Source organism: Curcuma longa, chromosome 5 (genome assembly GCF_044706935.1).
Source record: "Curcuma longa cultivar G26 ecotype Majalengka, Jawa Barat chromosome 5, ITB_CL_G26_1.1, whole genome shotgun sequence".
In the NCBI taxonomy this organism is placed as follows: domain Eukaryota; kingdom Viridiplantae; phylum Streptophyta; class Magnoliopsida; order Zingiberales; family Zingiberaceae; genus Curcuma; species Curcuma longa.
The window spans coordinates 4,118,592-4,236,753 of NC_133865.1; the positions used below are offsets into that span (position 1 = coordinate 4,118,592).

The window sequence follows — 118,162 nt, forward strand, 5'->3', positions numbered from 1 at the left end:
TACTAACATTAAAATATTTGCATTGATTTATTATTTTAATGTATTTTAATGAATAAACTCGTAATATAATTGGCGGTATTTAATTATTAACAATATGAATTTGATGATTTGTTCTTATATAATTATATTATTAAATTCTGAATAATATAAATTATATTTTGGATTTACGGAATAAGTTAAGTCGGAGAAGAAGGTCATCCAACTCAATCGATCAAAGTCCATGCATATATACACCTACATTAATAACTATAAAAAATCAAAAGGTCATTCAAATTAAAAAAATCAAATAGACATTTTTAAAAATAAAATTAAAAGGACACTCCATCATATATTAATTTATCCCCGTAATATCTCTTATTTCAATATTATTATAGTAGCTACTGATGACTAAGACAACATATAATAATTACAGAGTAGTTTAGTAGCTATTATAACATGGTTCTTTATTTCTAATATTATTACTTTTTTATATTAGGTATCCAAATTACATCGATTAATTATGGGGTAGATGGTCCAACTTCACATTCTAGCCACTAAGTAAATCCAGAAAGAGAGGTGACTCCTGACGTTGGCGCCCCAAGGTCACTAATTATTCGAACGCCGCAAGAATGCGCTGCATGGTTTTAAACCCTAATTGTTTGGAAAAAGCACCCTACCTCTTACCACTACATCATACCGTGAGGGCTATTTCTAATATTATTATAGCAGTTATGACTAGTTGCTATAATAATACTTAATATAATATTGTTCTAGTGTTGTAGCAACTATCTAGTAGCTTCTATAATTGTTTTAAATTAATTTTGATTAATTTAAAGTGATTTAGATAAAATTTAAATAATTTTGACGAAGTTGATAAAAATTATTTTAATATAATAGCATTTATATTTTAAATTTTAGAATTTAAAATTTTAAGATTTAACTATAAGTGTGTAGCAACTATTAGTAACGGTTATAATGTAAAAAATCACCAATTTTATTTTAATCAAATTAAATTATAAATTATAAACTATAAATTCTAAATCCTAAATACATTATACTATTGATAGTTGTTACAATAATATTAGAATAAATGATAATGTTAAAACCAAACACCATGGGTGGTCAAGCCATCGGTCAATGAACGGACTAACGTGCACACACCATAGAGATAGTTGTAAGAAGAATGAAGAAACTTGAAAAACACTCCAAAATAGAGTTAGAATGACACTAGAGATGGATCATGACAAGCCACTTTGACCCTCAAGTTAGAGTTTTATAAGAAGAAGGAGATTAAGGGTTTGAGGAAATTAGAATTTTGTGTGTGCACATACTTATATAGAGCTATCAATGTGCTTTTTCTCTAAAACATATGCCTCCATTTATGGTCTGTTCCGAGATAGGCGTGACCGTTTATGGTCAGTTCCAAGATATACGCTCTTGTCGCCCATGTTTTTCGAGATGTTCTCCTATTTTTCTGAGAGAAACAGTCTTTAGGGATTTGTAATCCTATGTATGAGTCGATTGTAAGGTTCAAGTTGGGAATGATCGGAAAGAGACCAAAGTGGGGTTGAGATCAGCGTCCGAGATCAGGGTGTAGACGAGGTCTGTGCCCGAGACTAAGATGGAGCTGAGGTTGGTGCCCGAGACCAAGGTGTAGCCGAGGTCTATGCCCGAGATTGAGATGGAGCTGAGGTCGACGCTCGAGACCAAGGCATACCTGAGGTCTGTGCACAAGACCAAGATGAAGATGAGGTCGACGTCAAGACCAGGGCGTAGCAGAGGTCTGTGCTCGAGACCGAGATGGAGCTAAGATCAGTGCCCAAGACTAGGACGTAGTCGATGTATGTGCTTGAGATCGAGTTGGAGCTGAGATCAGTGCCCGAGACTAGGGCATAACCGAGATCTAGTTTGAATCGGCCCAGGTTCGCAACAGGTTTAAACTCCTTACCTATGAGACTTACTTGCCACCCCTTTGACTGACAACTCATCATGACTTTAACCCTTGGGCGACACGTGGAGGTAACAGATTTCCACCACATCACAAGTATCCCCAATTAGTCTAGTCGAAAGAGGTATAGTTCAACTAACAGGACTGTGCTGAGTGGTCATCGAGATACTTTGATGAGGTGTCCTCCCTTCGCTGGGACAGTTGGCTAGGTTAATGCTACTGAGGAGATAAATGTTGCATTTATTGATCTTGATATGCTGGATAACGTATCATCCTATTGATTGGTGCAGTACTACTATTTTAATGGCTAACATGCGGCATCCCCCTCGAGCCACGAGATCACTATGATGCATTAATTATAGAGGCATGCGTTGTTAGCACTTGCTGATGCAATCTTAGATCCTATAGTAGTATTGTGTTGCTACTTATTTATCTTTACATCGGATTCTACGTTTTGAACTGCCTTGAAAATCGAAGAGTCTTCTCATAACTCGCCCCTAGTGCATTTTAATTAGAGGGATGGTGATGGTCAGACTATTTGATTGCATGGTTAGGAAGACTTTTTGTCATCCAAGGATCTCTCAATAGATGCGCCATTTTCACTGTTCGAACTCCAACATATATCAGGTTTTTGAGACACGACGCCGCTGTCATTTACCACTATGCTCCTAATCATCTTTGTCCTCGTTCCTGATCATCTTCATCTTCATTCCTTTTCTGGTGAGACAGTAAGTCGCCTCTCTTTTCTTCATTTGGTTCATTTCCTTTCGTCCTTCTCTTCTTCAATTTTATGGCCGGTGAGGAGGAGTATTTCCCTTGGTACGAGACTCATCGATTTTCTTATACTAGAGAGGAGGGTCCATTGCTTCGAGATCAGTATGGTATTTCTTCCGACCACCAAATACTGTCTCGACCCTCGAATATCGTCCTCACGAGCCACCACCAGGTAACATCACCTACTTCCACGACCAATTAGCCAATGACCTCATATTCCCTATTCCAACCTTCTTCCAAGACTTAGTTACCTACTTCTAGCTTTCCCTCTCCCAATTCATCCCAAATTCCTTTCGTCCGAAGTCATAGCTGCTCGCATATACTAGGTTACGCTTTGATCCAATTACTTTTCACTATTTCTTTTATCCCAAGTGAGGGGAGCCCAGGATGGTGTATTTCGCAGTTATATTCGTATTTAACTTTCTTGGGGAATACCCGACTTCTCATAAGGAGTGGAAGAGTCATTTTATTTTTGTCAAACAACCACATCCTTATACTTGGTGATTTCTTATCATCCAGAACTACCACCTCAATCCTTTTTAGGCCAGTATAAGTTGGAGAGGGCTATTTTTATGATGGCTGAGGCTTTAGCGGATTTGAAGTTTAATGTGAACATGCTAGTGGAGAACAAGGCTTTGCTTTACCTAGTAGGGATGAGTCTAAATCTCATACCACTAGAGGACTGACTAAGTAAGGTGGGCTTTTGCTAAACTGCCCTTCTTACTGACTAACCTTTCCTTCTTTCACAGGCCGAATCATGTTGGGGGCTTCAGTTAACAAGAATTTAAAGTGGGACTAGATGAAAATAGACAATTGGTGCGTCTCGAATGATGCAACAGAGTCATCGACTACTAGAGTTGAATCTCCAGTAGCGATTGGTGACCTTCCAGCTATAGTCGAGGATTCCCCAGCCCTTGCCAATGAGCTTGTGATTCCTACCCCTACAAGAAGGGCTCCTCAAGGGGTGTCTGAGGTCGAGACCCATGAAGTCGAGGTGGAGGTGAACGAGGTGGCAATTGAGACCCAAAGGGAACTCCGTCCCAGGAAGAGGAGTCAGGTGAAGAAACAACCACCTCATTTGAAAGAAACCTATCCTACCCCTTATCCAAATGAGCAGGTCGATCGACTTCCAACACTCCAGCGAGTCCTTCCGGTGGGACCTCTTTAGCGGTGCTTCCTCTGAGGAGTCTACCTCCGAAGAGTGGTATAAAACACAAACATGATAGAGTCGACGTATCTGCTCCTCCCTTTAAGAAAAGTGGAGTCGTGATGCCTGCTACCATGGACGAGACTGGATCAGAGTCCGGTAGCGCCCTTCCTCTTATAGTTCCCTAGGCTACCTCAGAGGATAGAGAAGAATGCTCCTGATGCTCTCCAGTGCTATGAGACTGAGATCCTACCTCGCATGGGTCTGGAAAATCTAAGTGAGGTTCTCAACACCTCCCTTGTGAAGGTACGAGCCTTGCTCTCTATCCACTTGCATAATTTTAATCTTTACTAATTAACTTTTCTTCCTTGTGTAGACTTGAAAAGAGCATAGGGAGCTTCACCGTTAGTTACTCGATTTGATGTGGCAACGCCGTCAATTGGAGACATAAGTGGCTGACATAAAAGGCTAGTTGGCACAATCAACCCCAGAATGGAAAGAAACCAGAGCTACAGCTGAAAAAGCTCAAGTAAACGCCAAGACTGCTGAGGTAGAAGCGGTGAAACTGCGCCAAGAGGCCAAGCTCTAGGTCGAGAAGATCTGTCAAATGGAGTAGACCTTGGAGAAAGCTCGAGCCACATTCCAAGTTTCAGAGGAAGAAGCTAATAAGGCTAGAGAAGAAGCCAAGACTTTCAAGAAAGAAATTGCACATGCAAAAGGGCAACTAACTTCCCTTCATGCGCAATAGGGAGAACTCTATTGAGACTTATGAGAGGCAGTAGCAAGGAGGCAAGATCTGAAATAACAACTGATTGAGGAGAAGGGGCAGAGGAAGAAAGCCGCCTCCGAATTGGAGAAAGCAACCTCTAAATTGGAGGTTGTTAAAAAAGAACTAGTCAACTATAAGGTAGGAGAAGAAGAATGCTGACAAGAATGGAAGACAACTTTCCTTGTTTCCCAAGAATACTCCAAACCAGTAGGATGTTACGACATGAATTTGAAGGAGCAAGTCACCAATTCTTAGAATCTGGCCTCATACCCTGAGGTGCTGACATGAGTTTGTTGGATCTGAGGAAGGTCTAGGACAACCTGCCTACCTCCGAGAAAAAGGATTAGTTGTTCTTTATTTTACTTTAATGTTTTGCTGACTCTTTGTATTTATCTTCTCAATATGAATGTAATGATTTTGATTAATGAATAAATATCTTTTTCTTATCACTTTTTGTCTTGACATCATAATCCCCTAAAGCAACGAGTTTTCAAAAAATGTGAAAATCCTTTGCATATTAATATTGATGTAGTTAATAGGCTAAGGTATAACTTGAGTCGAAGGGTTCTGTACCTATCGTAAGGTTATGTCACGAGCTCGGGCTCGGTGCTCCGTGCATGTCATAAGGCTATGTGGCAAGCTCGAGGCTCGACATTCATGTCTATCGTAAGACTATATCGAGAGCTTGGGACTTGATACTTTACGCGTATCATAAGGCTATGTAGCGAGCTCGAGGCTTAATGCTTTGTGCTTCGTGACTATCATAAGATTATATTGCGAGATTAGGGCACAGTTCTCCAAGCATGTCATAAGACTATATCGTGAGCTCAATGTTTCATGCTTATTGTAAGGCTATATCGCGAGCTCGGGGTATGATGTTCCGTGCTTATCATAAGGCTATATTATGAGTTCGGGGTTCTGTGCCGATCGTAAGCTTGAGGTTTAGTGCTTCGTGCCTGTTGTAAGATTATATCACAAACTACGGATTAGTGTTCCGTGTCTATCATAAGGCTATGTCACAAGCTCGGGGATCGGTGCTCCATGATTGTCGTAAGACTATGTTGTGAGCTCGGGGCTCGATGCTCTATGCTTGTCATTAGACTATGTCATGAGCTCAGGGCTCAATGCTTCTTGCTTGTCATAAGGTTGTGTCGCAAGCTCGGGAGCTCAGTGCTCTATGCCTATCATAAGGCTATGTCGCGAGCTCATCGGTGCTCTATATTTGTTGTAAGGCTAAAAAACAAGGGACAAAGATGCATGTGAGAAGAAAATACTATTATATTTAATATAATGAGTCGATACAATGGGAAAGTAAACCGACAACTAGATATGTCAAAAGTTCGACGTCCAATTGTTAGTGTTAGCCCTAGAACCAATCATGAAATGATTGACTAGGAAACTTTTTATATCATATTTTATTAATAAAGGTAAAGTTTTGGTTATTATATTTACTTCATGTTTGTGTCAAATGAATAAGTATAATAATGTCCTTGGGTAGTATGTTTTAATCTATATCATATCAATTGGTTGAATTGATAGTGAGATGATGTAGAGAACACTACTCTTAACTATTCCTAGTCAAACATTAATATACAAGGACAATATTAATGCATGTTGAGACTAGCGTGTAGGTCAATTGATGACTTGATCTCACAAGTCATGGATATGAGATATCACGTTGACACATGAATATATATTGGAGAATATATACTGAATTGATCGCATCATGAGAAAGTTTCATGGATCGTTATATGAGTGTCATAAACTTTCTCATAGTAACTATTGGTATGAATAATCCTTAGACCTGAAGTCACTACGGTTCCTTACATAAGGAGTTGTATACTTTGGTATCGTCAAACGTCATCCGTAATAGGGTGGACTATAAAGTTGATCACTGGGTATGTAATAAATTATGCAAAAAGATATATGTGAGTGATGTAGATGAGATCTATCCCTCCCATATGACAGGAGTGATATCTGTGGGCCCCTTGATCGAGTAAGGACTACTAGAACGCATGGTCATGCTCAAATGAGTCAATATGAGATATTGAGCTCATTTGCTTGAGTGAATCTACTTGAAGATCAAGAAACACAAAGATTGATAAGAGGATGATACAGTCTATGCCTCATTGATTAATCTCGATATCGAGGATAGAAGGACAAAGTCATACATTATAATAGACACAGAAAGGTTAGGTCGGATCTTGACTTTCTCGTCACTTGGATAGCAATGATGCATTGCTAGATATCGCTCATTGTTTATGTGTCTAAAGCGGTTTAGATACATTGCCAATATTACAAGAATCTATTGGGTCACACACAAAGAACACGATGTTTCAGAGATAAGTTGATTTTAGTTTGACTAAAATGTGATCTAAAATTGGATTAATTGAGTTAAACTCAAATGAATCCAATTGGATTATGGGATTGAGTCTAATCCGAGTTAGACTCATTTAGATTAGACTCAACCACTTAATAATGGATAATGTTCATTAAAAGGTTTAATGAAACATTATTAAAGAGGAATGCCAAGAGACATTCTATTCATTGGATAAATAGAAGATGAAAAGCCAAAAAGAATACCAAGAGTTTTTGGTATTCATTATGATTTATGAGCATTAAGAGGAGGGGAAGCTCAAGGGGCAAAGACCCTTTGTATTCATTGGATGAATACAAAAAGACTTCTTGCAATTTTGAAATAGAGAGAGTGCTCATCATCCCTCTTCTTCCTCCTCTCCTTCTTCTTGGCTGAAACACACAAGGTGTATTTTTGATCCTCTTATCTTGTGAACTATTCCAAATTGTTAGCACAACTAAGGTGGTTCATCTCCGAGATCAAGAGATCATGTTCGTGTGGATACTATTAGAGGAATGACTATTCTGATTGTATAAAAATCTGACGAACCAAGGACTAGCGGGATATGCTAAGGACACGCATCAAAGGTATATCTTTTAGTTAGAACTTTGTATGAATTTTTCACATAGATCATTAGAAGGGATCCTATTTTTCGCTGCATATATTATTATTTTTCACATAAGAGATCCCAACACCAATCCCATAACCTAGGTGCGATAGGGCCTTAGATGGGTGATACTCTAAGGTATGTTGAGTTCTCTTTATTCAGAATCTTCTAAACAATAGAGCCCACTATTGAGTTGTTGAATGACTTGGTAAGATCCTTTCCATTGTGGTTCCAATTTCTTGATATTTCCCATGGGCTTTATTTTTTCCATACGAACTCTCCTACTTGAAAAGAATGAGGAATGACTAGTTTATTACAATTTTGGCACATGCACTAGCAGTATGAGGTGAGTCATGTAACTACTCTCTCCCTAGTCTTTGTAACAAGGTCGAGCTCTAGGAGTCATTTGTATGTATCTTTTCCATAAGTGTTGATACGTGTAGATTCGAGTTCAGTTTCTACAGGAATTACTGCTTGTCTATCGTAGACGAGATGGAAATGTGTCATTCTTGTGTTATCTCTTGGAGTAGTCCTATAGGCCTATAGGATGCCAGATGACTCACTAACCTAGTGCTTTGTGCTTGGTCCAACTTTATCTTGAGGCCTCGGATAAGTTCCCAATTGACTACCTTCGCTTGCCCATTGCTTTGAGGATAGGCCATGGAAGTGAAGGCTTACAAAAAGTTGAGGCCTTGGCACCATTCTTTGAGCTTACAACCTTGGAATTGTTGGTTGTTTCTTTGATACCAACTTACGGGGGATTCCAAACTTATAAATGATGTTCTGCTAAAGAATTTTGAGGATGACTTTTTCAGTGATCCATGCTAATGGCTCTGCTTCAACTTACTTGGAGAAGTAGTCGATGACAATTAAAAGAAATATTGTTTGATTGGTCATACAGGAAAAAGACTCACAATATCCATCCCCCACTAGTCAAAAGAATATGAGACAGTTGTAGTTTTTAGTAACCCTGTAGGATGATGGGGGAGATGTTGATGTCTTTGGCAATTCATGTAGGTGCTAACTGTTCAAGCTATGTCAGCTTGTAGGTGGGCTAGAAATATTTAGCTAACAAGATCTTTTGTGCCAAAGTTCATCCTCCGATGTGATTTCAATAAATACCTTAATGAATTTCTTGCATAACATACTCGACTTCATTTGAGCTGAGGCATTTGATCAAAGGATGGGAGAAGACTCGTTTATACAAGACGTCTCCTACTAAGTGAAGTGGACTACTTGTCTTTTGAGCATCTTAGCTTCGTCTAAATCCAGAGATAGAGTTCCATGCTTTAAAAAGGTAGTGATGGGAGACCTCCAAAAAAAAGTTCGACCATGTCGGTCGCCTGAGTGATCAATTGGTCTTGAGCTACAAGTTCTTCCTGCTCCCATGTTACTAGGGCACTAGCCAATCTGGCTAACTCATTTACCTTCTGATTTTCAGATTGAGACACTCTCTGGATGATCACCTCTTGGAAGTCAGTTTTCAATTTCTTAAAGGCTTTAGTATATCATCAGAGCCGATCATTGTGGATTTCAAATGTGTCCTTGAGCTGTTGAGCGACTAATTGTGAATCCGAGTGGATGATGATTCTAGCTACTCTTATGTATTTGGCTGCCTAAAGGCCGACGAATAAGGTGTTGGATTGGGTTGGACTGGCTAGAGGGGGTGAATAGACGGTTAAGAAGAATAACACTCGTCTTTTTAAAAAAGAAACTTGGTTGCAACTGGATCATTGCTTCCAAGGCGGTTAACGCTCAATCAGAACTCCTTTAGGCGGATAAGCCTTTACAGTTGTAGCACAGAGACTTAGAAAGAAAATTACAAAATAATTGATGATATAACTTATAAAACTCTAAGTCTTATTTATAGTCCAAGAGAATAGATCTAGATCGTTGATCGTAGATGAACTTTCTCTTGGTCGTTGATCCGTTGATGCGATCCTAACCGTTGATTGGAGATAGACTTTAATCATAGCCGTTGATTAAATAAGGATAAAATTTATCTTTAATAAAAGATAAAGAGAATTATCCTTAATAAAAATTAAGTATTTATCTTTTATATGATAAAAGATAAAATTGATCAAATCTTATCTTATCTTTTTTTTTTCAAAAGTCACGTCCAAAAGGTCCAAGTCTAACTACTCTGGTCAAAGTCAACGGTTAAAAGTCAATGGACAATAGTTAATGGTCAAAAGGCGATGGTCAAAAGTCAATATGTTTGACTTTTGTTGACTTTTTATAGAATCGTCGACGGTTGGATGATTTCTAGCCAACCGGAGTTAGGCTCACCCGAACCAACTTCGGTCTTTTGCCCCTCAAGCGTGCTTCCTCTCGGCTTCTCGTCCCTTGGACGTCACACATGTCCTTCTCGCTCCACTGGCGTACTCTTCCGCAGCTTTCGCGTTCCTCAGATTACACCGAGCCAGTCGACTCACTTTCCCGCACAATCCTTCTTGTCCGCTACGTCTTACGCTCGACTTCCTCCGTACCTAAGTTCCTGCACACTTAGCAGAGGGATTAGAGCAACATAGGACCTAACTTAACCTGGTTGATCACATCAAAACTAATTAGGACACCAACATAAGACCTCATATTCGACCTCATTATTAGAGGCCTTGAAGTGAAGCTTTACCGCAAGTGGCAATGTATCTCCTCGAGGTGAGTATAATAATACCTTGACTCTATTTCCCTTCTTGGTAGCCAACCCATCCACAAAGATCTTCAAGGCCTCTTGCAGTTTTAGGCCGGAGGTTTTAGTTAGAAAGACAATAATGGTTGTCCTCGGTTGATACTAGATGTTATACTCGTCAAACTCCGTAGTCCATTTGATTAAGCATTTGGAAGCCTCAGGATTATTCAATACCTAACCCGAGGTATTGTTGGTGAGCACTGTAACAGGAAGTGAGAGGAAGTAAGGTCAGAGTCTTCGAGCGAGTAATACTAGTGCCAAAGCAAGTTTCTCCAAGATGATGTAACAGGTCTTGTCTTCTTTCAATAGATGACTCAAGAAATAGATAGGTTGTTGGACGCTTCCCTCTTGTCGCACCAGGACCGAGTCAAGAGATCCTTCAGAAGTAGATAATTTATAATCATAGAGGTTCTCTTGCCATAGGCTTAGATAGAATGGGAAGGGTCATTCGATAGATTTTTAGTTCGCTAAAAGCTTGCTCACACTTCTCATCTTAGGCGAATTGAGTAGATTTGCATAATATTTTGATGAATGGAAGACTCTTCGCAGCTGATTGTGATATGAAACATGACAATGTAGTGATTCGTCGCACCAACCTCTGGACCTCCTTGGTGTTTTGTGACGTAGCCATACTCTACAAAGCTTGGACTTTCTTAGGGTTGACCTCTATCTCTCTCTCGGTGATGATATAGCCAAGGAAGCGACCGCTCGTCATGTCGAACAAATACTTGCTCGGGTTCAATTTGAGGTCATACTTTCGTAAGGTGCTGCATGCATCTTTGATATCATTGATAAGGCTCTTAGCTTGAGGCGACTTGATCAATATGCCATCCAAGTACACCTCGATGTTGAAACCTATCTAGTACTTAAAGACCTAAACCATAAGCCGTTGATAGGTAGGTTTTGCATTCTTTAACCCAAAAGACATAACCTTATAATAAAAATTCCCGTCAGAGGTAAAAAACTAACTTTTTCTTGATCTTTTTTAGCCAAAGGTATTTGATGATATCCCTGATACACATCTAGCATACATATGAGCTCGCTTTAATCTCGAAGTTGAGTCTACTAGCTGGTCAATTCTAGGGAGTGGATAACAGTCATTGGGGTATGCCTTATTGAGGTACCGAAAATCAATATAGACTTGTCATTTGCCTCCTAGCTTGGACACCAATACTACGTTCGCTAGCCACGATGGAAATTGAACTTCTTAGATGTGCCCGACTTCTAAGAGCTTGGTGACTTCACAATGAATTACCTTGCTTGTTCTGGTCTGAAGTGTTGCTTTTTTATCGAACTGGTCAAGATTTCAAGAGGATGTTCAGTCGATGTTCCATTATGATTGACGCCACTCCTGTGATTTCATGAGGAGACCGATCAAAAATATCATTATTCCGAATGAGATAAGTGATCAACCCTACCTTAAGCCTTGGGGCCAAGTTGGCCGCAATTTAAGTGGCTCAATCACGCTGGCCAGATACGATCTGAGCTTGTTCTTTTTCATGTGGCAGTCGCATGACAGACACTTCTTGTAAAGAGTGTACCTTCCATTATGAGATTCTCCGCATCTTCTTAAGATCTATACGAACTATTGTGGTGTAGCATTTTTTAAAAATAACATGATCTCTATTGACTGAGCTAACTTAATCAGCTACTAGGAACTTTAGTTTCTGATAAAATGTAGAGACCACCGCTTTGAATGAACTGAATGTTGGTCTTTTGAGAATAACATTGTAGGAGGAGGGGGCATCAACCACAGTGAAGATGTTGCTCCGAGTTCGCCTCAAGGGCTCTTGGCCTAAGAAGAAGAAGAGACTGATTTGACCCAGCGACTAAATATTTCATGTCCATTGAATCCAAATAGAGCTGCCGGCATATAGACCGTAGTTATTCTCAATCAATCTTCATCCGGTCAAAGGCTTCTTTGAATTATACATTGATGGATCTCCCTGTATCTATAAACACTCTAGCCACATCATAATTAGCTATAACAACACGAATCGCCAAAGCATCATTATGTAAAGTAGAGAGCCCTTCTAGATCTCACGGGCCAAAGTTGATGATGGAACCTTTCTCTTGGTCTCTCTCGGTGCCTATATTATAGTTTTCCAATCTTCATCCATGGACTTTCTGTGCTTGGTTGGAGTCCCCGTTAGTCGGACCACCTAAGATTATATTGATGGTGTCACGATGGAGTGCGTTACACCAATGACTTTTATCATGGTCTAGACGATCCTCTTAGCAATCATTACAGCGATCGAGGCATGGATTAGGAGAACACTGTCGCAGTGGTTCTGCCTCTTGGTTTGGGACCGAACTAGATCGGTGTTGATTCATCCGGCCTCCTGAGTCCTCGCGCCAAGAATACTTGATAGACGAGCATTTGGCCATTGGCGGAGAAGTCCTCCTTCTTTGCTGTCGTTCTTTTATGATTCGATTGATTTTTTGAGCGAGTTGGCGACATTCTTGTGTGTCGTGAGTGTACGACTGATGATACATATACAACCAAACCACTTCTCTAGATGAGTTTGACTCAGTACTTCTATGGGAGCAAGAGCTAAGGCTACAACCTACACTGCACATCCTTCTTGTCGAGTTGAGACATAACTAAGAGTTGTAGTGTCATCCTATTTATCAGTGCAGGCTAAAAATGATTCTTATCTGATCAAGGGGCGGCTGTGACATCGCTTCTGTGAGCGAGCTAGGTTTCTTTTAGATGTATGTATTTCTCTGCATGTTCCAACAGTCTTATATAATTTACTGGGGGTTTCTTTGTATTTGAAGAAATCTCCATCTACTAGACCTTGGGAAAAGACACTAGTTAAGTCTTTAAAGTAGTCGAGGGGGCATCCTAAATGATTCGATCGAATAAGTGCCTGAAGTTTTTGTTTCATGGTAATAAATTTGAGGCGTCTCGATACCCTATTGCAAATTGATGCAGGAATGCAACTTTGAAGTTTGTGAAGGATTTGATGGAAGAGGCGAGAAGGCGACTGAACCACCTTTGGACGGAATCGGATAATGTGGTTAGGAAGCTTGACATTTAAATTTATCAGGGTATTGGTGCAGCAAGGCAACATTCTCAAAGTGCCATAGATGATCTTCCAAATCTGACGACCCCATGTACTCTCCTAATTTTGCCAAAAATAGGTAACTCTTGTTCGAGAGAAAAGGGTGTTCTTTGTATGCTTACTTCATCAGCGGTTGTCACCTTCCCTTTGCGATCACGGGAAGGCCTCCTTGTTCTTGATTCATGTGAATCTTCATCGGGAAGGATTGTTTCTTCGTTAAGGGAGTCTATAATTGGTATGCCCCCTACCAACGACGGTGGCACTCTACCAGGTGGAAAGGGTCTGCCATGTGAGAGAGGAGCCCCAGAGGCGAGGGCTGCAATAGCGGGTGTTGTTGTAGCATCTTTAACATTGCTTGGAGATCAATTCATTGATCTTTTCTAGCCTCGTGACTATTACTTTGCCGTAGCTTTTTTTGCTAGCGGAGCCATGGTTGTCATTAGTTCTTTCGATGTTAACCATTGTAGCATCTTAGCTCAGATTTTTCATAGACGACATCAATTTATTCTGGCTAAATATCATAGATGGTTAAGTCATCGATCAATGAATGGATTGACGTGTACGCTCCTCGAAAATAGTCATCAGAAAATGTGAAGAGACCTGAAAAGCACTCCAAAAGAGAGTTAGAATGACACTGGGGACAAATTTCGAAAAACCACTCCAATGCTCAAGTTAGAGCTTTGCGAGAGGAAGGAGATTATGAGATTAGGAAAATTAGGATTTTATATGTGTGCATACTTGTATAGAGCTATCGATGTGCTTATTATCCGAAATGGACACCTTCGTTTATGGTATGTTTCGAGATATGTGTGACCTTTTATGATTAGTTCCGAGATACGCGCTCCTATCGCTTATGTCTTCTGGGATGTTCTCCTATTTTTCAAGGAGAAAATGATCTTTAGGTTTCGTAATCCTGCCTATGAGTCGGTCGTATAGGCTCAAGCCGGGAATGGTTGAAAAGAGATCAAAGTGTGGCTAAGGTCGGCATCTGAGACTAGGACATAGTCGAGATCTATGTTTGAGATTAAGATAAAACTGAAGTCGGCATTTGAGACCAGGACATAACCGAGGTTTGTGTTCAAGACCGAGATTGAGCTGAGGTCGGTGTCCGAGATCAAGGCATAGGCGAGGTTTGTGCTCAAGATCAAGATGGTGTTGAGATTGACACCCGAGATCAAGATGTAATCGAGCTCTAGTTTGAATTGCTCGGGTTCACAGTAAATTTAAAACTCTTATATCTTCTGCAAAAGGTAGAATTCGTCACCTTAGCGGTCCTATACGGTCGGGCCCACGACCATCTGTGAGGAGGTAAATCGAGAAACTGCAGTTGGTCATGACACAAGAGGGTATTGCCTGACTTCGTCAGGATTCAAACCCTTGCCCTCTTCTGCAAGTCTGCTACGTCGTAACCAACTCAGCTATGCCTCGGAGATAAATTTAAAACTCTTATTTCTAAAAAAAATGATAATCCCAGTAGCCACATCTCTGGGGGTGGTCGATCCGGTCCCACGGAAGTTTCCCACCGACCACCAGGGTAAATCGGGAAGCGCATACGGTGGTCAATCCAGATGCCCATCATCCTTTGATTGATTGCGTTCCCCATTTGGAGGAAAAATCCTACAAATACGCCGTAGCTGGGGATCGAATCGCGGGTCCCTGAATTATAACCCGAATGTCCTACCGTTGCACCATTATCCCGGGAACTAAAACTCTTATTTCTAGATCTTATTTGACGTCTTTTTGATTGACAGTTCATTATAATTTTAATCCCCTTATGACATCGAAATAATATATTTCCACCACATCAGTATTATATATTTTTTATTTTCCTTTTAACCATCTGTTGACATCAGATATTATATATTTTTTATTTTCCTTTTAACCATCTGTTGATTTGATTTGATTTTTTTTTAATTATAGATAATTAAACAACAAAGGTTCGTCGCTAGGCCTTGATATTCGCGCAAAGCAGAAGCAGAATGGCGCATGGTAATAACTTCACGTTCGTACATACACATAGTCAATGGAATCCACCACCATCAAAACCCCCTTCTTTCTGCAACCTGTGACCAAAACCATGGGCAACTTCTTCCCCCTGCAGCCCCACCCAACCGCTTTCTCGCACCTCGCAGCTGCCCTCTCACTGACAAATCTTCGCTCCATTCCCCATCCTCACTCTGACCGCGTTGGTAATTCCTCCAGGGCCAGCCAATCGTTGCACGGCGGAGCGTGTTCGCTGTGCGGCGCAACGCATCGGGTTGCTTTGTTTTTGCGACCCACAGGAAGGGGGGAAAACATGCGACTGGGGTTTCAATCCACCATGCTTCGCTGAAACCGGCGGCACCCACCACTCCACGCCCCGGAGGAGGACAGTGACGAGAGCGGTTAACCGGCGTCGGCTCGTGGTATCTTAATTGGTCTACGCCTTTCTTAAGTCTGATTTTTTTTTGTCTATCTGCCGAGGTGAGGGATTAAGAGCTGTACGATATGCGCGTTCATGTCGTATTCCTTCATGGATGAGCTGGCGCAGAGGACATGCCGTAGAAGATAGATTTGGAGAGAAAGAAGAAAGAGAGAAAGGAGAGGATGGAACATGGGGGGAATGGGATGCCGGAAGACATGATGCCGAGCAACATGGACTCGGGGGGGTTGCTTGGGTTGGAGATTTCGCTGCATCCGCACCAACAGCAGATGCATCAGCAGCCAAAGCTTCATCATCAGCTGGCGCAACAGCAAGCGCACCACATGCTTCATTTCCAGGCCGCCGGCGACGTGGCAGAGCATCGCCCATTAGGCCGTCGCGGTCAATACTTGCCCCGTTCGCGCGGGACAAGCAGCAGCCCCCTGCGCAAACGCAACAGCAGCCGGTGTTGAGCTCCGAGGAGGAGCCCGGATACGGCGAGGCTGAACTGGCGGACGACCCGGCGGCACGGCGGTCGCTGGCTCAACAGCCGCCGGCGGCGTCGCTGTGGCAGAGGATGAAGTGGACGGACAGCATGGTGAGATTGCTCATCCAGGTGGTGTATCGCGTCGGCGACGACGGCGGCGGCGGAGCTGAGAGCGAGCAGCAGCAAGCGGTGGCGGGTAAGGGGAAGAGTAAGGCGGGGGCGGCAGCGGCGCTGCTGCAGAAGAAGGGGAAGTGGAAGTCGGTGTCTCGGGCGATGATGGAGAAAGGGTTTTCGGTGTCGCCGCAGCAGTGTGAGGACAAGTTCAACGACCTCAACAAACGATACAAGCGGGTGAACGACTTGCTCGGAAAGGGCACGGCCTGCCGCGTTGTGGAGAACCAGGCTCTGCTCGATACCATGGACCACCTCTCCCCGAAGGCCAAAGAGGAAGCGCGGAAGCTCCTCAATTCCAAGCACCTCTTCTTTCGCGAAATGTGCGCCTACCACCACGCCGGAGGCGGTGGCTCCTGCACAGCGGCGGCCAATGCACCGCTGCCACCGCCTCAGCAGGTGCCCCCGCCGCCGCATCAGGATCCTCAGCAGCGACAACTCTGTTTCCACCACCCTCAGGGCAGCCGCTCCGACGCGACGGGCGTGGTCGCTAGCCGAGCCATGACGGCGCCGACAGCCGCCGACGAAGAGGGGCTGATGATGGGCGAAGAAGTGGACGACGACGATGACGTCGACAGCGAGGACGAGGACGACTTTGACGTCGAAGACTACGAGGACGACGAGGATTTGGGAGACGGCAATCACCACAAGTGCCGTCACCACCCGCAGAAGCACGACGAAGGGGAGGAGGACGAAGACAGTAAAGAGTTCGTGGTGCCAGGAAAGAAGCAGAGGAGGGCGTCGTCCCAGATGTCGGCGTCGCCTCCGCTTTCCCTGACCCTCTCGTCGCAGTCCGGCACAATGCAGCAGCTGCGGACGGAGCTGATGGCGGCCATGCCGGCGACCGGTGGAGGCGAACAGCAGCAGAATCAACGGCAGTGGCTGCGGAAGAAGGCCGCGGAGTTGGAGGAGCAGCGGGTGGCGTTCCAGTGCCGCGCCTTCCAGCTCGAGCGGCAGCGCTTCAAGTGGCTCCGCTTCTGCACCAACAAAGAGCGCGAGATGGAGCGCACGAAGCTGGAAAACGAGCGCCTGTGCCTCGAGAACGACCGCATGCTGCTGCTTCTCCGCCAAAAGGAGCTCGAGCTGATACAAGACGGCTGCGGCACGGCCAATGCAGATCACCCTTCTTCCACCACCGCCTAAACAGACAGCAAGAACGAGCGCTGACGGAATTAAAGAGGCTTCGTGCGTTTGTTGACGTTATCAAGCAATTAACGTGTACATAAATGATGATCTTCACAGCCGCTCATCAGCAAACGTTCTTCATCTTTAACTTGTTTATGTCATTCTTATCAATTAAAGCACATCCGAACAAATCTGACGGTACTCCCCTAATTCGGTTGCCAAAAATGCGAGGGTAACTCTTGTTTGAGAATTTTTTTAGAAAAGGGCATTCTTTGTATGCTTACTTCATTAGCGGTTGTCGCCTTCCCTTTGCGATCACGGGAAGGCCTCCTTGTTCTTGATTCATGTGAATCTTCATCGGGAAGGATTGTTTCTTCGTTACGGGAGTCTATAATTGGTATGCCCCCTACCAATGATGGTGGCACTCTACTAGGTGGAAAGGGTCTGCCATGTGAGAGAGGAGGGGCCTCAGAGGCGAGGGCTGCAATAGTGGGTGTTGTTGTAGCATCTTTAACATTGCTTGGAGATCAATTCATTGATCTTTTCTAGAGTCATGACTATTACTTTGTTGCAGTTTTTTTTGCTAGCGGAATCATGGTTCTCATTAGTTCTTTCGGTGTTAACCATCGTAGTATCTTAGCTCAGATTTTTCATAGACGACATCAATTTATTCTGGCCAAATATCATAAATGGTCAAGTCATCGATCAACGAATGGATTGATGTACATGCTCCTCGAAGATAGTCGTCAGAAAGTGTGAAGAGACCTGAAAAATACTCCAAAAGAGAGTTAGAATGACACCGGAGACGAATTTCGAAAAACCACTCCGATGCTCAAGTTAGAGTTTTGCGAGGAAGGATATTATGAGATTAGGAAAATTAGGATTTTATACGTGTGCATACTTGTATAGAGCTATCAATGTGCTTATTATCCGAAATGGACACCTTCGTTTATGGTATATTTCGAGATATGTGTGACCTTTTATGATTAGTTCCGAGATACACGCTCTTATCGCTAATGTCTTTGGGATGTTCTCCTGTTTTTCGAGGAGAAAATGATCTTTAGGTTTCGTAATCCTGCATATGAGTCGGCCGTATAGGCTCAATCCGGGAATGGTCAAAAAGAGACCAAAGTGTGGCTAAGGTCGGCATCTGAGACTAGGGCATAGTCGAGATCTGTGTTTGAGATTAAGATAGAACTGAAGTCGGCATCTGAGACCAAGGCATAACCGAAGTTTGTGTTCGAGATCAAGATTAAGTTGAGGTCGGTGCTTGAGACCAGGGCATAGGGAGGTTTGTGCTCAAGATCGAGATAGAGTTGAGATTGGCACCGAGATCTAGTTTGAGTTGCTCTAAACTCTTATCTCTGGATCTTACTTGACGTTTCTTTGATTGATAATTTATTATGACTTTAATCGCTGCATGACACGTTGAAGTAATATACTTCCACTCATCAGATATTATAATTTTTTGATTTTCCTTTTAACCATCTAAATAAATTGAAACATTCTGTTGATTTGATTTGATTTTTTTTAATTATAGATAATTAAACAGCAAAGGTTCGTCGCTAGGCCTTGATATTCGCGCAAAGCAGAAGCAGAATGGCGCATGGTAATAACTTCACGTTCGTACATACACATAGTCAATGGAATCCACCACCATCAAAACCCCCTTCTTTCTGCAACCTGTGACCAAAACCATGGGCAACTTCTTTCCCGTGCAGCCCCACCCAACCGCTTTCTCGCACCTCGCAGCTGCCCTCTCACAGACAAATCTTCGCTCCATTCCCAATCCTCACTCTGACCGCATTGGTTGCTCCTCCAGGGCCAGCCAATGGTTGCACGGCGGAGCGTGTTCGCTGTGCGGCGCAACGCATCGGTTGCTTTGTTTTTGCGACCCACAGGAAGGGGGAAAACATGCGACTGGGGTTTCAATCCACCATGCTTCGCTGAAACCGGCGGCACCCACCACTCCACGCCCCGGAGGAGGACAGTGACGAGAGCTGTTAACCGGCGTCGGCTCGTGGTATCTTAATTGGTCTACGCCTTTCTTAAGTCTGATTTTTTTTTTGTCTATCTGCCGAGGTGAGGGATTAAGAGCTGTACGATATGCGCGTTCATGTCGTATTCCTTCATGGATGAGCTGGCGCAGAGGACATGCCGTAGAAGATAGATTTGGAGAGAAAGAGAGAAAGAGAGAAAGGAGAGGATGGAACATGGGGGGAATGGGATGCCGGAAGACATGATGCCGAGCAACATGGACTCGGGGGGGTTGCTTGGGTTGGAGATTTCGCTGCATCCGCACCAACAGCAGATGCATCAGCAGCCAAAGCTTCATCATCAGCTGGCGCAGCAGCAAGCGCACCACATGCTTCATTTCCAGGCCGCCGGCGACGTGGCAGAGCATCGCCCATTAGGCCGTCGCGGTCCATACTTGTCCCCGTTCGCGCGGGACAAGCAGCAGCCCCCTGCGCAAACGCAACAGCAGCCGGTGTTGAGCTCCGAGGAGGAGCCCGGGTACGGCGAGGCTGAACCGGCGGACGACCCGGCGGCACGGCGGTCGCTGACTCAACAGCCGCCGGCGGCATCGCTGTGGCAGAGGATGAAGTGGACGGACAACATGGTGAGATTGCTCATCCAGGTGGTGTATCGCGTCGGCGACGACGGCGGCGGTGGAGCTGAGAGCGAGCAGCAGCAAGCGGTGGCGGGTAAGGGGAAGAGTAAGGCGGGGGCGGCGGCTGCGCTGCTGCAGAAGAAGGGGAAGTGGAAGTCAGTGTCTCGGGCGATGATGGAGAAAGGGTTTTCGGTGTCGCCGCAGCAGTGCGAGGACAAGTTCAACGACCTCAACAAACGATACAAGCGGGTGAACGATTTGCTCGGAAAGGGCACGGCCTGCCGCGTTGTGGAGAACCAGGCTCTGCTCGACACCATGGACCACCTCTCCCCGAAGGCCAAAGAGGAAGCGCGGAAGCTCCTCAATTCCAAGCACCTCTTCTTTCGCGAAATGTGCGCCTACCACCACGCCGGAGGCGGTGGCTCCTGCACAGCCGTGGCCAATGCACCGCTGCCACCGCCTCAGCAGGTGCCCCCGCCGCCGCATCAGGATCCTCAGCAGCGACAACTCTGTTTCCACCACCCTCAGGGAAGCCGCTCCGACGCGACGGGCGTGGTCGCTAGCCGAGCCATGACGGCGCCGACAGCCGCCGACGAAGAGGGGATGATGATGGGCGAGGAAGTGGACGACGACGACGACGTCGACAGCGAGGACGAGGACGACTTTGACGTCGAAGACTACGAGGACGACGAGGATTTGGGAGACGGCAATCACCACAAGTGCCGTCACCACCCGCAGAAGCACGACGAAGGGGAGGAGGACGAAGACAGTAAAGAATTCGTGGTGCCAGGAAAGAAGCAGAGGAGGGCGTCGTCCCAGATGTCGGCGTCGCCTCCGCTTTCCCTGACCCTCTCGTCGCAGTCCGGCACAATGCAGCAGCTGCGGACGGAGCTGATGGCGGCCATGCCGGCGACCGGTGGAGGCGAACAGCAGCAGAATCAACGGCAGTGGCTGCGGAAGAAGGCCGCGGAGTTGGAGGAGCAGCGGGTGGCGTTCCAGTGCCGCGCCTTCCAGCTCGAGCGGCAGCGCTTCAAGTGGCTCCGCTTCTGCACCAACAAAGAGCGCGAGATGGAGCGCACGAAGCTGGAAAACGAGCGCCTGTGCCTCGAGAACGACCGCATGCTGCTGCTTCTCCGCCAAAAGGAGCTCGAGCTGATACAAGACGGCTGCGGCACGGCCAATGCAGATCACCCTTCTTCCACCACCGCCTAAACAGACAGCAAGAACGAGCGATTAAAGAGGCTTCGTGCGTTTGTTGACGTTATCAAGCAATTAACGTGTACATAAATGATGATCTTCACAGCCGCTCATCAGCAAACGTTCTTCATCTTTAACTTGTTTATGTCATTCTTATCAATTAAAGCACATCCGAACACTTTGATTTTGTATTTAATTTGTGCAACGAATTTGTCTCCTTGCCTATTTTTTCACTGAACAAGTGCATGAGCAATATTTTGGATTTTATACGGATTTATGTCATTACATATATAAATTCATAAAATAATATCTAATTAATGATTATCGAGAATTTATGTAATTAGATGTGGATTTACATTTGTAGAATTCGTGGATCCATATCATTATTATTGATGAACTAATTATAGATTGAGTTTGTTATAAATAGAGCATGGTCCTCATATGATTAAATATTTTGATAGATTTCTTTGCTATCAATTAGTGATGAGATTACAATATCGTCATCATAATTTCTATGGAAATCGCGTCTTCTATTCTTCTTCTTTTGCAGGATCTGGATTTCATGGACGGTTCAGAGAGGATAGAGATTCCGCTATATTCAAGTCATATTTATTTAGTATTTAACTGCTATTGTAGATTTCAATATAACTAGATCAACATATTTTCTGAATTGTTGAATCGATTATATTTAAGAATTCAGGTTAGAAAAAGAATCCTTTCAAGTGGTATCAGAGGGAGAGATTGTTTTGTCGATTTCTATAATGATAATGTTATGATTTTCGTCGATTTCAATGTTTTAGGCTAGCTAGACATACAACAATCTTTTATTTGTCAAGAAAAGAGAGAAGAAACACCTAGGATATGTGCTAGTTTCCAATTCTTCGTGTTTTTCCATGAAGAATGATGAAAAACAATAATAATTTTTGATAACTATAACTCTTCATGAAAATTGCCACAAAATCCTAATTTACCAGCCATCAATCGATTCGGTTAGTCGACTGATACTCTACAAATTACGAACAAAACGGACCATAATTGATTGGGGAGCTTGATTAATGTTACCAATCGACTGTTGTTTAGTTGTTTAATCGACTGCATGGTTATAGTGCTTCCAGCAATCAACTACTAGTTATAGGGTTGGACATAGAGTTGATTTTATATTGATTAGCCGGCTCAACTATCGCCGTCAATCAACCATTGATTCAGAGCAATTGACTGTTGGCCTTGAAGTCTAATACATAATCGATTAGCTGGTTTGACTACAATCATTAGTTGACTGTTGATTTACAACAATTGATTGTTAATCTTGAAGTCGGGCACAAAATAATTTTTAATCAATTACGATGCTCGACTGTTTATTAATAGTCGATTGTCATTAGACATCAGTCGACTATTAAAACCAAATCTGTACATTTAAGGTATACCAATCGATTATTGTTGTTCAATTAAGGTTTCCTAAGATTTTCTTGAGTTTATCTACACATGTATATTACTAAATTGAACTAATGTGTCGATGTAAAAGAATATACCTTAGATACATTTAGTGCATTTTGTGTTGATAGGTGTATGTCAACCAACCGACCTAACAACTTGTCGAGCTGGTCAAATATCTCGACTTGTCAAACTGCTTGAGCACTAGAGTACCTGTGGACTCGGGAGCACTCAGGCACTCGAGTCTGAGTGCCTTGTTTGTTGGGTCGCTTGGAAGTCGAGGACTCGGGAGCACAAGCTTGAGTACGTGTGAGTCTTTACGTAGACTGAGACTTGTAGTAATAAACAGTTATAAAGGAGGTGTGTCTCTTGGACTCCTCTCCGTGATGTGTATCCCTTGGACTCCTCTCCATGAGGTGCATTCCCATCGACCTCTAGGACCTCTCTAGGAGGCCCTCAATGGGGGCATTGACCTCAAGGAGTTTTTCCAACGGCTGAGTCAATTCCCTCGTGCTCCTCCCTTGAGTGGTGCAATGTCGCCTCCATCTTAATCAACTCATCCTTTATCTCGGTCCCCATGACTGCGATGTTGGCCTTGTGAATGCAACCAACCCCAACCTCCACCGATCTATTTGCTAGACTGACAACGATTTATTTATTGGATTTGTTATGCCCTGGGAGTGTAATTCTCGTACACTAGGAGGCACCCCCACTTGATGATAGTATAATAAAAAAGACCTAAAAACTATATAATCAGAATAACTAAGAAATTCATCAAATTTATTTATTTATAGTATTTTTGTTATATATAGGAAAAATTATATCAGTAAAATAGCATATAAAACAAAACGAAAACACAATGAAATAAAAATAAACCAAACCAGGAATTAATCAGTCGAGATCTTTAAGCAACTCTATGTAAAGTTGAAATCAACTATAATATCAAAAGTGTTGGAATTGGACGATTAGTCATAGAAGTCAACTGTAGGGCTCTTGCAAGTGGGATAACTTCCCAAGACTACATATGAGCATGCGAGTTATTATCCCTGACATGAATAAGCAAGAGTGGGTAGTTTTTGGAGGAAATTTTTTCCTTCTCTTCAACATTATATATACATCCAGAGAAGGAGTATAATAAAGATATAAAAATAGAGAATGTTCGAGATGAGAATTTTAGCTCTAAAAAAAGAGTTGATTCATTGTATTCATCCTTAAGATGCTAGGCACAAACAACAAGGGACATCACTCTTTGTGAGTTTTACCTTTTTTCTTTTTGTGTTCCGAGAGAGCAACTGATCAATTTTTTTCAACATTTGCTATAAGAGCATGGTTGAATGCATGATTCTTGTTTGATAGACCATGTTTTAATGTTTGGCATATTCGTTTGTGAATGATATGCATTTTTTTTTCATATACGAGTGTTTTGTTCATGATGATTGCAAGGTTCAAATTCTGTATTATTGTTAGAATCAGACCTTGAGAAAGCTAATGAAGATTCCTTATAACATGTATTAGAAATCTAGAATGTTTCATTGCAAATTGATGCTCGGTTGATGAATTAAAATTCATCAAAGTTTTGATGAAGTGGATCAAACTTGGTAATTTAGGAGCCCATATTTTTTGTCTAGTAGTCGTTTTGAAAAATGGTTTGATACTATGTGCAGTGCTATAAATTCCCTTTCCAATGATATATCATTTGTAGAAAATCAATGTACAATGACCAAGTTGTGTGGTCTCGAAGTATACTTGTAGCCCCCGAGGCATAGCTAAGTTGGTTACGACGTAGCAGACTTGCAGAAGAGGGCAAGGGTTCGAATTCTGGCGAAGCCAGGCAATACCCTCCTGCGTCGTGACCAATTGCAGTTTCTCGATTTACCTCCTCACAGATGATCGTGGGGCCGACCGTGTGGGGCCGCTAAGGTGGCGGATTCCACCTTTTTGCAGAAGAAGTATACTTGTAAATCTGTTCGAAAGATCAAAAATAGAGGAGGGATGGAGGTTGAAGACGAAGTGTCTTCACAGTGATGGCGCATCAATCGACGATGTGTGTGAGTGTGTGAAGGTCATGAGTCGGGTTAGATTATTATTTTTATTGATTTTTCAGTATTTTTAAATTTTTTTGAATTGTTTATGTATTTTAAATTTAATTTTCATTGTGAAAATTAAGTTTAAATAAGGAAAAAAATATTTTTTTCTCGAGCTTGAAAATTTTGTAAAAAAATTTCTATGCCTATTGATTGCTTGTGTGTTCTTGTGTGTTGGTTCTATGCTTACCTCGAATGATTTTGAGCCAAATTTGATACTGATTTGTCAATTTTGTATTGACTTTATTGATTTCAATTTCAGATGGCTCGAATTATACACATTATGACTTATTGTGATGTATGATGAAATGAATTGAGGGAGGTTGTCCAAGGAATAGTGTACAACCCTTCTTATGGAGTAAGAGGGTATATTAAGAGGCTTGATAGGTTATTAGGAGGCTCGAGTATCAGGATTTTTCTATCATAGACAATTACTGGATTTGGACCTTGGTTTGATCACTTTTGAAACATCTCAACGAAGTAGCACACCACATATGGGGGCAATATGAGGGGTGCATCATATATGTGGAGTTGATCATAGAGTTTGTCATGTAAACCATACAACTAATGATGTACCACCTCCTTGTGAGGATTCCGATGAGATTGAGGAGGATCCCGAGCTGGATCCGAATGAGAGTTGTGATGAGCCTCAATATCCTATCACTCTTCAGGAGGATGTGGATGCCCATGAGGGGGATCCTAGAGAGTGTTGATCCTGAGACCATTGCCCATGATGAGCCTAGAGAGATAAGGATTACGTTAGCTACTATTGTACTAGTGTCAGTCCTAATAAGAGTAGTGATGATCTATCTTTTTTCCTAGAGTTGGGTGGATATTATGTGTTAATATCATGTTTATTATAAATGATTTATTCAATTTATTATAAATTTGATGTGTTGTGTATAATGTAATTGAACAATATTGTTGGTTAAATTTAATCGTACGAATGATGAGTGGAAACATAATTATCACTTGATTTTGTAAACCAAATCATATGGATTACATTGAATTGCTAAACAATGTATTTGTTTATATTAAATTATGGCTTCTAAGAATATCATAGCTGAGTTTAATAAATGAGAGAAATTGAATAAAGATAACTACATGACACCTCAATATGTAACATGTTCTGAGGAATAGGAAGTTCTTGAAGTTGTCAATCAAGTTATGGAAGAACTTGCATATGGTCCTACAACACAAATATGATCTTAATGCCTATAAGACATGGAAGAAGATGGACTTTACTGCTAAGAGAATCATAGTTAGTTTTATAAATGAGGACTTGGTTTGTGAGTATGAGTAATTTTCAATGACACATGCTTTCTGTGTTGCCCTTAGAGAGAAATACAGTTAAGTGAGCCTGAGCAAGCTTCAATAGCTACAAAAAGTGCTTGAATGTCATCATGGCCTAACACCTGAGGAAAATGATGAATATGATTCAGGAGCTAAAGGGTTTAGGGAGCAAGCTTCATGCCATGTTGAACTCAAGGTAGAGAGAATTGAATACACAAGGATCTTTGGGCAAGCTTTTGTAACCGAAGGCTCTATTGGTGCATCTAGATCCAAGAGTAAGAAAATTGGTTATAAAGGAAAGGAAAAAAGGAAAGGAGGTTGGTACTTTACTATTGTTGGGCTGGGCCTCAACAAGAAGAAATTCAAAGGGAAGAAGAATGAACAAAAACATAAAAGTAAGATGACTTGTTATAACTGTGACAAAAAAGCCACTTTATTCGGGAATATACCGAGCCGAAAAAAATAGATCTATACTTGTCTTCTATTTATGAGCATCATGTTGCTAATTCAATGTTGTGAATTGATTCCTATTCTTTATGGACTATAGATTCGGAAGCAACAAACTTAGTAGAGTACCATTGGGTACCAGCTGATAATAAATGGATATATGTGAGAAACAATACAAAGATTGAAGTCAAATGAGTAGGCACATCAAACTCAAGCTATGTAAGCGTACATTATTTCTACATGATGTCCTTTATGCTCCTGAAATTCGATAGAATTTTATTTCTGTTACATGTCTTCTTGAATTGGGATATTATTTGAACTTTTTCAATAGATGTGTGGAACTTTTTATTAATTCTATGTTGATTGAATATGATTTTTAACGAATGATTTTATGATTTTTGATATAGAACCGGATATTAATTATGGAATTGATGGTTGTTTTTCAAATATTGCTCTTTCTAGTGATGTTGGTATTAATGTTAAAGTTTGACATACTAGATTAGGACATATCAGACAAGAACAGATGAATAGATTAGGCAAAGAGGGCCTACTAGGTGCTCATGCTAAAATTAATTTGTCTGTATGCGAACATTATCTTTCTAGAAAAACAACTAGAAAACCATTTGATAAGGTTATTAAAGTTGAATCACCATTGCAATTAATCTATTCGGATATTTATGGTCCAATGAATGTGAAGACTAGACATGGAGCTTTCTATTTTATTACATTTATTGATGATTTCATATATTTCAGTCATATGTATTTGATTTCTTATAAATATGAAGCATTAGATCATTTTAAACATTATTTGAATACGATTGAGAATTAATTAGATCAAAATGTTAAAATCTTACTCACTGACTGTGAGGGTTAATATTTGTCTGATCAATTCAATATAATATATAATGATAAAAGAATAATCAGACAACTAACAATCAGAGGAATTCCATAGCAAAATGAGATTGTTGAAAGAAGAAATTGAACTCTTCTAGATATAGTTAGTTCTATGATGGCTCAAGATAATTTGTCAATTTTCTATTGGGGAGGTGCATTATTAGTAGCAACCTATATACTTAATCGAGTGTCTTCTAAATTTATTTTGTCTACCCCTTATGAACGTTGGACAAGCAGAGAATTAGATTCAAGTCATTTAAGACTTTGGGAGTTAGCTGCCGATATTTATAATAATACTCACAAATATAAACAATTAGGACCCAGGAGTAAATGGTGTATCTTTATAAAGTATTCTTATACCTCTAAGGGTTATATTTTCATTGGTGAGCAACAAGATAGAATCATTTCCGAAATAGAGTTGAGAGATTCAGTTTTTCTCGAAACTCTCTAGTGAGAGGTGACGTCGATAAAATTATTCCTTTATTTACAATAGAGGAGGAGAAGAATGATACTTTATCAACAAACAAGGTATCACAAAGATGTTTGAGTCTAGTCAACCTAGTGAGAATGATTTGCCAGTTAATGAGTTGAAATCTCAACAGTCTAACCTACCAAAAAGTAGTCGTAAGATTATTCCTTAAAAATGTTTGACATTAAGAATGAGACTTTAATGGTTCTCCTAGTTGACAATGAAAATCTCAAACTATTGAAGATGTATTGAGATGCTCAGTTAGAGAAAAGTAAAAAGTTACAATGGTTGAAAAAATAGAGTCAATGAAAAATAACCATGTTTCAGAATTAGCTGATCTTCCTTCAGGCCAGAAGGCTATTGAAAATAAGTAGATTCTTAAAATTAAGAGAAAAATAGAAGGATTGATTGATAGATACAAAGTTTGTTTAGTTGCAAAATATTATATTATACCCAACGAGAGAGTATTGATTTTAAAGAGATATTTTCTCCTTTAATAAAATTTATGTCAATTTGTGTTATTTTGGCTATAGTAGTATTTTTTGATTTAGAATTATATCATATGGATGTAAAAATAGCTTGACAAGAAAATCTGCATGACACAACTAGAAGGTTACATTGCTGAATGCCAAGAGGGCAGAGTGTGTAGACTTAAAAAGTCTATTTATAGTCTAAAGTAAAAAATTATTTTAACTTATGGTTTTAAAATAATCAATGAAGATCATTGTGTCTACTTAAAAAAAAAGAAAAGTTTGTCATTTATCATTATATATTCATGATATGCGTTGTAAGTGACACAAAGTTTGTAATAGAAGTTAAAGCATGACTTTCATCACAATTTGACATAATTTGGGAAAAGTTATGTACATCTTAAGAGTAAAAATCATAAGAGATTGATCAAAAAGATTTTTAAGTTTGTCACAAGAGACATATATAAATACTAAGATCCTACAACACTTCAATATGTCAAATTGTAATATTGAACAAAATATTCTGTTTTGAGCAAGAGTATGTGTCCCAAGACTCTTGAGAAAATAACTCAGATGAAAAAAAGATCATATGTCAATGTCATTGGTAGTTTAATGTACATTATGTTATGCACACATCTTGATATTAACTATATTGTTTGCTTAGTTAGTCATTTTTAGTCAAATCCAAGATTAAGATGCTGGAAAGTGATGAAGAGGATATTCAAATATCTTATAGAGACAACATATTATTATCTTTATTTTCAAGGATCTGATATAAGCATGAAATGCTATACAGATGTTGATTGGGCTGAGAACCTTAACAAAAGAAAATCCACATCTAGCTATGCTTTCTTATTGAATGGTAGAGTTATCTTATGGAACAACAAGAAGCAAGCTTGTATAACATTGTCAACAATGAAAGTTGAGTATATGACTTGTTCAATGGTTGTGCAAAAATCTACCTGGTTAAGATGGTTCTTAAAAAATCTAAAGATTGATGAGGATAGTGAGAGTCCTGCTACAATTTACTGTGACAATCAAGCTATCATAATTTTTTCTAAGGATCCTAAATATCATAGCAAGGGCAAACACATATCTATTGAGTATAATTTTGTAAGGGATATAGTTGATAAGAAAAAAATAGTTCTTGAGTATATCCCCCTATACGTGCTATGTTTATTGATTCTTTTATTAAGTCACTGACTAAAGAGTCATTCAAAGGGCATGTGAAGTTTTTGGAACTTCGTAGAATGTAATGTATTGTAAAGATAATCAAATATTGTAAGATTTTGATTGTGGAATGTCAAGATTTGTTTAGTGTATATGTCATTATTAAAATTTAGATAAAGTCTCGGTGAGCATGTTGACGAATTGAGATGATTCCGTCACATGAACAATCATCTCTATTTATTAAGTGTAAATAGAGGTAAGACTATTGCTTATGGGACAATTAATAAAGCAGTTGTGAATGGAGACGTATATGTAAGTTTGGGTCGCCTTGACAGTAGTATCAAGATAAGATCATTTATAAATTGATAATGATCAGAGTAAATGTATCCATCATTTACTAAACATATTAGAAGCTAGATCAGAATTCATGAGTTAAATTCAGGATTAGACATTGGGTATGTTTAAATCAAAATCTGTACGATGTTAAATTTGTGAAAAACATGCACTCTTTATTAGTAAAGAGAATAACATCTAAGCATATGATTCATACCATATGTGCTATAGTGACAATAAAGATATCAGGATAATATATCTCTGCTTCTCTTCTAGGTGAGACTATTGAGATTATAAGATAATCTCCAATTTACCCTCAATGACTTTTTAGTTGTATATTTGAAGTTTTAATTAGTTTGCTACTTTAGAATGTATCCTAATAATTATGGATGATTTGGTTTATAGGGCATGATTAAGAAAGTGACTAATTAAAATAAATAGATTCTAACTAAAAATGAAGATTAAAATTGATTTATATTTTTTATATTTATTCATTGGTCGACCAATTACATTTTTAGTTTAGAACTACAAATGTGATTGTGATTAATTGTAATGATTAAAGATATTAAACATGTTCATGACATAATAGTTATTATAAGAGATTAGAGATATTAATATTGATATAAATGATTTAATCTAAGGTAAATGCAAGATGCTAAAGTTTTCAATTTGTTTTGAAGAGTAGCTATGTAAAGTATGATAATTTTTTTTAGCATTAATCGCTCAGTATGCTTGTTGTCACACGAACTATTTTTTTTAAAATAAATATAAATCGAATGTTTATATTTGGTCTTTGTAGCTTGACTTGAACAAGTAGGAGATGTTGGAATTGGACAATTAGTCATCCAAGTCAACTGCAAGTCTCTTGCATGTGGGATGACTTCCCAAGACTACACGTAGGCATTGAAGTTATTATCCCTGACATGAATAGGCAAGAGTGGGTAGTTTTTGGAGGAAGTCTTTTCCTTCCCTTCAACATTATAATATGTCTAGAGAAGTAGTATAATAAAGATACAAAAAAATAGAGAATGTCTAAGACAAGAGGATTTTGGCTTGTGAAAAAAGGGTTGATTCGTTGTAATCATCCTTGGGACGCCAGACACAAACAACAAGAAGGGGCATCATTCTTTGTGAGTTTTATTTTTTTTTCTTTTTGTGTTCCAAAGAACCACTGATCAAGTTTTTTTTCAACAAAAAGTGGGTACCTGCCTACAAAATTGGAGGCCAAAGGAAGCAAACAGTAAGCATAAATGGCTAAGTGAGTAATCAGAATAGATGTGTATGAATTTAATTTTTTTAAGAAGTCAAGGAAGTAAAATAGTTCACAATTTCTTATTACAACTTTAAGTTCTTTTTAGAGTTCTCCATTTATAAATAAATGTATATCTATAATTATGTAGCATCTTTATATTGAAATTTAGAATTTCAACTTTATCATTATTTATCAGCATCAATTAAGATAAGTTCTCCATTGTTAATATTCAATTAACAAATATACCGATCATCAACGATATATGATCACATGGATAAATATTACAAATTAGGTGAGTATTAGCATAAACCAAGGCTATAAATCTGATAAATCAACTAAGAAGCGAATCATTAGAGTCAATATCCTTATAGTGTAATAATGTTATACGTCATCTAATGTACGAGTTAAAGTCCTCACCCATGGACTACAATAATAAAGCATCGTCGTGTAAATAAATACTAACTGCAAGCTACTCACGCCACCATAACTCATGTGCGCGATCAAATACTTTAGTATAAGGCTAGGTTTAGAGTTTTTCCCGCGACCCACACGGATTGACCTGTGGTGGGTTTGGATTGGCCCGTAGGTTGAGAATTTTTTTTATTTCTAAAAGTTAAAATTAAAATGAAAAACTTAATGGGCTCATGAGCTTGACCCGCCTAAACCACAATCCAAATTTAAAATTTTTCAACATTTTCTATGTTTTTTATTTTTCGTAGGTTGGCCTACTTAACTCGCAACCCGTCTTGAGTTGGGTTGGATTGAAGATTTTCCAACCTAATAGGATGGTGGATTGTCTCATCCCGCCCTGCTCCGTCATATGTGTTGAGTTGCAAGGGTGCAAACATAGTCTCACATCTAAAGTACATGAAAAAGATCATGGGGTTAAAAGGATGGAAAGTATCTCCATTGGTATGAGGCCTTTTGGGGAGAGCCCAAGAACAAAGCCATGAGGGCTTAGGAAAGTGGACAAAATCATACCATTGTGGAGATATTTTAATTCCATCGATTTTAACAAGTAGTATCAGAGCGAGACCGCTCTTCACCGGATTAACCGCCGGATGAGCCATGATCCAGATCTAACCATATGGTTTGAACCTTAAACAAAGGAAGTGAGTGCTCCCGTGTCTGAATCAAGAGAACCAGACACCAAGTGAGAAGTCCTAGTAGGTCGGGTGGACCGAGGGGTAAAAAGTCCTAGTTGCGACTAGGTGGGAAGAAGTCCTAGTAGGTCGGGTAGACCGAGGGGCAAAAAGTCCTAGCTGCGGCTAGGTGGGAAGTCCTAGTAGGTCGGGTGGACCGAGGGGCAAAAAGTCCTAGTTGTGACTATGTGGGAAGTCCTAGTAGGTCGGGTGGACCGAGGGACAAAAAGTCCTAACTGCGGCTAGGTGGGAAGTCCTAGTAGGTCGGATGAACCGAGGGACAAAAAGTCCTGGTGGGTCGAGGATTCAGACATCAAAACGACGTTAGGGGGGCCTGTGGTCCTTTGTTTGAGGTGGGATTGTTGTGTTACAAGGGTGCAAATATAGTCCCACATCTAAAGTACATGGAAAAGATTATGGGGTTAAAAGGATGGAAAGTATCTCCATTGATACGAGATCTTTTGGGGAGAGCCCAAGAACAAAGTCATGAGAGCTTAGATCTAAAGTGGACAATATCATACCATTGTGGAAATATTTTGATTATATCGGTTTTAACAATATGATGGGTTTCTGACAAACCGATTCACCAAGCCACGGATTGACCCGTTGGACAGTAATATATATACAAGTAAAATATGAAAATGACTCAGAAAACTCAAAAAATATTCCATAACGGTAGTAACACAAAATTATAATAAATTACTAAAGTTCAAATTTGACGGATCTAATTGTAATCTTACAAACTATATCGATATCTTCCCATTTCCTATACGAGACCTACTACTATCGATTAATAATTTCTATTTAACTAACCTAATAAAATAAAATTTATATTTTACAACTCTCCTTCGATTAACGGAACAAGGAATTGTAACTGAAATAAGAAGAAATTGCCTATGTAGGAGAAATCCGTAACTAATGTTGCTTGAAATAAATGAAAGAAGAAAGGAAAAATCTACTCCTCTTGTTGCTGTGGTTGGACAAAGGGAAAAAAAGGCTGCTCGCTTCTTCAATTCGTTAGCAACCTCGGCTAGCTCTGGTGAGCTCGACAACGACACAAAGGGAGAAGGAAAGGCACAAACGGCTGCTCTTGTTGCTGGAAAAGGGAGCCGGAATAAGGAAGCATCTATTGCTGCTGTTCGAGAGGAAGAAAGGCGGCAAGGTGTTGCTCCTTGCTGTTGCTCTTGAGAAGAGGAGAGGGTGGCTGAATTTTTTTTTCCGTTGGAGAAGAGGAAATGGGGGAGAGGAAGAAGTAGAAGAAATAAGAGAGGACGGATGGACGGAGGCACTACGGTGGCGTACGGCGGGACTACTGCGTAGCGGAGAGGAAAAGTGAAAAGAGAAGTTTTTTTTTTTTTCAAAAATATCATATTTCATTTTAAATCAATTTAAATCATTAATTTATTTGATCAGATCAAATCAATTTCAATTTAGTTCAAAATCAATTCGATATTTACTTCATTTTTGGTATCACATAATTATAAACTTGAACCTATCTATTAGATCCCTTATTGGATTTAGTTCAAACTCAATTTCAATATTTACTTCATTCTTGATATCACATAATTACAAACTTGGATCTATCTATTAGATCCCTTATTAGATTTAGTTCGAACTCAATTAGATATTTACTTCATTTTTGGTATCACATAATTACAAACTTGGATCTATTTATTTCCCATATTGGATTTAGTTCGAACTCAATTCGATATTTACTTCATTTTTGGTATCACATAATTATAAACTTAGATCTATCTATTAAATTCCTTATTGGATTTAGTTCGAACTCAATTTCGATATTTACTTTATTCTTGATATCACATAATTACAAACTTGGATTATCTATTAAATCCCTCATTGGATTTAGTTCGAACTCAATTCGGTATTGACTTCATTTTTTGTATCACATAATTACAAACTTGGATCTATTTATTAGATCCCATATTGGATTTAATTCGAACTCAATTCGATGTTGACTTCATTCTTGATATCACATAATTACAAACTTGGATCTATCTATTAGATCCCTTATTGGATTTAGTTCAAACTCAATTTCGATATTTACTTCATTCTTGGTATCACATAATTACAAACTTGGATATATCCATTAGATCCCTTATTGGATTTAGTTCAAACTCAATTCGATATTTACTTCATTCTTGGTATCACATAATTACAAACTTGGATATATCTATTAGATCCCTTATTGGATTTAGTTCGAACTCAATTTCGATTTAGTTCGAACTCAATTCGATATTTACTTCATTCTTGGTATCACATAATTACAAATTTGGATCTATTTATTAGATTTAGTTCGAACTCAATTCGATATTTACTTCATTCTCGGTATCACATAATTACAAACTTGGATCTATCTATTAGATCCCTTAATTGGATTGTTGGCGAACTCAGACCTTGAAGTTAATGACGGGTCTGCCTTGCCAATAATGGGCTCTAACAAATTCAAAGCATTTTGTGAAAGTGCGTACAAGACAAAGATTGACAAGGGCCTCAAAAGCTTGTCTTAAGGAATCACTTTTGGAATTTATGTGCAACTCAATAAGCTCCTGAGGCAGGAAACAACAGCAAGGTGAATGAAATGATCTTGACAACCTACCACTCTTGTAGAACATATGTTACATTTTTGACAATGCTTTTCACACTTTATATTGTTACACCAAATTATGGATTGTTGGGATATCTTTTCTTTCTCTTGGTTTGGATAACTGCAAGATACTTTACGGAACAGACAAAAATTAGATTTTGGTTTCCTTTAAAAGGCTATTCGGCAATGGTTTTATTTTTGCCTACAACTTGAGCATTTCTACTGTCTTAGCATCTGAGTGTCTGAAGTGGTCAATCTGTGTCCTCAGTTGGATTTTAATCATGAAACTTCTTTATTGGAGAATGTCCAGAGTTGATAATCGTTAGTGATATGGGTCAACACCTTGACCTCCTTTCCTATTTGACCGATTTACTTCCTTGGGGTCCAAATTAGGTAGATTCTTCACGTCCACTCCGGTGAGCTATTTTAAAATTGGCACGCCAATGACTCCTATCCTCTTGCACCAGAATGGGTCCTTCACTCGGACGGATCCCTCATCTGAATTGGTCCTTCGCCAGTTGATACGGGTCGCCATCACTCTCCTTGACTGCACGACTGTAACTCTCCCTTCATGTCCAAATCCAATAGAGCTTCTTCTAATTCCTTGCATCTGAGCGGGTCTCCTGCTGCACATCAACATTAGTCAGTGGGGGTTGGCGTAGTTATCATGACCCATCTGACGGTCAACGTAAGCGAGGAGTTGATCAACGCGAACTGAAACAGAAGATGTTACCTTCTCAAGAGAGAAGGGCTTGAGAGAGGACAAGTTGAATGGATCAACTTAGTAAAAGAGAAGCACTTTAAGCAGTATCAATTACCTTCTCTTGCTGCACATACCCTCCTATATATACTGGTGAGATAAGCTTCCTTACAGGCTGCCATGTGTGTCATTAAGTGTCAAAGGCATCGACATGTAATCTCATCACCACCTACTGTCAGAGGCATGGTTCTACACAAAGGACACGTGTAGGTATGGGCCCAAGGTTGACTTCTCCTCTCAAAGCTTGAGGTCTTTGCATGCCCACATCAACCTTCCCTTTGACAACTCCTACCAAACTCATGCTTAAACCATCATTGCTCTTGTCAAACCCATGCTTAAAACATCACCAACAAGAATAACTAGATTTAGGGATCATCAGGGTTGGGGGTCTAAGAGAGATATTCTCAAGCAGAGATATTCTCGTGGCCCAGACTGACATATAAAGAATATTTTTGAACAGGGATGCTCCTGCATGATTAGTTAGTAGTGAAATAGTAAGGTAACAAATTTAGGCAATCTTTCTAGGGGGTTCTCTGATGGGTATATTCTTAGATGGGTAAACTGCAACATATTTCCCTAGCGGAGAGGTAAGTAAGCTGCAATATCTTTCCGAGATGTTCCAGCACGGGAATGTTCCCAAGCCGCAATGTCTTTTGGGGATGTTCCTACACAAGGATGTTCCCAAGCTGCCACGACTTTTCAAGGATTGTCTTCTGGTTCATCCTCCTGTCTGTCTGGTCACGTTTCTGGTTGGCACGTGTAGACTTGTTCTGGTATGTATGATCGGGCAACGGGAATCGCGAGGTAATGATCATGCCTCCCCCATTTAGCCTGGTTGAGGATTAAATGACAAGGTCTAGCTGTAGACATGTGGGTGGACACCTCCACTTGATATCTATCAGATACAATTAAAATTATGAGTCAAAGAGATCTGACTCAAGAGGGATATTGCCAAGTAGGGAGGTTCCCGTGACTCAAGTGGGGTATATAAAAAACATTCCTAAATAGGGATGCTCCTATGTGCTAGCTGGCTTCTAGGGATGATAAGAATATCAAAGTACTAGAACACCAACACCTATCCAGGCTCGCTAATTCAGACCCACTTGGGGAGAGGAGCTTGATAAACTCGTATTATCATGATACGATATCAAACAATATTACTGAATCCTTCTGCACTAATATAGTATAGGGAATGGCTCAGATCATCTTTCACAAGGAATGTAGTAGATGATGATAAATCTTAGGATCGAGTTTTTTTGTGAATGATTTTGAGGTTTGAATTTTAAGCTATAAATGTTAAAGATGAGTAATGAAAGACAACCTATCTGATCTAAACTATGATTGCAATGAGATAAAGAAGCACAAAACTATTAGTGAAATTTGAACATTTAACTAAACCTAATACCTACTTGCATAAAATATAACTCAAACAACCTACACTATCATTACAATTCAATTCCTGGAATTTGAAGAAGACAAAAAACTGAACCTAACTGGATCTATGAAATTAAGGAAACTATACCACAAAGGCAAACTAACTCATGCAATTGAAAAACAAGAAACCTAAATATAACTAATCTACTAATCCGAATAAAACAAGGATGAACAGGAGCATCAAAAAACATATAACTGTTGATTAACTAACCAAAACAAACTCAATTTCAATTTCAAATGCATGAAGGAATTGAACTGAATATATTCAACAGTCAGATCAAATGGGAAGGATCTACACATTAACAATGAAGAATTTGATGGATCAAAACAAGCTTACAAATCAAGCTAAGGTATTCCCTAAGCTTGTATCAATTAGTAGAGGAAGATTGCAATCTAGGTCGGGATGGAGATGGATAAGATACTGGAGGTGCTATAGATGAATCAGAGATGGCCGAAATAAGGGAATTCTCTTAACTTTCGATTGTGGTTTGCAGTGTGGATCGCCAGAGGTAGATGAGATGGTGATGAACCGATGAAGAAGAGAATCCTCTTAACCTCCTCAGAGGACTAATTATTGTTGCTTTCTAGTGATGAGAATCCCCAAGCTCTGGTTGAAGAAGAAGAATCCTCAACGGATGAAGTGTGGCTAGAGATATGAGAAGGAACCTCGGCTGATGGCTACAACATATGGAAATGGTCGATGACTCCCATAGGGAAGGGAAATCCCCTTAATCGCCGATGGTGGATGGAGCTCTGGTGGCCAACGACAATGGAGGAAGCAGAAGCTCTGTTCGCACCCTCCCCTATGTTCTTGCATATTTTGATCAAAATCACAATTTCTTTTTAATGTAGCATTCTCCTTTGAATCTCATCCATTTGATCATCTCAGATCTAAACAAAGGTCCCAATCAACCCAGATCTGATCCAAGGCTTGAGATAATTCCAGTTCTGATCTAAGGGCTTAGATCTAAATCAAGGGTGATGATCCACTCTCTTTTTGCCTTAGATGGACCAAATCATGATAGATGGACAGTCTAGATTGGTTCTTCTCCTTTAGCCCTTGCTTTGAGTTCAACTTAGTTTGATTTGACTCGAGTCCATGATCCCTTGATCATCTACAAAAATCATATTCAAATAATTAGCATTAAGTATCATAAATATGAGATAATTTACATCAAAGTCCAAGAATGAATCCAACTCATGTAATATGATATAAATGTGAATTTAAGCCAACAAGAAGGTTCAAATCATGAATTTGGAAGCCAAAATACCATGATAAAATGATGATAATCAAAGCTTGCCCCTGTGAGATCGGGGAATGATAAGAATACCATAACACCAATATCAATCTAGACCCACTCGGAGAGAGGAGCTCGATCCCGTGAGGTTAGGAGATGATCAAAATATCAAATAAGAAACAATAAATGGAGGGACAAAGCAAATAATAGAGAGTTAAGCAAACTAAGCTTTGATCCCAAATTAACTCATGAACATATAAAGCAAAGAAGAACATTCGATTGGTAGAATATCAAAACAAGCCAATACTAAGAATGCAAGTCATCCCATGGAATTAAAAAAGATAGTGATCTGAACTAATTGAACAAACCTAATCTAATATCAGATACATGTCTAATCTGAACAAGGACCATCATGAAGCAACTACAATTAACTAAGTAAGCAAGGATGCAAATGAAAATGGCATAAATAGTGACTGGAAAACAACAAACCAAATTGACCTCAATTCATATTCGAATTAAATTGCATAAGGGAATTGAACCAAGCATATTCAATAGTAGTCAAATCAAATGGAAAGGATCTACACATCAACAATGAAGCAATTGATGGATCAAAACAAGCTTACAACTCAAAGTAAAGAATTTTCTAGCTCATATTAGTTGAATCTACAGTGAAGAAGAACTCTTTGATGCCCGCTATTGAAGATCCGATTTCTTATGCGGCAATGATGGCAATGAGTTGAAGACAAGGAAGTAAAATCTCTTGAACTTCGGCAAATGATAGTGGACGACCAGTTAAGAAGGGAATCCCCTTGACTTGAGCTAAACCCAAGTCTAGCCCTATTGTAAATAGCTCATCTAGTTCCAAGCATCATATTTAAATACGTGAACTCAGATATGAACTTGCTTAGTGATAAGCCCACAACTAGTGTCACGAATGAGCTTCAAATTAGAATTTATAATCGAAAACCCTTAGCTCACAAACAAATGTAATACAGGGGCCACGAGTCGTATTTTCCAAGGATTAGTAGAGAGTTTGTATGAATCAAACTAAGATGTCGTTCTTTTTGGGTTTTTTATATGAAATGGGGGGTTTTGGTGTTTTTCAACGTAAATGAAAATTAAATCAGAAAACAAATGAAAAATGTAATTTACTAATCTAAAAATGCAACTATTGCAATAAAGTATCAAAACAAACTGAAAATGCAATTCAACTCAATTCATGGAATTTGAAATTCAACTAATGTTTATGAATCGTAAATGCAATGATCAGAAATATAACAAGCTATTGGAATTAGTAACTAAAATGTAAACTGCATTGCAAATCAAATTAGACAAAAACTTAAGGAAATCAACAACTAGAACTAAGGGAAAGTTGACTAAGATAAAAATGGAATTATAAAGAAATCAACCTAGCTTACAAACACAAATGCAATCTAACTATCATATGCAATTAACTAACACATGAAACTAACCCTTAAGCTATCAAATGAACTGCTAGTTTATCAGATCAAAATACTGATACGGTGAACAGTATCTGATACCATACAGTCAACCCAATTCTGATATGAGAAACAATGATCGAACAAATGCAACAAATTCTAACAATTCAGAAATACTGATCAACAACCGTAGGTGATATGATAATCATTTAAACGTAAACTACAAATTAATCAAACAACTCAGAATCAAACTCTGTTCAGAAATGAAAGAAAAACAGCATAGCACAGAATTCAGATCTTCCCTTACAAACCAAATCCAATCTAGCCGTCACACTAGATCTGAGAAAACCATCAGAAATCCAGAAGAACAACACTCAATTCAAACTTGGATTCATCTGCAATCGGGTTGAATCAAAGGAAATAAAAAACCCTCGGAAACTCCTCAGAACAGAGCCGATCCAGATTAATTTCATCAGCTGGATTTCCTTCAAATCGTGATGAATTCAATGCTCAGGAACCTTCAATACTCTTCAGAGAACCCCTCTGAATGAACCGATTGCTCCGAATATGATAGATCGAAGATAATCCAGTTGAAGTTCGCGGCAGCAAAGATAATCCGATGAAACCCTCAACGGAAGGAATCGCCTCCTATTAACTCCCAAGATGAATTCGTGATCGTCTCTAGAAGCTGGAATTTGATTTGGAAGAAGAAAATCTGGAGATCTGGCGATGAAAAACGGAGAAAAACGAAGAGCGCAACCACCGGGACGACGATGAACAGTAGCTACGTGCGATTCTGCTACAGTGAAGTTTCTCGTTATAACGGGATTCAAATTTCACTGTTTAGACCGGGTTCAGCTCTAAATCAACGCCGGTTCACTCTGATTAAAGCCGATTTAGCCCTGATTCAAGCCGGTTTAGCTCCAATTCGGCTCTGGTTTGACTCCAATCCGAATGGGTTCAGTCCAAATCAAACTTGGGTCTTGATTCATGAAGTTGGATCCATCAATTTGGTCAAACTTGGCTAAATTTAACTCGATCTCAATTTGGGTTCCATCTTGGTTCAACTCAAGTCCTACAAAAATCAAATCCAATTAATGTAAAATTAACCATCAAATTGCAGAAATTATAATTGACCATCAAATTGTGAAACATATTATAATTATACTCAAATCAATTCATTAAACCATTTATTTTTCATGCAAGACCCCAAAATGAAGCGATAAAGTGCACAACAAATCCAACTCATCACTTAGTACTGACTTTAGCTCACTAACTTGGTTCTTCAAGTTAGAATTCTCTTTCTCATGCTTTGACACTAAAGTTGAGGTTCCAACTTGATTAACCTTAGTGGTTAAGTCAGGGTTAGTCTTTTTCTTAAAGTCTTTGACTTCCTTATGTAAAATTTTGACTTGTGACTTATATTTAGCTAGAGTTCTAGTTAAGTATGATACAGTGAGATAAAGTTTTTTAGTAATTGGATTTGTTTTCTCACTAGTTGACTCATCTGAGTTACTAATTTGACTAGATTCAGAAGCTGATTCGAAGTCAGAGTCGGATTAAGATTTATATGACTCTTGGGTGGCTACTAATGCTAGTAGGTTAACTTGACCTAAGTCTGACTCATATTTTAAAGATGACTCATCCTAAATTGCTTTGAGTGTCTTTTTCTTTTTCTTTTTGTCTTTATGGTTATCTTTCCTTTATTTTTTAGGAGTGAACAATCTGATTTGAAATGTCTTTTCTTGTTGCATTCAAAGCAATGAACATTGGCTAGATCCTTTCTTGAGATTTTCTTTTTCACAAACTTCTTGAAAAATTTCTTTTGTCGGATCATCCGTTTAACTAAATTTGTGACTTTTGAATATAGGTCTTCTTTAGTTGTCAATGATCTAGATTCGGCTTAAGTTTGGGATTTGATTTGAATTTAGGTTAAGTCTATCAGTTTTATCAGCAATTAACACTATACCTTTTTTCCTTTTGATCTGGGTTGATTTGTTCATAAAGTTCAAAATCACAGAAAAATTCATTCAATTTAATTAAGGATAGATGTTTAGGTACTTGGTAAGCATCTACCATAGATGCACATAGAGTTGTTCTTGGGAAGACTTTTAGGGCATACCAAATCAAGTCACGATTATTGACTTGTTCGTCGATTGCATGAATGTCATTCAATATTTTCTTAAATCATATATGCAATTGACTTATAGACTCGTCATCCTTCATTTATATAGTTTGAAGTTGACTTAGTAATAAGTCTTTCTTGGTGGTCCGTGAGTCGGCTGAACCTTTGTAGAGCTCAATGAGTTTTTTCCACAACTATGCAGCACTATATATTAAAGAGTCCCACTTTACTCAGTTATTTCTGAGTTAAACCACATTGAAGTGTGGTTGTGACTCGAGCATTTGCTTGAGCTTTCTTTTTAGTGTCACTTGTCCAGTAACTAAAGTCGAAAGGCTCTTCATTTAGATTTCTAAGTAGTTCAAACCCTACCTTAATTATCATCTAATTATCATCTCATTCATAAAATAGTATTTCATCTTTCTTTTTCTATAGGCAAAGTTATTGCCATCGAATAGAGGAAGACTCTTGCAAGGCAATTGAGCTTAGAGTTAAAAAAAAAATGGTTTAGGTTGAGTTAGAATTATGTTTTTAAGTTAATTTGATCGTTACTCAAAACGCAAAGTTTGCCCTAAGTTAACTTCATATTATGCTTTGGGTAGTTAAATAAAACTTTCTTAACTTTGCTTCTAGGTCATGACGAGGCATAGTGACCTTCTTGGATGTTAGAACAACGACCCCTTTCTAAGACAAAATCAAAATAAGAGTCTTAAATTTGACTAGCTTTAGTACAATCTTTGGTTTAACTAGCATAAAATAAAGTGAGATAGCTTCAGCCAGTTTCACTTAACTAGATGCACCAAGTAGAATACTCGTTACCCATCTTAAACATACACCTAACCGAGCTTTCCTAATGTACTATCAGCTCAACCAGCTCTGATATCAATTTATAGGATCGAACTCAATACTAAAGGGGGTGAATAACATTACGAATTTTATGAGCTAATTTGCATTCAAAAATAATTTTAAATCACAGAAATTAACAGAGTTATGCAGCGGAAAGAATTCAAGCAATGATTTAACAATTTTAGCAATCAAATAATGAATAATAGAGAATAACAAGCATGCAATTTTGATAAACTAGTTAGATGTTGGTTTCGCTAGACTAACAGACATGCAATTTTAACAAATAATAGCAGGCTTGATTAGATAATACTTTAATCAGTTAGAGTATGCAATTACTAGACAGAAACAGAAGCAAACATGTACAATAAAATTAATATGATTCTTATTTCTAAATTTCTCCTTTCTAGAAAGTCTCTGGAGGTGGACAAACCTAACAGAAAAAGAATCTAAAATAGTAAGCATAGAGATACATATATATGGTAACAAAATAAATAAAAATTATGCAATGGTTGCCGATTGAAGTTTGAGCACAAGGTTACAGCGTGTCGTTGACGTAGCAAGCATGAAAGCACGAAGAGCATGAGCAAAGAGTAGTCAGATCAAGAATTATTTATGTTTAAAGCTCTACCTCAAGACTCTTTTTATAACACTCCACTGATTGCTAACGTGGCAGGATCTGATCACCTAGATAGTGCTAATGTGGCAAGATCTTGGTCACCTAGATCCTCCCCAGTCTCATGTACATAGTTGATGTGGCTACAACTTTTATCCCGTGGATAACTTGTCCATGGTCTTCGATCACTTGGACTCCTTCTAGACGCTTGGAGCTTGGTTAAATCTCATCTTGACCATCTCGCCCAGATCGTCGAATCTCGTCATCCTCAATCGTCTAGAAGTATCTCGGTCGCCCAAACTCTACAATCGCCTACCTCTTCTCCGGTTGTCTAGTAAACCCCAACTGTGTTAGTTGAGGGTTATCACCATCCAGTCATTCGGGCTCCTTTCAATTACCTGGAAACATCAAGTTTTAGCTTCTCTACATTGGTTACACATAATGAATAGGATATTGAATGCAACTTAACTCCTACGTACCTTTGCTAGATGTTCAACTCTCAACTAATCCATCTAGTGTGATTTTTTGAGTTCATCTCCCAGTTGACTCCAACTTGGACTTGGTTGTCAAGGCTTTAGTTCCCAGCTGACTTTGCTTAGATTTGCTAGCTAAGGCTTAAACTCCCAATTGACTCTGATTGGACTTGCTCTGCTTAATTTTTAACTAGGACTTTTCTGCTGGGTTCCCAATCAAGACTTAATTAACTATCTAGTTCCCAACTAGGACTTTTGCACTTGTCTAGCTTTACTAGGACTTAATCACTTGTCTAGTTCTCAATCAAGACTTCGCATTGTCAATTAATCTGCTTCACTTGACACAAGAATGATAAGTCTCAACAAACATAATTTTACACTTAGTTATACATCAAAAATTTGGGTTCAGTGTGGTGCTTCTAGCACCAACATTGGAGAGATGAACTCGATCCCGTAAAATTGGGGGGATAATAAGAATGTGAGAGCACCAAAAAAACATCAATCATGATATCAAAATACCAAAACAGCAAGGGATAATAGGAATACCAGAACACAAGAAAATCGATCTTGATCTGCTCGAGGAGAAGAGCTCGATCCCATGAAGTCAAGGGATAATAAGAATACCCAAACACCAATCTCGATATCAAAATACCAGAATAGAGATCCCAACCCGTTCGGGGATAATAGGAATACCAAAACACAAGAGAATTAATCTCGACCCAATCGGGGAGAAGAGCTCGATCCACGAAGTTGGGGAGATAATAAGAGTACTTGAATAGTAATCTCGATATCAACATGCCAAAATAGTATCCTGACCCATCCAGGGATAATAGGAATGCCAAAACATAAGAAAACCCTTCTAGGGAGGGGATATAATAACATAATCCATAACCACTGATTGAAAGAGAAGAACACTAGATGGCATAGCAAGTGGTCCATAACCAATGGTTGAGCACCAAAGGCAAGATTGTCAAATGGTAGAGTGCCCTCGGACACCGCCATACAAGATACGTCAGTCCCGCCTAGGAGGTTGGGAGAGAATGATTGAGTGGCTACATGATTGAGTGGCAAAGTGCCTTCTGACACTACCAAGTAAGATAACTTGATCTTGGTCAGGTGACCAGGAGAGATTACTAGATCCCAATTGGGAAGTCGGGAAAGAATGGACGAGTGGTTGCATGATCGAGTGATTGAATGACCGAGCAACCGAATGGCAAAGTGCCCCCTAACACCATCAAGTAAGATAACTCAATCCTAGTTAAGCAACTTGGAGATGACTCAATCCGAATCAGGAAGCCATGAGAGAATGATTGAGTGGCTGCAAGGTCGAATGGCAAAGTGCCCCCGACACCACTAAGTAAGATAACTTGACCTAGCCAAGAGGTTAGGAGAGAATGTTACCATTTGGGGGTTGATTGACTTGGGCGGGTTCCTCTAAGTACATCAAACTTATGGATTTTCTCTTCGATTCAAGTTTATCTCCAGCAGTACATTGAAGAAAGACCCCATGTTGATAGACTTCTTTTAAGCCCTTATTGTGCATGGGAAGAGAGATTTGATCACTCCATTAATGGTAGATGTGATTTGAGGATACCTCCTTAATGTTAATTTGTTTAGGAGTGAGCTCCATTACCATTAATAGTGGATTTGACATTGATTTGCTTTGCCCGCGCTGTCACAATTGCACAACTGCTACAAAGGTGCTTTATGTTGACTTTTGTGTGCTTTGTACAGTGCTACCTATTTTGCCCATGCCTCTACAACTATTGCAAGCATGATTCATGTTGACTTTAACATTCTTTGTCTAGTGCTACTTGTTTTGCCCATGCCTCTAAAACTGTTGCAAGCATGATTCATGTTGACTTTAATATTCTTTGTCTAGTGCTGCCTACTTTGCCCATGCCTCCACAACTATTGCAAATGTGTTTCATGTTGACTTTAGTGTTCTTTGTATAGTGCTACCTACTTCGCCCATTTTGCTACCAGCTGCAGTTGTTGCCACTTTCCTCTCCAACACTTCCTTCCCCATTTCATAGTCCAGCTATAGGAAGTTAAACTTCATTCCTCTTTATTCAAAATACAACAAGAAGGAGACGTTGATAATCGGATTTTGGACATGTTATTTGAGGGTTATATCTCAATGTTTTTATCCTCTTTTATATTCAAAATTATGTTTCTAGTATATTTTATTAGTTTAGATTTTTTGTGATCTTTATCTTAATTCCTATAGATTTGAGGGATATCATGATTATTAATTAAACATATTTTGTTTTGTAGGAATTTAGAGTGAGGACAACAAATTGAGGAGGAGAACATCATGTTTGATTTAATCGTGGTCTAGTTTGACCCAAGGATTGAAAGATCAAAAATTAAAGAATTAATTTCATACATATTTGAGAAGCCTAATTGCAAGGATCTCCAATCAAGCCAAGAACCAATTCAAAAGGTCCAATTTCATACATATTTCTTTTGCGGTTTACGAGCATCAATGATCTCGTAAGGAGCTCTGCCAGAGTGGTCCAGCTCCGATGAGCTCTTCCTTCTTCCCCTCTAACCGCGAGCCTGTCATCGAGGTTAGGGCAACGGGTTTCATAAGCAGCTAGCGGTTCCATTTCCTCCAGGGACTTTGCAGGAGTAGTTCGACTCTGGTGAGCTTTCCTTCCTTCCCATAATCCACCGGAGCACAACGGCTGGATTCCTTCACTGACGTAGTTCGTGAACGCGAGGGCTACCCTATCGGCTCCAACCATCCTCCTTGTCACTAGTGAAGCTCCAAGGTAAGTGATTCCCAATTCCTTTTTCCTAATTTATCAATGTGGTTTGTGGCAGCAGGTTAGGGCAGAGACGAACCGATGACTGGCTGATCTTGGACTTCTCCGATCGGTCTTCTCTAGAGTGGTCTAGCTCCAGGGAAAAAACCTCCACTCTCTCGTTGGCGTGAGCATCCGAGCAAAAGTTGTTCTCGTGAGTGTTAGTAATAGCCCTAGAGCCAATTATGTGATGATTGACTAGAAAATTTTATATCATATTCTATTATTAATAAAGGCAACGATTTTTTGTTATTATACTTACTTTATGTTTATGCCAAATAACTAAGTATAATAATGTTCTTGGGTAGCTAATTCTAATCTACATCATATCAATTATTTGAATCGATAGTGAGATGATGTAAACAATATTATCCTTAATCATTCCTAGTCAAGCATTAATATTCATGGACGATATTAATGAGTTGAGATTAGTATGTAGGTCAACTAGATGACTTGATCTCACAAGTCATGGATATGGGATATCGAGTTGATACATGAGTATGCATTAGAGAATGTATACTGAATTGACCTGCTATGAGAAGTTTCATAGATCATTATATGAGTGTCATAAACTTTTTCATGTGACTATTGGTATGAATAGTCCTTTGACCTGAAGTCACTATGGTTCCCTACATAAGGAATTATGTACTTTGGTGTTATCAAACGTCACCCGTAACAGGGTGGACTATAAAGGTGATCACTGGGTATGTAACAAATTATGTGGAGGGATATGAGTGATGTAGATGAGATCTATCCCTCCCATATAATGGAAGTGATATCTTAAGACCTCTTAATAGAGTAGGACCACGAAATACATGATCATGCTCAAATGAGTCAATATGAGATATTGAGCTCATTTGCTTGAGTGAGTCTACTTGGAGATCAAGAAACATAAAGATTGATAAGAGGATGACATAATATATGCCTCATTGATCAATCTAGATATCAAGGATAGAAGGACATGGTCATACATTATCATAGTCACGAAGGTTATGTCAAATCTCGACATTCTTGTCACTTGTGTAGCAATGATGCATTACTAGATGTCACTCATTGTGGATTTTAGAAACATTGCCAACGTTACAAGAACCTATTGGGTCATACACAAATAACATTCTATTTTGGAGATGGGTTCATTTTATTTTGACTAAAGGAACAATTATGCTCGTTGGATGGCCAAGACTTGAGTTAGACTCAAGTTGGTTGAATTTGAGTTAGACTCAAATTAAATCAAGTTAATGAATGAAATTTAATTCATCATGCATGATTAATGTGGATTAATCATACATTGAAGAAGATGAGGTTATCATGTATGGAGGTTATCATGCATGATTAATAAGGATTAATCATGCATTGATGAGAGAATACCAAAAGTCTAAAAATCTTTGGTATTCATGGCTTGGGTATAAAAAGGGTTTTTCTTCCCAAAAGTCATGTTGGATTTTCATCTTCACCTCCTCTTCTTCTCTTGGCCGAAACTCACACCAAGGGTTGCTAGCACAATCAACTTTTTTCAAATGAGTGTTAGTGTGGATACACACAGAGGCACGAACACTTGAATGTGCAAGAGATCTGACAAGCTTTGGACAAGCAGATAAACAAAGGGCACACATCAAAGGTATATCCTATTAGATAGGATTTTATTTTGTAGATCTAAAACTTGTATGAGTTTTCTTTCGCATGAATCGCTTAAGGGATCCTTTTTCCACTGTAAATTTTTATTTATCGTAAAGAAATCCCTACAATGAGTTCACCGGAGGAGTTCTGTCTCTGGGCCAGTGGTGTCCTGTTGGGTTTTGTTTGGAGATCATATAACTTCAATTAGTTTTGTGATTATGTTAAGTTTGAATTAATTTGTGATTTGATTAAGTTTGCATGAATCTATGAAATCATTTAGCTTCAATGAATCTGTGATTTGTTTAACTTCAATAAATCTGTGATTTGATTAAGTTTGGATGAATCTATGATTTGATTAATTTTTTTGGATGAATTTGTGAATTTGTTAAACTTCATTTGGAATTTATGAATATGTTAAATTTTGGATTTAATTATGAATATGTTAATGTTGGATGAAATTGTGATTATGGTTGATGTTTGGATGAAATTATTAATATGGTAATTTTGGATTAATTGTGAATATGATAATGTTTGGATGAATTGGTTAATTATGGTTAATGTTTAGGATTAATTTGTGAATTGTGTTAATGTTATTATTGAATTGTGATATTGATTGGTAACAATGTGGATGTGTGTAGTTGATAATTCATAATTGCATCTTATTTAATTAGCTTTATTCCATTAGAATGTTAGATTTGTTTTTATGTGTGGTTGGTTGTTTAGTTTCAATTCTGTATAGTCAAATTGTTTCTTGATTGATAGTTGTTGTATAAATATTTCCTAATTGCCCTCTGTTAGAATAAACTTATATCATAAGACCCTAATTGTTGTTAGTCATGGATCTTTCTTTGATTGAATAACGCTAGAGAATAAAAATTCCTTTGTTAATGTTGCCTAATGCAAATTTTCTATCATTGGTTCTATGAGAGAAACGATCCAGATCCTCTACTATGCTATTTTAGTGTAAATTTAAGATTTTGATTAATTATAAAATGTAAATTTTGAATGGTGTGTATACCAAATAAATAAAATAAAAATATATAATAATAATAATAAATATAATAAAAAAGACCACCATTGGGGGTTGGCGATGTTGTTGGTAAAAATTCCATGTGAGGAGGTAGATGTAGCTGGGTCACTAACAAGGTTGTTGCTAAGCTACTTTTGGTGCTTTGATGGACATAATCCCTCCAAGCTCTATTGTCCCTTCTTTTCATATAAAAAAGAGAAATGTCATCACCAAATGTCCCAAAAAGTTATTGTATCTCTACGTAAACAGAGGTAGTGAATGGAATCATTTTCCTTTCCTATTCCCATTTGGGCTTAGAGACATGGTTGGTGAAGTAGTCGGTCAAAAAGGCCAATCTCAAGAATGGCGATGAAGCAGATGGTGGTCTCCTACGGTGAGATCGCCTGAGCCCCCAAGAACTGCTCGGTATGGATGGAATGGTGGAGTGAAAGGCGTGAGAAACTCCAGAACCATCGATCTTTGTACTCCTCAATGTCTTTTGCTCACCTTCCCACAAACGACGCCAGTTTGATACGGATTGACACCTCCACATCCTTTCCTACTCAACCACACCACTTCCTTCGGGTTTGAATTAGGTAGAGTCTTCACGTCCACTCTAGCATGCTGCTTTGAAACTGGCACGCCAATAGCTCCTATCCTCTTGCAATCAAACGGGTCCTTCACTCGGGCAAGTCCCTCACCTGAACGAGTCCTTCGCCAACTAATATAGGTTGCTATTGCTCTCCTTGGCTGCACTACCACAACTCTCCCTTCACGTCCGAATCCGATAAATCTTCTAATTCTCGCACTCGAGTGGGTCTCTTGCCTACATGTCAACACCGGTCAATGGGGGCCAGCATAGCCGATGTGACCCCTCCAACTATCAAGTCAACGGGGAACCGAAAGAAAGAGTCATCGTGGAGCTGAAAGAGAAGATGTTGTCTTCTCAAGAGAGAAGGGCTTAAGAGAGGAGAAGTTGAGTGGATCAACTTAGTAAAAGAGAAGCACTTCAAGCAATAGTATCAATTAATTACCTTCTCTTGCTGCACATACCCTCCTATGTATACCAGTGAAATAAGTCTTCTTTGCAAGCTGCCACGGATGTCGTCAAATGGTCAAAGGCATGGGTGTGTAATTCCTGCCACTGTCTGCTGTTAGTGGCATGGTTCTGCACAAAGGACAGGTGCAGATATGGGCCCAAGGTTGACTTCTCCTCTCGGTTCCTGAGATCTTTGCATGTCTAGTCCGCCAACATCAGCCTTCCCTTTGACAACTTCTATCAAACTCATGCTTAAGCCATCATTGCTCCTGCCAAACTCATCAACAATAATGACTAGATTTAGGGATCGGAGGGATCCGAGAGAGATATTCTCGAGCGGAGATGTTCTCGCAGCATGTAAAGGACATTCCTAAATGGGGATGTTCCTGCATGATTAGCTAGTAGCATAACATCAAGGTAATAGATTTAGGCGGTCTTCCTGAGGGGGTTCTCAAATGAGTATATTTTCGGACAGGTAAACTGCAATATATTTCTCGAACAGGGAGGTTCATAAGCCCCAATGTCTTTTGGAAAATGTTTCCAAGCCGCAATATCTTTTCGAGGGTGTTCCCACATGAGGATGTTCCCAAGCTATCATGACTTTTCGAGGATCTATCTTCTAGTTCATCCTCCTGCCTGCCTAGTCATGTTTCTAGTCAGCATGCATAGATCCGTCTGGGTATATATGCCCAGGCGAAAATTACAAGACATATCAATTAGGTAACTGTATAGATAAGATAGGAGACTGTGAAGAAATAAGATATTCGATTCATCTGCAGTATCAGAATTTGGATCTCTCTGTTTTGTCAAACAATTCTTAATTAATATGGCATGGTGATAAGGTCTCATCATTTGCTCTTGATCTCCAATATTACTGACCAGGATTATGGTGCTTTGAGTCTGGTTCAAGGAGAAGTTTTTGGTAATTGTTGCATGTGCACCACAAAATGTATTTCACTGATAAAGGGTGATGCTAGTTAGCTTCTCTGATATACAAGGGCTCATGATGGGTTTTTTATGGTTTCTACTCCTTCCTAGTCATAGTTTCTTGCAAAGCTAGTTGGCGTTTCTGTTTCTATCTCTCAGACTTCATGCAAGGCTCAAGGGTTTTCTATTATTATCTCTCCTAAACTCACGATGCGGAGATCAAACCTTCACATCTCCAAATAACTAGTTCATTTTCCTTGACTCCTTTTATAAGTCTTTCCTATTATCATTGTTAACTTTAGATTTATGAAAATGGTCGATATACTACTTCTAACCTTATGTGATTATTTTCTTTGATTATTGCTGGTATTTTCAAATATTTACATCTCTCTTGACCAGAGTTAGTCTCGAATTCAACATATTCCTCCGACTATGGGGTCACCTCTAAATATTTCCTCCATCTAGGACAGAGTCACCTCCAAATATTTACTCTGCATTGGATGGGGTCACCTCCAAATATTTGCTCAGTCTTGAATGGGGCCGCCTTCAAATTTTTCTCTGTCTGGAATTAAATCATCTCTAAATATTTCCTATGTCTGAGAAGGGCTCATCTCTAAATATTTTCTCTATCTGGAATAGGATCGCCTCCAAATTTTTCTCCATCTGGGACCGATCTTCACTTACTCTCCTAACTAGAATTTAGTTGTGGATCGAGTTTTTGCCCTAGCCTCATTAGGCTCTAGAGTCGACGTCTTCACAATAAATTCATTTGCATTTGCTTAATGTTGAATATAATTAGTATCTTTTCTTCCTCCAGTTTTGCTATTAGCGGTCAACCTCTCTAGCTCGACCTTTCACCCTTGTGGTTTCGCTATCAAGGGAAGTTTCCCTCTAGCTCTTCACCAGTTCAACCATTCTTGCATCCTGCTAACTTAGACACTCTAATCGAGGTGTGACCCCACCTCGATCTAGCCCAGTCATCTTGCCGAGTCACCATTTGTTTGGGTCACACTTGGCTGAGTTGCCGAAATAATGTAGTCGTCCTGAGCCGAGTTGATCCGATCTTTTGACTTACCGACCTACTAAGTTGGTCCGACCTTCCGACCTATCAAGTTGGTCCGACCTCTCAACTTGCCTAGTGCCAGAGTACCTGTGGACTCAGGAGCACTTGGGTACTCGTTCAAGTGCCTCATCTGTTGAGTCGCCCGGAAGTCGAGGACTTGGGAGCTCAAGCCCAAATATATGTGAGTCTGACTGAGATTTGCAATAATAGATAGTTACCAAGGAGATGCATCCCTCAGTGCAATTAAAGATACTCCGTGTGTGTGAGTCTGGAGGGAGAAAAGATTACACACTTTTAGACTTCTTGGTAATGCGTAAAAGATTATGAGAGAACAGATAACTTTGAATTTTAGAATAGTTTCTACCTAACATAGTGTTGACCAAAAATTTAGTATTAATTTAGGATCCAATCAACTAAAGTCAAGTTTAATCGACTGATGAACCTAATCAACTTGGTAAATGACAGAATAAGGTTGGATTGATAGATTAGTCAACTAGAATACTTTTAATTTTGAAAATAAGACCATTCATAGTAGAACTTACCCAATTAATTGATCAACAAGAATTTAGTCGACTGAAATTTATTCTAGATGAGTTAACTAATACAATAATTGGTGCAGTTAAGGATCCTATGATATATTTTTTAGTTAATTGAAATTAAATAGAATAATCGGATGTAACTTATACACAATTTGAAAGATTATTATCCTCAAGTCATTCCGCAACTCCACATCATTTTATTTTTATTTTTATAATTTATCAATAAGGTTTAAACTTTAAGCTTTTAATTATTTTTGGGTAGACAATTATTAGTTTTACATACTTATTTCATAAAGAATAAATTTATCCACTTTTGATATAAATATAAATATAAAATAATTATAAAATGACATTGTTCTTATTTTGATTGTCTAAAATACTTCTCGACTTCTAGATTCTTCTTCGGATATTGCACACATAAGATAAATATCCAATATATCATGATTATATATATACAGAGAGAGAGAGTAGGATTGAAGATTTCACTATAAAAATACAGCCCTTTGGTGATAAATTTTGTGACGAAAACATAAAAAATTTTCGTCGCAAAATATTTTTGTGACGAAATTAACGACCAAACTTTATTCGTTGCAAACTTCTGCGACGAAAAACTACAAATTCGTTATAAATATGGCGACGAAAATATTTTTCATCGTAAAATTCGTCGTCAAATTTGACGACGAAACTATGTTTTCGTCGCCAAGGTAGATATTGGGAAACAAAATTTCTACGTCAAATTTGGCGACGAAATCATAAGTTCATCGCCAAATTTACGACGAATTCTTGATTTCGTCGTCAAATTGACGACGAAAAACTGTTCGTCGTCAATTTGGCAACGAAAGTGCTTTTTCATCATCAATTTGACGACGAAAATATGATTTCGTCGTAAAATAAAATTGGCAATGAAAACGTGGTTTCATCGCAAAGATTACGATAGAACATGATCACATTAAATATATTGTGTTGATCTGTGGATTTTTGTTTTATATCTTTAGTTTTTTATTAAATTTTTTTGTACTTCTCATCCATCTGTCCGTTCAAAGAATTTGCAAGATAAAGACAAACATTATAGAATTTGCAAGATAAAGACAAACATTATTCCCTACTATCCTCCAGCTGTTTATCATTCATCGATCTTGACGTCTCCCCCCTCAATATTTTTTTTCATTAACACCGATTAATTACTTCAGCTTTCTTAGATCAATCACCCATTGAAAAAAATTCATCTCATAATTCATCGTAGCTGAGGCTCAATCACCCCGTAAACTGTAGCAAAAGTATTTCTATTGCTTGTGTTGCCGTAGAGCAAATACTTGAGAAATTATGAAGACACCATGTCAGCTGCAGGCGAGAAGAAGAAACCTTGTCTCCTCCATTAGCAGGCTCAAACTCTACAGCGAGATCGACAGCCTGCCCTAGTCCTTATTTGGTATTAAAGCAAATTGTGCGCTTGAATAAGAAGATTGCCACAACGTGCGGATGGATCGTGCGGATTGAGGCAGGGACGATGGACAAACTTTGCAATTATATTACATTACTAATGTAACCTAAACCTAAACCTTTATCAAAATGCCTTAAGAAGACACCATGTCCCTGCACCGTAGCCCAAAGCAATGCCCTATCCTTATTTGGTATTAAAGCAAATCGCTTTAAGAAGATTAATCATCCACAGGGACGATGGACAAACTTTCAATTCCCTAAACCTAACCTAAACCTAAACCCTGAAAGCCTATTTTTGATTGACGTCATCAATGGGCCATCTCGATTATTCTAAGAAAGATATCAACCTCTAAAGGATTACAATATTGAATATTGATGTGATGTGATTACCGTAAATACATGTAAATAAAATATTAAATTGTATGTATACACATTATTAATTCAAAAAAATTAAAAATCTCATATAAAATATAATATAGATGCAAAAATTGAGTACGTCCACAATCAACGTCTAAATATAATTAAATATTCGATTCTTATCCTAACTTTACAATAATAATAATAATAATAATAATAATACTAATACATTAACCACGTGCGGATTAGGCCACGGCTTCCTTTCCTTCTTATTTTACAAACGTTTATATTTAACTCTATTCTCATGTGCTTCAACGCACCATCTACGGCTGCATGCCGATGGGAACACAGCCACCGCCCCAGGTTTTGGCGATCTGAGGGTGACCAGTCACCGACACACTGTCGCACGAGGCTCCGCCATCGTGTGGTCAGCACGAGGCGGCCTTAGCTGCAGCCTCCATGTGAGAGCTTGGTTGCCTCTACGGCGGTCAACATCGCTCCAACTGTCCGCAAGAGGACGGAGTTGGCGCCGCTGTCACTTTCTCAGCGCAGCCGGCGGCGCGCCACAATGTTCCGTAGCCGATGAGAGCGCCTGATCGCTGTTGTTCGCCTGAACACAACGCTGAACGTTGTCGTCCGGCCGCCAGCGCCTACGCGAGGGACAGAGTGGAAGAATATAATAATAATCTCTGAGCTTCCTCTTAATTTTAAAATATTTTCTATAAATTTTTCAAAAGGTAATATAAATTCTATTAAAATCTAGTATAAATTAAAAAATATTGAATATAATTTTTTAAACAAATAAATTTAAAATTTTATCAAAAATATATAGTCACGCAACATTTTTTGTACAAATTGTTATCATTCAAATCCATTTATATTTTTAAAATAATCAAACGACTCAATAATATAATTGTATAGTCATTTTGGTTCAAAAGTATTATATAATTATTTACTATTAAAATTTTAAATTTCAATATATAGATGCTCTAAAAGGTGAGTTCAAATATACTTTTAATGATCAAATAATTTTAAAATGATTGTGGAATTGTTTTGATTTTTATGGTAAGTGTTCTTTCTGTAGCTTTGATTAAAACTACTATTTTATGTAACAATTTTGACCAATTAAATTTGATATACAAATGGTCAAAGTTACTATGTAGTTATTTTGAGTGGTTTGATCACTTTAAAATTAATATGATTAGACTCTAATAACTTTGTAAAAATGTATTTATATATTTAAATTTTAAGTAAAAAATAATTTGATTAATCAGAATTCATATATTTATGTAGAAATTTTAACCGATCAAAATTGTACTACTTTTGTAAAACTACTATTTTATATAATAACTTTGACCAATTAAAATTGCTACAAAAATAGTAAAAAATGTTATATAATTATTTTAAATTATTTAGTCATTTTTAAACATAATTAGACTCCAATAAGAACTTGAATATTGCACTTAAATTTAAATTTCAAATGAAAAATAACTTTATAGTAGTTTTAATCCAAATGACTCCTTTTAAAGTTATTTAGACACTTTATGTATAAAATGATTTAAAAAATTATATAATTATTTTAAATATTCTTATGAAATTAAATACATAAATATATAATTTTTATCTTTCAATATGAAATTTTGACTCTGTCCCTACTATAACTTCACAATAAAACTACAACAGCCTCAACATGAGATCACACGGTCACAACTTTAACCTTGTGGGTGAAGTGGGCATGTCAAATGAGTCGCATGGTCGCAACTTCGACCTTGTGGGTGTGCTGACCTAGCCAAGTTGATGGCCACTACATTAGGACCAATATAACATTGAAGCAACTGAAAGTTACTTTCGTTTAATTTTGAATGGAAAAAAAAGGTTCAAAATTGATCTAGGATCGAATTTAGAATTTATCTCTTTATTTTTTTAACAAGTAAATAGAACAAACATTTTCTCTTGCAATTCATCGTTTAGGACTTTAATGGGATATAAAAATTAAGGGGGTGTTGTTTTAATTTTAATTATTCTAAACAAAACAATTTAACTAATAATCCACGGTCCAAAGAGAGATACCGTCGCCGGCCATGTAACCGTCCTCCTCCAGTTCGATAGTCTCCCAATCAATGGCCTTGTGCATCGCCGGCGGCGTCACCATAAGCCCCCTGGCCAGGTCCTCCAGCAACCCCGGGAGATTGAACAAGGCCTCTTCGTCCACGAACACCTCAGAAGACGATGCCGGACCGTGGTCGACCACGTCGACGTCGACCATCATCTTGGCAGCCTCGACGGCGGCGCGGCGGACGTCCTCGGGTGCGGCGGAGCGCGCCCGGGGCAGCGCCTCGGCGGAATCGGCGAAGTTGAGGCGGGCGGAGGCGGCGCCGCGGAGGGCGATGGAGGCGACGTCGTGGGCCCGGGCTGCCATCTCCGGGGTGGGGAAGGTGCCGAGCCAGATTCGGCTATTCTTGCCCGGCTCCCGCACCTCCGACACCCACTTCCTGCCGCCTCCGCGCGACCGCACGCCGTGGTACACCGGGTGGCGCGTCTCCCGGAACTTCTTCCTCCCGGCCTTGCGCTTCGGCGAAGGCGTGAAAGGAAGCCGTGAGGAAGTGGGGGAGGAGGAGGAGGAGGAAAAAGAAGAAGAGGAAGAGCAGTCATTGACGTCCATGAGCACCAAAGGGAGTAGGTCTGGTCGAGGAGCAGAGTGCGAGTGCGCAGGGATTATATATGAGCGCGAGGCGTTCGACGGAATGTGGACGAGGCAATTTGCATGCGGGCGAGGCGGCCGCGGGGGCGACGCGCGAGGGACGAGACCAAGTTAACCTTCTGACAACGACGGAAGATGGAAAGTGGCAGGCAAAAGGTTCCAAAAAGGAGAGCCAAAAAAAAAACGTTTTGAATAAATTAAGAAATGGCATATCGTCGTCGTGGATAAGGTTAGCGAGTAGCGACAGAGGACAGACAGGACGCTGAGTGACTGATCGATGGCCCCACCAGGTGTCAGACTGTGATTCGATCTTCGGTCCCTGAGGTTGTTCATATTTGATTAGATAGATATGTTCAAAATTTCAGCCATATTTTTTAAAAAGAAGAATATTTTCATCTGCACCGGCCGAGACTATTTTCATGCCTGTTATTTATTTCCAAAATAATTGTAAATTTTCAAATAATTAATAATCTGATTCCACCGGCCGAATAAATAATCCAAAACATAATTTCTTCATTAATCATAACAACAATTGCTCTTCGAATGACTAGTATAAAAAAAAACGCGGACAACAATAGCTCTTTACCTTCTCCTTTCCCATGTCATGTCAGAGTCTCATCTCGTCAACATTAATCATAACAAATAATCTTAATAAATTTCAACTTGACTCGATAATGTTTAAACTATATATAAACAACCTACTATGTATTCACATAATATAGTATAAACAATATGAGTATATAACTAAAAATTCATCTGTTTTACAGGTATAAATTTAATTTGAAGATTCATTTAATATTTAAATTTCATGAAATCCAAAAGGTGATGGATCTTTGGATACTTTCACATCTACATAATCTTCTACGCTATGTTTTCTTAGTCGATGTGTTTTTTAATTCTTTAAATTCCTTCGCAGCCAGGAAGTTCCTGAAGCTAACTGATATATCATCGCGTGACAATCGTTAATTTTCTAAGTGATGACATCTCTGATGAGATCATCTTTCTTAGCTGCATTGTCTTAAACGTATTTAAAAAATAATCATGTGATTAAATCATCAACGGTTCGTCGGTAGCCTATCGAAACTAGCTAGCAATTAGTGGTAAATATTAGTCAAAGACAATGATTAATGATAAATATTCTTAATATTTACATATAATCTTGGTGATATTTTCAAAAAGGCGCATCTAAAGTTGAAAATTTCTCAGTCAGTACGCCGGTTTTTATTTCGTACTTTCTCTCATTTTTAAATACCTATTCCAATGTACTTTGAGTGTAAAGTTATCATTTTGAATATTATTAGATTCTTGAGAATGATATCTATTTGAAAATAATTTTCAAGGTCAAAATTAGTCATATTAAGCCATATTTAAATAAATCATCGGTTCCTTAACTAAAATATTGCAAACCAAACCACTTCAATAGTTGATTTTTTTTTTTGCATAAATATAAAAGTAAAGAAAGGGAGCCTTAACAATTAACACAACGATAAAATTATTACCGTATGATTTAAAAATTACTGAAATTATTATCGGTGCTATGTGACCTAGAAATTACTGAAATTATTATCGATCACGAGTTCAAATCTCGAAAATAACCATTTATAAAATAAGATAAGACTATAGACTCTTGTTAAGAATCAACGACAAGTTATTTCAATTACGATCTTTCTTGGCAGAGTTTGCAGTCTTTCTTAATATGATCGAACCAAATTGGCTTCCATTTCCCAATTCACCCAATCGAGTCAAATGGTCTGGAATTAAAAACATGGATAATCAAGCAGGTGACTGTTTTGTATTTGCAAGTGTCATTTAGTTTGTTTCTTTAATTTCTGCGCCAAGATAAACCTGCAGATCAATCAAACAGGTGGTTGAATTCTTCACAACCATGGCTGAAAGCCTTCCTTCCAGTTTGTGATGCCAAAGGGGCAACATGTGCATATAAGTTGTTCGGCAAAATAACCACAGCAAAATATCCAGACTATCATTCTTGCAATGAAGGAAAAATGGCAGGCAATCTGGCAAGCCCGAAAACAAACAAAGCTAGATTGATTTTGAATATAATATTTCTGCGATGAAGTGGCAGGTATAGAACAGTTTTATAACAAAAACAAAAGTTCCGCAACTCACAGTTTAGGGACTTCACCATTGAAATTTCACCTATATCCGTCAGCCACGAGATATTGTCAGCTGGTAATTATCATCAGTCAATCTTGAGGTCATTAGGCTACAAAAGAACCACACATTTCCAGATATTATGTCAATGAATCAAATTACAAAACAATTCTCAAACCCTCCAGAATACATAAGTGTGTCTACTCTATAATCGTGTGCACAACAGATGAACTTAGTGAGCATTAGCTTAATGTGATCAAACCACAAACAAAAATAGACATGAAAATGTTACATCCTTGATAAAGGCGAACTTGAACCATAAATAATATAGAGAGAGAATCAACTTGGTACGCCAATAGGTAATTAAATCCCAAACAGGCCTGCCTAGCTTTAGCTGGATTGGGTGAACAATTGGATATGCCAAGAGAAGATACAAAGGTTATTTATTCTGAATCATATTCATGTTATTAACAAGGCACGGAAATTTAAGCCTACATTTACAAATAATATATGGTCACAACAAGTAGGATATAAGGGGCCACAAAGACCAAGACCATTACGGTCTCCCATAGAGTAGAGATCATTAAAAGAGCTCAAATTCCACATCCTTACCATTTGTCCTAAAATCAAGACATTTACCTTCTTTTTTCTTGTGAGATACCATAGGGGTGCCAATGTCATGATTTCTTGGTGTCTCAGGAGGCGCAGCACATCGTATTAGGGCCCAATTTAATCCCTCAAAGAAGGGCTGCTGCTTAATCTCAGCAGCACCTCTGACTGCTCCCAATCTATGTTCTGGCTCTTTCACTAGAAGCCCTCTAATCAAATCCCTAGCGCAAGAGCTGACAGATGGGTTCTCAGGAAATTTCAAACTCTGAGAAATCACATTCATCAACGTTTCATCATTTCCAGGTCCCTTGAAGGGTGTTCTACCAAAAAGTAGTTCATATAATAGGATCCCATAGGTCCACCAATCAACAGCACTTCCATGTCCATCCCCTCTAATGATCTCAGGAGCCAAGTATTCATGGGTCCCGACAAAGGAGTTGGAGCGTGCATCGGTGGGCTCCACCACGAGCTGGGGAAGTGGAATGACCTGCCCACTGACTTCAATTTTTTGCTTCCTTGCTTTACCTTCCCAAGAAGAAACCAAACGCGGTGTGAAACAAGAAACTTGAACGCACGATGGTTGAAGACAAAAAGGGTCAATGCAGCTATTTTCAGCACAAGGTCCCAAGTGTTTCTTGGATGACTCTTGCGTGCCTAATGATGATGATCTGAGAAGGGTTGGGCTTACTGAGCATCTGAGAGACAAGTCAAAATCAGAGAGCATTATATGGCCATCTCCACGAACCAAAATGTTCTCCGGTTTGAGGTCCCGGTATATAACACCCTGCATATGTAGGTACTCCAATGCAAGGAGGACTTCTGCAGCATAAAACCTGAAGAAGCATAGTTACGAGTTAGTTTGTAACTTCAATCAACATAGTAACAGGTCATCATCTAAATTGAATTCTCTACAAGGCATAATTGAACACAATCTTCTAACAGTCTGCTGCAATATACAATTGGGGCAGCAACTCCGATGCAGCACTCTCTCAAGTTTCTCATTCTTGTAATAAGCAATAAAAGTGGCATGGTGAACCAACATCAATTGGAAGTTTCATATGTTTGACCTATTAAATGCTGAAACTATGAAAATTTCCATTTACATTTTCTACTTCAACAGATACAATAAAAATAGAAACTCTAGAGCAATATAGTTTGTCTATCATGGATTGGATGGAACTTGAAAGATGGAGTTTAACAGCAAGCTTTCTAAGGTGCTAAGGCTAAATGGAAATAATTTTATCATATACCTAGCAGCTGGCTCACAAAAACTCCTGCCAGGTTGCGCCTGTCGAAGGACATGTAGATCACCACCTGGGCAATACTCCATGACTAGACATGAAAGATTATCTGTTGTAAAATGAGCATAGAGGGTCGGAAGGAAGGGATGATCTAGCATTTGCAATATCTCTCTTTCGGTTTGTGCTCTCAGCATCTTTTTCCTACTGACCAGGAATTCAATATCCATGACCTTCAACGCGAACAAACATTCCGAATCAACTAACTCCACAAGATAAACCGTTCCTATATCTCCACAACCAAGTCTTTTGAGAAGCTTAAAATTCTTTAAACCTAAACTTCCTTGTTGGATTAAGTTGTGCCGGATTGCTATCCATCTTGCATCCTTTGACATATGAGGCCTACATCCTTTCCCACTAGCAATACTCAGATGACTCTCCTCGCTCATGCTGGTGTTGCTACTATAATCCCCAATGCTGCTTTTTGAACTGTGAGAACATTCCCCCTTTTCTCTAGATCTAGAGAATTCACTTGATTTTGCACTGATGGCCCTGCTGGCCCCATGGATATTTGAGCTAGAAAGTTTTTTGCTTTCTGCACTAACTGTACCTGCATGTTTCATAGTGCAAGATGCAGGAGTGACAGGTTCTTTAGAAAATGCATTGGTCATAGGTATGCTGCATGGAGGAGTAACATGTTCCGTTGGACAACAAGATTTGGTAGTAGGCGTAATACATGAAGGTGTAGTAAGCTCCTTAGAACTAGATGGTTTGGCAGCAGATAGAGTTGCACCACTTTTCTTAACATCACTATGTTTGATGGATGCATTGGGTACTGATGCTGACTCAGACTTTCCTTTCTTTCTAACATTCTTGTTCCTATGTACTGGCTTGTTTAAATGTGGGTTTACACCAGTCTTGCACGAAGCAGCAACTGTTTTTGAGCTAGATACAGTTGCTTTTGAAAATGATTTCCCTTTCTTTTCCATCTTAGCTGTAGCTGATTGACTATTACATGACTCTTCTGATGCGGGTTTAATGACGTCCTGGATTCTGATCTTAGTTAACTTGGGTGTAGGCACAGCAGAGATAGGAGATGAAACAGTGCTCTGAGTAGACGATTCTGCATTTTGACCTTGATAAAACACAGTTGTCTTTTTTGAGAAATCTGATGTGACTTTCTCAGGCATGATGGATATCTCAACTAAATTTCTCTTTTCTCCATTTAGAGAAAGAATGGAGTCACTTGATTGAACCACCACAGATGCATAAAGCCTTTTGATTGTCCCGACCTCAGAAGTCCCTGATAAGCTAATTGGTTTTGACATTCTCTTCATAGCAGCCATCTCTGATGCCTGAGTAATGCATAGCTTTCTCAAAGCTTGTTTTAAAGTGACAGATTCTGACATGCCTATGCCCGATGGTCTGGCTACTCCGACTTTGACTGGTTTCTTCGTAGCATTCTTCCGCACCAGATCAACAGCTGGATGACTCGGAGGACCAAGAACCCTGGATGAAGTCCTGCGATCAATTGCCCTCAATAGCTTATCGACGTTGTCTTCGGCATCCACATGCTTACCATCTTGCAGATTTGGTTTGATTTTAATTCGTAATGTCTTTGATCCGCCAAAGTAATTTTCCAAATTTGGCATATCATCTCCTTCGACAATCTCGGAAATGCCACTAGTTGAGCCCATTGATAAGTAATGACTAAATTGAATCAGAGAATCTACTCCAGTGACACTAGACATCAAATGACTATCCCATCTGTTAAAGGACCATCATATGGAAATGAAGCAGTAAAATAACAAAGGTTGCCTTCATTCCAGTACAAGACTTATTATTTAAAGATCTTTGGCTGATGCTTTCCCAAAATCACTACCGACCATTATCCTGCAAGAATATTAAAATTAATAAAATGAGCAGTAATCATTCAATCCAACTTCACATAATCCCTATATCATTAGGTGTCCATATCAAAACAAAACAGCTATTTTTCTCTTAAGAAAAATCCAATAATCAACCGATTAATTCGAGAATCAATATTTTAAGATGTCTTCAGCTAAACCTTCCAGTAACAATTTTCCCAAACTAACTTATATGAGCATGAACATAATGAGCACTCTACCAACCTAAAAGAATAATCCACCCATAAGAACCTTTCATAATGTCAGAAGAAAGCCTTCAAGTTCTTCTTAGAAAACACAGATTCAAAAGGTTGTTCCCATCTTCCAGAGACGTAAACACAGCGCAGTGCGACAAGGAGACCAAAAGAAAGATAATTGAGAAATATTAAGGTAAGCTATATTTCTTGTCGATTTCATGAGGAGAAAAACATCGCTTTCCCCTTTCTGCCTTTCTGGAAAAGATCAATCGATGGGAACACGGAAAGCACCGTAGAACACAAAAATTCGGAAATAGCAAAGGATGGTTAGAAAAACCAGTTCAAATCACCCACTGGCGCTGTCATTAACTCAAGTAGAAAACGTCGGAAACAGAAAAGACATCTCCCAAACCCAATCTCTCTGCGAAAGCTAGTCATTCTCAGGACTCGACTAACATGGCGGGAGGAAGAACAAGAATTAGCAGCCGTACCCCGAGCGAATCCACCGCCAATGCCGACACCGGCTCAGATCGACGAACAAATTTACTGATCTCGCTAGAGGACCACCCAGAGGAGACCAGAATCGCGACGAGAGACTGCCGATGGGACGATGGAGGTTAGGGTTAGGGTTTTGGAAGCGTAGAGAGGAGGAGGAGGAGAAGGAAGAGGAGGAGGAGGAGAAAGCGGCAGGAGGAGCAGAGCAGCAGTGATGTTAAGCATATTGTATTTTGACTTGCACTTCTTCTTTGATCTCCCTTCCTTAAGTGGACTTAAGAGCTTGAATGAAATCTCTTAGGCGTACGTTGACCGGCTAGGCGGGTTATTCAAACTAGAAATCGTCCACAATATGCGAAGCTCGGCCCTACAAATATAGTAAATTGCGGTCTCGAGCGTATTGAATTCAAGAACGTGGTCTTCTCATGTAGAGGGACGAGACGCACTTAATTTCGTGAAGATGCATTCTTACTATACGCTCATATTCATATCAAGAAAAAGAGACAAGCCTATGCGAACGAGTACTTATAGGTGCCTAGCCCACTCAACTATTCTTTCAGTCAGGTTCGGAAGAGCTTCAACTACAGCTGCAACTGGAACGGACTCTATAAGACCCAAGAACAACAGGAGAAGAACAGCAGCACCTAAAAGAAAGGACATTCACAACAGCATATGTTTTCTTTCCGAACGCTCCCTTGTTGTTGAAGGTTTTCACTCCAGAACTCGGAAGGGCACAGACTGAGGCTGCTTTCAATAATCTGAGTATTAAGTCCCTACCTTATAGGAATTCCCTTGAACCTAGATCCCGTAATTTACTATATTTTTGGCGGAATTAGGGAGGGTCAGCTCCTATTCAAGAGCAGCCGGGAAAGGAAAGATAAAAGAACCGGACTCTCCCTCGGGAGAGGGACGAAGAATGAATGGTTTCAAGGGGGAGCTCCGATAACTGGTTCTGAAGAGCAGAAAGACTATAGCGGGACAGAATGAAACCAAGCAGCAGCCGAATATGTTCATAGCATTGCCTTCTCTAATATGGTTTCAAGTTCGGGACTAATAGAAAGAGTTATTTAAGTTCATGCTTTTGAGTTCATGCAATGTGAGTTCATTATTATATGCCTAAAACAACTAAGGAAGGCAAGGCCTAGATAATTCTTTCTCAGCCGGGGCGCAATGAACAGGCAAATGAACCTATCATTCTCTTGGGGACCAGCAACTAAATGACATAAGTCCCGGACTCAAACACCTATGAAACAACTATTGAAGCTACTTAAGCAACCGGAAGAGATTCAACTCATTCAAGCTACCATCATTCAAGGTGCGTAGCCGGCAATTTCTTTGTCCAGCCGAGACTCAATCTTCCATTTTGATGAACCAGTTCTTTCGAGAATGTTTGAGAACCCAATGAGGACTGAGGACCCTCTTTTCTGTCTTTTCCTCTTTACTTTACTCTCAAAAGATGGGGGGCGCCTTCAAAGTATATTAGAGATCCATGAGATACTGGAGGCGAACGAGCGACATAGAATGAGTGCTTGTCAAACGAGGTACGAGAGTCTTAATGAGTACGGGAAAGCAGTAGTTAGCTCAGCTGCCGTCCTATTTGTACTCTCAGGGCAGGGGACTCAACAGCAGTCGTGTATATTTCGTATGGGACTCAACAAGACCCTCTTTCACCAGATAAAGAGCAGCTGCAGCTGTTCTCGTTCATGGGTAAAGTGTAATTGAATTGGAGCTATAGGCACCTCTTGTTAATTAGAACGGCGAACTCTCTTTCACCCTTCTTTAGTAATTTGTCCCGAACGAATACTTGAAGGAAAGGTGCGAAGCCTTGAACAGCAGCTTAGGCAGCCGGCTTAGGCTAGCAGCCTTTTCCGAGTCCGTTCCAGTTGCTTTTGTTGCTGCTCACGTCGCTGCCCCGTCGTTTCACGTCGCCCTTCACTCGGCCCTTTCTTTTCTCACGTCATTTCTCTCTATCCTTTCATGGGAGCTACACAAAGAATACTTATTATAAGAGTTACTCGACAGATCACTTATATAGTCAGAGATAGGGAAATTTCAACATTAATAAAGGGGTGTCCTTAACTTTAGCTGCCCTTGCTGCTCTTGTCAATTAATCTATGGGAGGCGGACCTAGGCAAAATCCCATCCACGGGTACGGAACGAAAGGGGTCTTTATTTCAATGGAGGAATTACCCGAGTTAGCTCAGCAGCAGTGGGTGGGAGGAACTCCACGTCGCGACAAAACAAAATAAGTGCGTCTCGTCCCGTCGTTATAATGATCACTCGCCCCGTCGAATATTTGATCACGTACCTCGATGATTAATTGGAAGAAACCCCGTGTTTTTTGCCTAAACTCCAATTTCTCTCTATGATTCATTTTCTAGTTGGCAACTTTTTATAAACCCCGTGTTTTTTGACTAAACTCCAATTTAGCTAAGGAGTCGATGATAAATTTTCAATCTTTTTATAAACCCCGTGTTTTTTGCCTAAACTGACTTTCCCGCAGGTAAATGGTAAAGAAGTTTGAAAGAAAGTTAGAAACCCCGTCTTGTCTTAGTCGACCCCGTCGTTTCACTCGGCCGTGTTTTTTGACTCGAAATTACGGTATTGCGAGCCCTGTACGGCCCTAAATTACGGCGAGCGCGTCATTTCACTCGCTCCTCTGACCCGCATGTGTAAAGCATATAGCAGATATGGAAGTATATGAGTTATGAGTTTCATTTCTTTATCCCGGACTTTCGTTCACTTTTGAGCTTTCATTCAATAACTTCGTTAACTCATTACTAGGACCTGTTAAGGGCTCGAGCGAATGCGAGGAACGAGTGCAACGACGGGGTGGAATTTGGGGGCATTGAAGGAGAACTTATTCTTTCACTTTACCTGCTAAACTAAAAACCATGTTTTCATTTTCTACCTGGGAAAGATCATATGAATGAACTTTACCTGCTAAACTCGAAACCCAGTTTTTAGGATTCGGACTCAGGACAGGGAATGCACTTCTTCTTTTACTTGGAAAGTCAAACTCGAAAGCCAGAAAGAGTTGTTTAAAGGATTCGGACTCTGGCCTCCAGGGAAATAACTTATTCTTTAACTACTATAATACCCTGCTAAACTTAAACTCGAAACCTCGTTTTTTCTTTTATAATTTATTTCACAAATCAAAAGAGAGATTCAGATAAGAAAGATTGAGTCCCGACAGAACTAACATGAAGCTGCAGCAGCTGCCGGCGTATTATCATTAACAACTGGTGCTCTGCAAAAAGGTGCTAACGTCTTCTTTGGTCTTTGCCCGTCCCCGGAGGCTTTTTAATCTTTCTTGACGGGACTCCACGTCTTAGTCGCAATGCTCGTACCTTAGAAACTAGTCGGCCCTTCTCAGTCGAGCTATCGGCGTCTAACACGTCGCTGTCGCCAAATATATAGTAAGGCCTAGCTTTTGCTCCTGCTTATAGCTCATAGAACTCTGAAACTGTCCTCTCACCTTGGTCTGGTCTGACCTCTGCCCCTGGCACCTTATTAGTTAGAGAGATCCGATGCATCACTCGAAACTAGAAGTAGAATCAGCCGATACAGATAAAACAGATTGAATGAAGGAGAGACCTATCCATCTTTCTTATCTTTCTTAATATCAGAGTTGCTTTCTACTGATAAAATAATGACTAATAACTTCTACAATACAAAGAAATTGATTAGTATTTAGGTTTGCATGTAGAAAAGATTGATTATTGTATAAATAACTGCATGATATTTTGGAATAAAGATAGTGAACTTATTGAATGCAGAATGTATAATCACCTTCATTATAGGCAACATAGTCGCATATTAGGAAAGAAGAAGAAAATTTTAATATGGAAAGTTATGTATTACTTCTCGTTAACTACTAGACTTTAATGCTTGTATGCATCTACCACAACAGCAAGTCATATGAGATGGCATCATGAGCATGTACATGAAGGAGATATAATGTGTCATCTTTCTAACTCCTCATCATAGAAACATCTTGATACAATATTTTCCTTCTTTACAATGGAACCACGTGATGTAAGACTGGACTTTCGCCAGATGGATTTAAGTCATTCGGTCAATCTAGACAATAATATTCAGCTTAGTCAGTTATATTAACATCATATAACTTACCGCTATAGACGTACATGAAAGATGAATACATATTTCTTATTGTGCTTATTCCAAGTCTAAAGAATCTGAAAGAGAAGATAGATATTTTTTTGTAACCTCTGATTGCCGAGCTAAAAGAATTATGAAATGTAGGGTTACGTTGGAGACTTATAATATTGAAAGTAAAAGTAATTTTACCTTACATGTTACTTTAATATGGGTGATTAGTGATTTTTTGACATACATAATATTGTTAGGATAGAGCACGACTAGTAAGTTAACATGTCCATATTGCATGATAAAGTCTGATGCATTTTCATTACCTTGCAGTGGGAAGCTATATATCTTGATTTAATAATCATCATAAATTTTTTGCCTTTGGAGTACCCTTTCAGACGAAATAAGAAAAAGTTTATAAAGAATGAAGTGGTCTTAAAACTTTCGCACATAATCAAGTTAGGAGAGAAAATTATTGAGGACATAAACAATTATGGATTTGCATCAGTAACTTAGATGAGTTCTGATGATTTAAATAAATTCATTACTAGGGTGTGCAAGTATAGATAAAAGAATAGAGCATATTTTGAGAGTTATCATATTGGAAATATTTGTTTATGCGATATAATTTAGATGTGATGCATGTTGAGAAAAAAAATCAATAATATTTTCAATATTGTGATGAATGTTCCGGGAAAAACTAAAGACATAGTAAAATTATATGAGAAATTAAAAGAATTAGTTAACATACTTAAGTTGCATTAGAATGAAATAACTAATAAATTTCTGAATGCATGTTATACATTGGACAAAAAAGTAAGCAAATATTATTTAGTTGGTTGAAAAAAAATCAAATTCCTTGATAGGTATACCTTGAATATGGCTCGTTGTGTGGATATAAATAAATTAAAAATATTTGGAATGAAGAGTCATGACTATGATGTATTTATGCAAAAACTTATTCCAATCACCTTCCATGACCTATTTCCTAATAATATTTGGCAAACACTCATAAATTTGAGTTTTTTTTAGAAATTTAACATTGAGAGTTATTATGACAATGAAAATGCTTAGGCTAGAAATAGAAATACCTCTTATACTCTTTAAACTTGAGCGCGTATTTCCACCTAACTTTTTGATTCAATGGAACATCTACCAATTCATTTAGCTTACGAAGCATAACTAGCTATTCTGTACAGTACAGATGAATGTATTCATTTGAATACTTTTTGAGAAGATTGAAAAATAATGTACATAACAAAAAAAAGTTGAGGGGTCAATATATCATAATTATTTGGTAGAAGATGTATCTTCTTTCTACTCATATTATTTTGTTGATAATATAAAAATTAGACATCACAAATGTCCTTGAAATTTTGATAATATTCAACCGATAGACTCAGAGATGCTTTCTATGTTCAAGTTTTATGATAAGTCAATTAATGCATCTGTTTGTAGACAGTTAAATCAAAACTAATACCATGCAGTAAGAACATATATACTCCTAAACTACGACGAGGCCAAACTCTACATAAAGTGAGTTAACTTATATATTCAAATATTTATCCTCTTATGTTTGTTTGTTATACCATATTTCTTAAAATTACCTTCTTTGATAGCTTATACAAACAACAACTATAAAATCCATTAATAGGTGCAAGTGAGGTAGAGAAAAAGTTAGAAACATAATTTGCATTATAGTTTCAAATATATATGAGTTAGAGAGTAAATTATTTTCCTCAAGTATATTATATAATCGATAATTTTTTATCATAACTACTTTTCTAGGTGAATGCATGATCAAAGATCAAATGACCAAGATCAAAGGATAGTGGATCTTGCATTAGGACCTCTTAGTAACATAAGAGTCTATTCTGGTTTCTATGTTAATGGCTTCAAAAATCACATGACACAACACGATTCACATATATTGACCTATAATTCAAGTGTTTGCATAAAAGGATCTATCAACAATACTAATATTTAATTGGATTAACTATAGCAGACTTGATGAAATCATTGAGGTTGAATATTCTGTTTTACCCATAAAAAGGTGTATGTTATTCAAATGTTCATGGAATGATCCGACTCTAAGAACAGGTACTAGAATACATTCAAATTATAATTTAGTTAAAGTTAACGCAAATAAAAGATTCAATAAGTTTGAAACATTCATTTTCACGGTACAAGTTGGTCATGTTTTCTATAATGAATACCCGATGAAAAGAAGAAGATCTAGTGAATAGTTAGTAGTTTGTCGAATGAAGCCTCGCTCGACCATAGAAATACCGAACTCCATCATGACCCAAATCATGATCCATTTCAAAATGAGGACACGAAGATGTATTCAGTTGATTCACAAATTCAATCCACATCCAATTATTTGTAAATGTAAATGTCAGTTACAAGGAAATAGATGATGGAGAGATGTCTAATAGTGAGTAGTTTGATATACTAATAGTTTAGCAATTAAGACTTAGATATTAGGATCTTGTGAGCTAGAAGAGGGGTTGAATAGCTCAAATCGTTTAGTCTTGAACTAAAGTAGCGAAAACTTTTCAACCAACTAGCTACACTACACACACAATGCTAACTCGAATGATTTTACTTAGTATCCGTCTCCTTGAGGCGACTAATCCAAGGATCCACTCTCAGCTCACCACATCCACTAAACCTTCTCATTCTCAGACAAACCCCGAAAATCGGAGAAACCTTCTTATAGTAGGAATACAATAGCTTTCAAAAGAAGGCAGAAAACACAAAGAGGAAGAAGAGAAGTTTTACAATTATCTTGAGAGTTTTGCTTCTTCTTCTTCTAGAGATTGCTCCAAGTTGTGTAGTTAAATACCAGATGACTTCTTCAGCACTTGAGCAAGAAAAATTGGAGCAAATGTCATAAATAGTCACCAAACAATAGCTAACTTTCACCCTTTAAATTTGCTTAGCTTTTCTTCAAATCAGTTGACTGATTTCTCATATCAGTCGACTAATTATTCAACGATCAAATAACGACTTCTGAATCTTATAAAATGGTGTTTAATTTTGTCAATTTTCAAATATCAATATAATTGATCCATATCCCAGTTGACTGATATAGCTAATCGAGTCACTAGTCGAATCAATTCTCTTTTGTTTGCTTCCGAAACAAAATCAATTGACTGATATGATGCATCGATCGAATCGATTCTCTTCTATTTATTTCCAAAATAAAATCGATCAACCGATATAATAAATCAGTCAAATCGATCCTCTTCTGTTTGCCTCTAAAATAGAATCAGTTGACTGATATAATGAATCAGTCGAATTGATTCTTTTCTGTTTGCTTCTAAAAATAGAATCAGTCGATTGATATCCCTTATCAATCGAATCGATCCTCAAATCAATACGACTGATACGTAGAATCAAGACTGAACAACAGTATCAGTCGATTGATGCTTCACTTCCAGTTGCTTGGTACCAATATCAGTCGACTAGATATCATAATCAATCGACTGATGGGAGTTTTTTTGTTATTCTAAATGATCGAATTTGTCTAAATTACCTCTCGCGCATCTGATCTGTGGTACACTCGATTTTTCTTCTCTTGCCAAGAATCTAATCATCGATCTTCTTGGACTTCACTTACATCACATCTAGCTTTCTGACTTGTAAGGACTTTCTCTCACCAAAAGTTTGCTTCTCAACTTTCTTGGACTTTCCTTTACCTCACATTCGGCCTTCTTACCTGTAAGGACTTTTCTACACACTTAATATACAAGTGAAGTTTCTCATAATTTGCTCTATTCTTTACTGATGTCAACCATCAAAATTATAGCTCATGGGCACGATTGCATCAATATTAGAAACTATTAATGTTAATGATTCAAATTGTAATATTGATTAAATTTTAGAATTTAAAACTATGATAAAGTAAAAGTGATATTATTAAATTTTAAGATTAATATTAATGATTCAGTTATGGATATACTTGCTTGTTATAAGTAAATCTCATTAGTTCTAGCATATAAGATATTATTATTTTGATTTGATTATTAGTTGGAATGTGTATGTGTTATAATATTATTTTATAGATATAATCATGTGCATCATTATACAATGACTAGATTATGTTGAGGATTATTAGGGATTGGTAAGTATTAATATTATTAATAATTCAAATTCATCTAATATTATATATTATTTTGAAAAATAAAGTTTGTTTATACAGTTTTATTCTCAATGGTCATAGTGTATCTGCGTACATCATCAAAAATTTAAAGAACATCAGTACACTTTGTTGGTCAATCGACTCCTGGTTAAGGTTGACTCGGTTGATCAAGTTTTAGTTAACTCACTTTAAGGTTTTGATATTTGATCAATATGTTAGTTAGCTATTAAGTATGCCAAAGTTGATCGAATATTTAATGATGAAGAAGAGTCTAAGTGGGACACGGTTGATCGAACATTTGGTAATGCAAGAAGAAGTCCAAGTGAGTCACAGTTGACAGAACACTTGGCATACAAGAAAAAGTCTAGGTGAGTCATGGATGATCGGACACTTAGCATGAGATAGAAAGTCTAAGTGAGTCATGGAGGACCGGACACTTGATACGAGACAAGAAGTTCATGTGGATTGTGATTGATCGGACACTTGACATGTGATTGAACGTCCAAGTAGGTCATGGAAAACTGGACATTTGACATGAGATGAGAAGTTCAAGTGAGTCATGGTTGATCGAATACTTGGTAATGATGAAAGTTCTGACAGATCAAGGTTGACCTGATGCGAGGCAACGAGAAAGCCCCGATAGATCAAGGTTGACTAGATGTCAGGTAATAATAAAGTCTTGATAGGTGAAGGTTGACCGGATGTAAGGCAATGATGAAGTCCCAATAGATCAAGATTGATCGAATGCTACGTAATAATGAAGTGCCGACATGCCAAGGTTGATCGAATGCTAGACAAAGTGAAAGACTTGGCAGGTTAAGGTTGATCGGATGTTAAGAAATGAGGAAGTCCCAACAAAACAAACTTTTGAATGTCATAACTTTTGATTTGAATATCAGAATGATGCAATCTAAGATGCAAAACCTAGCTCATTCAAAGATCTATATTTTTACTCAATATTAGTCGATTGATTATGTGTATCAATCGACTAATTCTGATTAGAACTGAATAGAAGAGAATCGATTCGATTGATCAGGGTCATCAATCGATTAATGTTATTTCAAAAGGAAATAGAAGAGAATCCATTCTACTGATCAAGTTCATCAGTTAACTGTGTTGTTTCAAACGCGAACAAAAGAGAATCGATTCAATTGGTCACTCGATTAGCCTAATCAGTCGACTGATTCACAAGTCGATTCGATTGATATTTGAAAATTTAACAAAATCAGATAGGATTTCAAAAGGTTTAGTGGTCATTCAATGACAAGAATTGTATCGAAGGCATATCAATCAACTAATAGATAAGATCAGTCGATTGATAGGCAAAAATCAACCCCGACTAGATTCATGTACAGTAGTTTACTTTGATTGTATTTGCATTTGTATTTATTTTCTTGTTGTATTTGTTGTAAGAACATCTTATAAGAAGCTTCTCCATCTCTAAAAGGTATCCAAAAAGGAGAAGAATTTAGTGGAGGGAGATTGCTAGGAGTTGGCCTTGGATTAGTCACCTCAAGGAGGCAGGTACCAAGTAAAATCTCGAAGTTGTATATGTGGAGACAAGTATGAGTCAAGGTTTACGCTACACATTCAATTAATAAGTCCTCATTTAAGACGAGAAGCGATCAAAGCTATTCACACCCTCCTCTAGCTCGCACGGGTCCTAACACACTTTTGTTTCTACATGGAGACATGTAGACCAAGATAATAAAGATTTGTATTGTTATGAATTTTTGTTAAGTAATTAAATATTATTGATACTGTATAATATTCTTTGATACTAATTTTTTTGATATTGTTGCAGAAAAAATATATTTGAAAGCTAGGACATGAGACAGAATTTAAAGAAACATAAAATAATTATTGCCAAAAATTATACAAGAACTTGTTGTATAAGTAGAGAAGAAAAGGAATAAAGTCATCCTATGACCAATTGAGATTTGGGATGCATGGAAGAATATTTGTGTTGAAGAAAAATGATGGCAAAATTCATCGACTGCTTGAAACAATAGAAATACTGAAGTCGCTGGCCCAAGCACAGGATCCACAAACCATACGACTGGATTACGATTTATTATAGAGCATGCAATAGACTTGGTAAGTTTACAATAAAGTTATATACAAATTTTATAATTATTAATCAACTTATTTTAATTTATAACAAAATTTATGTATGCAGACAAATACTTTACATAGACTTGACAATTATTAGGAGGTATTTCGCAATACGCACAAAAAGGATGACACTTTTGTCGATGCTCGATCAAAGGCCATAGATGTAAAATTATAGATTTTATTATTGCTCACATTTAACAATGACTAATTTTATTAATTGTATATTAGATAATAATAATATTTTTTATAAAATGATATGACTAATCAAGTTGCATAAGTGTCTCGACTTGCTATAGAAGGAGAGGACTTACAGACTCTATCAAATGACTATAAATGATATATTATGAGGTTATCGATGGAAGGAAAAAAAACTCCCTCTACCATCTTGGCTCCCAAGCACGAGTTGTATATGATTATGTGATGGCTTCTTGGATCGTCAGTTGTTCAATTAAGTGCAAATGTTAAGATAAGAAAATTAAGAATTGACAAATCAGGTCACGACATTAGAACAGTCGATGGAAGATTAGGTCAAGATGGTAGTAGAGCGGCAAATACAAGAATTTATATCTCAATATTCATTAATAAATCATTCTGCTTTTTTAATGTTGCATGATTTTCATTCACAGGAGACTCAAGATCCGAATACTACTGATAAGAAACTCTTAATAACAATAGTTTTTTAAGGTGTGTTGATTTTCAACTTAATTTTTTTATTTATCACTAATAAAACATGCAAAATGATTCTGTTAATTTTGATATTATATATACTTCTATTTCTATTATATCAGAACAATGTAGATAAATTGTCAACACTTGAAAATTTGAATTTGATATTATATTCTATCATTAAAGTATATATTCTTTTAAAACATGTTAAATTTATGTTTATCAGTTTGTATATTCTTCTGATAAGTAGTTTTGATAAGCAGAATTCTTTCAAAATAGAAAATGTAAGGAAGTTTAAACTCTGTGCTTATTTTATTTAATAACCTATTATATTGTACTTGCTACAGGATTTGATGATAAGATGTGATAATGATGATTGTATTAGTTTTAAGTAGGGTGGGATGTAATGGATTTGAGTCATATATGTGTTTGTTTTTGTGATGGAAGTGATGATTGTATTATTTTTGAACCATGTACTTATTATTAAATATTATTTTGTTGTTAAACATATGCTTTGTTTTTTAATGTTGCTTTGTGGTTGAACGATAAAACTTTGTTGTTATCGTGGATGAGTTTATGAATGTTGAATGTATCATCGTCTGTGAATGTTGAATGTATCCGGGATATAATTTGTAATGTATCATGGATATAGTTTGTGATTGTATTATATTTTAGCAGGATGGATGTTAGATTAAAATTTTGATGTAAACAGGATTTAAATTAGGAAATGAAAGGGGTTGCTATCAAAATTTTAAGAAAATTTAGCGATGGAAATAAAATTTCGATCGCTAAATTTAGCGACAAGAATTTTTTTGTCGTTAATGTAGCAACGTAATTTTATTTCCATTGCTAATTCCATCAACAACCAAAAAAATTATAACCATTTATTTTCGTCGCTAATCGGTCGCTAAATGGATTTAGCGGCCGATTAGCGATGAAAATTTACATCAATAATCGGTGTATCTCTTATAGTGTAGGATACAATGGCTGACCACGATTACAACCAAACACTGATTGTTCGTGGCGAACCAAGCTTGTACTTGAAAGCTATCGCAAAAGAACTACCGAGCAAACTACACAATAGGAAATTGGAGTTTATAGGGGAACGAAGGTGGATAGAGTTTATGCTCACTATATTTTTTTTTTCTTGAGGTCTTAGCCTCCTTATATAGAAACTCTGACCCTTGACTGTATTGAATGGTCGAATAAAGACCATTTATTGTCTTTACCCACCTGGTTTGATACTATAGTCGTCAACGATCAATGGTCAGTCATTTTTATTCAGGCTATTACAGATTCGATATTAACTTATGGCTGTTTCAGGCTCGACATTTAATGTATCCGTTACGCAAGTAAAAAAAATTTGATTTGGATGGCAAAATATAAGTTAATCCACTTGGATAAATTTTGCTCCTTGATCGATATGATATTTGATGGGTGCAGATCGCACTCGCACATGGGATTATTTGAGTTCAGAGCAATTTGAACTTTGAATTTGCACTCTATTAGGTGGGAGCATGAGAGAAAGTCTTCACAACTTCAAATATTGTAATTCAATATAAACCGAATATCATAACTATAAAACTCTTAATATGAAACTAAATTCTCATTTAAATGGGAGTCCATTTTTATCCCATCTTATTTTCATTTACATTTTCAACCAATAAATCTTCGTATACTCATGATTTTTATATGCTTATATATATCTTTAAGATTGTTCCTGTTGCAACTCTAATCATTGATGGTTATAATAGACATCGCCTGTTTCCTTCTTCATCACTTTTATTACTCCACCGCATGCCTCCACATCCGACACATCATAAACCTGCACGACAACAAACAAAACATGATGATTCAGCTGATGTCCTTTTCATCGATGAGTGGTTCGGTTTGCAGAATAAAGACGAATAAAAATTAAAATAAAGTTTTTTTTATCATATATAAATTTAATATATTCTAACAAAAGATCAAACTGCCGGGTAGCTGGAGCCTGGCTTTTTCCTCAAGTTTCCTTAGCTATCAAATTGATGGCATCAAAAATATATGGTAAATGCCATGGATAAGAGGAATTTAATTACCATCGAAGCAATTTAGGCAGATTAATAATTCAATTGTTATTAAATTCCCTTACAGCGTTGTGGACAGTAAAAATTATATTAAATGCTCATCTTATAGAAGTATTTTAGATAATAAAATAATTCAATTATTAACAATAAGGAAGGTGTACTACTAAGAAAAAAAAAGATTAAATTGTCATTTATATTTATGCCAAGTGCAACTCCATCTAAGTCAAACAACCCCAATTTGTCAAAATTTACCAAAAATACCTTCCAAATTTACATTTCATTACGTTCCGAGCATCTTGCCGGAATCTGTAGCTGCTTCTATGTATCTAGCAGTAGCTTTTGTCCAAATCCATTGTTGTTGAATGATTGCCCCGGTCAACTGAATCGGTTGGTACCAATTTTGCCGCGTTTTTCTCATCCGCACATTTAACGGCATCCACGCGTTCGACGGCTAAATGGACGGCCGCGATCCCGTTGTTGACCCACACCGAACTGTGAAGGCGGCTACGGCTACGGCTACGGCTGCTGCCCTTTCTCTACGAAACAAAAGTGGCAACGCCAGCTGTGCAAATTGAGATAGATCATTTTGATTCTTTCTTTATATACCGAGCTCGCCACCCTTCGGAGCATCATTTCTTTCTTCAATTTCCCGTTTGTTCGGCCTTTTGAGTTTCTCAGATCGATCCATGGCGGAGAGGCACTTCAAGTACGTGATTCTCGGCGGCGGTGTTGCGGCGGTGAGTTGGGCCCCGGTGGTTGCTTCTGGGTGACGGTCTCTTGCCTGTTTTTATTCGAACTAGGGATTTGAGAAACGATTTAACATTCCGATCGCGTTTTCTTGATTTGAGGATTGTTCTTTTATGCGATTGGATCCGTTTCTTCTGTGGTTTGTGATCACAGGATGGATTAAGAAATTTTTGTAAATTCTCGCCCTAATTAGAGTCCCTCTTCTGTGGTTTTGGCGATTAGGGATACGCGGCTCGGGAGTTTGCGAAACTTGGGCTCAACCCGGGAGAGTTGGCAATCATATCGAAAGAGGCGGTATTGCATCTTTCCTCCAATTGTTTGTATTTTTTGATTCATAGGGAAATTGAAAGCTTGTGACTTTGGTATTGAGGCACAATAAATCAATCTATTTTCTCATCTTATCGGTGGAAACCATTTATGTTTCAGATGGATTCACTTGTTTCATGTTAGAAGTTGTTTTCGAAATCTTTTTGGGCAAAATAAGGACATTTTGTTCTGTTTTTCTTTATGAACTACTCAGGTAGCACCTTATGAACGGCCAGCGCTCAGCAAAGGCTACCTTTTCCCTCAAGGTATGCAATTGGATTCAAATAGGAAGTAGTAAATCTTGGTTGTTCGATTAAATGCCTTTTTGTTAATTTGGTCCCAACTACTGTCCTTGTGACCGTCAAATGGAACCGTATGGATATTAATTCGTGGTCTTCTCCTCTTCACTACTCTTTGTATATACATATTCGAATTTTAGTGAAGAATTAATACTCTATGACATCTATCTGGTTAATTGCTCCTCTCAAACTCTAGTTAAAGGACTAAAGGTCGTATTCAAAATTGTTTACTTGAAGTTGAATTGTTAATGGCCAACCTGGTTTATAGGTGCTGCAAGACTACCTGGGTTTTATGTCTGTGTAGGCAGTGGAGGTGAAAGACTCCTTCCGGAATGGTACACTGAGAAAGGTAAATTAGTTTGTAAGTTTCTAATTTTTTTTACACTTCATATCGGCATTCTTATTCTGCAATGACCAACCAGTTAATCACATTGAAACATTACTTGCCCATCATTCCTTACATATTCATTCCCCACTAGAAAAACCATATGACTGCTTGTTTTGTAAGTAAATGGTCAAGATCTCATTTTGTGTGATACTAGTTTATTTTTTGTTGTCTTTTAGGTAATTTCAATCTCTGCAACTTTGTTTTAACTTTCAGTACCAAAATAGTTATTTAAGAATCTCTGTCATAACTAACGTTATCATAACTTTTTCTACAGGCATTGAACTTATCCTTGGCACAGAAATTGTAAAAGCTGATCTAGGATCTAAGTCTCTTATTAGTACATCTGGTGAAATCTTCAAGTATGATACTCTTATTATTTCTACTGGATCCACAGTAAGTCAAGGACATTAAATGAGCAAATTATAGCTTTCCACACATTTGTGCATCATTTCACATCCTTGAGTCCTGCTATTAATACATTATATGACCTGGTTTAATTGACATTTCTATGCTGTTTAGGTTGTAAAACTGTCGGATTTTGGCGTCAAAGGTGCAGATGCAAAAAATATATTCTATTTGAGAGAGATTGAGGATGCTGATAAACTTGTTGCTGCTATCCAAGCAAAGAAAGATGGAAAGGCTGTAATTGTTGGTGGAGGATATATTGGTCTTGAACTTGGTGCAGCATTGAAGGTCAATAACTTAGATGTTACTATGGTCTACCCTGAACCTTGGTGCAGTAAGTTGCACTCCAACTTCATTATCAATTTTCACAGTAAATAATATTCATTATCAGACTTATTAACGCCATGAAGATTGATAGCTTTTCTTTTTAATTGAAATATGACAATTCTTTAAGAACATAACACATTATTTCTACATAATTGTTGAGCATTGGATACTAAATGTTTGCAATTTCGTGGCAATTTACTGAATTTGTGTACAGACCAACATATTAGGTCACTCACCTTTCATGTATTTTCTATTTTGCAGTGCCCAGATTATTCACTGCAGGAATTGCTGCTTTTTATGAAGGATATTATGCTAATAAAGGGATCAAAATAATCAAAGGAACTGTGGCTGTTGGATTTGATTCTGATGCAAATGGAGAGGTATTATATTCAACTTACTCTCTTTTTTGTTTCATCGACTATCGTGTTCTCGTCTCCCTTTACTTCTCTCTAATCAGGTGAACTCTTCCAACATTTAAATCTGTTGGTCTCCTTTGAGCTTCTCCACCGCAACATCTTAACCTATTTTCTGTTAATTTCTCATCCATTTGAGCTAAGCAGATACATCTGGTTAACTTTGCAAAAATCAGGTTACTGCTGTACAGTTGAAGGATGGTAGAGTACTGGAAGCCGATATTGTTGTTGTTGGGGTTGGTGGAAGGCCACTCATTAGTCTCTTTAAGGGGCAGCTAGAAGAGGAGAAAGGTGGAATTAAGGTGAGATCCACTTCTCTTTATTCACTTTCCTGTTCCATATCTCATTATGCTCATCTCATTCTAGTGCCTGCTTTAAACTTCTGCAAATTTGCTACAGACTGATAGTTTCTTTAAAACAAGTGTTCCTGATGTCTATGCCGTGGGAGATGTGGCTACCTTCCCCTTGAAGCTCTTTGGTGAACAAAGGAGAGTGGAACATGTGGATCATGCTCGGAAATCAGCTGAGCAGGCTGTGAAGGTGAACCTCCTGGCAGTATTCTGCATGTGCAGCAGTGTTGTTTGCCTCCATGAAAAATAATAAGCATAGCATATCTTCCTCTTCGCAGGCAATCAAGTCAGCAGAACAAGGCACGCCGATAGAGGAATATGACTACCTACCATACTTCTACTCTCGCGCATTTGATCTGTCGTGGCAATTCTACGGAGACAATGTTGGGGATACGGTCCTGTTTGGAGACAACGACCCAACCTCCGCAAGCCCAAAGTTTGGTACTTACTGGATCAAAGATGGGAAGGTGGTGGGTGTGTTCCTTGAACATGGAACTCCGGAGGAGAACAGTTTGATAGCCAAGGTAGCAAGGCTCCAGCCAGAAGTGCAAGACATTCAACAGCTCGGAAAGCAAGGACTTGCATTTGCTACTGACATCTAAGTTGGTGCTGAAGTCCTCCTCAAAAAAATTGGAAATTGTGGACAGTTTATTGTTATCTACAAGTTTGAAACTGCTTTTCTTCATGAATAACTTAGCTTGGTGGATGTTAGGATGTGAGAGAACAAAGGTTGATCGTTCAAACTGGTGCTCTTTTTTTCATCAATGGAAATTTAGCCTTCCCCCAGTGTATTCAAAGAGTTGTTTTTATAGTGTTATTAAAAAATTTAAATCAAGTAGGAATTGCAAGAAAGATCAATCAGATATAGAAATGCAGTAGGTGCTCCAATCTAAACTTAAACCTACACCAAAGAGAATTGATATGTTCTTTCTTTTTCTTTTTTTTCATTTTATTTTGATGCTTAGTCCATCCCTTCTACACCCAAAGCCCAGCTCACCTTTAATTCCTAGATCCATCCCTCCCTAAACCTAAATTTAAAATGGTAGTGGATGTGATACTTCTATAATTTCCACATAACTAGGAATAGGTTGGAATTGGTGTAAGAAACATTTTGATTTGCTGAACAAATTAAATGATCCAAGAGGATCCCTCCTCAACTAACCTTCTCTTTATTGGAAGAAAATTTAAAAATGAAGAATAAGTCCCCTTTATTAAATAAATAATGGTTAATTTAATAATAGACAATACAATGAAATTTAGAAATAAAATTACTTAACAATAATTTAACTTAAAGACTTTTTTAAAAAAATCCATTTTTAAACTGGTTTTGAACTAAATTAGATTTTAAAAGCTAGTTGACACTACTAAATTATGATAGAAAGGAATTGCAATACACACCTAAGAAGTGGTCTATATATTAACCTTATGTAAGCCCTAAGATATGATTAAAATTAAAAAAAATAGAATATTTTTTGAGGCAATATCATAGGTTATACAATCTTGTTGCTGAATTATCACTCTAACTTTATAGGTGAGTCTTTTCCAACTTGAGCTATCACTTGTAGTGTTTGAAAGTATTGATCAAAACAATGGTCGCAATAGAGTATTATAAATGTAATAAAATAGTAGAAAATTAAATCACAGAAGAACATATCAGAATCAAGACTTTTTATATAATTTATGATATTTTATATGTATATTGAATTTACTTCTTTTAACTGTAATATTTAAAAACGAGAAAAAATAGAAATGAGACTCAAAAGAAAAGAAAAAAAATAAGGATATAGCAAAAAAAATAATCATTTTTCTTATTTTTTTATGAAATGAAACTTGACTTTTTTGTCTTATTTTATAGCTAGTGACTTTATCTCTACCTTATCTCTACCTTTTTCATATTTTCTCTCATTTGTAATATAATAATAGACTTAACGTCTAAAATTATGCTTCGTCTGACATGGCTGTGTGACATTTCTCGTCGTTTTTCAATGACAATCCAATAATTTGCTCACAAGAAAATGCACGCAAAGTTTATTAATCTAAGAAACTACATGAGAATCATTTGTCTCGTTTCATCCACTTACATTACTAAGTTTGTTTTAGTCCGTTTAATAAGATCAAAATTAATAATTTATTTAATTTGTAAGAATGTTATAAGTAATATATAAAGATTAAATTTCTTTATATATTAGATGTGAGAACGGTTGATGCAATCGATCTATGGTTAAATTTGATCCAGCTTGAGTTAACTCGAATTGGGTTTAGATATTTGATTAATATATTAGTTAGATAATTAAAAAATAAGTATGTCAAGGTTAACCAGATACTTGACGAGAAACCAAAACCAAATGAATCATGGTTAATAGATATTTGACGGTCAAAAATTTAATAAGGAATTGACATTGAGACAAGTAATCTAAGTGGGTCATGGTTAATTAACCAACACTTGAAAGATTAGAAATCTAACGGGGAGTTAACAAGAGAAAAATTCAAATGAACCATAGGTAATAGAACACTTGTTGATTAGAAGCAAGGGTGAAGTGAGAAGACACTTAACGTGAGATGGATGAAGTTCAAGTGAATTATGGCATGTAAATGAAAGTTCTAACAGGTTGGGGAGGGCTGGATATTAGGCAAGTATGGATATTATTTATTCTATAAAATTTTATTGTAGAATCATCACTCCTCTTTCTTTAAGATTTTTAATTAGAGAATGTTTTTTTTAAAAAAAATAGAGTAACATAATCAAAATATATCTCAAAAAATTAATATAAATTATTTATTCTATAAAATTTTAGTGTAGAATCATCACTCATCTTTCTTTAAGATTTTTAGAGAGAATTAAAGTTTGATTAGGATTTTTTTTAAAAAAAATAATTATTAGAATTTTTATTGGATAAACTAAAAAGCTATTTAATTTTTTGCTAAAAAAATCCATTAAAGTTTAGATAAATTAAGTTTGTTATACTAAAAATTCTTCTTTTAAACTTCATACCATACCAAATGAATAAGTATGGGGCGGTAGCTATCACAAATGTCTCTTAATCATAAACACCGTGTAATTAAGACACCGTTGGATCCCAATGAAAACGACATTAAATAACTATTACAGATAAACACCAAATTGGATTTAAATCTAATCTAACCACCAAAGAGAATACGAAATATATATTTAAAAACAAACTTAATGAAAAATATACTACAAAATATAATAATACGATATGGAATAAAATGAAGCTGTGACAAGTTGACTCCGACGCCTATCTTTTTTTAGTGCACGCAACACGACTCGACCTCAACTGGGGGAGGAGTCACAAAACTATTAAATCTTTTCCCACGTAAATTTGTTATGTTACCCAAATAGCCAACCCCAACGTCATACCCATCCTTTTTTTAGTTTAAAAAAAATTGATAAATCCCAGTCAGTCTCATAGACTCAATCCCTGAAGGTGGCCAATTCGGTCTCATCGACCACCAGAGTAAATCGGGAAGCGCATACGGCGGCCAATCCAGATGTCCAACATCCTTTGATTACGTTCCCCATTTGAAAGAAAATTCTTATAAATATGTCGTAGATGAGGATCGAACCGCGGGTCTCTGGGTCAATATCAAAATGATAAATCCCAATAAATCTCATGGGCTCAATCCCTGAAATGATCGGTCTGGTCCCATGTTTTCAGATGGAGAGAGAGAGGTATTGAATCTAAGTACGACAATGGGTCGACGAACAAAGTCCGATTCGGTATACGGTTAATTATTTATTAATTAAATAATTAATTATGTATTAAACCCTCTTAATGCACATTCCGATACGTCACCGTTTTTCTTCTCCTCCCCCGGCTTGTCTCTTCCTAGTTCTGCCTTCATTCCCTTGCGTCCGCTATCAGACGTCGAATTCCAACAGCCACCACCCAAATCATAAGACGTGGCTGTATTGGGTTAGTTCATTTAGAGGATCCCACGGCGATGGAGATGTAATCTGAATGCTTCCTGTTCTGCTAATGTAGCACGGACTGATGCTTTAAAGGGGCCTTTTCATGGCGGTCGAGTGGAGAAAGAGGGAAGTCGCCGGAGGAGGATTCCGACCGATGATGCGGCGGAGGAACGGCGACCTGATCTGAGCTGGTGCTGGAGTTCTAATGCTGAGATTTTGGGTGAGAGCCGGAGAGATGAAGCGTTCCCTCCGCTTCCCTTTAGTTCTCCTCGTCCTCGTCGCTGCCGCGCTCAGCTGCCGCTCCGTCGGCCTCCGCGGCTTCACCCTTGGCCCTCGTTACGACGCTGGGGACGCGGCGCACGACCTGGAGGCTGTCAATGAGACATTGTTCCTCCTCTCCGCTGCGGAGCCAGGCGCTGCGGAGCTGCAGCAGAATGTAGCGGACCTCCTCTCCGCGAACCTCGAATCGATCGACATCGCCCGCGGAAGGTTCCGGGAGATCTCTCTGTGGAGGCGCGGAGTGAAGGCGGGGGAGAGGTCGAGGTCATTGGGGAGCCTGAGGTTCCCGGCCCAGCCGGACCACCCTGAGCACGGCCGGGTGCTCCCGGAGTTCCGACGGCTGCTCGCCGATTGGTTCCGCAATCGCCGACAGTTCCGACCGGAGGTGATGTCGGAATTGGTCGACCGCATCAAGCGCCCCATCGACCGGAGTTACGGGTACCCAGACACCGGCCGGCCTTACGCCACCTGCGCGGTGGTAGGCAACAGCGGCATCCTCCTCAAGGCGGAGCACGGTGACCTCATCGACGGGCACGACCTCGTCATCCGCCTCAACAACGCCCGCATGGCCGGCTACCAGCGGCACATCGGAGTCAAGACCTCCCTCTCCTTCATAAACAGCAACGTGCTCCGCTCGTGCGCCGTTCGCGACGGCTGTTTCTGCCATCCCTACGGCGACTCTGTCCCCATCGTCTTCTACCTCTGCCAGCCCGCGCATTTCGTCGAGTACCTGGTCTGCAACTCCACCCACAAGTCGCCGCTGCTAGTGACGGACGGCCGGTTCGACACCCTCTGCGCCCGGATCGTGAAGTACTATTCCCTCAAGCTGTTCGTGGAGGAGACGGGGAAGCCGCCGGCGATGTGGGGCAAGTACCACGACGTGGAGATGTTCCATTACTCGTCGGGGATGCAAGCCGTGGTGCTGGCGCTCGGCATGTGCGACAAAGTGAGCGCCTTCGGGTTCGGCAAGTCGCCGGAAGCGAAGCACCACTATCACACCAACCAGAGGGCGGAGCTCGGCCTACACGATTACCCAGCGGAATACGAGTTCTACCGCGACCTCGTCGAGCGGCCGCAGGCCATCCCGTTCCTCCGAGACGCCGGCATTAAGCTCCCCTCTGTTTCCTTCTACCATTGACGTACATATACTTGCTCATACATACACAAACGATATGCCATTTTTGGTAGTTTTTGTTGCATGTTCTACCAACAATTATTAATACAAGTACATTAAAATTTAAATTTAAATTTAAATTGGAGTACATTAAAAAAAATTAATGTTAGAGAGCTTTAGTAAGAGTAAGATGGTGTTTTTTTTAGTAAATCTAATAACTATAGTATTATAAGTGACAATGTATCAAATTTATTGAATGTTGAAATTTTTACTAAACAAATATTTAGAAATAAGATTTTTTAAAACATTTTTAGACTCAAAAGAGGTTTTTGAAAATATTAGTCCATATTTGAATTAATTCTCAAAATTTTAAGTTCATGTGCAACGAAGTAAATTCAAAATAAATCTAAGCATCAATCATTTTTTTTTTATCAAAATTCATTCATGAAATTATGTTCAATTTTTTTTTAAAAAAATATAGATGGATTTAAAGAGATTATTAGAATGTTAATTTGATATAAGTATAATTTTTATATTAATGAATTTTGGATGAATGTGTTTAATAAAAGAACTAAATTTTTATTTTTATTTTAGACTTGATTGGATTTGATTCAAGCAAGAAAAAAATAATTTTTATATTAATTTATGATTGCAAGGGACTAAAGATAATAATAATAATAATAATAATAATAATAATAATAATAATAATAATACGAAATACAATTACATAGATGAATCGAGCTATCACTTGACAGAATAATATTATTGCAGTCTACACTTTTAATACCTAGATGAACATGATACTACAACGATGAATCTATCATTCAAAGTCCAATATAAAAATAAGTTGTAAAACTTCTATAAAACCAGCCGGTCACCTCAATTAGTCGATTCAAAAATTTAAATAAAACAAGTTAATAATTCCCTTTTTGGGATAAGTTTGGTGTCAAATCATAAATACAAGTGCAAATTAGACGATTAGCGATGGAGATTAAACTCAAGAGGAACAATTCAGGAAGAAAACTAATTTGAGCCAAAAAATATTTAGGTTATAAAATGCAAATGACACTCCACAGATAATTAGCATCTGCTAGGGATTAACGACTAAATGAACAATCAAATTACATCCCACCACAATCAAACACAATCAAAAAATTTTATTCCCATTACCACAATTTGGTTTTACAAGCACAATCAATCATCCCCACAAATTAACTTATCAAGTATTCACTCAAACTCCAAATATCATGGTAACCTAATTATAGTATTAAAGGAATTTGCATAAACAATGCTACTTGTTATCAAATCCACTCTTTTCCACAATACTCGACTTGATTCTTGAAGATTCATGAATGAGTGATGTAAGAACCTCACAAAGGGAGTTTAACTCATTAGAGTTTGATTCTTTACCTGCTGATGCCGATGATGATTCTTGAGGATTCCCTATCAGTTGTTCTTTGAATTGCTTATCATTCTGCAAGAGATGGACATAAAACATTTTCAGAGCATCGTCGGTGGAAATTGCTTGCACTGACTTGTATAAACTGTGAAATTTTTCTTTATCTTCGAATTTCTTCAACAATTTCTTCTTTGAATCGTCTGGAAGACTAGCAAATGCACTGCAAATAAAGGGGAAAACTAAGAGTCCAAATAGGTTAGTTAATAGTAATCCCTAGCAATAAACACCCAGATGAGAAATTAAGATAACTAAGCCAACATAGACAGGAAGAAAACAATATCCTAACAGTTAAAGATTTTTTTTTTTTCTGGTAGAAGATGAAAAAAAGTGTATAACTAACATGATGATGATTTTTTATATAAAATATGATCCTATAATATCAAACCCATTTTTTAAAATAAAAGCAAATCAATTCACATCAGAATCTGAAGGGCCCATGAATCAACAACCATGTTAGAGGAACCAGGTACTACTACTTGGTGGATATCATATATCTAGTATGACTATTTCTAAATTTCTTATACATGATCAATATAAATATTGAATGTCTACTTTGGAAGTAATTTAATATTAAAAAAAAACATTGTTCGTTGCATGGTAGACCATATTCTGTCAATCTATGCCTTTTGAAACTTCGAGAAAAAGAGATTGCTTCATAATAATTAATCGACAATGCATCAAAAGCTAAATGAGTATGAAAAATTATCACCTTGCAATGCCCCTAACATTGCCCCATTTATAACCATCAGGTGCAGATTGCTTGAAGCCCACGTTGAAACCTTCTTGGGCAGAAGCCTCTTTGCCAGCAGATATACCATCTCGATAACCCATATAAGTTTTTGTCAAGGATTTATTGGCATTAGAACTTAAAATCTCTAAATAATTTAATAAAAGTTCATCAAGAAGAGTTACACAGAATAAAGTTAACAAGGATACTGTATAAAAATGGTCATGGCGCCACTTCTGCTCTCTGATTAAGTCGGCACCTGAAGTCTCGACAGGAGGCTCATCATCGAACCAACAGTCATCAGACACATACTCTGAAATGACAGAAAATAGTTTCATCGTTAAACAATATATTTGATCTTTAAGGTTCAAGAATAGTAGAACACCTAACAAATATCTGTATCTTCAAAACACAAGTCTACCCCTCATAAAGTCGGTTTGTAGTTATACAAATCACTAAGATCCAGCATAAAAAATTCTAGAAACAACTATTAAGTTGTAACTAATTAATTTTGAGACAGAAGCAACTTGTTTTGTTTCTATACAAATCACTAAAATTGAGTATAAAAAGCCCACGAAGCGTAGTACTGACTACTAATCAATTAGGTTCATGTCAGAAGCATGACCAAGTAGTAATTCTGGGAGTTTTAAGAAATGTCAATGTACAATTAGTTTAGTGGAAATACTTCTCCTGATTGATAGGCTGGTGGAAGGAACTGACAATTTAAATTAGAAATTTTCAGACTTAAGCATACCGATTTGATCATTTTCTTCAAATCCAATGGATGAAACGGCAACTTTTTCAAGAGTCAGCTCCCCTATTGATGTTGCTAGATGCTCTTCAGCCATAGGCCCTTCTGAAGGCAATAATTATATTATAGGCAAGGAATTAATTACAAAATAGAAAGTCCACAGAAATAATAATAGCTGAAAATAACCTTGTAGAGCAAGTATTTAAATGGCCCACACTGCAGATATATTAACAAGCGTTGCATTTAGATGAAATAGTGCATCATCTCTTGAAATTAAAGATCAGTGTATAAAGAACAAGAAATTAAAGACCACTGTATAGTAGAAGTTCTATGACTGATGCAAAGATTTTCATTGGATATCATATTAGCATTATTAATGAAAAAAATTACAGCAGCAATGTCAACAGTAACACCCCATTAATTGAAGCCATAACACAACATATAGTGAGATCTCGATACCTTGCTCATTTTTTGTGGTTGTAAACTCATTGAACCAGATAGGCATATTAGAATTTTGCCAAGAGCTATAGGATTGTGTTAGAGAAATTCAGCTAATCCACCACGTATTATATAGGTTTTCAAAAATCGAGAGCATAAGTAACTCTATATGACTTAGAAATGATTTATGAAAGGTTATTTCTAATAAGAATAATCAACTGTCATTCATTTAAAAACTATTAGGACTACTGTCACGTCTCGAGAGATGGCTGACCAAAAAATTTTGACAACATCTCTCCTGTAACAATTCAATCTTCCCTGAATACATTTGATCATAAGCCCACACGGCCACTCATTAATACAACATGTATCAAAAAAATGCTAAACTACATAAATAAGGGCCCACACGACCACAAACCATATCCAACACATGCATGATATAGCAAACCACCATAAGAAACCATTTGTGTTTAACCACAACATCAAACCAATCAACGTATAACCACAACTGCAACCCAATGACGTATAAACGCAATCCACACGAGATAAAAATTCTCAAAAGTAAACTCCACAACAAAACCAAGTAGAAACTCCATAAATCCACGATAACAGAAATTCCAAAACAAAAATCCGAACACATGAAGGAAAGCAAACTTGTCACGTCCCGAGAATTAACCGTCCAAAAAATTTCGACAGCATCTCCCCTGTAACTATAACAATTTCCCTGAATACATATATATAAAAGGCCAACACGGCCACAATAAGGACTACACGTCCTTCAACACACAACACAGATACATCACAGATAAAATATAAGGCATACACGGCCACAACAACTAATCTAACACATGCAACTAAAATCAAAATGTAAAAACGTCGAATCCACACAAGTACAATGTATAAAATCTTCGCAGCGGAAACATAACAAATCCACAAGTCTACGAAACAGAATAAATCCAAAATCCATGAATACAATCCATGTCCACGAATAAAATCCATATCCGAATACAACTAGAAATATGTAAATGTCACCCCATAAAAACTCCTGCTGTGAGATGGATACGACCAGACAGATCTCCAAGCTCCAAGTAAACCTATCTGCTACCTAGGGAGAAAACAAGGCAAACCCCAGGGTCTGGGTAGTGAGCATCAGATACTCAGTGAATACAGGGAAGAAGTGCATGTAAAGGTAAATATCAGCAGGAGTAATAACAACCGAAATACAGAAGGTATACAACCTCTACCGTGGATAAATAAAGAAAGGTAAATACTAATCAACAGGTAACAGGAATCATGGTAATAGAACATGATATATCAACTGAGATAACAAAGGAAGATTAATACGGTGTAACAGGTATAGGAATCATGTAAAATCATGCAATGCATGTAATGGCATACAATGCAACAATCATATATCATACAAGTGCAACAATCACACACAAAGATACTGTAAACAACAATGCAGTATAATATACAACAAATATATAGTAACACCCACACAGGCAGTGCAATAATAGTCGCACCCACACAAGCAGTGCTATAATGTTCGCACCCACACAGGCAGTGCGATAATGATCGCACCCACACAGGCAGTGCGTAGCACCCACACAGGCAGTGCTATAACGATCTCACCCACACAGGCAGTGAGATATAACAATCAACAACAAACAACATGCAGATGTTATGAGGATCATCTCAACATATAATAGTTACAGCTAATCAGCATGATCAATATGAATCAAGAGGAGTCATCATAAGTCAACGATATCAATCAAAGGTCAACCAACATGTGTCAAACAACGAATAACACAAGGTGTCAACTGGATAAATAACATAGGTCAACATGAACCAAGATAAGTGATCATAAGTCAATGATACAAAATTGAGACTGTACTATCAATGGATAGATCAATCAACAGTCAACCAGCAGGTATCAAGCAACGAATAACTCAAGGTATCAACTAGGTTACAAGAGTAGCAACAGAATAGTATTAGATCATATCAAAGGTCAGCTAGCATGTATCAATCAACAAGTATCAAAAGATATCAACTAGATAACACACATAGGTAACAGGAGTATCAACAGGATGATATCAGATCATATCAAAAGTCAACAATAAGTGTCAAGCAACGAATCCAGCAACGAATGCCAATAGGATAGCAACACGATAATAACCAGATAATTAATAACAAGATAATCATGCACTATAAAAAGAAGACCTGTGTTGACCAAGCACAGGAGTACCCACTTGATGTAACGCACGTCAAATAAACCCCTCAAATACGAACTCCGTATATAGCAAGATCAACAGATCAACGCCCTACCATTTAAACAAGCAACACTCACTAATTACAATTATATATTTAAATCTTGCAACAAAGTAAAACCCTACTTAAATCTAACTCATCCAATTAACTCATGTTAAATCAACATGAGTTAATTTCATTCCAATCGATCTTCAACCGAATCTAAATCAATTGATCAAATCAACTTGATACAAGTTAGTTTAAATTCAAGCTAAGGATCAAATACCATTTAACTGGTCCAAACTAATCAACTAATTGGGTTCATGTCAACTTATAACAAGGTAAACCCTAAATCCATTAATCTAATCAACTAATTTAGTCCCTGTCCAAATTTGCAACCAAGTATACCCTAATAGCTTTCAACATTAAACCTAGCATCTAAAACCCATTTAAACCAACGAAAGCCATAATCTCATTGGTTACAACCAGATCCCACAGTAGGCTACTCAACCGAGTCTAGCAAAACAGGGCAACCTATCCTAACTGAGAAAAACACCCAAAACCAATCAAACCGTATCCAAGATCACTAAACAAACCATCCAACTCAATCCATAAAATCCATTGTACATCACTAATAATCCAACTAAATCAACAAAGAAAACTCACCTCTAATCTGTACTCACACAAGCTTCCGGTTCCTCTTCCTTTGCTGCTGCAATCCAACGAACCCCTACCGGATCGGATCGCATCAACGAGCTGCAGAGGAAACCGATCCAGATTCAATAATAGAACCTCACCTCGAATCAACCTTTTGCCCTAGATCCGCCACTTCCAAACCCTTCCTTCTTCTCTTCTTCTTCACTCGTGGCCGAAACAGAGAATCCACGGATCTGCAATTTCATTCTCAATTCGGGATCTCAATCAGATCAAGGGAATCGAAATAGTACAACGAAAACCAATAAGACCTCATCCCTTACCGATCTTCTCCGTCACTTCGCGTCGATCGCCGTCGCCACCTGCCCCACTTACCTGCTTCCAGCCCAGCCCCGACGAGACCAAGCCTTCAGCGGTTGAACCCCTGGTCGTCGGCGATTCGCCTTGCTCTCCTTCGTCCTCGGCACCGGCGTTGAGGCAGCGAGTTCACTCGGCGTCGGCGAAGAAATAGAGGCTGCGCCGCGAGATCGGGAACAAATGAAATCGCGGTTACTGTTGTTACATCGGATTCCTAATGGGTTCGGGTTAACGGGTTTTAAAGCCATATCCTTTAATCCAATAACCATTAACCATTTAATTGGGCCTTATTTGGGCTGGCTCCTTTGAGCTTTAATTGGCTAAATTTTCAGTATTTTACAAAACTCCTCCTGTTGTGAGATGGGGGCAGTTTGACAGAACTCCAAGCTTCAGAGTAACATCCCTACCTGCTACCTGGGGAGAAAGAAAGGAAATCCCAGGGATCTGGATGGTGAATATAAAATACTCAGTGGATACTAGGATGAAAGTGTACAACATATATATAAACATGGGTATCAACAAGATATACAGTCTCTCCAATGGATACTTAATGAACAAGGTCAATAATACTAAATAATAGATATCATGCAAATTCAATCAATGCATGAAATGTCACACAATGCAACAATCATATGTCAAATAAGTACAACAATCACACACAAATATGCAGTAAATAACTACCAACAAATGTATGCACATATGCAACACACATCACAGACAACATGCATGATCACTGTCGACTCGCCACCCCCAAACACCCACACAATGAATTGGGGTGCACGACAGGACAATTGCACACACTCCAACAACAGACCACTACACGTGAGTGGAGAGCGAAAAAAATATCTCAAAAGAGCTATCTAGCTGTCTAGTCACTGTCTGCACTTAACATCCCCAAACACCCACACAATCAACTAGGGCGCACGACAGGAATCACCCGCTCCAACAACAGACCAACTACACACGAGAGGGAGGGGCAGTATCCCAGGAGAGCTATCTAGCTAGTCCTGGTCGCACCCACACATTGCTATAATGCTCTCACTGTACCACTATCAACAATGGTCTAGTGAGAGCCAACAACAACATGTTATGATGCTATGATGCTCAGTTCAACAAGTAACTACTATATCTACCAAAATATACTCAACATCAATTATAATAAATCATCACAGATTAATAACAAATAATGAAACTGTATTGATGACAACTAGATCATATCAAAGGTCAACAGTTAGGTATCAAGCAACGAGTGTGATCAGGAGATTAGCAAGATAATTAACAACAGATAATAAATCATGAAGGAGAATAACAAGATGATTAACAACAGATAATAAGTCATGCATTACGAATAAGATCTGTATTGACCAAGTACATGAGTACCCACCTGATATGACAAACGTCGCAATAAGAACCCCCAATAAAATCCCCGTATGTAACAGGATCCACAAGTCAAGGTCCTACAATTTATAAAATACAACACCCTCTAAATACAATATTATATTTAATTTTATAACATAATAAATCCCCTAATCAATTCCACACCTAACCTCAACCGGGTCTAAAGTTATCTTAAAAACAAAACAACAAAACCTAATCTCAAGCTAAGAATCAACTAGGATCCAACAGATCCAAACCAACCTAACCCATAAAATCCACCAATCAACTTATAATCGGATTTAACTCAAACTAACCCAACCAATTAACACAACTTAACTAAATTAACCAATTAACACAACTAATCATTTAAATCCCATGCCAACTAGAACCCATCTACACTTAGTCTATTCACTAATTTCACCCTAATCCACCGGTATTAAGATCCAACCCAAACAGAAACCCAATCTCACAGAAATCCAACCGAACCGAACAACTCCAATCTCCACCGATTCTCAACAGCAACAACATCCTAACAACAAATCAAGATCTTGACATCCCAAGAAACCATGAACAGATTCAACCGATTAATCTGATAGTTCTACAAATTTACAACAGTCATACAACAAATCCTAATCACGCAGGAATCCCAACAGAATCATCCCGAAGAAATCCACAAAATCTATCACGTAACAAACCTAATCGGATCAAAGAAGACTTACCTCTATTGCCCTAGAAAATCAGTTCTGCCCCGATCAAGATCCGATTCCAGCTCACGGCCGAAACCAGCCTTCACCGCGACCTGGCGATCGGCGGCAACCGTGCGCGATCGGCAAAAACCATTAGGACTACTGCCACGTTCCGAGAGACGATTGACCGAAAAATTTCGACAACATCTCCCCTATAACAATTCAACCTTCTCTGAATACATTTGATCATAGGCCCACACAGTCACTCACTAATACAACACATGTATCAAAAAAATGCTAAACTACATAAATAAGGGCCTACATGGCGACAAACCACATCCAACACATGCATGATATAGCAAACCACCATAAGAAACCATTAGTATTTAACCACAACATCAAACCAATCAATGTATAACCACAATTGCAACCCAACGACGTATAAATGCAATCCACACGAGATAAAAATTCTCAGAAGTAAACTCCACAACAAAACCAAGTAGAAACTCTATAAATCCACGATAACAGAAATTCCAAAACAAAAAACCAACACATGAAGGAAAACAAACTCCTCCTACTGTGAGATTGAGGCAGTCTGACAAAACTCCAAGATTCATCACAATATCCCTATCTGCTAAAAAAAAAAGGACAGCCCGGTGCACGAAGCTCCCGCCATGCGAGGTCCGGGGGAAAGGATCCATTGTACGCAGCCTTACCTTGCCTTTGGCAAGAGGCTGCTTCCAGGCCCTATCTGCTACCTGGGAAGAAAGAAAGGAAACCCCAGAGTCTGAATGGTGAATATAAAATACTCAGTGGATACTAGGATGAAAGTGCACAACATATATATAAACATGGGTATCAACAAGATATACAGTCTCTCCAATGGATACTTAATGAACAAGGTCAATAATACTAAATAACAGATAACAGATATCATGCAAATTCAATCAATACATCAAATGTCACACAGTGCAACAATCATATATCAAACAAGTGTAACAATCACACACAAATATGGAATAAATAACTACCGACAAATATATGCATATATGCAACACACATCACAGGCAACATGCATGGTCATTGTCAGCTCGCCACCCCCAGACACCCACACAATGAACTGGGGTGCACGACAGGACAACTGCACACACTTTAACAACAAACCACTACACGTTAGTGGGGAGAGGAAAAAATATCTCAGGGAAGCTATCTAGCTGTCTGGTCACTATTTGCACTCAACATCCCCATACACCCACACAATGAACTGGGACGCACGACAGGAATCACCCACTCCAACAACAGACCAACTACATGCAAAGGGGAGGGGCAGTATCCCAATAAAGCTATCTAGCTAGTCCTGATCGCACCCACACAGTGTTATAATGCTCTCACTATACCACTATCAATAATGGTCTAGTGAAAACCAACAACAACATGTTATGATGCTATGATGCTCAGTTCAACAAGTAACTACTACATCTACCAAGATATACTGAACATCAATTATAAAAAGTCATCACAGATTAATAACAAATAATGAAACTATATTGATGACAACTAGATCATATCAACGGTCAACAGTTAAGTATCAAGCAACGGGTGTGATAAGGAGATTAACAAGATGATTAACAACAGATAATAAATTATGAAGAAGAATAACAAGATGATTAACAACAGATAATAAGTTATGCATTACAAATAAGATCTGTATTGACCAACTACAGGAGTACCTGTAGGATCGGGTTAGACCGGCTAGGGGGTGAATAGACGGTCAAGAGAATAACACTCTCTTAAAAAAACTTCTTGTAATTGAATCGTTGCTTCCAAGACAGTTAGTGCTCACTCAAAACTCTTTTAAGCGGAGAAGCCTTTACAGTTGAAGTACAAAGACTTAGAGAGAAAATTACAAAAATGATTAATAATTTAATTTTTAAAACTCTAAGTTTTATTTATAGTCCAAGAGAATAGATCTAGATCGTTGATCGTAGATGAACTTTCTCTTGGTCGTTGATTCGTTAATGTGATCCTAATCGTTCATCGGAGATAGACTTTGATCGTAGCCGTTGATTAAATAAGGATAAATTTAATCTTTAATAAAAAATAAAGAGAATTAAAATAAAAATTAAGTATTTATCTTTTATATGATAAAAGATAAAAACTTAATTATCTTTTCTTTTTTCTCTCTCTTCAAAAGTCACATTCAAAATCAATGGTCAAAAAGTCAATAGTCAAAGTCAATGATTTGATTTTTGTTGACTTTTTGTAGAATCGTCGGTTGGGTGATTTCTGGCCAACCGGAGTTAGGCTCACCCAAACCCGACTCCGACCTTTTGCCCCTCGAGCGTGCTTCCTCTCGGCTTCTCGTCCCTCGGACGTCGCACATGTCCTTCTCGCTCCACTGGCATACTCTTCCGTAGCTTCCGCGTCCCTCGGATTACACCGAGCCCGTTGGCTCACTTCCCCCCATAACTCTTCTCGTCCGCTACGTCTTACGTTCGACTTCCTCCGTACCTAAGTTCCTGCACACTTAGCAAAGGGATTAGAACAACACAGGACCTAAATTAACCTGGTTGATCACATCAAAACTAACCGGGGCACCAACAATCTCCTTCTTTTTGATATGCATCAACCTAGGTTCAGTCAGGGTTAACCAAAAACCAATAAAAGCAACAAAACTAAATAAACAATTAAGCATAAAAAAAATTTGCATGTCAAAACTATAACCTCCCCCTGAACTTCAGCCTACTCTCCCCCTTTGATCACATCAAAAATAGGGTATTTAAAATTAAGGGGAAAAACGTGCAAGTCTAATTTAAACAAAAAAAATTTGAAATTTTTGTATAAGTGTCTAATAAATGTAGAACAGACCATAAAAAATTTGGTTGTCAAAAATGGCTTAGCTAAGTATTTTTCATTTAAAATGTAATTTTCACTTAAAAATTTATAGAAAATAATTTCACTGTCATAAAAATTCAAAAAATTTTGTGAAAGTTGAATAAAAAGTTTGGGAACAGTACAAAAATTTTAGAATTAATTGAATTTTCTGTGAGGAAAAATAAATTAAATATTCAGATAATAAAATTTTAAAGAATGAATTTTTAAAATTAGAAATTACATTAAAAAATACAAATTTTTTTAAAACAAAGATCAACACATGATGTGTAGATCAGGAAAAATCGGATCTGGTCAAAATAATTTTCTATCAGAATTTAAAATTAAAAAAATTAGATTTTAATAAAAAATTCATAGAAAATCAAAAATCTGTTAGAAAAATCTAAAATTTCTGTATAAGTGGAAAATAGAGATTTGAGTTTGTACAAAAATTTTCAACTTTAAAATCGTTCGCTAAGTCCGAAAATAAATCAAATACTAATAGAGAAGAATTTTTGAAGAATAAATATTTAAAAATTTAAAAACATTTAAAAAAAATTTGAATAAAATTTTACTGAAGTCTACTGATTATATCTGAATAAAAAAATCGAATCTGAGAAAATAAAATTTTTATCTATTTTTAAGATTTAGAATTTGAATTTCAAATGAGAAATCATGAAAATTAAAAAAATATTCAAAAAATTTTGAAAAATTTCCAGTGGATAGATGACATCTCTGTGCATTGAGGAAAAATAGAAACATAATTTTTCTTTAGCAAAAACTAATCAAACTAAATTTTCTAAAATAATGAGAAATAAAAAAATTAGTCAACTAAGTACATATGTAATAAAAAAATCAGTTTAAAAAAGATTTAGGAACCCAAAATAAGTTCCTATCTACCGGGTTAATTAAAAATTTTGGGGTACATAATTTCTGGGAATTTTTCTAAGTTGACCCTTATGATTTTTCATATACCAATTTAACCCTTGAGTATAATAATTCTTTTTCTGTCGCAGGCATGTAATATCAATTTCCAATTTCGCAACTAAATTTTCTAAATTTTCATTTCTATTTTTTAAATTATCAAACATGCTTAATGGACATGATGTAGATAATTGCTTTTTCAAATTCAAAAGTTTTCTCCTATTTTTGCATAAATTATTAAAAAGAGATTTTATAGCAAAAAATAATTCGCCAGGAGATAGTTTACATACCTCACTTACCATGTCGTCATACCTATCGCTTAGTGGTTCATCGTCACTGCTACTTTCATCGGATGACTCTCCCCCTTGATCGATGCTCATCTCCGATGTGCTTTCTTCGTCGTCCTCCTTTTGATGACTTGCCATTAGAGCAAGTCCAGCATACTCTTCGTGTTCTGAATCGTCGGAAGGCGTGTCATCCCACGTTGCTTTCAGTGCTTTCTTCTTCTTAAGTTGGTAATCCTTCTTTTTCTTGAGTTGAGGACAGTTGTCTTTTATGTGACCTTCATCACAATTGTAGCACTTGACTGTCCGTCTTTTCAGAGATCACCTTTTTGTTTGCATTCTTGAAAACTTGTTAGTTTTAACAAACTTTTTAAATTTCCTTACCAAGTACGCTTTTCCTTCTTCGTCATCCACGGATATGGATTTGGGTTCTGATGTGTTCACGTTCAAAGCTATATTGTTCCCCTTTTTATTTCCTGCAAGTCTGGATTCGTGAAGTTCAAATGTGGAAAATAGATTCTCGAGTGTAGTTGTCTCGAGATCCTTAGCAATAAAAAATGAACCGACAAAGGAAGACCAATCGGAATTTCTTGGAAAAGAGTTTAAAGCGTACCTTAGCGAATCTCGATTACTTATCTTTTCCCCGAGATTCGTTAGTTCAGTTATTAAACCTTTTATCTTCGAGTGCAGATGCGCTATCGTTTCACCTTCTTCCATCCGGAGGTTGGTCAGTTGGTTCCGTAGAAGGTCCATTTTAGCGAGTTTGGCCTCCGAAATCCCTTCGTGTAACTCTAGGAATTTTTTCCAGAGTTCTTTCACAGATGCGTATGTACTGATTCGGTTGACCTCTTGTGCCGGGAGTACAGAAAGCAAATGGTAAACTGTTTTTCCATTCACCACAAAATCAGATTGCTCCTCCTTGCTCCATTTAGTTAAATCCTTTTCTACGGGAGCTGCAAAATCAGACTGCATTATTTTAAATAATTTGAATTCAACGCTTCCATTCGACGAACTCCCCCTCGAATTTTGGCAGGTAGATGACGGGTTCGACCATTTTGGTTGACGGTGCTGCAATTGGCAGTTAGTGCTTCTGCGGCGAACTCGCTCTGATACCACTTGTAGGATCGGATTGCACCGGCTAGGGCGGGTGAATAGACGGTCAAGAGAATAACACTCGTCTTAAAAAAAAATTTGGTTGCAATTGGATCATTGCTTCCAAGCAATTAGTGCTCACTCAAAACTCCTTTAAGCAATTGAAGTACAGAGGCTTAGAAAGAAGATTACAAAAGTAATTGATGATTGTCCCTCAGATTGCACCGAGCCTGTCGACTCACTTCCCCGCGCAACCCATCTCGTCCGCTACGTCTTACGCTCAACTTCCTCCGTACCTAAGTTCCTACACACTTAGCAAAGGGATTAGAACAACACAGAACCTAACATAACCTGGTTGATCACATCAAAACTAACCGGGGCACCAACAATCTCCTCCTTTTTGATGTGCATCAACCCAGGTTCAATTAGGGTTAACCAAAAAATCAATAAAAGCAACAAAACTAAATAAACAGTTAAACATAAAAAAATTTACATGTTAAAACTATAACTTCCCCATGAACTTCAGCCTACTCTCCCCTTTTGATCACAGCAAAAAATGAAGTATTTAAAATTAAGGAGAAAAAAGCGTGCAAGTCTGATTTAAATAAAAAAAATTGAAATTTTTGTATAAGTGTCTAATAAATATAGAACAGACCAGAAAAAATTTGGTTGTCAAAATTGGCTTAGCTAAGTATTTTTCATTTAAAATGTAATTTTCACTTAAAAATTTATAGAAAATAATTTCACTATCATAAAAATTAGAAAATTTTTATGAAAAATGAATAAAAAGTTTGGGAACAGTACAAAAATTTTTAGAATTAATTAAATTTTCTGTGAGGAAAAATATTCAAATAATAAAATTTTAAAGAATAAATTTTTAAAATTAGAAATTACATTAAAAATACAGATTTTTTTAAAACAAAATCAACACATGATGTGTAGATCAGGAAAAATCAGATCTGGTCAAAATAATTTTCTATCAAAATTTAAAATTAAAAAAATAGATTTTAATAAAAAAATTCATAGAAAATTAAAAATCCGTTAGAAATATCTAAAATTTCTGTATAAGTGAAAAATAAAGATTTGAGTTTGTATAAAAATTTTCAACTTTAAAATCATTCACTAAGTCCGAAAATAAATCAAATACTAATAGAGAAAAATTTTTAAAGAATAAATATTTAAAAATTTAAAAACACTTTACAAAAATTTGAATAAAATTTCACTGAAGTCTACTGATTATATCTGAATCCGAAAAAATCGGATCTGAGAAAATAAAATTTTTATCTATTTTTAAGATTTAGAATTTGAATTTCGAATGAGAAATCATGAAAATTCAAAAAATTTTAAAAAAATTTCAGTGGATAGATGACATCTCTGTGCATTAAGGAAAAATAGAAACACAATTTTTCTTTAGCAAAAACCAATCAAACTAAATTTTCTAAAATAATAAGAAATAACAAAAAAAATTAGTCAACTAAGTACATATGTAATAAAAAAATCAATTTAAAAAAGATTTAGAAACTCAAAATAAGTTTCTATCTACCAGGTTAATTAAAAATTTTAAAGGTACATAATTTCTGAGAATTTTCCTAAATTGACCCTTATTATTTTTCATATAACAATTTAACCCTTGAGTATAATAATTCTTTTTCTGTCGTAAGCATATAATATCAATTTCACTAAATTGATAAAGAAAAATTAGTCTATTGATTTTTCTATCGTGGCTCTGATACCACTAAATTATCACGACCCGGAGATAATCGTCCAAAAAATTTCGACAGTACCTACTCAATATCCCTGACAATTCCCTGAATACAAACATATAATAAGGCCCACACGACCTATCCATACTACAAAATATAAATTTATACAAGTACATGAAAGTAATTGTGACCCACACAGCCATTAACACATCCTATACACAAGCATACTAACAGAAATAAAATCCTGCACAATGTATCGACAATAAACTCGATAAATATGCAAAACACAGAACTCTGCGAGCGGAAACATAAACCCAATAAAATCAACATCAATGGATACAAGTCTAAAAGTACCACACATGAAAATCCAATAGCATCATCGATACGAAGTCAAAAATCTGAAACTGCGAAAAGTAAACCAACCACACAAATACACCGTATCACAACCACACACACAACATAGAAGTCCTCGCTGTGAGATGGCGTAGCTGGCAGATCCCTAGCCTCATCTGTAAGCTCCTACCTGATATTTGGGAAGACAGAAAAATCTCAGGGTCCAAAGATATGAGTACAAATACTCAGTGGGTAATACAGAAAGAAAGTCCATGACGAAGTAAATAGGAAGAGTATAGATACATAACAAAAGTCAACAAGGTATTAATAAAATCTCTACAGTTAATAAACAACTAAGATAGATCTCATGTAATGTCATATGAGTGACATGTCACACAAAGTGCAAACAAACAGGAGTCAAACAAAGATACAATCAAGACACGGTATACGAATGGTCCATACATATATATCATGCACATGATGCAGCTGCCACACTCACTACAGCACTCAAGCAATCATCTGAGTCTGAGGGTGTCCGGCATCGGGGGATCAGTACTCCACGCCCTACAACAAAGTAGTCCGGTGATCCAAATCGGGGGATCAGTGCTCCGCGCCCTACAATCAAGTAGTCCGGTGATCCAGAAGTAGCTATGACAAGCTACGTATCCTATGGCCGATATCTGTCCTCTAATACTCATCTCCGACGTACCAACTATGTACTCTCCGAGTACCACCCCTATCCGGTATCAAGGAAAATCATCGACTCGGCTGCGTACTGCCATACAACCACCATCACTACGATGGAAATAGGGTATGATAACCACCTATATAGATATATCACTAAAAGTCATCTACCATCACGATAGACCCGCAAGGGATTTACAATAATTTATCATGCATCATGATGAGATGCTCAAATCATAGTAATCAGCATCTACCATATTAATCAATAAGCGTAGGTATAAGTCATAATGATCTCAGGTATCATAAGAAAAGAATCATACCAATAATAATCACAGATGTCATATTAAGGATAGAAACAACAGTCAAGAATAATAATCCAAGATCAATAGACATAAAGTCAAGCATGATATGAACATGAATAACATCAACAGTATATAAATAACAGACAGGAATAGAATCAATGTATCAAACTACCAGAACTATCAAAGAATCATGCACTAGAAATGCAAAGGAACTGTATTGACCAAATATAGTAAATTACCCACCTGATGTATCGCAAATCCACAATAGAACCCCCAGAAAAATATACTCCGAGTATAACAAGACCAATCAAGTCAAGGTCCTACGAAAAAATAATAAATAATATTTTTAAATACCATGATATACAATAGAACTCTAATCAAATCTAAGGTTAGTTTAATTTTATCTAATCAACCTAACTAAAATTAATCAAACCTTAATCAGATTAATCCTAAATAAAAATCTAAATCAAACGAAACTCTAATCTAATAGCACCACCAAATCTAACATCAAGAACCTAACTCAATATATCAAAACTAATAAAGCAATAACCCATCTCATAGGAATCCTATGGAATAAACTCATACCAAACAACCAACATCAACTTACCTCCAATCAGATCCTTTGTGCCCTAGATCAACTTCGATTCTTCCTCTTCTTTTCTTCTTCTCTACAGATCCAACAACATCGGCCTGAACAGATCAAGAAACCGGCATTCTCAATCAAACAGTAATCAACAATCCAATTTCTGATCTCACATCAACTCACGATCTAATTGGATCAACAAGAAGGAACTCACCTCAAAAGAAGTCGTGCCCTAACAATCCCTTGCCCTAGCTCATTACAATCAAGCTGCCAGCCCTCAATCCCCTTGCTGCCAAGCAAAGCTTACAGAAATCCAAGAACCCTACGAATCCATCTCAAGTTTAGGAATCCACAGAACCCTAAGATCCAAGAATACATAAGGATCAAGGTACTTACCGATCGTTCCCTCAGCTCCTTGCTTCCATTGCTTCTCGCATCCTCCACCGTCGCATGTACCAGCCAAATCGCACCTCCTCCGGCACGAATCGAGCCCAAGGTGGTAGAGCCTTGACCTCCGGTGGCTTTCTCGTCGCCGGATCCGACTGATTTGCACCGCCGGTTTGTGCGATCAGGACGAAGAGGAGAAGAACAGAGAAGGAACGCGATCTCACTTCCAAATCACGCGATTCTTTCCCCTGCTCCATCGCGTTCCTTCTCTGTTCTTCTCCTCTTCGTCCCGATCGCACAAACCGGCGGCGCAAATCAGTCGGAGCCGGCGACGAGAAAGCCACCGGAGGTCAAGGCTCTACCACCTTGGGCTCGATTCGTGCCGGAGGAGGTGCGATTTGGCTGGTACATGCGACGGTGGAGGAGGCGAGAAGCAATGGAAGCAAGGAGCTGAGGGAACGATCGATAAGTACCTTGATCCTTATGTATTCTTGGATCTTAGGGTTCTGTGGATTCCTAAACTTGAGATGGATTCGTAGGGTTCTTGGATTTCTGTAAGCTTTGCTCGGCAGCAACGGGATTGAGGGCTAGCGGCTTGATTGTAATGAGCTAGGGCAAGGGATTGTTAGGGCCCGACTTCTTCTGAGGTGAGTTCCTTCTTGTTGATCCAATTAGATCGTGAGTTGATGTGAGATCAGAAATCGGATTGTTGATTACTGTTTGATTGAGAATGCCGGTTTCTTGATCTGTTCAGGCCGATGTTGTTGGATCTGTAGAGAAGAAGAAAAGAAGAGGAAGAATCGAAGTTGATCTAGGGCACAAAGGATCTAATTGGAGGTAAGTTGATGTTGGTTGTTTGGTATGAGTTTATTCCATAGGATTCCTATGAGATGGGTTATTGCTTTATTGGTTTTGATATATTGAGTTAGGTTCTTGATGTTAGATTTGGTGGTGCTATTAGATTAGAGTTTCGTTTGATTTAGATTTTTATTTAGGATTAATCTGATTAAGGTTTGATTAATTTTAGTTAGGATGATTAGATAAAATTAAACTAACCTTAGATTTGATTAGAGTTCTATTGTATATCATGGTATTTAAGAATATTATTTATTATTTTTTCGCAAGACCTTGACTTGATTGGTCTTGTTATACTCGAAGTATATTTTTCTGGGGGTTCTATTGTGGACTTGCGATACATCAGGTGGGTAATTTACTATATTTGGTCAATACAGTTCCTTTGCATTTCTAGTGCATGATTCTTTGATAGTTCTGGTAGTTTGATACATTGATTCTATTCTTGTCTGTTATTTATATACTGTTGATGTTATTCATGTTCATATCATGCTTGACTTTATGTCTATTGATCTTGGATTATTATTCTTGACTGTTGTTTCTATCCTTAATATAACATCTGTGATCATTTTTGGTATGATTATTTTCTTATGATACCTGAGATCATTATGACTTATACCTACGCTTATTGATTAATATGGTAGATGCTGATTACTATGATTTGAGCATCTCATCATGATGCATGATAAATGATTGTAAATCCCTTGTGGGTCTATCGTGATGGTAGATGACTTTTAGTGATATATCTATATAGGTGGTTATCATACCCTATTTCCATCGTAGTGATGGTGGCTATATGGCAGTACACAGCCGAGTCGATGATTTGCCTCGATACCGGATAGGGGTGGTACTCGGAGAGTACATGGTTGGTACGTCGGAGATGAGTATTAGAGGACAGATATCGGCCATAGGATACGTAGCTTGTCATAGCTACTTCTGGATCACCGGACTACTTGATTGTAGGGCGCGGAGCACTGATCCCCCGAGTTGGATCACCGGACTACTTTATTGTAGGGCGCGGAGTACTGATCCCCCGATGCCGGACACCCTCAGACTCAGATGATTGCTTGAGTGCTGTAGTGAGTGTGGCAGCTGCATCATGTGCATGATATATATGTATGGACCATTCGTATACCGTGTCTTGATTGTATCTTTGTTTGACTCCTGTTTGTTTGCACTTTGTGTGACATGTCACTCATATGACATTACATGAGACCTATCTTAGCTGTTTATTAACTGTAGAGATTTTATTGATACCTTGTTGACCTTTGTTATGTATCTATACGCTTCCTATTTACTTCGTCATGGACTTTCTTTCTATATTACCCACTGAGTATTTGTACTCATATCTTTGGACCCTGGGATTTTTTCTGTCTTCCCAAATATCAGGTAGGAGCTTACAGATGAGGCTAGGGATCTGCCAGCTACGCCATCTCACAACGAGGACTTCTATGTTGTGTGTGTGGTTGTGATACGGTGTATTTGTGTGGTTGGTTTACTTTTCGCAGTTTCAGATTTTTGACTTCGTATCGATGATGCTATTGGATTTTCATGTGTGGTACTTTTAGACTTGTATCCATTGATGTGGATTTTATTGGGTTTATGTTTCCGCTTGCAGAGTTCTATGTTTTACATACTTATCGGGTTTATTATCGATACATTGTGCAGGATTTTATTTCTATTAGTATGCTTGTGTGTAGGATGTGTTAGTGGTCGTGTGGGTCACCATTACTTTCATGTACTTGTATAAATCCATATTTTGTAGTATGGATAGGTCGTGTGGGCCTTATTATATGTTTGTATTCAGGGAATTGTCAGGGATACTAGGGAGATACTGTCAAAATTTTTCGGACGGTTATCTCTCGGGTCGTGACCTTTAATAAAAGATAAAGAAAATTATCCTTAATAAAAATTAAGTATTTATCTTTTATATAATAAAAGATAAAAACTTAATTATCTTTTTTCTCTCTCTCTTCAAAAGCCACGTCCAAAAGATCCAAGTATAAGTCTTCCTCTGGTCAAAGTCATTGGTTTGACTGTTGTTGACTTTTTGTAGAATCGTCGGTTGGATGATTTCTGGCCAACCGGAGTTAGGCACACCCGAACCCGACTCCAATCTTTTGCCCCTCGAGCGTGCTTCCGCTCGGCTTCTCGTCCCTCAGACGTCGCGCACGTCCTTCTCGCTCCACTGGCATACTCTTCCGTAGCTTCCGCGTCCCTCGGATTGCACCGAGCCCGTCGACTCACTTCCCCGCACAACCCTTCTCGTCCGCTACGTCTTACGCTCGACTTCCTTCGTACCTAAGTTCCTGCACACTTAGCAATTGGATTAAGACAACACAGGACCTAACTTAACCTGATTGATCACATCAAAACTAACTAGGGCACCAACAGTACCCACCTGATATAATGAACGTCGCAATAAGAACCCCTAATAAAATCCCCGTATGTGACAGGATCCAAAAGTCAAGGTCCTGCAATTTATAAAATACAACACCCTCTAAATACAATATTATATTTAATTTTATAACATAATAAATCCCCTAATCAATTCCATACCTAGACTCAACCGCATCTAAAGTTATCCTAAAAACAAAACAACAAAACTCAATCTCAAGCTGAGAATCAATTAGGATCCAACGGATCCAAACCAACCTAACCCATAAAATCCACCAATCAACTTATAATCAGATTTAACTCAAACTAACCCAACCAATTAACACAACTTAACCAAATTAACCAATTAACCCAACAAATCATTTAAATCTCATGTCAACTAGAACCCATCTACACTTAGTCTATTCACTGATTTCACCCTAATCCACCGGTATTAAGATCCAACCGAAACAGAAACCCAATCTCACAGAAATCCAACCGAACAGAACAACTCTAATCTCCACCGATTCTCAACAGCAACAACATCCTAACAACAAATCAAGATCTCGACATCCCAAGAAACCATGAACAGATCCAACCGATTAATCTGATTGTTCTACAAATTTACAACAGCCATACAACAAATCCTAATCACGCAGGAATCCCAACAGAATCATCCCGAAGAAATCCACAAAATCTATCACGTAACAAACCTAATCGGATCAAAGAAGACTTACCTCTGTTGCCCTAGAAAACCAGTTCTGCCCCGATCAAGATCCGATTCCAGCTCACGGCTGAAACCAGCCTTCACCGCGACCTGGCGATCGGCCGAAACCGTGCGCGATCGGCAGAAGGACGCGCACGGTGGAAGGTAGGCCACAACAGGTGGAAGCCCTCTTCGCGCCCGCCGCCTGAAGCCCTCTCCGCGCTTGTCACGCCGCGACCTGCCGGAATTCCTCTTCGCGCCCACCGGAAGCTCTCTCTCCGCGCCCGTCACGCCGCGACCCGCCGGTAGCTTTCTCCGCGCCTGCCACGCCTTGACTCACCGTTAGCTTTCTCGGCGCCTGCCAAGCCGCGACCCGCCGGAAGCCCTCTCCGCGAGCAGAGACAGCCGACGGCAGCGCGTTGCAGGGGAGAGAATAACAGGGACCCCTACGTGCGATTACTTTTATTTTGAGAAGCTACAGTAGCATGGTTTTGCAGCGTGGGCGGTGCTGCTTGAACCGGAGTGAACCGCAGAAGACTTAAGGTTTTTTTTAACAGTTAACGGGTTTAACCCAACCCCAACTCAAATTCATTAATTTAGGACTGATTAATTGGGCTTATTGAGCTGAGTTAATTGGACTTCAATAGTAAATCTAAATTTGAACCCAAACTCATTAATAATTTAGATCTTAATTAATTAATCCAACCACATTTAATTAGAGATAATAACTAACTCAAGCATGCATTAATTCTCTCTTAAATTTAAATTATTTATAATTAATTCTAAAATTTCTCGTATCTTGCTACTACAAGTCAAGTTGGGCACTAAGGCATAAACAAGGAATAGGATCTAATTTTCAATAAGGCAACCATACATGGTTTGTTGGTGTAATAATGCTCCCAAGTGGTCAAAAGATTATTTTGATGTACTTGACAAAGGATTTATGTTATGTTTATTTTGTGTTTGTACATTACGTGTGCAAAAGCTTGACAAAGTACACATGACTCTCATGGAGCGCGTTGACTCGATGTAGTTGAATTAGTTTGATGTGACTGTGAGATCATTTGACTCGATGGTTCTAAGATTTGTAATGAGGTGAATTTGAAAGGAAGGCAAAGGATGGCATGGAGCAAGTTCGAGAAGCTTAGTGCATATTAGAGATTGAAGAGTTGAGCTCTAGGATGAGCAACATAGAGCGACTACTAGTTTGACGGCTTGGAAGCTCATAATGAGGTGAAGTCAAAGGCAAGGCAAAGGATGGCATAAAGCAAGCTTGGAGAGTTAGGTGCATCCAAGGGAAAGCCTAGCAAGGTGAAGTCAGCTTAGAGGGCTTGGTGCAAACAAGGTATTAAAGGCTTAACAAGGTGAACTGTAAGGCATAGAGTATCGACAACATTGAAGATCTAAAACCATGAGAACATGAGATATTATGTGAGTAAAATGTAATCTTGGGGTTTGTGTTTTTGGGATGATGTGTTTAGTTAGGTAGGGGTAAACTACATAGTGGCTTATGTAAATTCTTCAACCGGAGGATTGCTTGTCCCAAGTTGTAGTTTGTCTATGTACAATCCTAGAATTTTATGCAGGCTTAGGTGAGGTAAGTCAAAAAGAGGGCTCTCCAAGTAAATTCAATCAAGTAGAGGGTTAAATTTAATCGACTCAAAAAGTCGACCAGAAGTTTAGTTGACTTAGGTGTCAAATAAACCAAAGGTTTAAAGAACAAAATATTTCTGTTCAAGTAATAGTTAACTAGAAATATTTCCAATTGAAGAAATTTTGAATCAACTGCTTAAAGAGTTGTTAGTTGCTTAATGGTTATATTTATTCGATCAGTCGACTAAAGGCAGACAAAAGAGGATTGTTGGTTAGTTTCTTATATAAGATTTGGAGGCAACTCTCAATTTGTACGTGATATTGTAAGTGTTTGATTTGACCAGCTTATAGCTGGTTAAATATTCTTGGGTATTACTGTTCAGAATCTGATATCCATTAGATTCAAATAAATTTTTATAGCAAATACATTTTGTTATTAACTTAATTTCCTGCCATTCTAAAATGATACATCCAGTGTCTCAAATGCATGTTCACTAGTTTTAGACAACATGAACGTAAAATGTAATATCAAGGATGTGCAACACTTACTCAAGATCAATATACAAGTACTTGTTCGATAATTGGACATGATAACATCCCACCAGGTTTGAAAGGATGGAGGCACTAACCCAAAATGATTAAGCTTAAGAGTTGTTTACTCATATAAAGTTTATAAACCCCTTGATTAGCCTACAACTCCTTGTGTTAGACGAGAGTGTTACAATCTCTTAAAAAGGGTTGACATCTACATTTCTGGAGTTCATGCTGAAACTCTAATCTTATTTTTGTTTGTCACTCTATAGAATACAACTTCAAAAAGATAGATTAGTCTTTGTCTCTTTCCTAGGATATTATTAAACATTTCATAATCATTATCCGTATATTAACTACTCATCTCTAGATTAGATACTGAAATCATTATCTATCTCTTTCACTTGATAACCTTCAGAAGTTATCATTTTGTATTTGCAAACTTTAAAATTCTCCGGTATTATTGCAAGAGAAGTTAAGCCATTTGAAGATTATCACCAAATACATATTTTGTAGATATCTGTTGAAGATTGACATCAAGCACAATACAACTTTCAGTTCATTTGTGGATGAAACCAAAGCATGTAGTTAAACTTCTCAAATGTTATTTCCAGCGTGTCTACATTTTTTTTTCTGGCTATGAAACTTCTTATATTTTATGCATATAGTCCACATGGGATATTTAGTTATAGGATATTCTGTTTTTTTTCTTCTCTCTCTATCTCTCTCTCTCTCTCTCTATCTATATATATGCCCTTTCAATTTTCAGATTAAACCAAGGTGGGTTTAAACTCCATCTTGTCTCCTGTTGTAGTGCGCCAGGGAACAAGATGGAGATTCAAAACTGGACTTCCAAGATCAAATTATGGAAAAGTGCATTATAGTTCAAACTTGGGACAGTTTGAGCATCTCAATAAAAAAAATGCATGTTTCCCTCATATCTCTTTGGAAACTGACCCTTAATTATCAGTCTTTTTAAATTCTCTTTTTTACATCCATTTCGATATATTAAAATTTTTAAGTTGCTCACTGATGATCTGATCCTGTAAGTTTCTTTCAATTTCATGTGCATGACTATGATTCAGGGGGCTTGAACTATCTAGCTCTTCAGCTGACATAAAGAAAGCTTACCAAAAAGCTGCTCTGAGGCACCACCCAGATAAGGCTGGCCAGTTTTTAACATGGACTGAGAAATTTGATGATGACTCATGCACAAGGATATATAATCCATTTATCTACTTATTGATCCACAAAGAAATTTATAGAAGCCAAAGAATAGATTTTACCCACCTCTAAGTATAGCCAAAAACTCCGAGTGTCACCAAATCAATATACTCCAGTTGAACTTGTATCTACAAATCCAATTTGAAAATAACTCTAGATATCTATCCAATAATGCTAGTAATACAAAATGCTAATAATTACTAAAACTTCAAAGCTGATAGACTAAATTTTTTATCCTGCTACCTCAATATATTCACAATTTCCTACACAACACCTATTACTATCGAACAATAATTTTATTTTCATATTCTAAATTAGGCACACCAACGTATATCAAAATATAATGAAATAAAATATTTACCTTGCACCATTCCCCGACCTACAAACAATGGAGTTGTTTGGTTGATACAAAATACTTAGTCAATCAAACCTAAACAAATATCATGATTAATCCGAATTAATCAATTATTTCTCAATATCAAAAAAAAATATTTATCAATCCTTACAATGCGATGGTGAATAGCAGCACTTGCTGCGATGGCGATGAACAGCAACAACAGTATTTACTGCTGTTGGCTGGGAGAAGAGGCAGGAGCTGTTGCCGTTGGCTGAAGAAAATTGTTTGCTTGGAAAAAGAGGAAGAAAGATGCTGGATTTGCTATTTCTGGAAGAGGGCAGCAACTAGTTGTTGTTGCTGTTGTGAAGAGAAGAGAAGAAGGAGATGAGGAACTGCTGTGTTCCTGTTGCTTGCTGGAAAAAGAGGAAGGAGAAGATGCAGCGCTGCGGTTGGGAGAGGCGGGCTGGAAGGGGAGGAAGAGGAACTGATCGACTGGTGCAGGGAGGAGAAGTTGCTGGTGCTGGTGGTGGTGTTGGGAGGAGAAGAGGAAATAAAGAGGAGAAGAAGAAAAAGGAAGGAGGAGGAGGAGGAAGAGAGGTCGGCGCGTGCGTGGAGGCGGAAGGAAGAGGTGGCGGTTGCGATGAGGATCGGCTGGGGGTAAAACTGCGAGAGAGAAAAAGAAAGAATAGAGAATACCTAACTCCTTAAAAAAACATTATTTCGTAATCTATTTAAAATTTAGTTTAGTTATAAATTAATCATAATTAAATCCAAATCTACTATAATTTAAAGTTATATAATTTTAATATCTGTGTTCCGATGAATTTAATTCGAATCCATTTCCCCTTCAACTCAATCTTTAATTTTTCATTTTTAATAAATTAACTTCATCCATTTAAATTTTAAAACATATATAAGAATTAGTATTCAACGTCATTAATAATAAAATAATCTTTAGTTTTTTTATTTAACTATCAAAAATATATATATTTTTTCCATTAATAAGTGAGTAATTCCGTTGAGATAACTTGAAAGGATAAAATAGATGTTTTAATTTAGGATAAAAGCATTTTAGATTAAGGTATTTTAGTTCTGACAGAGGCATTTTAGAATGTATTTTGATGTTCATAAAATGTTAGAAGGTATTTTAGAATGTAATTAGATCAAGTTGCAGGGACAAGTACCTTCACAAGGTGATACATAAGTTGGATAAGTAAGAAATGCTGTCTTTTATGATAATACCATGATCATATATCTTCTCATTCGTCAACAAAGCATGATCTATACGAAAATAAATAAAGAAAAATATTATATTCAATATCACACACATGGAACGATTAGTTTGAGAGAGAAAAATGCATTGGAAAAATAATTGTAAGGTGGTCTCCTCTCAACCTCTAATTAAACATAAAATAGCACTGGGAAAGAGCCCCTGAATTATCAATGCATGAGGAAGGAAAGGAGAAAATAGAAGAACGGCAAGGAGAAAATGCTAGCAAAGAAATCGAGGATATGACTCAAGGGCAAACACTAATTCGACTTGTACTTCAGGAATTGAAATTTACAAATTCAGTTGCGTAATTAGCAAACAATTACAGGCACTGCATTTTTTACTTGGATAGCATGAGCAAGATTTTAGCAAAGCAAGATAATCTAAAAAGTTATGATTCGATATATTGAATTAAACATTTGATATGTGAGTCTAAGTGGTAATTCCTGGTGAACTTGAGAAGACGATTCTCAAGTGTTCGTGGCTCTGGTGTAGATTTGTTGGCTTGCGTGAGCAGAAACCATCCTGATAGCACCCCGTGCCATCAGATCCTTTATCGCCCTCCTTGCAAGTGATCCATTAATCTGAAGATTGATAAAAACTGTCTCAGTTCAAATAATTATACAAAATTCTTCTATTTGCTAAAGGGAAGGCAATATACTGCTTGCAGCTTATTAATGTCTTGAAGAAATTACTAGGACTTTACACAATGCTAATTCTGAATGTTTTCAATTAGCCTCTTGTGCAAATGCAAAGGAATTTATATTTTGCACTCGATAGATGAATAAGATTATGTGCACTCCTTGGCAAAGTGGCAAGGATGTGGATTGTATAACCTTCTGACAGAGAAATAGATAAATAATTATTCAAAGAAAACCAACTTAGTTTTTTGGATAATAGAATACCAGCATTAGACTTCTAAAACAATTCAAGAATGAGATAAACGAGAGAGAATATAAGCTATCAGTCACCAAGATAGACCAGTAGATAGCAACTCGCCTGTCATTGTGCTAATGCTAAGAAGCAGTAGCAATCAAGAGAAATTTTAGTGCTTGCTCATTCAACACATCATTAAGTTTTCAATCCAAATACATAAAAAGGAAGACAACTAAAACCAACCAAAAGAAGAAAAAAAATTCAGACAGACAAAAAATAAGGGAATACAGCTTTGAGATAATGAATAGAAGGTACAGACTTCTTTTAGACCAATGACAACTAGAGAAATGTCACAGACTATCACAAACCCAAGAAACTGGCAGAGAAATGCCAAATATTATCACAAATTCGTGACTGGCAATTAAGCAAACATTTATAAAATACCAAAACACATTTAGACCTGTTTTCCAGCTTTTATTAGCACACCAAATGAATTATGCTAACAAAAATCATCACTACACCAGAACCTCAACTTCAGGTTAAGCAAATAAATGAAAGTGGCTCATCAAGGAAACTAGGAAAGTTGCTTTATAAGGGCGAAAACAGATCAAAAGTCATAGCTAAGCAACATTAGATATTACAACCACTTCTAATATATATTAATTTCTAAAAAGAGAATTTCATTTTGCCCCTAATTGTTTACCTATTTTTTCATTTTACCCTATAGTTTATAACACTGTATTTTACCCACAGTTTGCTAAACAAAAATAAAATACTCTTCCTCCATCAACACTAACAGAGAGAACGTTGTTCATCCATGTGTAGCACACATGACAAGGCCCAACAGAAGTTTGGGAGACTAAAATTGTGATTTCACCATCTATTTAATTATCTATTAAATTTCAACATGCTTTCTAAGCCTTTCTACTCCTCAACCTTCTTCACAAATTATTTTAATCCCTATTACAATCTATTGTTTGACATACTTGAATCTAAAAAAAGTCCATTTATTAACTATAGATATATTTAAAATGGTTCCTAGAGATCCCTATGGAATCAGAATCTAATCTCAATCTACCCAATTAATCCACCTATGTAAACTTGATTTGTCAAATATACCCACATCTAATTCTCACGCATGCGCTTGGAATGGAGAAATCACTATTTGCAAGAGAGAGAAAAAACAACAGTAAATTCAGCAAGCTGATATTTATTTCTATTTTGGAAACCATTAGAAGAAAAATATAATATTCTAGTTATGTGGGGTGGATAAAATAAAGAAAAGTAGCTAAACTATTGAGCAAAAATGGAATTCTCTTATAAAAATATTACCATTTTCCACATCATATATTAACTCCTTATAATGTTTAACGAACTTCACATCTAGCATTGTCTATAAGTCGAGCTTGACAATGTTCAACCAAGTATATTTGTCTTGAAGAGCCTATTCAAGCTTGTTATTGAAATTCTTGTCAAGCTCAAGCATATTACTGAACTCAAACCAAGATATTATTGTACTTAAAATCTAATTAAAATAATAATTCAATAAATAAAATTTATTATTTTTTATTTTAATATATTATAAATAATATAAAATTATCAAAATTATAAGTTAATGCATTATATTTTTATATAAAGGACAGTCCGATGCACGAAGCTCTCATCAATGCAAGGTTTTAGGAAAGAGTTGGACCACATTAAATCTGTACACAGTCTTATCCTACATTGCATGAGATTGTTTCCGCAACTTGAACCCGTGACCACAATGTCACACGGCAACAACATTAATGTTGCACCAAGGCTCCCCATCCGTTATATTTTTATATATTTAAATATAAAATAAATAAATAAAATTCATATTAGGATTTCAGACAAGTCAACAATCTTTTATTTATGAATTATTCATGAGGTTTGTTCATAAACATTAACGAAATGAACTTACAAGTTTATTTGTTTAGTTTATTTTTACACATCAAACGAATATGAACAAACTTTTATCAAGCTAAATATCAATTTTTTTTCATTAGCATTCTATTCATTGACAACCCTATTTGCATCAAGAAACTATTTTTCAAACACTAAGTTTACATCAATTTCATGTTAAAAAGAAACAGCATAACAAAACACAACATAAAGAGATATTATTTAACTTTAAAACCACAAAATTTACGTACATTTGACAAATTAAGATATAATTTGTTTCCAATCATATGCTATTTCTAAGGATATATCCTGGCCTTTCTTGAAAAAGTCCCCAGATAACAATGACTTGAAGCACTGCTTTTTTTCATACAATATTCTAAAAACCTAAGGACTCACTACATGGATATGCAAAATACAAGACCTCCAATCCTAGGAGGAAAAAAGAGGGTTAAGCTCTTTTACCAAGCATCCTCATACACACCTGCACAACACAGATGCAAAATGAAATGATCAACCATGTGGAATGAATGATGCCTACCTACAAGCTCTTTTACCATTGCTACTGCCAATAGTACCCAAGCTATTGATTCAAATATAAAAGAGAGGCACCGGAACGAATTAATGCATGAGAAAACAAAATCACAACTCAATTAGTTGAATCTTTTTATCCTTTCATCAGCTCAAAATGGTAAAATCATACCTCAAAAGACACCAATCTAGAAGAAGAAACTCGTGTCTTTATAGTTGAAACGCAATCGTCGCAGAAAATATCTGATCTTACCACAATGTCACGCACCATCACAATCAAAAAGAAAAGGATAAGCTTTCAGCCATAAAAATTATCCAAAAACAACAAATTACTTCTGAGCGAGAATATAACATAATTCATCCAGATTCCATATGGAACAGCAGGAAGCAGAAAGGTAAGGATCTCTTACCCGCAATCTCTCAGACAGCACCGAAGGGGTGATCTGCTTGTACTTGGGAACTTCAGATAACATTTTATCATAGGTCGCCTGGTCAAAAAGAACCGCGTTGTTCACCTTCTCCTTCTGCTTTCCCTTGCTCCACTTCTGCAATCCAAACCCCAAGCACCATCACAAAAACAGAGAAGGACGAGCATAGCAAAGACCCTAAGTTAAACCGTAAAGCACTTATACCTTCTTCTTCTGCTTGCCTCCCCCAGATTTGGTCGGCTTCGAGGATGGGGGCGGGGCCTTATCCTTCTTCGGCGCCTGTTACGTGAACGAAAGAATCCCTAAGCAAATCAGATCACCAATAACAAACCAGTAGAAGCCGCCGCCGCCGCCGCCGCGACGACGACGACGACAGGATCGACTGCGGCTTACCATTGCTCTCGAGCCCGACGCTTGAGGAGCAAAAAGGCAACGGGCTTAGGGTTTCTTTAATAAAGTTTTATGTATGTAATACACTTTGTTTATTGTGCAATATTTATGTTAATTAGATTAATTAAATCATACAGTTATTATAAGACTGATTTATCTAAAATAGATAAAAATTAAATCTTCAACATAATAATACTTTCTTTTATAAGAATCAATTAAAATTTTTTAATTTATCTTTTGTGATCATATGATTAATCGTATGAGATCGTTGAAATAATAAATTTTACTATTAAAGATTAACTAAATCATGCTATGAAATTAAATTAGAGTGTGAATAACACTTAAAAAAAAGTGTCTTTTATTATTATTAAAAAGTGTTTCACTTTAAAATTATTAAAATACTATCTTATTTATAATTTTTACCTAAAATATTCTTACATACTCCACTTAAAACTATAGCTCTTGGAATAACTTTAACTAAAACTACAACACCTTAAAATTATTTTGATTTCCACCTTAATAAAGATAAGAATAAAAAACATTTTAAACAAAATATTCTTTTAAAATGAAACAATTTTTGATGATAATAATGATAAAGGACATTCTTTTGATTTTGGACCATTAAATTAACCTATCACTTAATTTCCAATATTTCCTATACTTCAGGTGGGAAACAACAAAATTAGAGAAGCATAATTTTGGCATAATTTTCTTAAACCTCACCTCTGAATACAGCATTTGATTATCTGATCCTATTTCTCACATAACTCTTATTTAAACTGAACTTAAGAAACAATTGAGGCAGGAATCAGCAAATCAACCTCATAAATCTTGAAAGTTTTGCACAAATCAACAAGAATTATAATAGCAATAAGATCAAGTCCGGAAGACATTCTAAAATTTGACTCTCTAAGAACAAAAGATATTACAGATCATCATGCAGCAACAAAATGTTCCAAATATGGCCTCAATTCTTGCTTCCAAATCCACGAGGAGTAGGCCTTGCCGACGTTGAATCTGCAAACTGTCTTCGTTGCTCGGATCTCCCTTTCCTTCGTGCTGTTCCAGGAGGTGCCTGTCAAAATACATATAAACTGTGCCAATGAGTTCCTCAAAGTTAATCATGAACTTTAAGATATGGTTAACAAAACATAGATTACGAAAAAAGATGCCAATGAGTTCCTCCAATCCATCATTTTCTAGATGATCATTCGGGGTAATCTTGCCTATATGATAGCACCACAGTCTTAGAAGAGAGCATGACTATTCTTCTACTAGTGTCAAACAAACTACTACGGCAAACATTAGACAGCAATTATCAAGAAGTTAAATCAGACCACAATTGATACCTTTTGATCAGCTTTCAAAGACTCCTCTAGGTTGCTCAATGCTGGGATCGATCCTCCTTGCATCACACCCAATAGATTCTTCATGCGAACACGCATTTGAAATAACTGCGCAACAAGTTGACTAACCTGCAACATCATAGACCTCTATAGGTTCCAACATAGTTTTTATGCTTGAATCAAAATTGAAAAGCCGAGCAAAAGGACCTGCTGGTTCTGTCTTTCCAGACTCTGTAGCAATTCTCTTTCTCCTAGCAGCTCACTCAGCTAACAGCTCTGGCTGTTTCTTGTTCCTCTGCAGGCTGGAGTTATGAAAACACATACTTTCCAAAGGGATATGACCTTTAGGAATTCAT

At 37.6% G+C, this 118,162-nt stretch overlaps 7 protein-coding genes and 1 pseudogene across 15 annotated transcripts; 4 read left to right on the top strand and 4 right to left on the bottom strand.

Annotated features, from left to right (window-relative positions):
• Nucleotides 1-15,923: 15,923 nt before the first annotated feature.
• LOC141829970 (uncharacterized) lies at nucleotides 15,924-17,704 on the top strand (annotated as a pseudogene).
• A 1,941-nt stretch (nucleotides 17,705-19,645) lies between these two features.
• LOC141829717 (uncharacterized) lies at nucleotides 19,646-21,466 on the top strand. Its single transcript, XM_074717245.1, has one exon. It carries the CDS (start codon nucleotides 19,728-19,730, stop codon nucleotides 21,342-21,344), a length of 1,617 nt encoding a protein of 538 aa, XP_074573346.1. The 5' UTR covers nucleotides 19,646-19,727; the 3' UTR covers nucleotides 21,345-21,466.
• Nucleotides 21,467-56,429: 34,963 nt separating this feature from the next.
• On the bottom strand, nucleotides 56,430-57,312 carry LOC141828856 (dehydration-responsive element-binding protein 1F-like). Its single transcript, XM_074716243.1, has one exon. The coding sequence runs from the start codon at nucleotides 57,305-57,307 to the stop codon at nucleotides 56,687-56,689; it is 621 nt and encodes a 206-aa protein (XP_074572344.1). The 5' UTR covers nucleotides 57,308-57,312; the 3' UTR covers nucleotides 56,430-56,686.
• Nucleotides 57,313-59,488: 2,176 nt separating this feature from the next.
• Nucleotides 59,489-64,080, bottom strand: LOC141828855 (protein kinase G11A-like). Of its 3 annotated transcripts, XM_074716242.1 has the most exons (4): nucleotides 63,901-64,080; nucleotides 61,318-63,198; nucleotides 60,098-60,900; nucleotides 59,489-59,570 (listed from the first exon to the last, which is right to left on the bottom strand). In XM_074716242.1, the coding sequence occupies exons 2-4, from the start codon at nucleotides 63,054-63,056 to the stop codon at nucleotides 59,566-59,568; spliced, it is 2,547 nt and encodes an 848-aa protein (XP_074572343.1). In that variant the 5' UTR covers nucleotides 63,057-63,198; nucleotides 63,901-64,080; the 3' UTR covers nucleotides 59,489-59,565. The 3 variants fall into 3 exon arrangements, with proteins under 3 accessions (XP_074572343.1, XP_074572341.1, XP_074572342.1); XM_074716240.1 differs by lacking the exon at nucleotides 59,489-59,570 and having other exon boundaries at nucleotides 59,600-60,900; XM_074716241.1 differs by lacking the exons at nucleotides 59,489-59,570; nucleotides 63,901-64,080 and adding an exon at nucleotides 63,438-63,509 and having other exon boundaries at nucleotides 59,600-60,900.
• A 13,526-nt stretch (nucleotides 64,081-77,606) lies between these two features.
• Nucleotides 77,607-81,040, top strand: LOC141829307 (monodehydroascorbate reductase 3, cytosolic-like). The gene is made up of 10 exons (XM_074716751.1): nucleotides 77,607-77,745; nucleotides 77,978-78,049; nucleotides 78,276-78,327; nucleotides 78,629-78,709; nucleotides 79,023-79,141; nucleotides 79,268-79,487; nucleotides 79,742-79,860; nucleotides 80,070-80,195; nucleotides 80,293-80,433; nucleotides 80,522-81,040. The coding sequence occupies exons 1-10, from the start codon at nucleotides 77,695-77,697 to the stop codon at nucleotides 80,843-80,845; spliced, it is 1,305 nt and encodes a 434-aa protein (XP_074572852.1). The 5' UTR covers nucleotides 77,607-77,694; the 3' UTR covers nucleotides 80,846-81,040.
• A 3,307-nt stretch (nucleotides 81,041-84,347) lies between these two features.
• Nucleotides 84,348-85,701, top strand: LOC141829959 (sialyltransferase-like protein 3). The gene has a single exon (XM_074717422.1). It carries the CDS (start codon nucleotides 84,380-84,382, stop codon nucleotides 85,589-85,591), a length of 1,212 nt encoding a protein of 403 aa, XP_074573523.1. The 5' UTR covers nucleotides 84,348-84,379; the 3' UTR covers nucleotides 85,592-85,701.
• Nucleotides 85,702-86,701: 1,000 nt separating this feature from the next.
• LOC141830018 (uncharacterized) lies at nucleotides 86,702-111,671 on the bottom strand. Of its 7 annotated transcripts, none has more exons than XM_074717495.1 (8): nucleotides 92,167-92,576; nucleotides 91,856-92,079; nucleotides 91,192-91,263; nucleotides 89,975-90,047; nucleotides 88,508-88,609; nucleotides 87,963-88,066; nucleotides 87,736-87,857; nucleotides 86,702-87,186 (listed from the first exon to the last, which is right to left on the bottom strand). In XM_074717495.1, exons 5-8 carry the CDS (start codon nucleotides 88,599-88,601, stop codon nucleotides 86,859-86,861), a joined length of 648 nt encoding a protein of 215 aa, XP_074573596.1. In that variant the 5' UTR covers nucleotides 88,602-88,609; nucleotides 89,975-90,047; nucleotides 91,192-91,263; nucleotides 91,856-92,079; nucleotides 92,167-92,576; the 3' UTR covers nucleotides 86,702-86,858. The 7 variants fall into 7 exon arrangements, with proteins under 7 accessions (XP_074573596.1, XP_074573595.1, XP_074573594.1 ...); XM_074717494.1 differs by lacking the exon at nucleotides 89,975-90,047 and having other exon boundaries at nucleotides 91,856-91,919; nucleotides 91,987-92,079; nucleotides 92,167-92,575; XM_074717493.1 differs by lacking the exon at nucleotides 89,975-90,047 and having other exon boundaries at nucleotides 91,163-91,263.
• An 887-nt stretch (nucleotides 111,672-112,558) lies between these two features.
• LOC141829571 (small ribosomal subunit protein eS25-like) lies at nucleotides 112,559-116,504 on the bottom strand. Its single transcript, XM_074717081.1, has 4 exons — nucleotides 116,464-116,504; nucleotides 116,275-116,349; nucleotides 116,053-116,187; nucleotides 112,559-112,899 (listed from the first exon to the last, which is right to left on the bottom strand). The coding sequence occupies exons 1-4, from the start codon at nucleotides 116,464-116,466 to the stop codon at nucleotides 112,786-112,788; spliced, it is 327 nt and encodes a 108-aa protein (XP_074573182.1). The 5' UTR covers nucleotides 116,467-116,504; the 3' UTR covers nucleotides 112,559-112,785.
• Between the last annotated feature and the right edge of the window lie 1,658 nt (nucleotides 116,505-118,162).

Coding starts and splice junctions, on each gene's coding strand:
- LOC141830018 (XM_074717490.1), bottom strand. Junction 88,067..88,507: donor TGAAGAAAATGATCAAATCG/GTATGCTTAAGT, acceptor CTGTCATTTCAG/AGTATGTGTCTGATGACTGT. Junction 87,187..87,735: donor AATGTTAGGGGCATTGCAAG/GTGATAATTTTT, acceptor CTTTATTTGCAG/TGCATTTGCTAGTCTTCCAG.
- LOC141829307 (XM_074716751.1), top strand. CDS start 77,695: ATGGCGGAGAGGCACTTCAAGTACGTGATTCTCGGCGGCGGTGTTGCG. Junction 78,328..78,628: donor AGGCTACCTTTTCCCTCAAG/GTATGCAATTGG, acceptor CCTGGTTTATAG/GTGCTGCAAGACTACCTGGG. Junction 78,710..79,022: donor GGAATGGTACACTGAGAAAG/GTAAATTAGTTT, acceptor CTTTTTCTACAG/GCATTGAACTTATCCTTGGC.
- LOC141829959 (XM_074717422.1), top strand. CDS start 84,380: ATGCTGAGATTTTGGGTGAGAGCCGGAGAGATGAAGCGTTCCCTCCGC.
- LOC141828856 (XM_074716243.1), bottom strand. CDS start 57,307: ATGGACGTCAATGACTGCTCTTCCTCTTCTTCTTTTTCCTCCTCCTCC.
- LOC141829717 (XM_074717245.1), top strand. CDS start 19,728: ATGGAACATGGGGGGAATGGGATGCCGGAAGACATGATGCCGAGCAAC.
- LOC141829571 (XM_074717081.1), bottom strand. Junction 116,188..116,274: donor GAGGCAAGCAGAAGAAGAAG/GTATAAGTGCTT, acceptor TTTGGATTGCAG/AAGTGGAGCAAGGGAAAGCA. Junction 112,900..116,052: donor TGCTGTCTGAGAGATTGCGG/GTAAGAGATCCT, acceptor ATCAATCTTCAG/ATTAATGGATCACTTGCAAG.
- LOC141828855 (XM_074716240.1), bottom strand. CDS start 63,056: ATGTCTAGTGTCACTGGAGTAGATTCTCTGATTCAATTTAGTCATTAC. Junction 60,901..61,317: donor TTTTGTGAGCCAGCTGCTAG/GTATATGATAAA, acceptor ATGCTTCTTCAG/GTTTTATGCTGCAGAAGTCC.